The sequence below is a fragment of the Coregonus clupeaformis genome, chromosome 17 (genome assembly GCF_020615455.1).
Source record: "Coregonus clupeaformis isolate EN_2021a chromosome 17, ASM2061545v1, whole genome shotgun sequence".
Lineage (NCBI taxonomy): Eukaryota > Metazoa > Chordata > Actinopteri > Salmoniformes > Salmonidae > Coregonus > Coregonus clupeaformis.
The window spans coordinates 67460091-67564900 of NC_059208.1; the positions used below are offsets into that span (position 1 = coordinate 67460091).

The 104810-nt window shown below is 43.4% G+C and overlaps 4 protein-coding genes across 6 annotated transcripts; 3 read left to right on the plus strand and 1 right to left on the minus strand.

Annotated features, from left to right (window-relative positions):
* Nucleotides 1–1350: 1350 nt before the first annotated feature.
* On the plus strand, nt 1351–3624 carry LOC121585835. Its single transcript, XM_041902115.2, has 4 exons — nt 1351–1603; nt 1817–2119; nt 2295–2417; nt 3356–3624. Exons 1-4 carry the CDS (start codon nt 1351–1353, stop codon nt 3391–3393), a joined length of 717 nt encoding a protein of 238 aa, XP_041758049.2. The 3' UTR covers nt 3394–3624.
* Nucleotides 3625–4185: 561 nt separating this feature from the next.
* On the minus strand, nt 4186–10835 carry LOC121585707. Its single transcript, XM_041902030.2, has 7 exons — nt 10524–10835; nt 9875–10231; nt 9299–9397; nt 8534–8564; nt 8417–8457; nt 5944–5987; nt 4186–5383 (listed from the first exon to the last, which is right to left on the minus strand). Exons 1-7 carry the CDS (start codon nt 10801–10803, stop codon nt 5321–5323), a joined length of 915 nt encoding a protein of 304 aa, XP_041757964.2. The 5' UTR covers nt 10804–10835; the 3' UTR covers nt 4186–5320.
* A 12101-nt stretch (nt 10836–22936) lies between these two features.
* Nucleotides 22937–72005, plus strand: LOC121586914 (semaphorin-4A). Of its 3 annotated transcripts, none has more exons than XM_041903966.2 (15): nt 22937–23221; nt 31290–31542; nt 51834–51994; nt 52314–52373; nt 56308–56406; nt 60413–60518; nt 61810–61932; nt 62272–62399; nt 62518–62699; nt 63337–63481; nt 64003–64192; nt 64308–64423; nt 66423–66586; nt 69612–69703; nt 69962–72005. In XM_041903966.2, the coding sequence occupies exons 2-15, from the start codon at nt 31446–31448 to the stop codon at nt 70795–70797; spliced, it is 2499 nt and encodes an 832-aa protein (XP_041759900.1). In that variant the 5' UTR covers nt 22937–23221; nt 31290–31445; the 3' UTR covers nt 70798–72005. The 3 variants fall into 3 exon arrangements, with proteins under 3 accessions (XP_041759900.1, XP_041759901.1, XP_041759902.1); XM_041903967.2 differs by having other exon boundaries at nt 22937–23217; XM_041903968.2 differs by having other exon boundaries at nt 22938–23221; nt 69977–72005.
* A 1826-nt stretch (nt 72006–73831) lies between these two features.
* On the plus strand, nt 73832–83737 carry LOC121585837 (probable 39S ribosomal protein L24, mitochondrial). The gene is made up of 4 exons (XM_045226673.1): nt 73832–73912; nt 77070–77256; nt 77553–77648; nt 83471–83737. The coding sequence occupies exons 1-4, from the start codon at nt 73896–73898 to the stop codon at nt 83702–83704; spliced, it is 534 nt and encodes a 177-aa protein (XP_045082608.1). The 5' UTR covers nt 73832–73895; the 3' UTR covers nt 83705–83737.
* Nucleotides 83738–104810: the final 21073 nt, after the last annotated feature.

Sequence of the window (104810 nt, forward strand, 5' to 3'; positions counted from 1 at the left end):
GTGATTGCCAACAAGGGTTTTGCCACCAAGTAGTAAGTCATGTTTTGCAGAGGGGTCAAATACTTATTTCCCTCATTAAAATTGTTATTCTGTCTCTCACTGTTCAAATAAACCTACCATTAAAATTATAGACTGATCATTTCTTTGTCAGTGGGCAAACGTACAAAATCAGTAGGGGATCAAATACTTTTTTTCCTCACTGTATATACAAAAGTATGTGGACACCTCTTCAAAATTAGTGGATTTGACTATGTTGCTGACAGGTGTATAAATTCGAGCACACAGCCATGCAATCTCCATAGACAAACATTGGCAGTAGAGTGGCCTTACTGCAGAGCTCAGTCACTTTGAAAGTGGCACCATCATAGGATGCCGCCTTTCCAACAAGTCAGTTCATAAAATTTCTGCCCTGGTAGAGCTGTCCCGGTCAACTGTAAGTGCTGTTATTGTGAAGTGGAAACGTCTAGGAGCAACAACAGCTCAGCCGCGAAGTGGTAGGCCACACAAGCTCACAGAACGGGACCGCCGAGTGCTGAAGTGCGTAGCGCCCAAAAATAGTCTGTCCTCGGTCAGCATAATAACTGTTCGTCGGGAGCCACCATTGGATTCTGGAGCAGTGGAAACGCGTTCTCTGGATTGATGAATCACGCTTCACCATCTGGCAGTCCGACGGACGAATTTGGGTTTGGCGGACGCCAGGAGAACGCTACCTGCCTCAATGCATAGTGCCAACTGTAAAGTTTGGTGGAGGAGGAATAATGGTCTGGGGCTGTTCATTCTAGAGGATTCTGTGCTTCCAACTTTGTGTGAACAATTTGGGGGAGGTCCTTTCCTGTTTTAGCATGATAATGCCCCGTGCATAAAGCGAGGTCCATACAGAAATGGTTTGTTGAGATTGGTGTGAAAGAACTTGACTGGCCTGCACAAAGCCCTGACCTCAACCCCATCGAACACCTTTGGGATGAATTGGAAAGCCGACTGCGAGCCAGGCCTAATTGCCCAATATCAGTGCCTGACCTCACCAATGCTCTTGTGGCTGAATGGAATCCCCCGCAGCAATGTTCCAACATCTAGTGGAAAGCCTTCCCAGAAGAGTGGAGGCTGTTATAGCAGCAAAGGGGGACCAACTCCATATTAATGCCCATGATTTTGGAATGAGATGTTCGACAAGCAGGTGTCCACATACTTTTGGTCATGTAGTGTATCACTTTAACCCAATATCAATCTATGGAAGGCATTTGGTTCAGTACCATGTTTCCATATTCAGTTGTAGTGCCCATCTTGTCGGAGGACTCAACAGTGACCCAGTATCCACCTGTTGTTGAGGAGGTAGTCGGCGGCAACATCACCATGAACTGCATTCTGGAGGGGTTGACGTCTTACTGTTATACCGTCGCCTGGATAAGACTGCCCAAACAACCCGGGGCGCTGCGAGTCCCCAAGAACACCGTTATCAACACCAGATCTCAGTATGAAATCTTCAAGAATATGTGCCCAGTGTCCATCTACAACGTAACTGTCACCGACTCTGGGATTTACTACTGTGCCGTCATATATGGCCAGCAGATCTACTTAGGCAATGGCACCACAGTGATTGTTAAAGGTTAGTCCTATAGCATTTTAACTATTAAAACATTCATAGACCTTTTTATTGTAACCTGTATCTCAAGTTTTACTTTAACTTGTGTTCTGTAAGCGTCACAGGCATGTGCTATGTCACTGATGCAGTATTTGAAATAAAGATTACATCAGTTTCCAAATCACCATTTTTATTTCCTTCCCCAATTTTTCCCTTTATTCCCTTTTGTTCATGTAGATGAAACCAAAGCTCCTCCAACCATCGAAATCCTGAAACCACAGAATAGCTACAATTCCTTTGTCTCTCTCCTGTGTTTGGTGTCAGGAGTGGTCCCGTCTCAGGTCCATGTGTTCTGGCTCATAGACGGGAGAGAGGACAGTGGACTTACTGAGTCCACCTGGACAGACAACAGTGATTCAGCCACAGAGTTCACTAGGAACCAGATTCTGGTCAAAGCAGAGGAGTGGGACAGAGGAGCAGAATGCACATGTGTGGTGGAGTTAGAAGGGCAGTATATCACCAAAACCGTGCAACACAATGGTAACTGCTCTTCCTCTTACTGTCATTAGTTCGTACTACTGTAATAATATTGACCGTATGTTCATGTAGTTAGTAGCATTCATTTGACAAGAAATGCAGTGAATATGAAGATATTTAAACTTTTTGTATTGAGCTGTACCATTCCCTTTGATGAGATATTATTGTGTCCTGTCAGACTTCTCCACGATGTGTTACACCATAGTGAGTCTCTACAGGGTTCTGGGAATTGTGTCCGCTCTTCTTCTTCTCCTTACACTGACTGCATGGGCACAACTATCAGGCAAGAGCAACAATTCAGGTAAGAATTATTTTTGTATGATAGCTAATTATATACTGAACAAAAATATAAAACGCAACATGCAACAATTTTAACGATTTTACTGAGTTACAGTTAATATAAGGACATCAGTCAATTGAAATTAATTAATTAGGCCCTAATCTATGGATTTCACATGACTGGGCAGGGGCGCAGCCATGGGCTGGCCTGGGAGAGTATAGGCCCACCCACTTGGGAGCCAGGCACACCCACTGGGGAGCCAGGCCCAGCTAATCAGAATTAGTTTTCCCCTACAAAAGGGCTTTATTACAGACAGAAATACTCCTCAGTTTCATCAGCTGTCCGTTTGGCTGGTCTCAGACGATCCTGCAGGTGAAGAAGCCGGATGTGGAGGTCCTGGGCTGGTGTGGGTACACGTTCATGGTCTGAGGTTGTAAGGCCGGTTGGACGTAATGCACAATTCTCTAAAGCGACGCTGGAGGCGGCTTATGGTAGAGAAATGAACATGACATTATCTGGCAACAGCTCTGGTGAACATTCCTGCAGTCAGCATGCCAATTGCACGCTCCCTCAAAACATTGTGTTGTGTGACAAAACTGCACATTTTAGAGTGGCCTTTTATTGTTCCCAGCACAAGGTATATGATATGCCACACCTGTCAGATGGATGGATTATCTTGGCAAAGGAGAAATGCTCACTAACAGGGATGTAGACATATTTCTGCACAACATTTGAGAGAAATCAGCTTTTTTTGCGTATGGAACATTTCTGGGCTCTTTTATTTCAGCTCATAAAACATGGGACCAACACTTTACATGTTGCATTTATATTTTGTTCAGTATAGTTACGCGTGTGTGCGTGAAACATTGTCCGATGTGAATACACACAAATATTAGTTTTTTTGTTTTACTTTTGACTAACTTAAAGTGCTATCTGTGTTCTTTTGTTTTTTTGTTTAGGCAAGTCTAAGAAAAGCAACAGAAAACCCCCAAACTAAAGAAAAGGAGGGCTTTGGGATTCTGTCTTCATTGTGAAAACTGCAGTAAACCAACATTCAGAATTTGAGTGCTTTGTGTGAATCCGAGTGCTTCACACCGACTAGGAAGATGTTAAGTATGTAGTACATTTTCACTGGGTGTCGAAAGGCTATAGAATATTTGAGTGTGACTTTTTTTTCCCTATTAACTTTGCTTTTGATTTCATTACATGAAAATTGTCAGATAAGCAATATGCATAAAAAAGAAAGGGTTAGAGTAGGCTAATGCTTCAATAAAGTGATATCCTTAAAGTACTGTAGTGATGAAATGTTATTCTTTCTCATCTAGTGGCACAGTCATCGTGTGTCACTGTCTCAATACATCCAGTAGATATCAGTGTTTACTCAAAATCTACAATCTACCCTTCCTGTCACTCAGATAGGCTGGAGGTTTTTTAACTATTCAAAAACATAATGTAGGAAACTCCATTAACTAAGTTATCTGCATCAACATTAAACAAACTAGTCATCATTTTAAACTAAATTATTATTTATGTGATGCTATATCATACTGTAAAAGTGTTTGTGTTTTTTTACAGTTCACTAAAGCCAGTATAACTTTTTACTTAACAAGAATTACTACTGTCCTTTGTATTGAGAGTATGACAATTTCATTACCTAAATTGTAATACTTTTGTTCTGTCTTGCCATTACTTACTTGATTTTACCATGACTTAATCCAAACACATCCTTTTCATTCATCAGCCAGGGTGCTTTATTTTCCATTCAGGACTAAGCCTTTAAACTAATGTTGTTGTGGAAGATTAATTGTTACAATAATAACAGCACATTCCATCTATTGTCTGAGTTTCATTGATATCATGAAAGCTGCTGAGGTTAGGTTAAGTGATAGGATGATAGCTGGTAGCATATCATGAAAGTAAAAATGTTAATCTTTCATAATGTGCTATAGGGTGAAAAAGCCTGCAAATAGAATCTGCTAGTGATTTGTTATAAGCAAGGAATGGATTTGACCAAAGCTGTGTCTGACCAAAAGCATATCATCCTGAGAATGCCACACCTTGCAGAGACAGCGAGAGACAGATTGAGTGTGTGTGCAGGAGAGAGTTAGGCAGCTAAAGCTTAAACTACTGTGGTCTGTGGTCAGCTTCTGTTCTGAAGGCTACAGTTTCTCATATGTTACACAATCTGCAGTCTGTGCAGGATCAAACAACTCACAAGTGTCAAAAAACAGTAAGCCTTCTCATTTTGGTCAGAGAAATAAGATGTACAGAGTTCGTCAAAGTGTGTTTGAGATTGAGAATTTGAATATATTTTTTAGCAGTCAAGCAAAGTTTTTAAACATATGTTTGAGATATCTGTTCAAAAACATAGGCAATGTTGGCACCAACAGTTCCAGGAAAATTGTAAATTAGATAAGAGGTAATGAAAGAGGTAATAAAATGAAAACAAAGAAAAACAAAGACATTCATTTACAAATAATCCCAGAGGATGACACATGATAGCATAAGAACACTTATTTCCAATGTGGTCCTCTGTGTAGGACAAAAACAGGACATAACACATGAAAATACATGGAAATACACAGGAAAATACATGGGCCTGTGATAAGCAGCTAAATAGCCTACACCACAATAAATACATCATCAACACAAAATTCAAGACTATTTCAGTAATTTTCCTATGTAGGCCGGTACACGTTCTCCCACGGAAGGGCTCTAACCTGACCTCTGAAAACAGTTTAGGACTGGGACAGCTTAATGGCTAATGGGAGGCTATTCCACAGTTGAAATCCAATATAAAAGAAAGAGCTCTGTGTTTGCTATTGGCTCTGGGCACTTTGCAATTGCGGACACTGGCTCTTGCTTTATACACAAATACATACATAATAATCTGAAAACTCTTATGCAATTTCTTCTTCCAAATCTTATTGGATAATTGTATTTGGGCATCTCCCAAAATTGATATGGTCCAAAGTCGCATACTGGACCTGTGTAACGATCAAAAACAGGGAGTTCAATATAGGAGGCTTGTTTCTCAACAGTTCAGAAATCGGTATAGCTTTTGCTTTATATTCAAGTATACAAAAATGCTTTAATACTTTATGTGGACTGAATTGGGGCAGCAATACTGCAACTGTAAACAAGGGTCTCATATGTGACTATTCACACCATAGAAATTAGAGTCAGTCAATCTCAATCAATACATTCACAATGGAGATAACTGAGTAATAATCTAAAACAATCATTCTAGGGGTGAGAGTAGGTTTAGCCTCAATTCATTTGAGTTTGTTTACAAATATAATAAATATAAAAATGCCAATCTGTATTTACACAAACCACAAACAGGTATATCGCCTATAAGTACTGTAATTACACTATACTTATCAAGTAATACACCAGTATGAGACATTTCAGAGCTGAAATGGTGATTTAAAAGTTCTACCTGAGAAAATCTGATAGCATGGCAATGGATTATAAAAGTATGCAACATTTTAAAAATATTGGCACTTCCACCAAAAATTCTAACCCAAATACAATAGCTACTTACCGAGACGGATGATCTAACTGCCTTTCTTGCTTCTCCACGTTTCCCTGCAAATGTTACAAGTCAGATCATGACAAACACCAATGCAGCCATGACATCCCCCGACAAACTACTGTACTTCAAAAAGTTTTGGAATCCTTCAATCAACCAACCCTGCATACTCCATCAAGAGATGCTGTGAGAACTAATGGTGTCTCAAAGTGCTACAATGGCACCCCATTTATTTCTCTATGAAATATTTTGATCTCATCTCTCACACAGAAATGTAAAACAGAGTCCCCTAAAAAATGCCATCCAGGACCTCTATACCAGGCGGTGTCAGAGGAAGGCCCTAAAAATTGTCAAAGACTCCAGCCACCCTAGTCATAGACTGTTCTCTCTGCTACCGCACGGCAAGCGGTACCAGAGCGCCAAGTCTAGGTCCAAAAGGCTTCTTAACAGCTTCTACCCCCAAGCCATAAGACTCCTGAACAGCTAATCATGTCTACCCGGACTATTTGCATTGTCCCCCCCACCCCACCCTAACCCCTCTTTTACGCTGCTGCTACTCTCTGTTTATTATCTATGCATAGTCACTTTAACTCTACCTACATGTACATATTACCTCAATTACCTTGACTAATCTGTGCCCCCACACATTGACTCTGTACCGGTACCCCCTGTATACAGTGAGGAAAAAAAGTATTTGATCCCCTGCTGATTTTATACGTTTGCCCACTGACAATGAAATGATCAGTCTATAATTTTAATGGTAGGTTTATTTGAACAGTGAGAGACAGAATAACAACAACAAAAATCCAGAAAAACGCATGTCAAAAATGTTATAAATTGATTTGCATTTTAATGAGGGAAATAAGTATTTGTCCCCCTCTCAATCAGAAAGATTTCTGGCTCCCAGGTGTCTTTTATACAGGTAACGAGCTGAGATTAGGAGCACACTCTTAAAGGGAGTGCTCCTAATCTCAGTTTGTTACCTGTATAAAAGACACCTGTCCACAGAAGCAATCAATCAATCAGATTCCAAACTCTCCACCAAGACCAAAGAGCGCTCCAAGGATATCAGGGACAAGATTGTAGACCTACACAAGGCTGGAATGGGCTACAAGACCATCGCCAAGCAGCTTGGTGAGAAGGTGACAACAGTTGGTGTGATTATTCGCAAATGGAATAAACACAAAAGAACTGTCAATCTCCCTCGGCCTGGGGCTCCATGCAAGATCTCACCTCGTGAGATCTTGCAATGATAATGAGAACGGTGAGGAATCAGCCCAGAACTACACGGGAGGATCTTGTCAATGATCTCAAGGCAAACAATTGGTAATACACTATGCCGTGAAGGACTGAAATCCTGCAGCGCCCACAAGATCCCCCTGCTCAAGAAAGCACATATACATGCCCGTCTGAAGTTTGCCAATGAACATCTGAATGATTCAGAGGAGAACTGGGTGAAAGTGTTGTGGTCAGATGAGACCAAAATCGAGCTCTTTGGCATCAACTCAACTCGCCGTGTTTGGAGGAGGAGGAATGCTGCCTATGACCCCAAGAACACCATCCCCACCGTCAAACATGGAGGTGTTTTTCTGCTAAGGGGACAGAACAACTTCACCGCATCAAAGGGATGATGGACGGGGCCATGTATCGTCAAATATTGGGTGGGAACCTCCTTACCTCAGCCAGGGCATTGAAAATGGGTCGTGGATGGGTATTCCAGCATGACAATGACCCAAAACACACAGCCAAGGCAACAAAGGAGTGGCTCAAGAAGAAGCACATTAAGGTCCTGGAGTGGCCTAGCCAGTCTCCAGACCTTAATCCTATAGAAAATCTGTGGAGGGCGCTGAAGGTTTGAGTTGCCAAACGTCAGCCTCGAAACCTTAATGACTTGGAGAAGATCTGCAAAGAGGAGTGGGACAAAATCCCTCCTGAGATGTGTGCAAACCTGGTGGCCAACTACAAGAAACGTCTGACCTCTGTGATTGCCAACAAGGGTTTTGCCACCAAGTACTAAGTCATGTTTTGCAGAGGGATCAAATACTTATTTCCCTCATTAAAATGCAAATCAATTTATAAAATTTTTGACATGCGTTTTTCAGAACTTTGTTGTTGTTATTCTGTCTCTCACTGTTCAAATAAACCTACCATAAAAATTATAGACTGATCATTTCATCATGTCAGTGGGCAAACGTACAAAATCAGCAGGGGATCAAATACTTTTTTCCCTCACTGTATACCCTCCCTACTGTTATTATATTTTACTGCTGCTCTTTAATAATTATTTACTTATCTATTTTTTACTTAACACTTATTTTTCTTAAAACTGCATTGTTGGTTAAGGGCTTGTAAGTAAGCATTTCACTGTAAGGTATACACCTGTTGTATTCGGCGCTGGTGGCAAATAAAATGTGATTTGATTTGAAAATCCATCTAAAATAGTCGGCTGTTGTAATCCTAAATTAGAAAAATTAGAAAATTTTACCAGATTGATGCTGCCTGCTCTCAGTGCCTGTGACTCTTTGTCTGAAATTGAAACAGAGTATTTCACATTAGCACTGACTTCTCAAATTAAATGTTAGATTAACGGTCAGACACAAACCTTGTATCCACATCAGTAACCACAGGATGTCCTACAGGAAAAAGCAATAGAAATACCACATTTAAAATCCAGGTTGAAGGATACATTATGATTCAATGATAATGTTCTTTGTCTATGGCCATTTGTTCATATTCACTCTATGATCTAATCTCAAAAGCAGAGGGAGTAAACTGTACAACCAAGCAAGAATTATTACAATTGCATATTTCCAACATTCCTATTTCTGACATTGTTGTAGAGTGAATTAAGATACAGTAACTATGTCATTTGTGACTTTGACTCAGTTTCTCTGATTTTAAGACTCAGTTCTTCTTTATCAATGTTGAAATAATTGGCAGTCAGGAGGGGGTAGGTGTATTACAGCTGCAGTTCAGCTGTAGTCAAATCAAAACTGCATTCCATTTGCTCAGAAAATGACATAATGGAATAGAATCTTCACCCCCTCATATAGGTTGTAAAAACAGACCCTTTACCTATATCTTAGTTTTACGACTGAACTGGCCTACTTACACACCTAGCCATGACCATAGCCATCACGTCATATCCCTAATGTTTTTGAGGGGGCACTGATAAGTTATAAAATAAGCTATATCTTGTACATTTGTATCCTACAAATTGATTAAATTGATGGGGCATGTACCTCCTCGGTTTCAATGGTTATAATGCCTCTGCTGAGGACAATGCTATACAGTACATTGTCATCCACAGGTAATTTAGTCTTTGTTTCACACAGTACTGGCCAATTATTGATTAGTTTTAACTTACCACGGTGCAGACACACAGCGACAGTGACAGCCACTATAATGGTGAGGAGAGCAGCTGCAGATGCCCAATACAGCAGGATTGTGCACATGCCATTAGAATCTATGGTTTGGGTCATAAATACATGTAAGAAAGAAGAAATACACAATGTACATGGTAAATGAGAAGTTGATAAGAGAACAACATTTTAATCGGAAAAGGAAAATCATCACAAACTCTGTCACATTGGAAAAATATATAATGAAGTATAAGTGATAACGGCTATTATTGAAATATAAATGATTATGGTGGGTACACACTCCCACACATTACGATGTAATATAAAAATATATATGTTTTACAGTGTATGTGTATTGCCCTTATGTGAAACTATAATTGAGCCTTTCCTGCAGTATAATATGCTTATCCTAACCATCCTCAGACTGCGTCATATCTTGGTAAGAAATCTTAATGGACTACTTTTGATTCAAAATGCATCTGATTTAGGTAGCCTTGACATTGGCTGATGAGGCTTTTTGCAGAGGAGACTGTTGAAATTAACATAGAAAGTGAGTATTTGAGATACACTGATGCAATTACCATTGTTCTTTATCAGGGTTTTGTTGATATAATTTCCCTCAAACTCCACCACACATGTACACTGCACCCCTCTGTCCCACTCCTCTGCCTGGACCAGAATCTGGTTCATAGTGAACTCTGTGGCTGAATCACTGTTGTCTGTCCAAGTGGACGCAGTAAGTCCACTGTCCTGTCTCCCGTCTATGAGCCAGAACACATGGACCTGAGACGGGACCACTTTCAACACCAAACACAGCAGAGGGATGAAGGACTCTGCTGTGTAGTATAAAGTCGTCAACACAACAGACCCATCACCGTCCATTGGAGAGAGGAGTTTGATGGTTGGGGATTCAGTGATGTTCTGTGTTCTCTCGCTCTCTGGGGACAAGATTGTCAGAATTGAAACAATTAAATGACTTGTTGAAATGATCTACAGGCTGTTCAACATAGCCTATACTCTGAATGCACTATTCTTCATTTTAGACCATACAGGCAACCTCATTCAATATGTTCAAAGGGTTACAGAAATTCTATGCTATATTTACAATTGGCTATTTAGATTTTTCAAGCACAAGATGCATTTTTGTATGTGTATTATTATTTTTTAGCACATCTGTGTATTTTTTTATCAGTCAACTTTGTGAATGAAAATACCACATATTTAATTTACCTCTCACAATAACTCTAGAACCATTGCCCGTGTGCACCATTTCGGATTGAGCAGCTGAACAATAGTACATGCCCGAGTCGCTCACTGTTGCTTTGGTGATTGTAGCAGAACATAGTTTGTCATGTTTCACTTCTCCCTTCTTAGAGTTGTTATCAGTCTTTAGGTTTGTACTCAGTGTTCCAGTCCTGGGGTCTACTTTCATCCAAGTCACAGAGTGGCAGTAGGTGATAAGCTCAATCAAATTGCATTTCAAGATCACTGTATCACCAGCCTTCACCATCACCCTCCCAGGCGTCTGGATGATAATGTCTGTGTGTGTAGCTAAAAACAGAAATAGGAATAACAAGAATATAACATACATTTCAACTAATTCCTGTTAGCATGTTTGGTGCATTTTCATAACTTTGTTTTTCTGAACATGAACATACCAAGCATGGATGCCAAACAGAGAAAAAAAGCTTACTCTGTCCACTTATAAAAATATTTTGAAACTTTTATAGGCCTGTAATGTTGTCTAACCTAAGATGTGAATTATCTTTCAATTGCTTGATTATAAAATGAACTAGCCTACATTATAGCCAGTATACATTACATGTACAATTTGACAGATCGTTTATTCTCACACAAGTTTATGAAAAATTTATAATTTACTAGAATACTGTGGTTAAAGGCTTATTTCTTGAAATAAATGAATGTATGCATAGTGATGATGAGACATAGGCTAAACCTCTTACTACCATAATTAGTTATCCTACATAAATGTACCTTTCCTACATTTATTCTCGACACATTGTCAACGTGTGCAGAATAGCGTGTCATACTTGCCTTTCAAAACATAGCTCCAGCACAGCAGAAGTATCAGGGCGCATGGCATTTTAGATTCACGGAATTTGAAGGGCATCATCTCTTTGCGTCCGTTGAGCCACCTTGACGAGATGAAGGTGTCTCGCACATAGCCCTGCTACGTCTCAGAAAGCGAGACCGACAACATCTCACCGGAAATGAACATATAAAGTGTCCTGCGTTTTAACTCAAACTGTGAGCAAGAAAAGATAGGTCATATTCCAGCAAAAGCCTCTACAACAAAAAACTGCAATGTTGAGAAGATTGCACCGCCTGAATGCAACTAACTAGGCGAAGATAAATGTAAGAATGTACTCACTAAAGATCTGCCAATCTTCGATAATTACCAGCTAGGCTATATTGAGATGAATTAATAAACATGATGACATCAAGGATTCGTTTTTTTATTTTTATCATTTCACGTCCGTGACCTATCTATAACCCCAGTTTGTACTAAAAGTCATACAAATACATAATTTTGAACATAAAAAGAACGTAAGAAGAATGTAACTTACTCTGTAATAATATAGCCTATTTGGCTATTGGCCTAGTTCTCTGTAAAGTAGTAGGCCACTGAACTTTTCAGAATTTTACATTTTAGTCATTTAGCAGACGCTCTTATCCAGAGCGACTTACAGTTAGTGAGTGCATACATTTTCATACTGGCCCCCCTTGGGAAACGAACCCACAACCCTGGCGTTGCAAGCGCCATGCTCTACCAACTGAGCTACAGGGGACTATTTTTATTTGAAATTGGCTTAATTCAATATTATTATTAGGCTACGTAAGCTTGTTTATTATTATCCTTTTTTTATTTATCTTGACGGTAATCATTGTTCGCCTATTAAACAATACATCACTAAAAACGTTAGGCCTGTATGTCTATAGAGATATGACTAACGTTATTGTCACAATAATAACAATTATTATTATTATTATTATAACTGTTAAGATTGCCTAATTATCTGAACATAATATAATTCACAACATCTGTTGTGATTCTGCCAAGTGATGAAAAATGTATGCACTCACTAACTGTAAGTCGCTCTGGATAAGAGCGTCTGCTAAATGACTCAAATGTAAATAATGTGTGCCTTATCTCTATTTATGGCGCTGGATTCTACTAATGATGGATTCCAAGCCAGTTTATATGTTGGCATAAACTTGCATTACAGGCTGTTTTATTTCCAGAAGGGAAAGTAGAACAAGTGGTTAAGAGAAACATTAGATAGGCCTACATTCAAATACAGACAGTTCAGTGTTACATACAAAACAACAATTGTAATGTTTAATTTGATCACTAAATAGGCTAGTTCATATTAAATGGGGGGGAAACAAACATTGTAGAGCATACAGATTGAATGGCCAGAGTGACAATATATTCAGCCGTGGTTTTATGTTCGTAAACTCCTGCCATATATTCTAACGTTGCTCGCCTTGATCTAACCACAAAGGGCGCAAGCGATGTTGCAACCGAGCGAGGAAGAATTACTTGAGGCGGCGCCTACACAAACTACCTGTTTACCATTGGGGTTTCTAGACCACTAAGCTCATGGAAACTCTGAGATAGGGTGCATGCCAATGCTGACATTGCTGAACAAGACAGTGTGAACATATTTCCGGAAATCGACAAAGGGTTTTGATGAAATGTCAATAAATGTTTTGGGCTAAAACATAAGAGAGATGAATGGAAATGGGTAAAGGAAGCATTTTGTCTTTATGGTAAAGGCGGCATGGTGATGGAGTTAAATGCGTTGATGCTGCAGTCATGCATAAAAATCCACTTTTCTGTCTTGGTGAAAAATGTCAGCATTTCCATCACAATTATGAGTTAGAGGCTTTCAAGAGGTAATATGTTGCATGAAGTCTTTGATGCAGTGTTTGACTGAATCTGATGCTGAACTGTGAACTCCAATTTGTTCTCATAACATTCACAGAGATGCTTCTTGTTGTTAGTCATTTGATTTAAATAAAAACATATGAACTTACAATGATTGGGGTGAACTTGTAGATACAGTGCCCTCAGTAATTACTGGGACAGTAAAGTATTTTTTATTTTGGCTCTATAGTTCAAAAGTTTGGATTTGAAATCAAACAATGACTATGAGGTTAAAGTGCAGACTGTCAGCTTTACTCTGAGGCTATTTTCATCCATATTGGGTGAACCATTTAGAAATTACAGCACTTTTTGAACATAGTCCACCCATTTTAGGGGAGCAAAAGTATTGGGACAAATTCACTTATATTTGTATTAAAATAGTAAAAAGTTAAGTATTTGCCCCATATTCATAGCACACAATGACTACATCGAACTTGTGACTCTACAAATCGTGAATAATGATGAGTGAGAAAGTTACAGATGAGCAAATATCACCCCCCCCAAAAAAAATGTTAACCTCCCCTGGCAACCTGGTCTCAAAGCATTTCATATTATTCTGTATGTAAGTCTGTGACACTTCTTTAGTATGATATCTTACGTTCCGTATGGTACGTATTAATTTGTGGATGTCCATCACCCATTTTGTATGATATGTTACGAATTACAATTCCTATTATATGTTATGAATGTGCAAAACGAACAATATGTTACAAATTTGCAAAATGTACAATATGTTACGATTTTGCAAAACCTATGATATGCTACGAATTTGCAAAATGTATGATATGTTACGAATTCTAACTAAGTGGCTAACGTTAGCTAGCTCGCTAATGTTAGCTGGGTTAGGAGTTAGGTTATAGGGTTAAGGTTAGGGTTAGCTAAAAGGGTTAAGGTTAGGGTTAGGAAAAGGGTTAGCTAATTTATTTTTATTTTTATTTCTATTTAACCTTTATTTAACCAGGTAAGCCAGTTGAGAACAAGTTCTCATTTACAACTGCGACCTGGCCAAGATAAAGCAAAGCAGTGCGATAAAAACAACACAGAGTTACATATGGGGTAAAAAAAAACATAAAGTCAAAAATACAACAGAAAATATATATACAGTGTGTGCAAATGTAGCAAGTTATGGAGGTAAGGATTAAATAGGCTATAGTGCAAAATAATTACAATAGTATTAACACTGGAATGCTAGATGTGCAAGAGATTATGTGCAAATAGAGATACTGGGGTGCAAAAGAGCAAAATAAATAACAATATAGGGATGAGGTAGTTGGGTGGGCTAATTTCAGATGGGCTGTGTACAGGTGCAGTGATCGGTAAGGTGCTCTGACAACTGATGCTTAAAGTTATTGAGGGAGATAAGAGTCTCCAGCTTCAGAGATTTTTGCAATTCGTTCCAGTCATTGGCAGCAGAGAACTGGAAGGAATGGCGGCCAAAGGAGGTGTTGGCTTTGGGAATGACCAGTGAGATATACCTGCTGGAGCGCAGACTACGGGTGGGTGCTGCTATGGTGACCAATGAGCTAAGATAAGGCGGGGATTTGCCTAGCAGTGATTTATAGATGGCCTGGAGCCAGTGGGTTTGACGGCGAACATGTAGTGAGGACCAGCCAACAAGAGCGTACAGGTCACAGTGGTGGGTAGTGTATGGGGCTTTGGAGACAAAACGGATGGCACTGTGATAGACTACATCCAATTTGCTGAGTAGAGTGTTGGAGGCTATTTTGTAAATGACATCGCCGAAGTCAAGGATCGGTAGGATAGTCAGTTTTACGAGGGCATGTTTGGCAGCATGAGTGAAGGAGGCTTTGTTGCGAAATAGGAAGCCGATTCTAGATTGAACTTTGGATTGGAGATTCTTTATGTACATTTACATTTTAGAGCGACTTACAGTTAGTTAGTGAATACATTTTTTTTTATTATACTGGCCCCCCGTGGGAATCGAACCCACAACCCTGGCGTTGCAAACACCATGCTCTATCAACTGAGCTACATCCCTGCCGGCCATTCCCTCCCCTACCCTGGACGACGCTGGGCCAATTGTGCGCCGCCCATGAGTCTCCCGGTCGCGGCCGGCTGCGACAGAGCCTGGATTCGAACCAGGATCTCTAGTGGCACAGTTAGCACTGCGATGCAGTGCCTTAGACCACTGCGCCACTCAGGAGTGGGTCTGGAAGGAGAGTTTACAGTCTAACCAGACACCTAGGTATTTGTAGTTGTCCACATACTCTAGGTCAGACCCGTCGAGAGTGGTGATTCTAGTCGGGTGGGCGGGTGCCAGCAGCGTTCGATTGAAAAGCATGCATTTAGTTTTACTAGTGTTTAAGAGCAGTTGGAGGCTACTGAAGGAGTGTTGTATGGCATTGAAGCTCGTTTGGAGGTTTGTTAACACAGTGTCCAATGAAGGGCCAGATGTATACAAAATGGTGTCGTCTGCGTAGAGGTGGATCTGAGAGTCACCAGCAGCAAGAGCGACATCATTGATATACACAGAGAAAAGTGTCGGCCCAAGAATTGAACCCTGTGGCACCCCCATAGAGACTGCCATAGGTCCAGACAACAGGCCCTCCGATTTGACACACTGAACTCTATCTGAGAAGTAGTTGGTGAACCAGGCGAGGCAGTCATTTGAGAAACCAAGGCTATTTAGTCTGCCAATAAGAATGCGGTGGTTGACAGAGTCGAAAGCCTTGGCCAGGTCGATGAAGACGGCTGCACAGTACTGTCTATTATCAATCGCGGTTATAATATCGTTTAGGACCTTGAGCGTGGCTGAAGTGCACCCATGACCAGCTCGGAAACCGGATTGCATAGCGGAGAAGGTACGGTGGTATTCGAAATGGTCGGTGATCTGTTTGTTAACTTGGCTTTCAAATACTTTCAAAGGCAGGGCAGGATGGATATAGGTCTGTAGCAGTTTGGATCTAGAGTGTCACCCCCTTTGAAGAGGGGGATGACCGCGGCAGCTTTCCAATCTCTGGGGATCTCAGACGTTATGAAAGAGAGGTTGAACAGACTAGTAATAGGGGTTGCGACAATTTCGGCGGCTAGTTTTAGAAAGAAAGGGTCCAGATTGTCTAGCCCAGCTGATTTGTAGGGGTCCAGATTTTGCAGCTCTTTCAAACGTCAGCTGTCTGAATTTGTGTGAAGGAGAAGCGGGGGGGCATGGGCAAGTTGCAGCGGAGGGTGCAGAGTTGGTGGCCGGGGTAGTGGTAGCCAGATGGAAAGCATGGCCAGCTGTAGCAAAATGCTTGTTGAAATTCTCAATTATTGTAGATTTATCGGTGGTGATAGTGTTTCCTAGCCTCAGTGCAGTGGGCAACTGGGAGGAAGTGCTCTTATTCTCCATGGACTTTACAGTGTCCCAAAACTTTTTGGAGTTAGTGCTACAGGATGCAAATTTCTGTTTGAAAAAGTTAGCCTTTGCTTTCCTGACTGCTTGTGTATATTGGTTCCTAACTTCCCTGAAAAGTTGCATATCGCGGGGGCTATTTGATGCTAATGCAGTACGCCACAGGATGTTTTTGTGCTGGTCAAGGGCAGTCAAGTCTGAGGAGAACCAGGGGCTATATCGGTTCTTAGTTCTGTATTTTTTGAATGGGGCATGTTTATTTAAGATTGAGAGGAAATTACTTTTAAGGAACAACCAGGCATCCTCTACTGACGGAATGAGATCTATATCCAGGATACCTGGGCCAGGTCAATTAGGAAGGCCTGCTCGCTAAAGTGTTTTAGGGTTTTTTGACAGTGATGAGGGGTGGTCGTTTGACCGCGGACCCGTTACGGACGCAGGCAATAAGGCAGTGATCGCTGAGATCCTGGTTGAAGACAGCTGAGGTGTATTTAGAGGGTATGTTAGTCAGGATGATATCTATGAGGGTACCCATGTTTACGGATTTAGGGTTGTACCTGGTAGGTTCGTTGATAATTTTCGTGAGGTTGAGGGCATCTAGTTTGGATTGTAGGATGGCCGGGGTATTAAGCATATCCCAATTTTTTTATTTTTTATTTTTTTTATTTTTTTTTTGTCATTTAGCAGACGCTCTTATCCAGAGCGACTTACAGGAGCAAGTAGGGTTAAGTGCCTTGCTCAAGGGCACATCGACAGATTTTTCACCTAGTCGGCTCGGGGATTAGAACCAGCGACCTTTCGGTTACTGGCACAATGCTCTTAACCACTAAGCTACTTGTCACCAAGCAGTACGAACTCTGAGGATAAATGGGGGGCAATCAATTCACATATGGTGTCCAGGGCACAGCTGGGGGCTGAGGGGGGTCTGTAGCAAGCGGCAACAGTGAGAGACTTATTTCTGGAAAGGTGGATTTTTAGAAGTAGAAGCTCAAACTGTTTGGGCACAGACCTGGATAGTATGATAGAGCTCTGCAGGCTATCTCTACAGTAGATTGCAACTCCACCCCCTTTGGCAGTTCTATCTAGACGGAAAATGTTATAGTTGGGGATGGACATTTCAGAATTTTTGGTGGCCTTCCTGAGCCAGGATTCAGACACTGCTAGAACATCAGGGTTGGCGGTGTGTGCTAACGCAGTGAATAACTCAAACTTAGGAAGTAGACTTCTGATATTTACGTGCAAGAAACCAAGACTTTTGCGATTACAGAAGTCAGCAAATGATAGCGCCTGGGGAGTAGGAGTGATACTGAGGGCTGCAGGGCCTGGGTTAGCCTCTACATCACCAGAGGAACAGAGGAGGACTAGAATAAGGATACGGCTAAAGGCTTTAAGAACTGGTCTTCTAGTGCGTTGGGTACATAGAATAAAGGGGGCAGATTTCTGGGTGTTGTAGAAAAGATTCAGGGCATTATGTACAGACAAGGATATGGAAGGATATGAGTAAAGTGGAGGTAAACCTAAGCGTTGGGTAACAATGAAAGAGATAGTATCACTAGAGGCACCAATTGAGTCGGTCTCCGCGTGTATAGGGGGTGGGACAAAGGAGCTATCTAAGGCAGGTTTAGCTGGGCTGGGGGATCTACAGTGAAATAGTACAATTAGAAATAACCGAAACAACAATAAGCTAACCATGTTTGGGCTGAGGCTAAACATAAACAGGATGTAGTACCGTAAAAAGGAACAGTCCAGCAGACATCAGCTGTATAGCTGAGTTATCATAAGGTCCGGTGAACAGCAATAGGATAGTTCGGAGGCTGCTAAAGCACTAGCGAGTAAGAGGCCACGGCTAGCGTGTGCTAGCGGGCCGGGGCTAGCAGATGGAATCTTCGTGGTCGACGTCGTAACCACATCAGACGATTTCGTCGGCAGACCAGTCGTGTAGGATCGGCGGGGCTCCGTGTCAACACTAGGTGGTCCCGTCCGGTTGACAGAGAGGTAGATAGCCGGGAGATGGGCCTAGCTCAGGATGATTAGCCAGACCACAGCGTCCATTTTGTTGCAGCTAGCTGGTAGCGATGAATCCGGAGTTAAAGGTCCAGTGATTCAGTGATTCCGGCAGAAAAACTGATATGTTCTGGGTCGATCCCGCGCTGTGCAGACTGGCCGAATATCCGGTGATTAATATCCAATGATTAAATTAATCCTGCAGAAAAAAATCCAATGTTCTGGGTGAAATACCGCTAGCTGTTGCTAATAGCAAGTAGCTAGTTAGCTGGCTAGCTAGTTTCAAATGGAGATTCTAGATAAAAGGTAAGTCAATAATAGAATCCGTTCCACATTGAGTGAGGCGGGTTGCAGGAAAGTATATGCTAAGGAGTTGCAAAGTAGCTAAAAAGTAGTAAGTAGTTGAAAAGTTGCTAATTAGCTAAAATGCTAAAGTTGTCCGTGATGAGATTCGAACTCGCAACCTTTGGGTTGCTAGACATTCATGTTACTTTCGTTTTTGCCTTAAGTAACCATCCGTCTTAAGTAACCACAGGAAGCGTAACAAAGCATACTAAAAATTGTTATTGGATTTACATACAGAATAATACGAAATGCTCTGAGACCATGTTCCCCCTGTTATTTACATTTACATTTACATTTTAGTCATTTAGCAGACGCTCTTATCCAGAGCGACTTACAGGAGCAATGGTGAGAGGTTAGCATGTATTGGGGGTATGATATTTGTGCATTGGTAACTTTCTCACTCATCATTATTCAACATTAGTTCAGAATTATCCGTAATCATGGTAGCATCCCCATTAATATAAAAGTGTTTAGAAACATATTCTTTTCGTATTTGCAATAAAAGTGACTCCAAAATGACAATACATTATTTACCATTCATTTTTATTGGGAACAAAATAATCTGAAACACAACCAAAACAAACAGCAAATGCATCCAACAAATTTGTAGAAATTTGATGTAGTCATTGCGTGTTATGAATATGGGACCAAATACTTCCCTTTTTATTACACATTTGTCCCAACACTTTTGCTCCCCTAAAATGGGGGGACTATGTACAGAAAGTACTGTAGTTTCTAAACGGTTGCAAGCGCCATGCTCTACCAACTGAGCTACATGGGACAATCTAATGCAATAAAGGCCCACAATGGCCACAAACAAGTGCGTTCAAACTCCAATGCGCGCACGCCCTCTTTTGGTAAACATTTAGGCTATGCATAAATGAACAGCCTACTTAGCTACAATAACAGGGTATTTACTTTTAGATTGTAATAATTGCTTGAATTTGCAGGCCTATTGAATAATGTGTTATGGCAAAATGCACTGTTTATTTACCATGTCAGATAAGGTGTAGGCTATAGACCAATATCTGTAGGAGCTGTCAATACACTCACCTATCATTTTGCATATTTGGAAACTGTGCTAAGTCTTGCAGAGGCTTTAAACATTGGCATTCGTGCAAAGGGCTGTTCCAAGGTAGCTGCTAAGACTAAAATCTTAGGCTATTTTCCCTTATTAGCCATCTTACCAGCTCCTTTCCTCGCTGTGTTCATGACCTACCTATTCAGATATGGGAAGTAAAGCTGCAGGGTACATTGTTAAATACATTTCGGTATGGTCAACTACCAAGGTAAAATTTGTTTTATATTGGACATTCGCAGTAGGGATGCGTGGGTAAAATCACTGGGCAAGCCATATTACAACCTATGTGTTGTGATAGTTGTGTTGTTTGCTCTATAACCTGTTAATTCATATGCCTTGCGACTGTGATATATAGGCCTAAAGGCCGAGACAATAAGAAGACACAGTGGCAGAATAAATTAAATCACACCTTTGTTTTATCACAAAACCGGATAGCAACCTCTGTCCAGTGAAGTCCACAAAGCATATCGCACGTACAGTAACAGACAGTTACATTACCTTTTCGGACCACTAAACAACTACTGATTTAGAACCACAGAGAGTTACCGCTGGTCGCAAAGAAAACAGGTGCTGCCTCCACTATTCCAGCACCATTTCAACTTCAACATCATCAAATCACCACTGCTTAGTCTAATACAGTGACAACTAAAAGATACCAAAAACAAAACAATTTAGTTCAATCAAGGTAAGCTAAATATTATGTGGCTGTCCATGGTTCTGATTTCTGTGCGCGCGTGTGTGTGTGCGTTCGCGCAAGTAGAAAAACGTGATGACTCACCATCCTCCTCTCTTTCGTGTTGACAAACCGGTCTATAACTCTGTCATACAGTACATGCTTTTATTTTTTGTTGTCTTAGGCTACCTGGCTAAAATGCTTGCTCGCTAGCCTAACTTCCATTCATGGGCAACGTTAACTAGTTAACATTAGCCAGGTAGCCTAAGACAACAAAAAATAAAAGCGTGTACTGTATGACATAGTTATAGACCATTCTACATCTAGCTACATATTGAACTTCCATCCTCTCAGGCCAGAGGCACAACAATGTATGAATTAATGGCTAATTTAGGAAAGGGCCAATTTACCGGAGGACAACAACACAACTAGATGCAACAATTCAAGTTGTTTCTGTCAATGAGGTATGCTCTCAATGGGATTTGATAGGAGTGACACCAAATCCAAACTGGCTTCTCTTGACACTTTTTTTTTGGTGCTCCAGGACCATTCACAGTTTAGCTAATTTTTTAGACTTTTTTTGTCGAGGGAGGCCAGATGCTCGCTGGCTTCCCTTGCCTTTAATGCTACGGTTGGCAACAATGTCATACTCGTTTGGACCAGACAGCATCAGATAGACGGCCTACACCTAGAGAGCCAGAGGGGCGCTTTTTGCTCGCTCGGATGATTTCTCCTCTGAGATACATTCAGCCTCTTGTGATTTGAAGGGAAATTATGAAACACTGAGAGACGAAAGATAAATAGTTTTTTTTTTTTTGTTGGGGGGTTCTCAGCGTTGATACAGCGATATATGTTTTAGCAGTTGTTAAACTGCCTAGTTCGAAATTGCCGCTGGTATAGGCATGCAACGCCCATCTGGCGATCCAAGATAGCGGCTGAGGTGGCAAATTGGTTTAAATGACACGAGGAGAAAATGATTGTCTGTTATAGTAAGCGTTTCTCTTGTTCCTTCCTTAATGACCTTCCGTATACCGTCCCAACAAGAAGGCTGAGGGAAGGGCTTTCTCGAATTTTCACCAGAGAATTGCCAGAAAACGACTGAAGAGAAGTTCTGTGGAGGGTGCAAGATCAAGTCCTGACCAGGTAAAACGGATTGTTGATCTACATGTCTGCACCTGTAATGGGCTCTGAGGTGCAGGGTTGCAGTCAGATGTTGTGGGTTTATGTATCCTGTTCAAGTTCAGTTTTGTTTTATATCCAGCAAGCTGGTCCAGCATATATCAAACAAATGAATGGCTAAAAAATATGTAACTTTTTCCAGGTAATTTATTTGCATGTTATAGGCTACAATCATCCAGGTATCATCTGAGAGGTGGTTTTGACTGCAAGGTATATGTGAAGAGCCTAACCAATGGTTTTTACTTGCATAGGCCAAAAGGCTGTTTTACAAAAGCTGTGTAATTAATAGCTTAGGCTGTGAGATGCTTTTCTGTAATTTTATGCATATCAAGTGGCCATCAGGTTTTGTTCAATTCAATTTGGCTAGGCCTACTTATTCCAAATTATAAACCTGGTGGTGTGTTAAACCTGGTGGTTTGAGCCCTGAATGCTGATGTGTGGTTCGAGTCCTGAATGCTGATTGGCTGAAAGTCGTGGTATATCAGACCATATACCATGGGTATGACAAAAAAAGTACTATTTACTGGTCTAATTACGTTGGTAACCAGTTTATAATAGCAATAAGGCACCTCGGGGGTTTGTGGTAGGCTGGGTTGTGTCCTGTGTAAGAACAGCCATTAGCCGTGGTATATTGGCCATATACCACACCTCCTCGGGCATTATAGCTTAAATATATCCTACAGTAGACCTATTATAATCGGCATTGTTATTTCCAAAAACCTGGATATGTGGAACAAATGGATAGTCAAGTAATATGTCTGCCAGAATGCTCTGAAGTTGTTAGTAGTGGATGATGCCAGTAAAAGATAGAATGGGCTATAAATTGACAATGGCATTGAGAAAAATGTGTTAAAATTAATTGTAATGAAGGGAAAAGGTAATGATGTGACCACAAGCAACAAAGTGGATTTGTCTGTATAGCCTATAATATTTTGATATCAGCAGCAGAGGATAATACAATATTTGGTTATAGTCTTACCGGTTTCTTCCTATAGATGGCGCCTGTTGATCACAAGAGATAGTCTACGGTAATCTGTTGATCAACGGTGTGTTCACTTTGCTGAGCCGGGGCCATACAATTATATGGGAGGAGGCATGCCAGGCGTTTTTTCACTGGGAGCTCCATTAGCAAATGTTTACGGTCAGCGTTTTCTTCTTGTGGGCACAATTTATTTCGTTCGGAAGTGAGAGCAGAGCTTGCTACCTGAGCTGCGTAGACTACAACAACAATCCGATCCAGCCTACCTGAACGCAAGGGTGCGCTGGATAGAACAACACCGGGAAAAGACACGGACAAACGCATTCCGTGAAGATACCTTATTCTCTGCTCTTTGAGATGTAGGTAAGAACGCTTTTAGTAGACTTTTTCAATTTGTTTTTACTAAAACACGTTAGGCTAGCTATGTACTTTACATTTAGTATATTTCAACCAGCACAAACAGGTAACGTTGTTAGCCTGCTAATTTAGCTAGCTCGGCTTTTTCTTCAGTGAGTGTTTTGATTGTAAACAGCCCATAATACAGCCAGCATAACGTTACTCTCGTGGTAGCCTCACAGGTTTCTTGAATTTGCATTGTAAATGGTAACGGAACAAAACAACCGATGCACATTTGTGATAATGTACGCGTGTATTTTGTAAACGATTCTGAATGCCTTTTGCGCGCTGGGTGCTGTATATGGAGAGAACGCAACAATTATGGGATGAACTTTGGAAAACACGTGCTTCCCTGTGGCTGACTCGCACTGTGGAATGTTATGGGAGTGGAATGTGGTGATTGTTTTCCATTTCTCTTGTACTTGGATTTGTTACTTTAATGTTATGAAATTCAGTTCCACCGTTCACTCTGGAATTCAATGTTTGTGGGTGTCGAATAATATCAGCAGTGGAAATATAAGCTATATTCACTGGCGCATAACCTTTGCCCTGGTTATCTGTTTGCCCACCGAAGTTGGCCAACCAAACTCATACAGCATGGTGAAACTTTTCAGTTTTTGTAATGATGACCAACCTTATCAGACATAAAACATTCGCATCAGTTACTGCAGTCTATTCATTTGCAATCATGCGCAGTTAGGCCTACTATTTGACTGGGTCAATAACATCTTAAAAATGTAGGTTAGGATTGTCTACGCTCTATGTCTCAAACGTGAGTCTACCTCCTGATTCCATTGTCACTGCTGCTCGGAGATGGAGAATATCCATGCAATATAGGCCAACCCGTGAAATGGCTACATTTGTGTAACAAAGTGATTTTAATTGTTATTCTGTGACAGATGATCTAATGCCAAAGGAAAGCCATGCTTGGCTGCAAATACGAAGGCACGTAAGGAAGTCATTGACTGACTGTCTTTGTGGGAGAGGGAGGGTTGTCCTGCTCTTCCCCACTCGGGTGGAAAATTGGATAGATGGTTGGAGTGTGCATCAGAGGCACACAAACAATTTATTCTGTCTAGGGTTGTATCCAGATTTTCATACCGTTTCTGTACCATACCAGGGTATACTGTATTACCGAATGTGCACACAAGGGGCACTATTTCACAAAAAATAGATACATATTTATTTAGTTTGGGGGGGACACACAATGACAAAGGCAACAGGGATCTTGATCCAGGAGGGGATTGCATGTCTCTGCTGGAACCAAGAAGCTTGATCTTGACATCTAGCTTCTTAACTAGCAAGTTAGTAAACCAAATGCATAGCTGGAGCCCTGAGCTGGATATAATTTATTTTACACAACTTATATACGCTACATGACCAAAAGTATGTGGACACCTGCTTGTCGAACATCTCATTCCAAAATCAAGCGCATTAATATGGAGTTGGTTCCCCCTTTGCTGCTATAACAGCCTCCACTCGTCTGGGAAGGCTTTCCACTAGATGTTGGAACATTGCTGCGGGGACTTGCTTCCATTCATCCACAAGCATTAGTGAGGTCGTGCACTGATGTTGAGTGATTAGGCCTGGCTCGCAGTCGGCGTTCCAATTCATCCCAAATGTTTTCGATGGGGTTGAGGTCAAGGCTCTGTGCAGGCCAGTCAAGTTCTTCTACACCGATCTCAACAAACCATTTCTGTGTAGACCTTGCTTTGTGCACGGCGGCATTGTCATGCTGAAACAGGAACGAGCCTTCCCCAAACTGTTGCCACAAAGTTGGAAGCACAGAATCTTCTAGAATGTAATTGTATGCTGTAGCGTTAAGATTTCCCTTCACTGGAACTAAGGGGCCTAGCCCGAACCATGAAAAACAGCCCCAGACCATTATTCCTCCTCCACCAAACTTTAGTTGTCACTATGCATTCGGGCAGGTAGCGTTCTCCTGGCATCCGCCAAACCCAGATTTGTCAGTCGGACTGCCAGATGGTAAAGCGTGATTCATCACTCCAGAGAATGCGTTTCCACTGCTCCAGAGTCCAATAACGGCGAGCTTTACACCACTCCAGCTGACACTTGGCATTGCACATGGTGATCTTAGGCTTGTGTGCGGCTGCTCGGCCATGGAAACCCATTTTATGAAGCTCCTGACGAACAGTTATTGTGCTGACGTTGCTTCCAGAGGCAGTTTGGAGCTCGGTAGTGAGTGTTGCGACCGAGGACAGACGGTTTTTACACTCTTCAGCACTTGGCGGTCCCGTTCTGTGAGCTTGTGTGGCCTACCACTTCGCGGCTGAGCCGTTGTTGCTCCTAGACGTTTCCACTTCACAATAACAGCACTTACAGTTGACCAGGGCAGCTCTAGCAGGACAGAAATTTGACGAACTGACTTGTTGGAAAGGTGGCATCCTATGACGGTGCCACATTGAGTCACTGAGCTCTTCAGTAAGGCCATTCTACTGCCAATGTTTGTCTATGGAGATTGCATGTCTGTGTGCTCGATTTTATACACCTGTCAGCGATGGGTGTGGCTGAAATAGCTGAATCCACTAATTTGAAGGGGTATCCACATACTTTTGTATCTATAGTGTGTGTGTATATATAATTGTTTTTTTTACGGTATTGAAAATCATACTGTCTGTATTTTGAAAAACCCGGTATACGGTGTATCGCCCAAGCCTTCTTCTGTCCTTGGAGGAGGATCTCCACGGCTCTTGAAACCAAAGCCTGCACAGCACAATCATCTTGTATGGTATCTTGTATTGTCCAACCCTTTCGTCTGACTGTATTGTTCATAAATGGGGGGCTTTTCCCTCAGATCCTCATATCATGAGTCAGTGAGTAATATGTGAAAGCAGATGAAGGTGCGTGGTGGGCAGAAGTGCAGGTATCTAGTGGTTTATGTCTATTGAAGAGAGGCTTTTGTATGATTCATTCGCACACTGATGTCACCAGGCAGTCTCAGGGGGAGTGGGGCAGTGAGCTGTTGCAGCCTAGTTAATTGGCTTGTTCTTGGAAAAGCACAGTCGTGCAGCATGCGTTCATGCTCATTCACATACACGCAGAAGCAGGCACACACACCAATACACGCAATCAGACATGCAGATAAACACACACTCAACCTCAGCTAGACACACACGCATCAATGCATGCATACCCTCACACTCAACTAAAACCCCAAACCCCTCGTCAGACCTGGTAATAGAGTGGTGAGGAGGAGGAGTAGTCTACTATGTACGGAAGCGACTTCGCCATTTATTTTCTGTATTCAGGTTCACTTAAACATCTTTTTAAGCTTTGTTTTACTATTAACATTTACAGCTGTATATCGATTCGCTCTCCTTAAATATTTGTCATCTGACGTATTCGTTTGTCTCTGAATTGTTTAATCAAACTTCTCGCCGCCAGCTCCAGATATCAGGGCATAAAAACTATAATCTGTGTCCTGAATTAGTCTAGTGCGCATGTGCGCCCAGCTATATCCTGTGCCAAGCTTGTTTTCCCTGGCTAAACTAGCTGGCTAACTGAACTATGCTAGTTTTCATTGCCAAACGTCATAAATACTGCACCCTCCACTTGAAAACTCCATTGCTAGTTAATTCGCAGGAAAGAAAATTTAATGATTTGTTGTTTTGTTGAATAAATAGTCATGACTGGTTTGAGCTATCTGTTGTGTCGTGAGACAACGGCGGCGAAGGATATCATTGCTACTTAACACAAATCCAAGTTCGGTTTTGAGATCCATTGTTGTAAGGTTAGCTGGACATTTGTCTTTTCTTGGAACTGTAGCAACGGGTAGCCTCTTACCGCTTGGCTCGATGGGATATGTAGTGATTTTGCCAACACAGCCAGATATGTACACAGTGTTGTACCCGTACCCTTTTTTAAACTGACTATCGTATTTGTTGATTTAAATCTGACTTTATTAGTATAATGAGTAATCCAGGAATGGCACAAGTTAATTGACATGAGAACTTGAGAAAATAGCAACTTCAGAGCGCCAATGGCTAAATTACTTCATGTCCGCAGAGCTCCTCCTCCTCGCCACTTTATGCTCCGGGCTGGTCAGATCTGCTGTAGTCATGGTAACCCCACAGGGGCCTAGGGGATCAAAGCTTTCGCTGAGCCATCCCAGGAGATTTTCCTCTCTCTCTCTGTCCCTCTCTCTCGATGTCATATGTGTACTCTGGCTTGGACAAAGGCGAGTCTTCTCTTTCTTGTCCTCTCCTCTTTCTTTGTAGCTGGGGTTACCCCTACTACAATGAGTCCTAGTGATGTTTTCATATAACCCTAGTCCTCAATTTTGTCTCAGATTATACCAGGCCAGAACTTCGATGGTTTTAGCCTACACATTTTTACATTATAACCATATGAACTATTGTAGCTGTGAAGCTGTTGACTCAACTCACATTCTTAATATGAAGCAGTTCTCACACAGAAAAGCTTGTCTGTTTGCTTTGCTTATTCGCCTAATCCCTTTGTTGTTTTGGTGGCTCTGTTTTGCATCGTTTTGTTTTGACTGATTTGTGGATTTGGGAAAGCTGCATGCAAAATGTTTTTTTATTTAAAGAGAAAGTTCTGTCTAGCCCCAATTCAGACTTACACAGCAATGTCATTTTAGAGAATTTGGTAGTACGTCCAACCGGCCTCACAACCGCAGACCACGTGTAACCACGCCAGCCAGGACCTCCATATCCAGCCTCTTCAACCGCGAGATCGTCTGAGACCAGCCACCTGGACAGCTGATGAAACTGGGGGTTTGCTCAACCGAATACTTTCTGCACAAACTGTTAGAAACTGTCTCAGGGAAGCTCATCTGCGTGCTTGTCGTCCTCATCAAGGTCTTGACCTGACTGCAGTTTGGCGTCGTAACCAACTTCAGTGGGCAAATGCTCACCTTCAATGGCCACTGGCACGCTGGAGAAGTGTGCGCTTCACGGATGAATCCTGGTTTCAACTGTACCGGGCAGATGGCAGACAGCGTGTATGACATTGTGTGGGTGAGCAGTTTGCTGATGTCAATATTGTGAACAGAGTGCCCCATGGTGGCCGTAACAAGATCCTGAGGCCCGTTGTTGTGCCATTCATCTGCCGCCATGTTTCAGCTTGATAATGCACGGCCCTATGTTGCAAGGATCTCTACACAATTCCTGGATTGTCCCAGTTCTTCCATGGCCTACATACTCACCAGACATATCACCCATTGAGCATGTTTGGCATGCTCTGGATCGAAGTGTACAACAATGTGTTCTAGTTCCCGCCAATGTCCAGCAACTTTGCACAGCCATTGAGGAGTGGGACAACATTCCACAGGCCACAATCAACAGCCTGATCAACTTTATGTGAAAGAGATGTCGCGCTGCATGAGGCAAATGGTGGCCACACCAAATACTGTCTGGTTTTCTGATCCACACCCCTACCTTTTTTTTTAAAGGTATCTGTGACCAACATATGTTTATCTGTATTCCCAGTCATGTGAAGTCCATAGATTAGGGCCTAATTAATTTATTTTAATTGACAGATTTCCTTATGAACTGTAATTCAGTAAAATCTTTGAAATTGTTGCATGTTGAGTTTTATTTTTGTTCAATGTATTTTGATAAAATAATTACATTATTAGTGGGTCTTATGGTTGTGGAAGGCTTATACAGTGCCTTCAGAAAGTATTCACACCCCTTGACTTTTCCACATTTTGTTGTTACAGCCTGAATTTAAAATAGATTAAATTGAGATTTGTTTTCACTTGCCTACACACAATACCCCGTAATGTCAAAGTGGAATTATGTTATTCAAAATATTTACAAATTTATAAAAAATGAAAAGCTGAAATGTCTTGAGTCAAGTATTCAACCCCTTTTATTATGGCAAGTCTAAATAAGTGCATGGACTTACTGTGTGCAATAATGGTGTTTTAGCATGATTTTTGAACGACTACCTCATCTCTGTACCCCACACATACAGATAATTGTAAGGTCCCTCAGTCAAACAGTGAATATCGAACGCAGATTCAACCACACAGACCAGGGAGGTTTTCCAATGCCTCACAAAGAAGGGCACCTATTGGTTGTTATTATTTTAAAGGCAGACATTGAATATCCCTTTGAGCATGGTGAAATTATTAATTACACTTTGGATAATGTATCGATGCACCCAGTCGCTACAAAGATACAGGCGTCCTTCCTAACTCGGTTGCCGGAGAGGAAGGAAACTGCTCAGGGATTTCACCATGACGCCAATGGTGACTATAAAACAGTTACAGAGTTGAATGGCTGTGATAGGAGAAAACTGAGCAGTATGAAAAATGTATGCACTCACTAACTGTAAGTTGCTCTGGATAAGAGCGTCTGCTAAATGACTAAAATGTAAATGAACAAAAATACAAACGCAACATGTGAAGTGTTGGACTCATGTTTTATGAGCTGAAATAAAAGGTCTCAGAAATGTTCCATACGCACAAAAAGCTTATTTCTTTCATTTCGTGTACAAATTGGTTTACTTCCCTGTTAGTGAGCATTTCTCCTTTGCTAAGATAATCCATCCATGTGACAGGTGTGGCATATCAAGAAGCTGATCATTACACAGGTGCACCTTGTGCTGGGGACAATAACAGGCCCCTCTAAAATGTGCAGTTTTGTCACACAACACAATGCCACAGATGTCTCAAGTTTGGAGGGAGCGTGCAATTGGCATGCTGACTGCAGGAATGTCCACCAGAGCTGTTGCCAGAGAATTGAATGTTCATTTCTCTACCATAAGCTGCCTCCGTCGTGTTAGAGAATTTGGCAGTTCGTCCAACCGGCCTCACAACCGCAGACCACGCCAACCCAGGACCACCACATCCGGCTTCTTAATCTGTGGGATTGTCTGAGAGGGGGGTGCTGAGGGGTATTTCTGTCTGTAATAAAGTGGGGGAAAACTCGTTCTGATTGGCTGGGCCTGGCTCCCCAGTGGGTGGGCCTGGCTCCCAATTGGGTAGCCCTATACCCTCCCAGGCCCACCCATTGCTGCGCACCTGCCCAGTCATGTGAAATCCATAGATAAGGACCTAATTAATTACAATTGACTGATTTCCTTATATGAACTGTAACTCAGTAAAATCTTTGAAATTGTTGCATGTTGCGTTTATATTTTTGTTCAGTATATATCTCTATTTTTCGTGGGAATACTTTGGAACAGCTTTCCAAAATTTTGAACAGTAAAACAAAAAATGCTCAAACTTGGGGGGCCAAATAAAATCGCTGCCAGTTGGGTAACCCTGACTTCGGACATCCAATTTTGTTGTTTTTCTATTAACAAAGTATGATTTTAAGAGCAAAAACCTGAATACAGGGACAAATCTGGAACCTGGAAAAACTAAATGGAGAAAAGGGAATTTGGGGAAAACAAAATGGAATTAGTCAAAAAATAAAATGGATGTTTTTGGGGCCCTAATTACCTTGCACGATAGATATCAATGAAATTGTTGGTAATACCTTTCCCTTTATCAAAAGGTTCATCTTGTTGTGAGTAGCAGTCATTTCAACCTAGAGTAGGTCTTATCTGTATTTGTCACTGAACCTCCATGATGTTCCTTATATTAAATAGAATTTCAAAGTGATAGTTAAGTCAAATCAGTTTCAGGCGTTTCTCTAGTTGTAACCAACATTACTGTATTTCGTATTGCATGAATCATTTATGTAATTTGGGTTATTCCATGAGGTTTCTAGTAACGTTTTCCCCTGAACAGCCTGTGTTGGCATTGCCTACTTGTAGATTAAATATACTAGTCCATGAAGTAATTCAGGGATATCCCATGCAGACTGGTGACGACTGATTTGGACATGTTTTTCTGGGTCACACCATTTCATTTTAACTCTGTCACATGAAGTGATCACTCACTATAGAACCCATCGGGTTGATGGTGCCTTATGATGCGTACTTATGATCTGTGTTGGAGGAAGTGGCCTCTACCCCCCCCAGTGCCAAGGGTGTACTGCTCTTCTCTGACCCTCCCTCCTCTGACTCCATCTCTCTCTCGCTGTTTTTCTCTCTCCTTCAGATGCGATGACGGCTGGCTCCAGAGACCAGAGGAAGTGGCTTTTGCCTCAGTGCTCCCCCCACAGACCCAGTCTTTGACACAGACGAGCACCGGAAACTTTTCGCCAGACGCTAGCTCCCAAGCATTGATTTTGCTCTCCCTCCTCTTTGGGTCGTCATGGAACACCAACGCCTACTCTTTATCCTCGTGGTAATTCTAGGGGTTATGCGTACATGTGTGGCCAGGCTGACCCCCCGGGTCTCCTTTCCTATGGGTAAGTCAAACACTTTTTATGGTCTTGTTAGCTCCTCGATTGTGAATATGAACTTTGAAATCCAGTGATACATTTCAGTGCTTTCATTTAGTCTCACTGTCTTGAAATAAAGTGACACTCGCTTAAAGCAAAGTACTTTGCAGCTGTGATATGCTCCAGTGACTGTCTAGTTATGGATTTATTTTTTACTTAAGAACAGATAAGAAAGACACTCTTGGTTTAAATGCTTGTCTATCATGCCCTGCTTGGGCTGGAGAGACCCGCACAATCCACAGACATTTGCTTGTCCAATTTAACAATGCTCCTATACTCGTATCATGATATGAAAATGATAGTGATTCGGAATGGCACGGTAAGTATTCTCTGTTATGGTGGTTACCATTGGAGCTCTGGTAGTAACTGCATCCCTGATATGACTAGATAGAGGTTCAACAGGACCAACTAAGGGTCAGAAGTGCAACAGCGCTAACAGGGTGGAAATGCGATCGTGAGCAACGAGCAACACTAAACATTTCTCTAACTGGGTGAGGGCGTTTCAGCCTTGTCGTGTTAGTTCAGTCCATTTTCAAGAATCAATCACTTACGAATGATCAATGCTGATTGCATACTTGTCTCTGAGCAAAGATGATTACTTCAGACTAGTGCCAAAATACACATCTTTGTCATCTGTATATGGTGATGCTGTCATTATGTGCACCTTGTATTGCTACTTCCAAAGTTGTCGCACGTGAGCCTATCACAGGCTCACGTGGGACAACTTTGAGTGGTCTGTTGTCGTCCATCATTTGTGGAAATTCTGGAGAGGGGAATGAAAGTTGAGCTGAACCGATGCTCCGTTGTCTCTCGTACAATGCACTGCTCTCTGCAATCTTAAGAAGAGCTCCTGAGTTTTGCCCCAACTAACAATGTACTAATGAGACAAGCATTATGGTTAATGAGGCAGCCAGCAGATGACATCCCAATGATTGAACTGTTCAGTTGCATGGTCTTCAAAGCTTGTATTCATTACTATCGTTAAAGTGGAACTGACAGCGATTTTAACTACTTTGCAGATATGAAACAAACAGACAATCATAATATCAGTGAAAAAGATCAAATTCCAAGTTTATGCTACAATACCAACTTAATAAGAGGTTTTTAAAATAGGTTCTATATACAGTGGGGGAAAAAAGTATTTAGTCAGCCACCAATTGTGCAAGTTCTCCCACTTAAAAAGATGAGAGAGGCCTGTAATTTTCATCATAGTCAACTATGACAGACAAATTGAGAATTTTTTTTCCAGAAAATCTCATTGTAGGATTTTTAATGAATTTATTTGCAAATTATGGTGGAAAATAAGTATTTGGTCACCTACAAACAAGCAAGATTTCTGGCTCTCACAGACCTGTAACTTCTTTAAGAGGCTCCTCTGTCCTCCACTCGTTACCTGTATTAATGGCACCTTTTTGAACTTGTTATCAGTATAAAAGACACCTGTCCACAACCTCAAACAGTCACACTCCAAACTCCACTATGGCCAAGACCAAAGAGCTGTCAAAGGACACCAGAAACAAAATTGTAGACCTGCACCAGGCTGGGAAGACTGAATCTGCAATAGGTAAGCAGCTTGGTTTGAAGAAATCAACTGTGGGAGCAATTATTAGGAAATGGAAGACATACAAGACCACTGATAATCTCCCTCGATCTGGGGCTCCACGCAAGATCTCACCCCGTGGGGTCAAAATGATCACAAGAAAGGTGAGCAAAAATCCCAGAACCACACGGGGGGACCTAGTGAATGACCTGCAGAGAGCTGGGACCAAAGTAACAAAGCCTACCATCAGTAACACACTACGCCGCCAGGGACTCAAATCCTGCAGTGCCAGATGTGTCCCCCTGCTTAAGCCAGTACATGTCCAGGCCCGTCTGAAGTTTGCTAGAGTGCATTTGGATGATCCAGAAGAGGATTGGGAGAATGTCATATGGTCAGATGAAACCAAAATATAACCTTTTGGTAAAAACTCAACTCGTCGTGTTTGGAGGACAAAGAATGCTGAGTTGCATCCAAAGAACACCATACCTACTGTGAAGCATGGGGGTGGAAACATCATGCTTTGGGGCTGTTTTTCTGCAAAGGGACCAGGACGACTGATCCGTGTAAAGGAAAGAATGAATGGGGCCGTGTATCGTGAGATTTTGAGTGAAAACCTCCTTCCATCAGCAAGGGCATTGAAGATGAAACGTGGCTGGGTCTTTCAGCATGACAATGATCCCAAACACACCGCCCAGGCAACGAAGGAGTGGCTTCGTAAGAAGCATTTCAAGGTCCTGGAGTGGCCTAGCCAGTCTCCAGATCTCAACCCCATAGAAAATCTTTGGAGGGAGTTGAAAGTCTGTGTTGGCCAGCGACAGCCCCAAAACATCACTGCTCTAGAGGAGATCTGCATGGAGGAATGGGCCAAAATACCAGCAACAGTGTGAAAACCTTGTGAAGACTTACAGAAAACGTTTGACCTGTGTCATTGCCAACAAAGGGTATATAACAATGTATTGAGAAACTTTTGTTATTGACCAAATACTTATTTTCCACCATAATTTGCAAATAAATTCATAAAAAATCCTACAATGTGATTTTCTGGATTTTTTTCCCTCATTTTTCTGTCATAGTTGACGTGTACCTATGATGAAAATTACAGGCCTCTCTCATCTTTAAGTGGGAGAACTTGCACAATTGGTGGCTGACTAAATACTTTTTTTTCCCTCTGTAAATGGGTTCTAATTCCATGACATGTAGACTAAGGCATTTTCAGAATAGATGGATGCAGTTCAATGGATGATTAATATAGCTAATTCACCAATACATTTCTTGGGATTGATATCAGGTTGTAAATCACAGCTTATCTGGTACAATTTTTTGTCTGTCTCCAGGCAGCCATTCGGGATGCACTGTTTCAGTTTTAATGACTAAATATCTTGGACAAAAACTGACTAAATTTAACTAAGGCTGGGAATGTCAATACAATCAAACTAGCAAGGGCAATGACCACAAGTCAGTCATAATGTGGCTAATAGGCTATCTTATCTATTTATGTAGTTATTTAGCACGCTAAAACACAGAGCCGTTAGCTAGCTAACTAGCTGCTGGGCAGATGTCCTGTCATTGGACGAGTGGGTGAGTGGCCCCAATATCGTTTTTTCGGTGGCTACAGCTAGAGATGCAGGTGCCATTTGGTTAGCTAACTAGAAATGTAAATTGCTTTGCTAGCTAGCTATGCTGAACTTGAACGACTATCCACAGTTAGCATATATTTTAGTTGTCAATCGAATGTATTTGGCATCGATCAAATGGGCGGGCAAGTTCCCATTCAGTTGTCAAAACGTGTGTTGGGACAAGCATGCATTTGCATTGGCTGGCAAGCTGCAGAAGGGCGAGCAGGCTACTATTCCCCATCGTTTATTAGTGCAATTCTGCCGGCCAACTACAAGTGGAAAAGTTTGAGAAGGTTTATTTATTGTTCCCTCTTTAGATTTTAGCTCATCTCGCTCTGGCTAACATTAGTTGTGAATCTTGTTGTGCATAGGCAACTGAGGGAGAGAGATCCTACTTGTTCATGGTTGTTCCATCAATAGGACTGTAAGAGGACTTCTGTGGTATTTACATATATGCAGAAATCCATTCAGGTGTATTTTGTTGGTTTTGGCGAATGCGTTCTAATCTAAAGTCGCGCTGTTGCTACTGCCTGTGAACACACAGTCCAGTTCAAAGTGAATGATGGCAGGCCCTTGTGGAAAATGGCTTATTTCCATAGGCCTACTGTAGCTCTGATTGGCTATGGCGTCCTGGACAAGACTGACACGTTTTTATTAGGTTTTATTTACTGCAGTGTCTATTAAATGTCTAAATGCACTGCTGCTTTCCCACTCTATATTGCCATAGAATAGTCACAAATGCCTTACTCTACGTCATTTCCAAACATTCTATGAAAGTATGAAAAGGTGAAAAGGACCATATACAAGTGCTCGCTTTTCAGAAAATGGAAACAAATATTCTTCCTGGGGGTGTATTTGAACAGATTTTAATAAGATTTAATGTTGCTAAAACGCTGTCAGTTCCACTTTAAGGGGCTGGGTATGACAAACAAACAGAATGTTGTAATATGGTTTTTAAACTTTCCGTTTTTGTTTGCTCCAGTTAAGTGTTGGAAGTTGGAACATAAAGTAAATAGTATCCACTGTTGGCCATTTGTTTGTATAACAATACTGTTCCTGTCTTAGTTTGTACTGAAAATGACTCCATTCCTGCTCAAATATCACGCAAAGCACAGTTTTCAATAGAAATGTAGCCTATCCTCTAAGCTTCCAGTTCTCTCAGCTGTTGAACCTATGTTTGGAATGTCAAACTAAATTTGTTCCTTATGTTTATGTTGAAGATGCAGCTAACCTCAAGGGATTGCCAGAAGGTTTCAGTTCAATGCGTCATCAGTGTTTACTGTGCAGATTGCTGAATCAGTTTCACTCATCTCTGCTTTGCTTTTTCTGCGGCCATTTCAGTGGCTTGTGTTTCGTTTAAAAAGCTGTGTTGGCCATTGAGACCAAGGCCCTAATGGATTTATACTTAACATCGGAAGTGAGTTGCCGAGAACTACTGAGTAAAACAGGGAATTAGTCTGCAGTGTCATCAATGCAATCGAGTAGGCCCCTGGCTTGCAAATATTACGGGGTAAGATGTGGACACTGGCACAATTTGGCAGACAGTTTCAGGTCCTATAATAATGTGCAGTTCATAGGGCCCTATAAAATCTGTTTTTAGTTTTTCCCCAATTTCTGTTTTCTCCATTTTGTTTTTCCAGGTTTCCATTTCCACCCCCAAAATTGCAGGTTTTCACTCAAAATCCCACTTATTTAATAGAACATCCAATGTAGTTTATGTTCTAAGTCCACAACAATGCTTAAACCATATCAGGAGACCACTTTTGAAGTCTGGGAGAAATATAATGCATTTAGATTTTTGGGTGTAGTTACCCTTTAATGCAAGTGCACACCAGCAAGAGACCGTTGTTTGGTTAGCAATGTTTCTGTAGTGCTCATGTGATTGCAGAGTTTGCTAAACAAATGGCCACTGGATTGATGCAAATAATCATATTCTGCCATATGCTACTTTGTAGTTAACATTTTAATTGAGAAGATTTTTGTGAAAGCCTTTCCATCTCTACCAGAAGACGTTTATCATTAGCATCATCGCTAATGGCTGCACAAAGTGTAGACGTGTGTGTGTGTGTGTGTGTGTGTGTGTGTGTACACACACACACGCACAGACCGGGGCATTCCTGTGCCCGTTTCAGAAAGTTGAAGGAAAATACAAATATAACACAAATGGAAGCCCAAACTGGGTCTGACTAGAAGAAAAGGAAGCGAAGATGACCTGATTTTGAGAAAAATAAATAAATGTGAAAGCGGATACATTTGCAGATGTGGGTGAAGCCTTTTGTTTTGATTCCTCTCTGTGGCCTGGTTCCGTTTGGGCACAGTATCAGATTAGGTTGCGTGAGTGTGTTTGTATGTTTTGCACAGGAATAGTACAAATGGGGTCACTCATACACTTTTTACAGTATCGTGCCGTCCCAAACCATTTTTTTTTGCTGGCTCAGATGCATCTTCTCACATTGTCCTTTTCAGCATGGTTTCAGCAACAGGCCGTTGCAGTACAGCTAAGCTCGGCTCAGTAGTGTGAAAAGGGTAAGCCTTTAGGCTTCCCTGGAAGCCTGGATTGAACTACTGGAAAAATGTCCATCCTCTTAGACGATGCCAACACCCCATTCAAGATCCATTTTCCCCACACTCAATGGTACAGCACAAACGCTAAGTTTAGAGTTGACTACACATCCTCCATCTCGGGACCCAAGATCAGCATCTCCGATGATGTTGAATGGGTAGGGTCTGGGGTTAGGGTCTGAAGGGATTAGGGTCTGGGGTGCTGATCTTGGATCAGTTCTTGAGAGGTGAAAGTAAACAAAGCTGCTCCAGGGTCTTTTCTTCTTCCAGAGCTCACTTAAGGAGGGTTGGAGGCAGGTAGGGGATTAGGGGACTTAATAGAAGCCTGTGGCGTCCCCGTCCTCCCATGCAGCTCGTAATAGGGATTAGCTCTGCTACCTGTAGCTGGGATGACCAAGAGAGCCTGCCAGGCTGATGCCTTAAAACCTGCCTGCTGCTTTAGCGGTTTGTTGTAGTCCTATTATTTTCTCATAATAACACTGCGTTATTGGAGTTTGTATATGGGAATCACCTAACTTATGAAAGCAGTTTGTCTTATGTTAGACCAGTGGTCAAATCAGTATGTTAGGTCATTAATGTTTTTCTCCCAGTTTGCCAGGCATAGCCTATTAACCTCAGTATCTATTTGTTGTTTAAAAAAAAAACATTTTACAAATGCTGGAGAATTGCCTGGCTTTAAGAATGTGGTGTAGAAATATTTACCTCAGTTTCTGCACCTTCCCGAAACACCTAAGTTGTGAATGTGCTTTCTGCTCACTCTCTGTTAGCTAAATGAGTACAAACTATTTTCTGATAGTGTCAGAGCCAAGAGCCATGGTTGAGACAGATGACCATTTTTACATGTTTACAAACTAAACTCCTCGTGACCCCACTTTGTGCTGTTTAGAATTCCACAGAATAGTGTTTGAGTTGGCCATTGGCGAGGACCTAAACCGATCACTTTTCACTAAGCTTTACAGAACTTGCTCGTTTTCGTTATGCTGACATGGGGATTTTTGGAGTTCCTCGTCTCGTTGGTTTTGAGGAAGTGCCCTCGGGTAGCGCATTGCTGCTGTTTTGCAAACTCTCACATCCTCATTTCCAGCAGGCTTTAGTTAACCACTCGGCCTCAGGCAGTGGGGCCTCAGTCGGCTGGAGCCAGCCACTAAGATGGTAGGTGTCACGCAACATGCAGAACATGAGTTGTGTACACATGCGTGCGCAAACACCCACACACATTTTATAGATCCATACGTTTTAATGAAATATGTTTTATTGGAGTGTGACACAATGAATCACACGAGTGTTGATATCATTAGAAATGGATGACCGTTACGGTAGTTATTTAGATTCAAAATGGCATCAAATTGCCAAGAGAAAGGGAGAAACAGTCCAGTATCCACAACTGTGTTCAGTGTGAGTGTGTGAGAAAATCTCTTAGGATGAACTTCCATTGAGGTCTCTTCATCTCCTCACTGAGACGAGCCTCAATCCTGTGTGTGCAGGCAGCTGAGGGATGATGACGAGCGCTGACAGGTACGGGACGGGATCCCTCCTAATCCCCAGGATGGCAGGTTTTATCTGCCATGTTGCGCAACACCCGCTCCTCCCCCACTCCACCCTCTTTCTAAATGGGTGACTGCTCACACAGTATCCCAGCCGTTGCTCATTCATGAGGAACTCACCCATGAGACATTACCCATAGAGCCACACCGTAGTCAGGAAATGCAGTATTCACTCAAATGTCTCACATGGCCAACTCTACGATGTGAAGTGTCTAAACTCTAATCAACTTAAGTGTATACTAGTTTTTAATTTTGTATTCACAGTTAAGGAGCTCATGGAGGTTTTGGGCTTCTGTGTTTTTGCCAATGGCACTTGCCTTGACACGAAAGTTAGATATTTTACTATTTCAAGTGAAGTCAGTGTGACTCTTTAAACTTAACTCCTCTCTTTAGCTCATATCCTGCCCCGTCTTCCACTCCAGCTGTGTTGAGTTAAAATACTGTACCTGTCCGAAGGCGCCATCCCTTCATCATGGGGTCAGATATGGGCTCTCTCTTAGTGCTCAGTTCTGGTTAATCCAGTAAGAACTGGACTCAGGCCAAACCATTTGTGTTCCAGATCTGTGTTCCAGATCTGTGTTCTAAGTGCCGTGTACACATACGCACGCACACACACAGCTAGAGGACAAAAAAAACTAACAAATAAAGTGACGTAATCAACGGCCAATGTTTACTTTTTTAATTGGGGCTATGACAGTCTATTACAAATCAGTCTGACAGTACTTTTGACAGTATTTCAAGCTGAAGGAAGTATGGTTTGATGTGACTGAAATGCGTCAGAATGGGAAGTTCAGAAGATCATCAGGCAATAATTGTGTATGATCTAATGTCTAGAGTGGAACATAATCATTGATGTTATTTTTCCCCCAGTCTGATTTAGTGCCTGGTCTTGTCCACTCTGTTCTAATGAGTCCTGCACAGCTTGTGGGCATTGTAAGGTAACAGAAGACACATACCTGTTCCTGAGAGTCTTATCTTTCAGTGATTGGTCATAATATTAAAAGATAGAGCCACATTTGTAGGAAGGGGAAGAAAGCACTCTGTTTATTACATCATTACATTTTAGTCATTTAGCAGACGCTCTTATCCAGAGCGACTTACAGGAGCAATTAGGGTTAAGTGCCTTGCTCAAGGGCACATTAACGTCATTTAGCAGACGCTCTTAGCCAGAGCGACTCACAAATTGGTGCGTTCACCCTATAGCCAGTGGGATAACCACTTTACAATTTGGGGGGGTTAGAAGGATTACTTTATCCTATCCCAGGTATTCCTTAAAGAGGTGGGGTTTCAAATGTCTCCGGAAGGTGGTGAGTGACTCCGCTGTCCTGGCGTCGTGAGGGAGCTTGTTCCACCATTGGGGTGCCAGAGCAGCGAACAGTTTTGACTGGGCTGAGCGGGAGCTATGCTTCCGCAGAGGAAGGGGAGCCAGCAGGCCAGAGGTGGATGAACGCAATGCCCTCGTTTGGGTGTAGGGACTGATCAGAGCCTAAAGGTACAGAGGTGCCGTTCCCCTCACTGCTCCATAGGCAAGCACCATGGTCTTGTAGCGGATGCGAGCTTCAACTGGAAGCCAGTGGAGTGTGCGGAGGAGGGGGGTGACGTGAGAGAACTTGGGAAGGTTGAACACCAGACGGGCTGCGGCATTCTGGATGAGTTGTAGGGGTTTAATGGCACAGGCAGGGAGGCCAGCCAACAGCGAGTTGCAGTAGTCCAGACGGGAGATGACAAGTGCCTGGATTAGGACCTGTGCTGCTTCCTGTGTAAGGCAGGGTCGTACTCTCCGAATGTTGTAGAGCATGAACCTGCAGGAGCGGGTCACCGCCTTGATGTTGGCGGAGAACGACAGGGTGTTGTCCAGGGTCACGCCTAGGCTCTTCGCACTCTGGGAGGAGGACACAGCGGAGTTGTCAACCGTGATGGCGAGATCATGGAACGGGCAGTCCTTCCCCGGGAGGAAGAGCAGCTCCGTCTTGCCAGGGTTCAGCTTGAGGTGGTGATCCGTCATCCATACTGATATGTCTGCCAGACATGCAGAGATGCGATTCGCCACCTGGTTATCAGAAGGGGGAAAGGAGAAGATTAGTTGTGTATCGTCAGCGTAGCAATGATATGAAAGGCCATGTGAGGATATGACAGAGCCAAGTGACTTGGTGTATAGGGAGAAAAGGAGAGGGCCTAGAACTGAGCCCTGGGGGACACCAGTGGTGAGAGCACGTGGTGCGGAGACAGCTTCGCCACGCCACTTGGTAGGAGCGACCGGTCAGGTAGGGACGCAATCCAGGAGTGAGCCGCGCCGGAGATGCCCAGCTCGGAGAGGGTGGAGAGGAGGATCTGATGGTTCACAGTATCAAAGGCAGCAGACAGGTCTAGAAGGACAAGAGCAGAGGAGAGAGAGTTAGCTTTAGCAGTGCGGAGAGTCTCCGTGACACAGAGAAGAGCAGTCTCAGTTGAATGACCAGTCCTGAAACCTGATTGGTTTGGATCAAGAAGGTCATTCTGAGAGAGATAGCAAGAGAGTTGGCTAAAGACGGCACGCTCAATAGTTTTGGAAAGAAAAGAAAGAAGGGATACTGGTCTGTAGTTGTTGACATCAGTGGGGTCGAGTGTTGGTTTTTTGAGAAGGGGAGCAACTCTCGCTCTCTTGAAGACGGAAGGGACATGGCCAGCGGTCAAGGATGAGTTGATCAGCGAGGTGAGGTAGGGGAGAAGGTCACCGGAGATGGTCTGGAGAAGGGAGGAGGGGATGGGGTCAAGCGGGCAGGTTGTTGGGCGGCCTGCAGTCACAAGTCGCAGGATTTTATCTGGAGAGAGAGGGGAGAAAGAAGTCAAAGCATAGGGTAGGGCAGTGTGAGCAGGACCAGCAGTGTCATTAGACTTAACAAACGAGGATCGGATGTCGTCAACCTTCTTTTTCAAAGTGGTTGACGAAGTCATCCACAGAGAGAGGAGGGGGGGGATTCAGGAGGGAGGAAAATGTGGCAAAGAGCTTCCTAGGGTTAGAGGCAGATGCTTGGAATTTAGAGTGGTAGAAGGTGGCCTTAGCAGCAGAAACAGATGAAGAAAATGTAGAGAGGAGGGAGTGAAAAGATGCCAGGTCGGCAGGGAGTTTAGTTTTCTTCCATTTCCGCTCCGCTGCCCGGAGCTCTGTTCTGTGAGCTCGCAATGAGTCATCAAGCCACGGAGCTGGAGGGGAGGACCGAGCCGGCCGGGAGGATAGGGGACACAGAGAGTCAAAGGATGCAGAAAGGGAGGAGAGGAGGGTTGAGGAGGCAGAATCAGGAGATTGGAGGGAGAAGGATTGAGCAGAGGGAAGAGATGATAGGATGGAAGAGGAGAGAGTAGTGGGAGAGAGAGAGCGAAGGTTGCGGCGGCGCATTACCATCTGTGTAGGGGCAGAGTGAGTAGTGTGGGAGGAGAGCGAGAGAGAAAAGGAAACAAAGTAGTGGTCGGAGACATGGAGGGGAGTTGCAGTGAGATTAGTAGAGGAGCAGCATCTAGTGAAGATGAGGTCAAGCGTATTGCCTGCCTTGTGAGTAGGGGGACGGTGAGAGGGTGAGGTCAAAAGAGGAGAGGAGTGGAAAGAAGGAGGCAGAGAGAAATGAGTCAAATGTGGACATAGGGAGGTTGAAATCCCCCAAAACTGTGAGGGGTGAGCCATCCTCAGGGAAGGAACTTATCAAGGCGTCAAGCTCATTGATGAACTCTCCAAGGGAACCTGGAGGGCGATAGATGACAAGGATATTAAGCTTAAATGGGCTAGTGACTGTGACAGCATGGAATTCAAATGAGGAGATAGACAGATGGGTTAGGGGAAAAATTGAGAATGTCCACTTGGGAGAGATGAGGATTCCTGTACCACCACCCCTCTGAAATGTTTATTACAACCGTCTCTAGCGGCTACCGGAGGTTACTGACTTAACCCTGTTTCTATGCCCAAGCACAATTTTTTTTCTACAACAGTTTCTCTCATGAAAAACGCTGCCATAGATCCTTCCCCTCACCCTCAGGCAAGGACATAGATCCTCATCCTACCCCACCCTAACTCCACCATGCAGCTGTAGGCTCACGCTGGGCCAAGAGGTACTCTATTATGGAAGCACACTACATTAGGATTTATTCACGTGCTGTTATCTTTTTCACACGCCGTTTTTCTTTTTCACTTAATGGAATAATCCACTCAAACAATATTTTTGTATTTTTTCCATTAGTCCACTGTTCATGCAGTCCCGACAGTTTCAGTGCCACTGTCTCTCTCACATGTTGTTTTTCTCTCACCCACATTTGCTCTCTGTCTCCTCTCTCTTTTTCCCTCTCTCCCCCCGGATATTTTCTCTCTCACAGGGCATATCTCTCTCTCTGTTATTATTATTATTATTTCTGTAAGTTTTACCCCCCTTTTTCTCCCCAATTTCGTGATTACGATCTTGTCTCATCGCTGCTACTCCCCAACAGGCTCGGGAGAGGCGAAGGTCGAGTCATGCGTCCTCTGAAACATGACCCGCCAAACCGCACTTCTTAACACCCACTCGCTTAACCTGAAAGCCAGCTGCACCAATGTGTCGGAGGAAACACTGTTCAACTGACGACCGAAGTCAGCCTGCAAGTGCCCGGCCCACCATGAGGAGTCGCTAGAGCGCGATGAGCCGAGTAAAGCCCCTCTGGTCAAACCCTCCCCTAACCCGGATGACGCTGGGCCAATTGTGCGCCGCCCTATGTGACTCCCGGTCACAGCCGGTAGTGACGCCGCAACACTGCGATGCAGTGCCTTAAACAGCTGCGCAACTCGGGAGGCCTTCTCGCTCTCTCTTATTCATTCACGTGTATTGCCATCCTCCCATTTCCTGGAGCAACCACTTCCGTGACTGAGTGAGAATCCCAGTGGAGGACCATATCCCTGTTGAAGCACAGAGCTCTCAGACCACACTCATCATTACTGGGCACATCTCCCGCTCCCTGGGGTGGGCAGAAAGCACACTGGGAGATTCTCCCACAACCTCAAAGTTCCTCTACACTCAGAATGAACATTCACACAAAAACGCACACCCACACATAGTTTATTCTCAGTCTCACTGGGGTGGCTACGAATGATGTCTGTTGGCTGATATCCCCCACAAACCTTGAACACAAACATGCCACACTCTTGCACTCTCTCTCAAACACACCCATGCATGGCCACATTAATCATCACAGACTCCACACCTTTGCAGGCACGCGCTGAGACGTAAACTCTTTGCAGAGCATGACTTCACACAGATCAAGTCTCATGAGGCCCAGGAGTAAAGCAAACAGTCCTTGGCAACCGTTCAAGCGAAATGTGGTAGCAACCCCTCTAAGCTTGGCACGGGACGCACAGGGGTCCTGAGTAAGGCCGTGTAGAGGAGGCCTTGCCCAGACAAACAAGCAACAGTTGATTTTGACATTTCACGTCCCCCCACCAACTCCTCAGCTGATGCGGTTTTCTCATGACCTCCGCAACAAAGGAGCACTGTGTGCCCATGGCCTGGAAAGAGCTACTTCGTAGGTGGGGTGGGCATGGAGGAAAAACAATTACCTTTATCCCTGAGCTGGCGCTTTTGCGAGATGTCTCCTGCTAACAGAGCTTGGAGAAGGACTGATTGGAGTAGTGAAAGGTGACCTTCCACACAGTGAAACTAGTGTTAAACTAGCGTGAGGTGGCAAAAGCTCCTGAGGCAACATCTAGGGCTGCCAAGTTAACCGACTGGATGTTACATCTGGGTCGTCAACGTGACTCGACCGCATAAGTTCTTTTTGATTTAAATAATTGTCAGTAGCAGTTACCACTAGCGGCTTGCTTGAGTCATCAATTATCAAGCAAAAGTTGAACACACAAGCATGGCTTGTTGCCTCAGAGATCCATAGTTATCTTTCACTTCCTCTGCAGCAACCTTTGCGGCTAAGTAATGTCAACAGTTTGCTAGTCATGGCACCAATGTAACTGATCATTTGGGGTTGTTGGTGCAACTTCAGATCCTGTTAGTGTGCTGAGCTGAAACGCAGGCATTCACTTTGCTGAGCTGTACTTGCTTTAGGAGTAACCTTGCCCGAGGCCTAAAGACAAGTGTTGCCTACCTTTGCTACACTAACGCCAACATTTTCAACTGAAATCACATATTTTTCATGTAGGGCTATGGTGCTCTGGTCTGTTCAAAACATATTTATTGGCTGAATACATGACTAATTTGTTTAAAATATTCAGATTAACCTTTGTGGAGAGGTAGAATTTGTTTTCAATGCAAGGGAATTAAAACCTGAAGACGAGAATTCTTATCAAAAATCCCTGCATCATTTTTAACATCCTTATGATTGTCGTATGATCATCGCACTGATTCTAGGGTGATAAATATAGTGGCTGACGTAAATTGTTCCCCCAAACACTCTGCTTCAATGACACAAACCAGTCAAACCACCACACCATTTTCACTGCAGCTCATATAGAGTAAAACCATATTTGGTCAAACTTTGGACTGTTGCCTTAAAAGGCTACTAAACTCAGCAAAAATAGAAACGTCCTCACTGTCAACTGCGTTTATTTTCAGCAAACATAACGTGTAAATATTTGTATGAACATAACAAGAGTCAACAACTGAGACATAAACTGAACAAGTTCCACAGACATGTGACTAACAGAAATTGAATAATGTGTCCCTGAACAAAGGGGGGATCAAAATAAATGGCCCTAGCCCTCACCCTCCGATCCAACAGGTCCCAGACGTGCTCAATGGGATTGAGATCAGGCCTCTTCGCTGGCCATGGCAGAACACTGACATTCCTGTCTTGCAGGAAATCACGCACAGAACGAGCAGTACGGCTGGTGGCGTTGTCATGCTGGAGGGTAATGTCAGGATGAGCCTGCAGGAAGGGTACCACATGAGGGAGGAGGATGCCTTCCCTCTAACGCACAGCGTTGAGATTGCCTGCAATGACAACAAGCTCAGTCCGATGATGCTGTGACACACCGCCCCAGACCATGACGGACCCTCCACCTCCAAATCGATCCCGCTCCAGAGTACAGGCCCCGGTGTGACGCTCATTCCTTCGACGATAAACGCGAGTCCGACCATCACCCCTGGTGAGACAAAACCGCGACTCGTCAGTGAAGAGCACTTTTTGCCAGTCCTTTCTGGTCCAGCGACGGTGGGTTTGTGCCCATAGGCGACGTTGTTGCCGGTGATATCTGTTGAGGACCTGCCTTACAACAGGCCTACAAGCCCTCAGTCCAGCCTCTCTCAGCCTATTGCGGACAGTCTGAGCACTGATGGAGGGATTGTGCGTTCCTGGTGTAACTCAGGCAGTTGTTGTTGCCATCCTGTACCTGTCCCGCAGGTGTGATGTTCGGATGTACCGATCCTGTGCGGGTGTTACACGTGGTCTGCCACTGCGAGGACGATCAGCTGTCCGTCCTGTCTCCCTGTAGCGCTGTCTTAGGCGTCTCACAGTACGGACATTGCAATTTATTGCCCTGGCCACATCTGCAGTCCTCATGCTTCCTTGCAGCATGCCTAAGGCACGTTCACGCAGATGAGCAGGGACCCTGGGCATCTTTCTTTTGGTGTTTTTCAGAGTCAGTAGAAAGGCCTCTTTAGTGTCCTAAGTTTTCATAACTGTGACCTTAATTGCCTAACGTCTGTAAGCTGTTAGTGTCTTAACGAAAAAGGGACGTTTCTTTTTTGCTTAGTTTTTATATACCATGTAGTGAAGCAGACACTGCTCTTCAGAGTTCAAGCGGAACTAGTCTTGTCCACCAGTCGTGTGTCTGGCAACTGTGAACCTGGCAAACCAGGCGAAAGCAGAACAAATACATTCACAAGTCTTCAAAAAGAACAGTTTCCGTGAAAAGCGAGAAATAGGCCTGATCAATGTAATACATTTTTCTGTTGACTGGTTTTGAGGAATTTCCTAGATTTATTAATTTAGTTCACTCACGGTCATTACTTTTCAAGTCTCATTTGATGTCACTGTATTGTCGTCTAACGTTTATGGCGTACTAGGGAAATGTGAAAATTGTTCTACTTCATATTCACCCTCTCCAGCACCACCCCAAAATCAACATATTGGAAAATGGCGTGTTTCTATGTTTTGTAGTAAAAAGATAAAGATGAGTATTTCCAATGACATCATCAACCAATTTAGTAGGCACTACCTATTCACAATAGGTCAAAATCACACGATACCACACCGATGATGTCATTGGAAACACTTATCTTACTCTATCTTTTACTACAAAACATAGAAACGCACCATTTTCACATACACTACATGACCAAAAGTATGTAGACACCTGCTCGTTGAACATCTCATTCCAAAATTATAGGCATTAATATGGAGTTGGTCCCCGTTCCAATTCATCCCAAAGGTGTTCGATGGAGTTGAGGTTGGCACTATGCATTCAGGCAGGTAGTGTTCTCCTGGCATCTGCCAAACGCAGATTCGTCCGCCGGACTGCCAGATGGTGAAGTGTGATTAATCACTCCAGAGAATGCGTTTCCCCTGCTCCAGAGTCCAATGGCGGCGAGCTTTACACCACTACAGCCGACTCATGGCATTGCGCATGGTGATCTTAGGCTTGTGTGCGGCTGCTCGGCCATGGAAAAACATTTTAATGAAGCTCCCGACGAACAGTTCTTGCGCCGACGTTGCTTCCAGAGGCAGTTTGGAACTCGGCAGTGAGTGTTGCAACCGAGGACAGACCATTTTTTTGTGCGCTACAGGCTTCAACACTCGGTAGTCCCGTTCTGTGAGCTTGTGTGGCCTACCAATTCGCGGCTGAGCAGTCGTTGCTCCTAACAGCACTTACAGTTAACCGGGGCAGCTCTAGCAGGGCAGAAATTTGACGAACTGACTTGTTGGAAAGGTGGCATCCTATGACGGTGCCACATTGAATGTTTATGAGCTCTTCAGTAAGGCCATTCTACTGCTAATGTTTGTCTATGGAGATTGCATGGATGGATCAACGGGTGTGGCTGAAATAGCCGAATCCACTCATTTGAAGGGGTGTCCACATACCTTTGTGTACATATAGTGTATGTTGATGTTTGGCTGGTGCTGAAAATGAAGTTGAAAAATGTATGTTTCCCTTTAACTACTGATGCCCTAATAACTGATGGGCTTATACGTTCTCTCTTGACAGGAGGCATTGTAACAGATGATAACAGTTTTCTGGATAGCAGTGCCTCTGTGGTCAAGCAGAAGTTATAGAACAATTTAAGAACACTGAACTGATGTACTTGTCAGGCATCCATTCATATACCCCACTGTATACATGTGCAATTGTGTGTATTTAAATCAAGGCCTGTGTGTTCAATTTGAGGCCGTTTTGTATGCCAATGCATGTGTATACACCTCTGTTTATACAGTGCATTCGGAAAGTATTCAGACCCCTTGACTTTTTCCACATTTTATGTTACAACCTTATAATAAAATGGATTAAATAAATAAAAAATCCTCATTAACCTACACACAATACCCCATAATGACAAAGGAGAAATACCTTATTTACATAAGTATTTAGACCTTTTTTTTCAATTTATTGGACATGATTTGGAAAGGCACACACCTGTCTATATAAGGTCCCAAAGTTGACAGTTCATGTCAGAGCAAAAACCAAGTTGAAGGAATTGTCCGTAGAGCTCTGAGACAGGATTGTGTCGAGGCACAGATCTGGGGAAGGGTACCAAAGAAGATCTGCTGCATTGAAGGTCCCCAAGAACACAGTGTCCTCCAAGACTCTTCCTAGAGCTGGCCGCCCAACCAAACTGTGCAATCGGGGGAGAAGGGCGTTGGTCAGGGAGGTGACCAAGAACCCGATGGTCACTGTGATATGGGAGAACCTTCCAGGACAACCATCTCTACAGCACTCCACCAATCAGGCCTTTATGGTAGAGTGGCCAGATGGAAGCCACTCCTCAGTAAAAGGCACATGGCAGCCTGCTTGGAGTTTGCCAAAAGGCACCTAAAGGACTCTGACCATGAGAAACAAGATTCTCTGGTCTGATGAAACCAAGATTGAACTCTTTGGCCTGAATGCCAAGCGTCACGTCTGGAGGAAACCTGGCACCATCCCTACGGTGAAGCATGGTGGTGGCAGCATCATGCTGATGGGATGTGTTTCAGCGGCAGGGACTGGGAGACTAGTCAGGATCGAGGGAAAGATGAACAGAGCAAAGTACAGAGAGATCCTTGATGAAAACCTGCTCAGGACCTCAGACTGGGGCGAAGGTTCACTTTCCAACAGGACAACGACCCTAAGCACACAGCCAACACAACGCAGGAGTGGCTTCAGGACAAGTCTCTGAATGTCCTTGATTGGCCCACCCAGAGCCCGGACTTGAACATCTCTGGAGAGACCTGAAAATAGCAGTGCAGCGACGCTCCCCATCCAACCTGACAGAGCTTGAGAGGATATGCAGATAAGAATTGGAGAAACTCCCCAAATACATGTGTGCCAAGCTTGTAGTGTAATACCCAAGAAGACTCGCGGCTGTAATTGCTGCCAAAGGTGCATCAACAAAGTACTGAGTAAAGGGTCTGAATACTTATGTAAATGTGATATTTATTTTCTTCTTTTTAATAAACTTGCACAAAAAAATCTACAAACCTGTTTTTGCTTTGTCATTGTGTGTAGATTGATGAGGAGGGGGGGCAGTTTTAATCCATTTTAGAATAAGACTGTAACGTAACAAAATGTGGAAAAAGTCAAGGGGTCTGAATACTTTCCGAATGCACTGTAAGTTTAAGTAAGGCCTGTGTGAATGTGTCTGTGCACGTAGAAAATAGCTCTATGGTTGTGCCGCAGTACACAGATGTTTCCGCTGTTGTTCGTACTGCTGAGTGGCGCAGTGGTCTAAGGCACTGCATCGCAGTGCTAACTGTGCTACTAGAGATCCTGGTTCGAATCCAGGCTCTGTCGCAGCCGGCCGCGACCGGGAGACTCATGGGGGGCGCACAATTGGCCCAGCGTCGTCCAGGGTAGGGGAGGGAATGGCCGGCAGGGATGTAGCTCAGTTGATAGAGCATGGCGTTTGCAACGCCAGGGTTGTGGGTTCGATTCCCACGGGGGGCCAGTATAAAAAAAATTATATATATATATATATATATATATATATATGTATGTATTCACTAACTGTAAGTCGCTCTGGATAAGAGCGTCTGCTAAATGACTTAAATGTAATGTAAATGTTCGCACATCACTCAAAATGTCTATCTTATCGCTTATAAAACTAGATAGAGAACTCCTCTCTAGCGATACTGCCCGAAGCAGGAAGTGGCTTTTTGCATTATTCATCCGCTCACTGTCACTTACACACAGGCACCTTTCACAATCACTGAACAACACAAAGCTGTCATAGTGCAGGTCTGTGCCTATTTAATAACCAAGCCCAACCTCTTTTTTTTATTTTATTTTTGTCCCCAATGGTGCCATGGGAATGGAAACCATAGCGACAGCACAGGATTATGCTCGTCATGTGCTCATGCCCTCTCTGTAGAGCCTCTGTCTAAAGTGTTGATTAGACCGAGAATCACACCATAATAAAATGGATAATTCCAGATAGTCCTGCTTGCTGATTGATTTGGTAGCGTTTGAGAAGTGCCAATATTCTCATTATGAGAGAGGTTAGGTTGATTGCTGTGCCTTTGCCTCCAATTAACAATACTATAGTTTAATAAAATAAGGTCAGAGTTTGACCATTTCTCGGCCCAAGTTTGTTTAATTTTGCTACACCAAAATGTCATCTTTGCTGTCATGTTGTGCCATATCTTAACTGTGTTGAAATCTTTGACATGACTAGTAGGGGTTACAGAAAGTCAAAACCATGACCTTACAAGCTGTCATGCCAACCCTGCCATGTATTGAGTCAGTCTCTCTCTCATCCCCATGTTGGAGGTGAATTTAAACATGACAACTATTTCATTCAGTGTTCATAGAGAGCGTTTTACAGAGAATGCATGCCTACAGAGAGTTTTTGAAATGGCTCTACCTAATAGGCAAGTGGGTTGAGTTATTGTAATTGGTTAAAGGTCATGGTATGTGTACTTAGTGTGTGTGTGTGCCTCGTGTGCACGTGCTATTTCCCATCTTTCATAGCGGCCTGCTTGAGGGCCTCCAGTCCAAATGAAATTGGAGCGTGCGTGGAACGAGGGGGCGCCACCCCTCTGTGTTATTATATGTATTTGTTGTATGGAAAGGGTTAATGAAAAGAGGAAGAAATTAATGAAATGTCAGTTCTGTCTCGACACTCAATCGGAGCAGGTTAATGTAGGCTAATTAGTACGGCATTATATTGCATGTCCTCGTGTGAAAATAGCTGCAGTTGTACATCATTGAAACTTTGCAATGACACTACTCTTTCCATTTTACTTTCCCTGGAGTAGACTTAATCCTAAATCTTTATAAATATTCTGTGCTGGATAATGATTATTCAATGCTTAAAAATATGTAGGCTTTTTATGTAGGCTAGGCTATAGCCCTACTTTCAGTGTGGGGTTAGGGTTTGGTGCCAAGTGTGCCCTCTGGTGGTTAGAGCACTCTCCGCAGTCAAACATATATTTTATTTTAATTGCTGGGTGCGGAATGTACTGGGATCTTAATAATATGTCATCTATATTAATATAATCTAACCCTTAATCTAGTGACTTTGAGGACCGGTGTATTGTAATGGTTTAAAAGCCCTCTTAAGAATTGTTTGTTTTTTACGTTTCTGCTGCTAAAAATGTAGGCCTATGCAAATAATATTTTTGACCATTTACGAGATACTCGAATCCAACATGGATAGTTTATGCAGGATTCGAACCCACAACCTTTGTGGTGCCAACACAGTGTTCCAACTATCTGAGCCGTGTAATACTCATTGCTTCATGTGGAAGTCAGCTTCATGTGGAAGTCAGCTTGATATGAAGGTCCAACTGTATCTGTATGCACTTTATTTTGAATGTGAAAGGTAAGCCTAACGCCTGTTACTTTAATCTCTTGCGTAACAGGTACACCTGGGAGGTCTCTCAGCCACTTCGACAGCTCGGACGTCGGCAACACCACCACACTGTTGCTAAGTGACGACGGAGACACGTTGTTTGTGGGAGCGCGGGATGCATTTCTCTCATTGGATGTCAGCCAGGAGGACGCCATTGTGATGAGGAGCAAGGTGGGGGGATTGACATTTACACCCGTGTTATCATGAAGTTATTAACAAGTATGATCAGCTTTATGAGACTTCATGAAGCTGTATAAACCCTATAAGCTTATAAGTTCATGCATAAGACCACCAGATTTTGTTGGAAAATACCTAAGCCCTACAGTTCATACAGGCTATATCGGAAATATTCAACACTGCATAGAGCCCATCTATGCTGCAGAAAATGTCCCCCTTCCAGTGGTTTAGTTCAGCGGTTGTCATCTGAAACAGAAACACAGCTGGTTCAACAGTCTTAACACTGACCTCTCTCCCTCCATTCTTCTCTCAGCTGGACTGGTCCCCCTCAGTGAAGGACCTGGACGAATGCTCCATGAAGGGCAAGAAAAAGGCAAGTTAACCCTAGCTCAGCCAATCCACTCATTTGCATTATAATGCCGCATGCTGCCAGTGTTTCCCCTAGATTTGATATTAGACGGGCAGTTTAGGCCCCTGAGTCAATATCCAGGGCTACTGTCGCAAGGTTTTTCAATAACACTTAATTTGAACTTTAGAATTTAGATTATACCTTAATACATTAGAAATTAATACAACAAAACAAGTAGGTGGGGGGATAGGATAAGGCTGTGCAAGGTGGTTCTGTTCTGTCTTAGGGAGGAGAAACATTACTTACTGGAGGCACAGCTGTCACTGCATTCCACTTACAGCCACCCCACCAAGACTGTAATTCCGTAATGGAATTGTTTAGCTATTTGATTGGATAACTTTAACCGTCTTTCTGGCCGTCAATGTGCTAGCGATACAAAAGGAGGAAGTCAATACAAGATGGTCTTATGCCAATAGGGATTAGCAGACCAATGGGCCTGTATGTAGCATCAGTGGCAATGGGCTTAGCCACATTTGTGACAAGTCAAACAGAGCCATTTTATACACGTCCATAGTATAAATCAGATGAACAGTGACCATAATGGCCATTCATACAAAGACCAATCCCATTATACAATATAGAGTTGATCCTCTCTAAAGGGTATGGGGTAGCTTATAGACTAAGGTAGCTTGCACAGCTTATACACTAAGGTAATTATTCTTATGTGTCAACATTACTGACATGGCCCACGTCCCATGATTCAGAATCGAGGAATGAGCTGTGATAAGTTATCTGACAGAGGGATAACGAAACAATACGAAGCAAGCTGCTCTGATTGTTTGTGTGGTGTGTGTGCAAGTTGTGTATGGTGGGTGTGAATAGGCCTTATTCTCACAATAAAAATGTTGATGCTTTATCTAATTCTAGTTAAAAACATTTTGGCTGCCAATGGCCTTCATTACAATTGGTGGGGCAGAAACAAGGAAATGCCATTGGTTAAAGACGTGTTCCGAAACTTTGGCGACTACTAAGTATTTTTTAAACCTCACGCTTTGGGAAGGATGTGTCAATTTGTAGTTCATACATGCAGAATTACCGTCTTACCTCAATTAGCCACGAAATCCCTTGTTTGAAAGACACTGTTTTTCTGGAAGCTGTGCGGCGCCATTTTCCCTGAAGTTTCTCCCACGTGGGCCAGCCACCTAGCAATTCGAATTCAAATAGGGATGTTAACGGTTAACCGTTAATCGGTTAGCCGCCGAAAATACATTTGACCAGTCATGCTTATTGGTCTATAGGTTAATTTGCATAATTTCGTGGAATTAAATTGGCATGTATTTTCATTAGTCGTCATGTATCTTATTTATCACATGCGCACAGCATACAGAGCCTAGTTTGAGGAGCGGAATAGCCTATCACCTACCAGACGAGAGCACCATCTCCGAGAGCAGCACCTCAAAAAGCTGGTACTGGAGTGTAACGTGCTTTTATATGCCTAGTCATTGTGCAACAAATAACAATTCTAAATGCAATGACGTGTTAAACTGTTTTGATGGACACGATTTTAAAAAGAGCTACTCTTTTGGATAAGAGCGTCTGCTAAATGACATAAATGTAAATGTTTTCATTTCTCAGCCTCAACTCGTAATGCAATCGCGCCTCCCATTCACCATTCGAGTGCATAGGCTATACTCAACGGTAGGCAGGCTATCACGTGTCGCCCACCACTTTGCAACATGAGCTTGAGGCAGTATAATTGTTTGAAACCTGGACGTTTTACTTTACTTCAAATAATAAAGAATGTCTTACTTTGCTTCAAAGTAGCCTAGCCAAAATCCAACCATAAACATGGAGGCAATTATTTTATGAAGACTTCCTCATGCCATAATTTCTCTACTGTTCTATTAGTTTTCATATACATTTATTTAATTATCCAGAAGCCAAAGGCACAATCCTAGTCATATTATACTGAACGAAAATATAAACGCAACATGCAACAATTTCTAAGATTTTACTGAGTTACAGTTCATATGAGGAAATCAGTACATTTTTATAAATTATTTAGCAACTACTAGGATGGGTTTCTACACTGAACAAAAATATAAACGGAACATGTAAAGTGTGTTGGTCCCATGTTTCATGAGCTGAAATAAAATATCCCAGAAATGTTCCATACGCACAAAAAGCTTATTTCTCTCAAAAGTTAGCACAAATTTGTTTCTATCCCTGTTAGTGAGCATTTCTCCTTTGCCAAGATAATCCATCCACCTGACAGGTGTGGCATACCAAGAAGCTGATTAAACACCATGATCATTACACAGGTGCACCTTGTGCTGGGGACAATAAAGGCCACTCTAAAATGTGCAGTTTTGTTACACAACACAATGCCACAGATGTCTCAAGTTTTGAGGAAGCGTGCAATTGGCATGCTGACTGCAGGAATGTCCACCAGAGCTGTTGCCAGAGAAGATTCCCCATCTTTCTAAGTTTCTGAGATTTTAATCTCTGTCACATATGGAACCGCTCGCATTAGGTGTGCTGTTTAGAACTGTGTTTTCCTATTAATTGCATTTTGGCAAATGTTTGAAAATGACGTTTTATTAGGTGCTTCGTTACAGAAGTTGCATGTTCAATAATAGGCTATAGCCTTTTGACTGTAAGACGATAGGCTTTCTATTGTTGCATGCTTCCATTAAGCTTTTAATGAAAAATGTCCGTTCCTTGTATGCGTGCATAGTATTTTCTGTTGGTCACGTCATTTTACTGTTTGGGAAAAATGTAACCGTTTGTTGACCGATTTTAATGAGGGCCGGTTAGTCGGCAGCAAAATTGACCGCCAGAGCCCGGTCTTGAGCCCGATCATACATCTCTGGAGAGACCTGAAAATAGCTGTGCAGCGACGCTCCTCATCCAACCTGACAGAGTTTGAGAGGATCTGCGGAGAAGAATGGGAGAAACTCCCCATATACAGGTGTGCCAAGCTTGTAGCATCATTCCCAAGAAAACTCTAGGCTGTAATCGCTGCCAAAGGTGCTTCAATTAAGTTCTGAATAAAGGATCTGAATACTTATGTAAATGTGATATTTAAGGATTTTTTTTACATTTAATTTTTTTTATAAAAACCTGTTTTTGCTATGTCATTATCTGGTATTGTGTGTAGATTGATGAGGGAAAAAAACAATTATATCCATTTTAGAATAAGGCTGTAACGTAACAAAATGTGGAAAAAGTCAAGGGGTCTGAATACTTTCCGAATGCACTGTATGTGACGTAGTGCGCAAGTTTCTGGGACCACTTTTGGCTCGTGAGCGCTACTTTCACAACTACTGGCTAGAAAGTATACAAAAGTACCGGAGAATCTCTTTAATATAATGTAGGCCTCCCATGAAGTAAGCCTCCACATGTGGCCCCATTTAAACTAAGTAATGAGATCAGGGTTACCAGCGCTATTGGCTCACTGGTGCGAACGGTGCTCCCTCCTCCTGACCTGCTCTCTCTAGACAGACTGACCCAAGCTTTGTTGCAGGGTCACCCAGTTCTGGTTCTGAAGTTCATTGTGTTTGAAGATGTGTTTATTTGGCTTGGCTATGAGCTATCAAACTGGTAGAGCACGGCGCTTGTAACGCCAAGGTAGTGGGTTCGATCCCCGGGACCACCCATACACAAAAAAATGTATGCACGCACGACTGTAAGTCGCTTTGGATAAAAGCGTCTGCTAAATGGCATATTATTATTATTATTATTATTATTACAATTCCTAGAACAGGAGTATTGTTTTGACTGGAATGACAGATAGTAGCACACAGTGTGCCTCAAGGACCAGGATTAGGAAACCGTTTTACAACACTGTGTAACTGTTTTCTCCATCTCTCCCTGCACTCACATTTCTAAGTACTATACCTAGTTATTTGCACTGTCTAAAAATGTTCCCTGTCTCTGTCTTGTGTCCCCTCTTCAGGCGGATTGTCCCAACTTTATCCGGGTGCTGCAGTTCCTGAACTCCACGCACATGTACGCCTGTGGAACCTTCGCCTTCAGCCCGCGCTGCACCTACATCGTAAGATTCTCTTACTCCAAACTGAAACAAGCTTTTACTGGCATGCCATACATTTGTACAGTATATTGGAACCCACACCTACATAAGATTATTTCCTCAAAATACTTTTCTCATATTCCATATTCAAATTAAAACAAGCTTTATCGTCACCAAATGTATGATTCAGTGTTATCCAAGCAGTGTACTCAAGGACAAATACAGTGAGGACAACAAGATATGAACACGTTTGTAGTATTCCTCTCTCACAATCTTACATTTATATCACTCTCTAACTTATTTTATTGGTTGTTTATCCATATTTGCGCTCTCCTTCCGTGACTGCCTCCCTCTGTATTAGTTTTTGTTCCATCCATCCCTTATCTCCCACCCACTGAGTATCTTCTCCAACTCTCTTAAGAGGGTAATGGTGCTTGGTCATGGGCTGTACAGTAAACCCATATTAGATATTAGCTATCCAATGGCAAAGACATTAGTGCCAAGCACATCAGGGCTGTAGGTAATTTTTTTGCTCAGAAACTCAGAAACGTGCGTGCCAGTGCTTCACACGAGATTGATCATTTCTTAATCCAGTTATGTGAAGTACTGAGCTCAATGACCAATGTTTTCATGCTCTGCTGGCTCGCCCCCTGAGTCTGATGCCCAGGGGCTGAGACAGTGTGTGTGTGTGTGTGTGTGTGTGTGTGTGTGTACGCGTGTGTGCGGAAGAGCATTTCTGTGTGATGAGGTTTAAGAAAATGGATCCTCGAGTGACCACCAGTCAAGCCTGTTAACTCGGGTCATGTTGATGCTGGTAGCTTTACTGTACTACACTCACATAGCCAACGCCAGCCAGGCCACTCAGACAGGACATCCCTCACATATAATGATGCCCAAGACTGGGCTACACTTGTACAGTCATGTGAAAAAGTAAGTACACCCCCTGGAAAGTGGTCTTTTTTAAAACATATTTGGACACATGGATATTTTAGATAAATTCCCACCACATTCATTGATAAAGGTAACCCAATTTTAACAAATCACACACACAAAAAAAAGTATACTTTGAAAATGTTATGCAATTAAAATAAACAAAAATGTATTTTCCTTATGCAGAAAACGTTAGTACACCCCTACCTTTAATACAATTTGAATCAGGTGCACCAAAACAGGTGCAAATTATTATAAAATAATTAGAGAGAAACTTAGGGGGGTCCAGCCTTCCATAAAGATTAGAAACTTGGTCTGGTTTGGGCTTAACCATATGGGGGTGTGGTAACACATCATGCCAAGATTAAAATACCTACCCGAGGCCCTCAGAAGAAAGATTATTGATGCCCATGAGTCTGGGAGGGGTTACAAATCCATTTCCAAGCAATTCGAAGTACATCATTCCACTCTCCGATGGCTCATCTACAAATTGAGAACATTCCAGACCACTGGCAATCTACCTAGGACAGGTCGTCCCACCAAATTCAGCACAAGAGCTGACCGAAAGATGCTCATAGAAGTCTCTAAGAACCCCAGGGTAACATCAAGGGATCTACAGGCCTCTCTTGCCACAATCAATGTCGAAGTGCATGAGTCAACTGTCAGAAAGAGACTGCACAAACTGGAAGGAAGACACCTCTGCTCTCAAAAAAGAATATCAAGACATGACTGACGTTTGCCAGACAACACCTGGGTAAAGACCAAAACTACTGGAACAATGTGCTCTGGACAGATCAGTCAAAGGTGGAGTTGTTTGGCCACAGTGCCAGACGCCATGTTTGGCGAAAATGAAACACTGCCTTTGAACAGAAGAACCTCAAACCAACCGTAAAGTATGGAGGCGGTGGCATTATGGTTTGAGGCTGCCTCAGGACCTGGCCAACTTGCCATCGAGTCAACCATGAATTCTATATTGTACCAGAGAATTGTTGAGGAGAATGTGAGGCCATCTGTCAAAAAGCTGAAGTTGAACCGAACATGGATCTTGCAACTGGACAATGATCCAAAACACAAAAGCAAAGCCACAACAGAATGGCTCAAAAATAAGAAATTGAGTGTTATGGAATGGCCGAGTCAAAGCCCAGATCTCAATCCTATCGAAATGCTGTGGGGGGGACTTGAAGCGGGCTGTGCATGCAAGAAAGCCCCCGGACATGACACAGTTGAAGCAGTACTGTAAAGAAGAGTGTGCAAAAATTCCTCCCAGAAATGTCTACATTAAGTTATTTCAGCCAAAGGGGGCAACACAAGCTATTGAAGCTAGGGGTGTACTTGTTTTTTCCGCACTATGGAATTGCATTTCTGTTTATTTTTGATGAATAAATGATTGCAAAGTATAATCTTTCAGTGTCATTTGTTAAATTAGGTTACCTTTATCATATCCATCTGTCCAAATGTAAAATACAACTTTCCAGGGGGTGTAAAAATTATGTCGCTCCTTTATATACTTAGCTTGAACCAAAGCATCCTTTAGCCTCAGAGGCCTGTCTTTGTCTTTAGTAACCATTTTACATTTGGGCCCGGTTTTTCATTTGAGGTTACGATCTCTAGTAGCCTAACACAGGTTTTTAGCTGCTACACTGGAAGTGTATCCCAGAGGAAGCACAAGCCACTTAATCAAGGATCTACCCTTGGTCCATTAGCAGAAAGTAGACATGGAGCAAAATTTCACGCTTCAAAATTACGCTTCGCTCACCACGGCCATTGTAGCAGGATTCATTGACTACAGGGGGGAGGGTATCACTCGTGGCTGATGCTCGGCAAAAATTACGAGTCCAGTGTAGCAGGTCTGTAACTATTTTATGTTGTTAGATAAAACTGCACTAAACACGTAACTTTGGCTTCCTCTTGAGTCATGATCTTTGCTGTATTTTTTTATTTGTATTTATTATGGATCCCCATTATCTGCTGTCAAGGCAGCATCTACACTTCCTGGGGTCCAGCAAAATTAAGGCAGTTATACAGTTGAACAGTGTTTCCACCGACACATTGGTGCGGCTGGCTTCCAGGTTAAGCGGGCGGGTGTTAAGTAGCGCGGTTTATGTTTCGGAGGACGCATGACTCGACCTTCGCCTCTCCCGAGCCCATTGGGGAGTTGCAGCAATGAGACAAGATCGTAATTGGATATCACGAAATTGGGGACAAAAAAAGGGGGTGTAAAAATTAAAATTAAAATAAAGGTAGAGTAGTGCTTTATTATGGACAGACTTCTCCCCATCTTAGCTACTGTTGTATCAATATGTTTTGACCATGACAGTTTACAATCCAGGGTTACTCCAAGCAGTTTACTCACCTCAACTTGCTCAATTTCCACATTATTTATTACGAGATTTTGTTGAGGTTTAGGTTTTAGTGAATGATTTGTCCCAAATACAATGCTTTTAGTTTTTGAAATATTTAGGACTAACTTATTCCTTGCCACCCATTCTGAAACTAACTGCAGCTCTTTAAGTGTTGCAGTCATTTCAGTCGCTGTAGTAACTGACGTGTATAGTGTTAGTCATCCGCATACATAGACACACTGGCTTTTCTCAAAGTAAGGGGCCTAGACAGCTGCCCGGGGGAATTCCTGATTCTACCTGGATTATGTTGGAGAGGCTTCCATTTAAAGAACACCCTCTGTGTTCTGTTAGACAGGTAACTCTTTATCCATAATATAGCAGGGGGTGTAAAGTCATAACACATACGTTTTTCCAGCAATAGACTATGATTGATAATGTCAAAAGCTGCACTGAAGTCTAACAAAACAGCCCCCACAATCTTTTTATCATCAATTTCTCTCAGCCAATCAGTCATTTGTGTACTGTGCTTATTGAATGTCCCTCCCTATAAGCGTGCTGAAAGTCTGTTGTCAATTTGTTTACTGTAACATAGCATTGTATCTGGTCAAACATAATTTTTTCCAAAACTTTACTAAGGGTTGGTAACAGGCTGATTGGTCGGCTATTTGAGCCAGTAAAGGGGGCTTTACTATTCAAAGGTAGCGGAATTACTTTTGCTTTCCTCCAGGCCTGACCCTGCTCTGCTCTTTTCCTTACAGAACTATGAGACTTTCTCCCTCGTAACGAGCCCCAGCGGAAAGCCAGAGGAGGGCAGAGGTCGCTGCCCCTACGACCCCTACCAACGTAACTCAGCCATCACCGTCGGTAAGAGATGACTAACAGGAAGTGGAGGGGGTAGTTAAAGACCCACAGAACAGAGCCTTTAGACAAGGAAATGTAATTGGCAAAGGGCAATGATGGCATCATAGCCTTCAACATTCTCCAGGAAGTGTGCCGTTACGAACCAATGATATCATACACGTTATGGTATACTGGTGTCTACTCCTTTAGATCTGAAAGGATTTGATAGGTCTGAGTTATATGGCGATAATTTCACCCAACCTATGAGAAGGCAACATGAAGCAATTAACACATTGCTTGAACCAATCCAATCCTTTCAGATCTACATGAGTGCCTAGGGGGATAGGGATCCATGTGGGATTCATATGAACTTCTTAGTCTCTTCGATGTCGTCATATTTGTCCCATCTCATTGTAGGAGGGTGTAGGGTGGGGTTAAGAATAGTGTGCAGAAAGGTGGTGGAGATTGCCATGATAATGTGGTGGCGTTTTACCTTTATGCGGGTGGCATGTGACTGCTAGCAAAGATTACAGTACATGAGGGGGGGTTTACATATGTATCCTGATTAGGCCTATATATCTGTCATTGGCCATAATTAGCATTTTATGTATTCGAGATTATGATTTCACTGACCAAGAGGGGGACGTTTGAAATGTAACTGGATTTGACTGTCGTAAATTAAGTCATAACGCCTGTCACGACAGGTTGTGAGAATCTGTCCCCAGCAGAGCTTGCTCTTATGACAGCTGACACATACTACGCAATGCATACATCTTGTATTTGGGTCATGTTCCTCGCAATAAATGTCAAGTCTTGACAGAATCTGTCGTCACCTGCTAAGGCATTGTGTCTTGATGTGGAAGGCCATTTCCAGTACATTACATAATAATTACATGCACGGACTGTTCAAGGGCTCCGAGTGGCGCAGTGGTCTAAGGCACTGCATCTCAGTGCTTGAGGCGTCACTACAGACCCCCTGTTTCGATTCCAGGCTGTATCACAACCAGCCGTGATTGGGAGTCCCATAGGGCGGCGCACCGGGTTTGGCCGGTATAGGCCGTCATTGTAAATAAGAATTTGTTCTTAACTGACTTGCCTAGTTAAATAAAGATAAAATATAAATTATAATTTTTATTTCCCCTGGCCATAACCTTGTTGTCATCCAAAGCCAGTACATTTCTTTAACTCTGTCATTAATAAAGGTATTGGTATTGGTATTGTTCAGCTTTGGCTGTTATGTCATTCTCCTGTATGTTTACTTAGGTTTACATGCCTTGTACTGGATGACGCTCACTGTGTGTGTGTGTGTGTTCAGATGGAGAGCTGTACACTGGAACTGTAGCGGACTACATGGGAAACCGGCCAGTCATCTCCCGCCACCTCAGCGAGGGCAGCCATGTTGATCTGAAGCTGGACGACACTTTGGGCTGGCTGGAGGGTACGTGTCTGCAACAAACTACTCATGATGTATTACACACATCTCCAAGGCTCTGACGTACACTGAGTGTACAAAACATTAGAATCACCTTCCTAATATTGAGTTGGATGTCCTTTTGGTGGTGGAAATGTACATTTCAACTTCTATTTAAACTGCTCTTTTAAAGGACTACATTTTTAAAGGAAATAGTTTAGTCATACGTCGGTTGGTGTTGGTTAAGCCCTCCTAACCAATACGTCTGCAATACTTTCCAATGATTACTTTGTTAATTAATTTGCCTAACAAGTAACACACTTATCTCTCGATTAGTGTAGCCAATTGTTCAGTCTTTTTCTCCAGATCCCACTTTCATCAGCTCCAACTTCGTCCCAAGTGAGGAGAAGATCTATTTCTTCTTCAGTGAGGTGGGCCGGGAGTACGACTTCATCAACAAGTTCACTGTGTCTCGCATCGCCCAAGTCTGCACGGTAAGACCCTAAGAGATGCATTATTATGTGGTTGTACATCGAGTGTGTGGTTGTACATCTGCGTGTGTGCGGATGCATGTTAATGGTAATCCTCTCAACCATTTCCTCTCTGTCCCAGAGTGACATTGGGGGCCAGCGTACCCTGCAGCGACGTTGGACCACCTTTGCCAAAGCCCAGCTCCTGTGCCAGTCTGACAACGAGCTGCCCTACAACGTCATCCAGGACATCGTCACCCTCCCGCCACCTGAGGGGGCCCCAGTGGACGACACACTCTTCTTCGGCATCTTCAGCTCTCAGTGGTCAGTAGTTTACACATTCTATAAGCTATGAATGGGATTAAGTCATCTGTTGACATTCTCCCGTACGAATGGCAACCGTTGTTTCTTGTTAGCAGGTCTTACAGATCTCAGTCACCAGATCTCAACCCAATTGAACACTTATGGGAACACTTTCTGGAGCGGCGCCTGAGACAGCGTTTTCCACCATCATCAACAAAACACCAAATGATGGAATTTCTTGTGGAAAAATGGTGTCGCATCCCTCCAATAGAGTTCCAGACAATTATAGAAACTATGCCAATGCGCATTGAAGCTGTTCTGGCGGCTCGTGGTGGCCCAACGCCCTATTAAGACACTTTATGTTGGTGTTTCCTTTATTTTGGCAGTTACCTGTACCTTGCTAGAGAGTGACAAGTCCCGGCCTTTTATAGGACAGTATAATGAACTCCGAATTATATTTGAATCCCTGAAAAACATTTGTCAAACAAGACCACTTATTTTTTATATTTTTTACTGGTTGGCGTGTTGAGGGTTTTTGAAACAAGAAGTGGGTTTCAGAAGGGTGTTCAAGATTTGCCAAGTTTTTACTAATTTAGCTGCTACCAGATTGTAGCATGGTTGTGACCGCAAGTGTCTTTGATGTTTGTGCCACTACTAGGTCGGTGAACTCAGGGCGGTCGGCAGTGTGTGCCTTCCGCCTGGGCGACATCAAAGCGGTTTTCGCAGGCAACTACAAGGTCCTGAATCGGGACACGCTACGGTGGAGCATGCGGGTTCAGGAGAAGGTCGCCAACCCGGGAGAGGTAAGCGTGTCCCCGTCTTGAATGACAGAGGTCCCCAGAGGGTCAGCAGAAATACATTAGCTTGTTAGCAAATCGAAGTTGGATGAAAGGAAAATATAATTAAGAAGTAAAAACAACTTCTGGAGACCAAACAGAACAAAAGCTACTCAGACAAAACAATGCCAGGGAATGCCTTGTTTATCCTTGCCTAGGTAAATGTTAGTTACTTTCTGATACGTCTTGGATTCTTTTACATATTGTGTTGTCTCCCCATGTTGTATTTCATTGAAGATCAATCAGCCATGCCTTAGGTCATAAGCCTGGCCTGGTTTGATGTTCAATAAGAAGAAACTTCCATACATTGAACTTGGCATAATAAATGTGATATTGTAGTTTTAAGACTTTGTAATCTTCTTTATTCTAAGTTTCGTCAAACTCCTTAGCATACTTGTTGTGGATGACTTCCACACAGGCCAATTGGCATACAGCTGGATGTTTCTCAGAATCTGTATCTGGCTCAATCCCTCTCTCCCTCCTCTCAGTGTGGCCTGCACAACGCCTCAGACAACACCCTTCGCTTTGTCAAAGAAAACTTCCTCGCGGACGACAGCGTACACCCTGTGGGGAAGAGCCTGACCATGGTGTCACCTGACCAGCGCTACAGCCATGTGGTCACCCAGAGAGTACAGGCCGCCAACAGCAAGGACTACACCGTTCTATTCCTGCTTACAGGTACTGGACATGTATTCAACTGGAATCGACCTAAATATGAATGTATTACTCAGTTCATGTATGCATGTGCACACCACTACCGTGTTAGTCATTTGTTTCAAACGCTTGCTTTCAGAATCAGGCTACCTCCACAAAGCAGTGCTGCTGGAGAAGGGTGCACACATCATTGAGGAGATCCAGGTCTTCGAGCAGCCTCAGCCCGTAAAGAACCTCCTGCTCTCAATAGCCAAGGTACCTTTCTAGTCATTAGGTATTCTCCATCTCAAGTCAGGTACTCATCCCACTTTACCCTCGCCTCGCTGTCACATTACATTTTAATGGGCTCTACACCACAGGGGCCTGCTGGCACTTAACATTAGCACTTTAACCGCGCACGATGCAAACAGTGAATCCCCCTTTCGCCAAAGCTCTCACGAGATGTTTCCTTTACATTAACTTCCCCTGTCATCTCCTGTGGATGTGTGCGTGAATGTGTGCGCTGGGTTCGTCTGCTCTTTAACCCCACCAATATGCCCAGAAGTCTCAACCAATCACATCACATCACTGCATCTGCTGGTGACTGACAGATGGACATGGCCTGGGGAGTCTGTGTCACTTGCTGGCTTCATGCCTTCTGTGAAGTGCGAGATGGTTGGTTAGCACGGAATAGACACAGAAACTGTTAAACATTTTTACTACCACTGCATATAATATTTCAAGGTTTTATCTAACAGGCTTCTTCGCAAATAATGAAATGCTGATGACAAATGCAAATTGTGTTGTTTTTTTTACTGTTGAACTATTGTTAAGTGTACACTGTACACCATAGCATAGGCTAAATGAACAGAAGCTGGTAAGGTTTTGCAGGACTATGTGTCCGAGGCGATGGTATTAGCCCGGATAAGCCCTCTCTCGGATCTGCTGCACGAGAGAGAGCGAGAGAGGGAGAGGCTGGCGAGCTGTCCGTCTGGAGTGTGTGTTCATGACGCAGCAATTCAGTGACAAATGTATTCAATTAATCCTTCTCATAATTACTACCCAATAAATCTCTTTGTGCCCTTGGTCATTAAGTGTATACTAACGCTAACATGTTAATATCCTTATCCCCCTATGTTGTTTGCCATAGCTGTGCATCGCGATCGACTGGTTTATCTCAAAGGCATTCCTAGTCGATCACCAAACATTTCTGTAAAAAACAACAAGAAAGCCTTGCGTGTTTTTTTTTTCTGCTGTTAGCGATAGTTGCACTTGATTCAGCAGCCCTAGCGCCGGGAAGGAAAGTGTTCGCATTTTGAACCATTTCATGTGTCTGAAGGTAAAACTCTGCCTACCCGGCTGGCCCAGAAAGCAAATCAAGTGCACTTATAGGCCTACCGCTGGCCAATCGGATAGCTCAGATCACCATGTCTGCACGGTTTCCTCGAGCCATAGGCTGTAAAAATAAGGCTCGAGCACACGAAGTTGATACTGAGATTTAAAAACGTTAAAAACCATGACTAGATAGAGACTCAATGAATACAGCAAAAAGCTGCTGTTTTTAAGTAAGTTAATGTTTAAGTTGCTATTCAGCACTGGCAACACTTTGTTCAACATTTGTATGAGCCATAAAATGCTCCTTACTTCCACTTACTACTGTACAACCAGCACTGCAGCTACAATGAATGAGTATAGTAAAGTGTTCCGATAAGCTTGCGTTGTTACTATTAGCGGCTTGTCTTTTTTAATATATAGGAATATTTCACTTTCTCTGGTCATAGGAAAACAACATGAGATGCTGTATGAGGCAAAAATAAAGCAGAACGACTTGAGTTTTGCCATCAGCTGGAAGACTGTCCCCTTTTCTCAGCAGAGGAAGGGAGAGTGGAGGGACGGTGAGTCGCGTGAGAGGCAGCCTCACCGCTGCTCCCTCCCTCCCTCCCCTTAGACTCACCATTAGATGCAGGCCATCAGTCTAGTAAAATAAAAAAATCGAATTATTATGCTCATTCAGCTGTGCCTCACAAGTAATACAACACATTATCTATTACCAGTGTGATCATATACCTAAAGCCTACTGCACAAACCTAATTGCTACATAACTGTTTTTAATAGGCTAATGTTGCATAGGCTTATGTTTTTTTAACTAATGTAAAAAGATTATGAAACATCTGAGAGGTAGATCTCTGTGTGCTTTTGGACTCAAAGTGATCTTGACCACTGCTGTACACTAACATTAGCGACTTCGCACTAATGCTATCCTTCACCCCCACAGGGTGTGGTGTTTGTGGGCTCATCAGAAGGCGTGGTGAGGGTCCCGGCCTCCAACTGCTCCTACTACTGGAGCTGTGCCGAGTGTGTGCTGTCCCGGGATCCCTTCTGTGGCTGGGACCCCTCCAACAAAGTCTGCACCCACGCCACCAGCATCCAGGACAAAGTGTGAGTGTCACACCCTATCACATTACATTACAACGACTCCACCCAGCAGGCACAACACCAATACACTGGAGGATTTATAGGGTGTACCATGGCAAGCGTAATATACAGCTTGCATAGAGCTGGATGTAAGAAATTACTTTTGGATAAAGGCTGTTACATTTGATATCGTGGAATTAATTTATTTCCTTCAGGGCTGGATTCCCTGACACAAAAACACTTTAAATGGATATTCTCCATTGAACATGCTTCTTAGAACAGGAGTAGGCTTAATGTTTCCCTAAAACCGGCCCATAATATTTAAGAAAAAACAGAATAACATTTAATGGGTATTTATTTAGGGTATAGCTAGAGTACATACACTATGTATACAAAAGTATGTGGACACCCCTTCAAATTAGTGGATTCGGCTATTTCAGCCACACCCGTTGCTGACAGGTGTATAAAATTGAGCACACAGCCATGCAATCTCCATAGACAAACATTGGCAGTAGAATGGCCTTACTGAAGAGCTTAGTGACTTTCAACGTGGCACCGTCATAGGATGCCACCTTTCCAACAAGTCAGTTTGTCAAATTTCTGCCCTGCTAGAGCTGCTCCGGTCAACTGTAAGTGCTGTTATTGTGAAGTCTAGGAGCAACAACGACTCAGCTGTGAAGTGGTAGGCCACACAAGCTCACAGAACGGGACCACTGAAGCGCGTAGCGTGTTAAAATCGTCTGTCCTCGGTTGCAACACTCACTACTGAGTTCCAAACTGCCTCTGGAAGCAACGTCAGCACAATAACTGTTCGTTGGGAGCTTCATGAAATGGGTTTCCATGACCGAGCAGCCGCACACAAGCCTAAAATCACCATGCGCAATGCCAAGCGTCGGCTGGAGTGGTGTAAAGCTCGCCGCCATTGGACTCTGGAGCAGTGGAAACGCGTTCTTTGGAGTAATGAATCATGCTTCACCATCTGGCAGTCCGACGGACTAATCTGGGTTTGGTGGATGCCAGGAGAAATGCTACCTGCCCGAATGCGTAGTGCCAACTGTAAAGTTTGGTGGAGGAGGAATAATGGTCTTGGGCTGTTTTTCATGGTTCGGGCTAGGCCCCTTAGTTCCAGTGAAGAGTAATCTTAACGCTACAGCATACAATTACATTCTAGACGATTCTGTGCTTCCAACTTTGTGGCAACAGTTTGGGGAAGGCCCTTTCCTGTTTCAGCATGACAATGCCTCCGTGCACAAAGCGAGGTCCATACAGAAATAGTTTGTCAAGATTGGTGTGGAAGAACTTAACTGGCCTGCACAGAGCCCTGACCTCAACCCCATCGTACACCTTTGGGATGAATTGGAACGGCCTAATTGCCCAACATCAGTGGCCGACCTCGCTAATGCTTGTGGCTGAATGGAAGCAAGTCCCTGCAGCAATGTTCCAACATCTAGTGGAAAGCCTTCCCAGAAGAGTGGAGGCTGTTATAGCAGTAAAGGGGGGACCAACTCCATATTAATGCCCATTATATTATATATTATATATGATTTTGGAATGAGATGTTCGACGAGCAGGTGTCCACATACTTTTGGTAATGTGTACTTTATTTTTTTTATTTGTTATTTATTTTTTACATTATAGAGGTCCTCTGTAGCTCAATTGATAGAGCATGACGCTTGTAACACCAGGGTAGTGGGTTCGATCCCTGGGACCACCCATACGTAAAAATGTATGCACACATGACTGTAAGTCGCTTTGGATAAAAGCGTCAGCTAAATGGCATATTATTATTATATTATTATTAATCAAAAGGGGACCATTGCGCTCTCCCAGAAGTTTAATTGGTGTGTAAAACCTGTGAATTCAGATAAGCAAAAAGGTGTGATGGGTCCTCACTCAAAGATGTCGCATAAAACTTATTTTTTTTTTTTTTTACTGCATCAGGGATAGTGTTCAGACATTCCGGCTTTGCAGCCTTGTTCAGTGTGTAGCTACAAATACTTTGTGTAGGTACAAAAAAAAGGTGGACCTACACACTGAAGAAGGCTGCAAAGCCAAAACGTCTGAGTACGCTGTCCCTGATGCAGTGAATAAAAAAAATGAAGTAAGCTTTATGCGACATTAGAGTTATCCAGAATGTAAACAGGAACTTTGCATGGACAGATGCACAGAATATATCACACAAACTCACATACAGTGCATTCGGAAAGTATTCAGACCCCTTGACTTTTTCAACATTTTGTTACGTTACAGCCTTATTCTAAAATTTATGAAGTTATTTTTTCCCCTCATCAATCTACACACAATACCCTAAATGACAAAGGGACATTTTTGCAAATGTATTAAAAAATATAAAAAAACAGATTACCTTATTTACATAAGTATTCAGACCCTTTGCTATGAGACTCCATATTGAGCTCAGGTGCATCCTGTTTCCATTGATCATCCTTGAGATGTTTCTTCAACTTGATTGGAGTCCACCTGTGGTAAATTCAATTGATTGGACATGATTTGGAAAGGCACACACCTGTCTATATAAGGTCCCACAGTTGACAGTGCATGTCAAAGCAAAAACCAAGCCATGAGGTCGAATGACCTAAAGGACTCTCAGACCATGAGAAACAAGTTTCTTTGGTCTGATGAAACCAAGATTGAACTCTTTGGGAGAAACTCCCTAAATACATGTGTGCCAAGCTTTTAGCGTCATACCCAAGAAAACTCTAGGCTGTAATCACTGCCAAAGGTGCTTCAACAAAGTACTGAGTAAAAGGTCTGAATACTTATGTAAATGTGATATTAAAGTTTTGTATTTTTAATAAATTAGCAAACATTTATAAAAAACTGTTTTTGGTTTGTCATTATGGGGTATTGTGTTTAGATTTATTATTAAAAAAACACACAATTTAATCAATTTTAGAATAAGGCTGTAACGTAACAACATTTTGAAAAGGTCACTGGGTCTGAATACTTTCCGAATGCACACACGTAAACAAATACACACACACACACACACACACACACACACTGACAGTGTTTATCTCCTCTTCTACAGAGGCCAGGATGTGGATGGAGGGAATGTGCAGGAGGCGTGTGCGTCGCCCATGACGCCCAGATCCAGATTTGGACTGCACAAAGGAAACGCAGGTGAGAATCACTAGTGTAAACAGCCATCATGCTTACAGTGAGCTTTGTAGTCACCATTTTCTGCATAGACAAACATCTTTATACCTATCCTATTATCTATCTGCCAGACTAGTCTATAGATAGATACACACTGCATTGTATGTGTGTGCGCAAGCCTTTGTTTGTGGGCTAGCTGCTAGCTTAGACGCTAACTGCCAGAACTAGCATCTGGCTCAATCTGAGCTTGGGCCTCAGTCAGTGACTCTTGATTTATGTTAGACTCCTTTCCCCCAGGCGAGCTGGTGTCGGTGTCCCTGAATGAGGTGGTGCGACTGCAGTGTCCAGCGGCCTCGAGCATGGCCCACCGCCACTGGGAGCGACCCAACAGCCGCCTCTCCCCGGACCTCTACCTGCAGCTGGAGGACGGAAGCCTGCACTTCCTGGCCACGCCCGCCACCCTGGGCCACTACCTGTGTCTATCCACAGAGAACGGCTTCCAGCAGAACCTGGCCATCTACCAGGTAAAGCAGAAGAGCAGCCCCACCCCCCAGGCCACTGCTCCTGACGTGACGCCCACCCGCCCCCAGAGCCCGGCCCTCCTCCCAACCACCCAGGCCGGCTCAGGAGAATGGCTCACCCCGCCGTTGACGGTGCCCAAGCAGACCGAGCCGGAGCCCACCGCGCTGGCAAGGGAGACTCAGGCCACCACAAGGCGGACCAGCAGGAACTTTACCTTCTGGGTGGAGCAGTCGGAGGAGACTGAGGCAAAGTCGCTGGGAGGGGAGAAGCTGCTGCTTGCGCTGGGGCAAACCTACCTGAAGGAGCTGGTGGTGGTGTCTGTACTGCTAGCATCCTGCGTTAGCATCCTGCTAACCATGGTGCTGTACGGCATGAGGCAGCGCTGCCGCAGCAGGACGGTGCCCCAGGCCAACGCCCCAGGGAGGGACTTGGAGAGGGGTGGCCATCAGGAGCGGGAGGCCCTCCGGGGGGGTCAGTCACCGCGCAGCAACGGCAAGCGGAACGGGCAGGCGGCACACAACGGCCAAGACAACGGGGTCGTGTGCAACGGCACGCCTAAGGGCTCCAACGGGCATCTGCCCAACACCCCTATCTGAGCATAGTCAACCACATCACACTCTAACTATTGACAGTACCATATCCACTCTTTCTGAGAGAAATGTAGCCTTTACATGGTCGCACTAAGCCATGGGATTTTACATAAACGCGGCTAACTGCAGCACTCTGAATTGTATGGACTGTCATGGCAGTGAGTAAGACTGTTTGGCCTGATAGACTGTGGTAACTCAATTTAAAGGACACTTTTCTTCTGGTACGATACAAGCCTATGTGAATCAAATGGGCAGACTGATAAATGTGACTCTCACTGCTCTTATGTAATATTGTGTATTATATTGTGCTGTATATACTTAGGAGAAGAGGTTCAATCGACTAGACTGTTTTTGTGTATTTAATGAAAGAGCCAAGAAAGCCGATGTATCGAATGTAAATGAAGGACTGCGTCACTATACGGCCACAAAAAAATAAAAAAATAAATTGCTCCTAAACAGGTTTCTCTACCACTAACTATTAACTAATGTGTCCACTCAAATCCCAGGCAGTGTGGATGCATATCGCGAGTTACACAAAAACAGCCTTTTTTGTTCGAACAGTGTTTTTGTATCATCAGGTCTACATTGCTAAACCACTTTCTTTCTATGCAGCGTCAGCGAAGGTTAGCGGAGCACGTTGTACAGTACAAGGTTTTTTCCACTCTATTTATTTTTGCTGGTTTATTTTTTGTCATTCTGTTGAATGTGTTGCCAATGACTTCAAGTATTTCCAACTTGCTTTTCTTTTCTCTCTCACCCAAACGCACATTTTTGGAAATCCTGCAGTCTGTGAAGCCATGAGAACATGTTGATTTGACACTGTAGGCTTATCTCTTCCAGAACAAACAAGATTATTCTGGTGTTTAGAGACCTTTAGTTTTGATAATATATGTGTTGTCAGCGTATTAACTGGACAGAAATCTGAAAATCACTTTGAAAACTGATATTGCCAAAATTGCATTTTGAATAAAAAACAAATGTTTTTTGCTAGACAGCTATTCAGAGAGTGAAAACAGATTAAGAGAAAGGTGGTTCATTTTAAAGCTGCTTTAGATGCCGATGAGAAAGATGAATAGTTAAACAAATATGGTACTCATTGTCTTTGGTACAGATCACAAACAACTTTTTTAAATTAAGTTTTGTCTTTATTTTTATACAATCGTATGTTACTGTTCTAATGTTGCAAATAAACTGTTCAATTTGTGCAAAAACAATGTGTCATTTGTGTTGAATTTAGGCCTACTGCAGAAAATCTCATTATTTTAAAGCATTTTAACGCTTCACAGTATTATGTTATTAATGTAAGCTTCGTTGAGTAGGATTTAACAGAGAAAATGGCTCCAGGCTGTTCTCCATATAAATTGGCCATTGTGTTGTGAAACAGTTTTTCACAAAGATATGCTTGTGTGCCGTAAGTCTTCATAGTCAAAAGACAGACCATGGATCAGAATCTGTCTGCCTGTGTAAACGCAGCCATAGTAGCATATGCAGAAAGGCAATTAGAAGGGCTCAATAGAGAAATAAATGTTATGGCTTGCAACAATTAACTGATAAGATGACTGGACTCAACATGATCAGATTGATTTTCATCAGTGTCTTGAGATGTAATATACAGTAGTCTGTCAACTGTACTGTCTCCATATCCTGTAGGTACAGTGAGGGGAAATTTTAATGAGGGAAATAAGTATTTGACCCCTCTGCAAAACATGACTTAGTACTTGGTGGCAAAACCCTTGTTGGCAATCACAGAGGTCAGACGTTTCTTGTAGTTGGCCACCAGGTTTGCACACATCTCAGGAGGGATTTTGTCCCACTCTTTGCAGATCTTCTCCAAGTCATTAAGGTTTTGAGCCTGACGTTTGGCAACTCGAACCTTCAGCTCCCTCCACAGATTTTCTATGAGATTAAGGTCTGGAGACTGGCTAGGCCACTCCAGGACCTTGATGTGCTTCTTCTTGAGCCACTCCTTTGTTGCCTTGGCCGTGTGTTTTGGGTCATTGTCATGCTGGAATACCCATCCACGACCCATTTGCAATGCCTTGGCTGAGGGAAGGAGGTTCTCAACCAAGATTTGACAGTACATGGCCCCGTCCATCATTCTCAGTACCATACAGTGTGGAACTGGAAGCACCAGAACACAAGACCGGGGTCAAGACTGGAGGACACCAAATTGCTTGGGAAAGCATTGTTTTAATAAATAATTGTTTTAACAAATAATTGCTTAAATAAAAAGATCAGCATTATTTACACAGTGGGCATTTGTTTCCCTGAAGGAGTTTCTGTTTCTGAATTTGCAGTAGCTCTTTTTGTAAATTCCGGATCTCAATCTGCAGTAGATTTCTCTCTCTCCAGCTCCAAAACATCAATATGAGCTTGGTTCATGTCAGTTCTGGGGCGTTTACTTGGCCTGTCTGGTGTTTTTGCTGCTAGTGCAAGATCCAGGCACTGCTGTTTCTCCACGGCACAGGTTGTCAGCTCAACGAAAGGAAAGAAAATTAACTCATTCTTAGTAGGCTATTTACGTACAACAATTGAATTGGGGCTTATGATATGCCCCGCCTTGGTACGAATGATGATGTTATGCAACATAATGTAATGGGCCTGATAACGGTAACATTGTAGTGAAGTAGCATTAACGTTCGTTTTAACGTGCATTATAGTCATTGATATTTACCACTTATTTATGCTTACTAAATATTGGTGCTTCGAGTTGTCGGTCGTCATCATAGGGGTTAAGGAGAGGGGTAAACTGCTGGGGAATCATCTCGCATATCTTCAGGGAGAGAGGATCAATTCCCTTGGACGGAGGCCCCCCTCTGGTCTGAAAAATCCCCTGCCGCATCATTTTTGGCTTTCGCTTTTAAGTTTTTCCAGCAAGCCTTCATCCGATTTGGGTCCCACTTCTCTTTAATCCATGTCGATCCATTAAATCTGTGGCGTAAAATGGCCCAGGTGTCTTTCTTTTTTTTGACAGTCGTGTTCTCTGTCTTTTTATTATCCAGTACGTAACTAAATTCCTCCATCAGCTCCGACGAGGTTTTTAAGCGGAGAAATGTGAACTTCTTTGACGTGCCATGATCAGGTGGCTAGCGGATAAATAATAAATGGCTAAAAACGTTAAGTAATGACAATACTACATTATATTTTATGCTAGCTAGCTTGGTTTATAAACTAGCTAGCTACAGTAGCTAACGTTAGCTAACGAATGAGTCTGTCTAGTACTGGTAAATAACAGATTTTATTTCAAATCAGCCATCCAATGAGAACCTTTCACGATGGAGTTGCAGTAGTTCTAACGTTACATTGTTTTTGTTTTATCAAGGAACAGCAACTTTGTGGCCTGTTTTGTCAAGTAGGCTAGCTATTTCGTTTCAACTCACGAAATACCTCATATATTGGTGTAACATGTCACTAATCATAGTTTAAAACCGTTAATCATAGATTTACTGATCCAGATTTAAAATTAAGTGGTGCAACACATCTCTGATGAATTATAAACCTAGATTTACAAAACCTAGATTAGCTCTAATCCTAGATTAATTTAAACCATGTTGGTGCAACCATGTTGGTGCAAAATGTAGAACAAAATGTAGAACAATGAGACCGATATTTCACCTGATGTATACATGTGAAGCATCCGTTTGGCGTTTCTACTTACTAAAAGCAGTAAGTAAGTAAATTTGGCCTTTATCCTAATCTGATTTTGGTACCGTTCATGTTGTTCTTCACATTACCATATCTGGTAAACACACTATATCAAATGAAATCAGTTTATTTGTCACTGCACAGGATACAGAAGGTGTAAATGGTACAGTGAAATGATTACTTGCATATTTGCATGGTAGCAATATAAAAAATTTCCATATGTATATACTCTATTCTATTCTACAGTATTTTAGTCAATGCCACTCCGACATTACTCCTCCTAATATTTATATACACTTCTACAAAAAATAAAGGGAACACTAAAATAACACATCCTAGATCTGAATGAATGAAATAATCTTATTAAATACTTTTTTCTTTACATAGTTGAATGTGCTGACAACAAAATCACACACAAATTATCAATGGAAATCAAATGTATCAACCCATGGAGGTCTGGATTTGGAGTCACCCTCAAAATTAAAGTGGAAAACCACACTACAGGCTGATCCAACTTTGATGTAATGTCCTTAAAACAAGTCAAAATGAGGCTCAGTAGTGTGTGTGGCCTCCACGTGCCTGTATGACCTCCCTACAACGCCTGGGCATGCTCCTGATGAGGTGGCGGATGGTCTCCTGAGGGATCTCCTCCCAGACCTGGACTAAAGCATCCGCCAACTCCTGGACAGTCTGTGGTGCAACGTGGCGTTGGTGGATGGAGCGAGACATGATGTCCCAGATGTGCTCAATTGGATTCAGGTCTGGGGAACGGGCGGGCCAGTCCATAGCATCAATGCCTTCCTCTTGCAGGAACTGCTGACACACTCCAGCCACATGAGGTCTAGCATTGTCTTGCATTAGGAGGAACCCAGGGCCAACCGCACCAGCATATGGTCTCACAAGGGGTCTGAGGATCTCATCTTGGTACCTAATGGCAGTCAGGCTACCTCTGGCGAGCACATGGAGGGCTGTGCGGCCCCCCAAAGAAATGCCACCCCACACCATGACTGACCCACCGCCAAACCGGTCATGCTGGAGGATGTTGCAGGCAGCAGAACGTTCTCCACGGCGTCTCCAGACTCTGTCACGTCTGTCACGTGCTCAGTGTGAACCTGCTTTCATCTGTGAAGAGCACAGGGCACCAGTGGCGAATTTGCCAATCTTGGTGTTCTCTGGCAAATGCCAAACGTCCTGCACGGTGTTGGGCTGTAAGCACAACCCCCACCTGTGGATGTCGGGCCCTCATACCACCCTCATGGAGTCTGTTTCTGACCGTTTGAGCAGACACATGCACATTTGTGGCCTGCTGGAGGTCATTTTGCAGGGCTCTGGCAGTGCTCCTCCTGCTCCTCCTTGCACAAAGGCGGAGGTAGCAGTCCTGCTGCTGGGTTGTTGCCCTCTTACGGCCTCCTCCACGTCTCCTGATGTACTGGCCTGTCTCCTGGTAGCGCCTCCATGCTCTGGACACTACGCTGACAGACACAGCAAACCTTCTTACCACAGCTCGCATTGATGTGCCATCCTGGATGAGCTGCACTACCTGAGCCACTTGTGTGGGTTGTAGACTCCGTCTCATGCTACCACTAGAGTGAAAGCACCGCCAGCATTCAAAAGTGACCAAAACATCAGCCAGGAAGCATAGGAACTGAGAAGTGGTCTGTGGTCACCACCTGCAAAACCAGTCCTTTATTGGGGGTGTCTTGCTAATTGCCTATAATTTCCACCTGTTGTCTATTCCATTTGCACAACAGCATGTGAAATGTATTGTCAATCAGTGTTGCTTCCTAAGTGGACAGTTTGATTTCACAGAAGTGTGATTGACTTGGAGTTACATTGTGTTGTTTAAGTGTTCCCTTTATTTTTTTGAGCAGTGTATTTCTTAATTCCATTATTTTACTTTTAGATTTGTGTATTGTTGTTCATTGTTAGATAGTACTGCACTGTTGGGGCTAGGAACACAAGTATTTCGCTACACCAGCAATAACATCTGCTAAATATGTGTACGTGACCAATAAGTTTGATTTGATTTGATAATTTAAAAAAATTAAAAAATATTAGATGATGCTTACCCAGACACACTTATCTAAATTGATGGGTCATGTGAAAGAAATGCTATAACCACACCCCAGGCATATCTAGCTAAGTGGATGGGCCACTATTGTCTAGATGTTAATGAAATACAATAGATGGCCGTAATCACCCCCAGACACATCTGCCTAACTTGATGAGTCATGTAATCATCTGGCATCTTTTGTTTAGACATGTAGCTAGCTAAACAATGAACCATAATCCCAATAGCTACAGTACAAACGGCACACATTTATTCACACGGTATACTTAAAAAACGATTTTAATCTATTTTATAATGTTCAACTTTTCATCATAGCAAAAAATTTGCTGATCAGCACATTTCATCTTATTTACCTAGCTAGCTATCTAGGCCTATAGTCACTATCATAGAGATCCTAATTATATGGTGACTATACTGTTAGGTTCATGTGTGAGCATCCATAATTACGCTTTTGAGTAGTAAATGTTGAAAGATCATCACTTCTCTTTGTCTCCCTTTGATTTTTCAAACCACACACACACCAATGAAGTAAATTTGTCTGTTGTTTTCATTTTTTTGCCAGGAAAATGCGGTTAACAGCCGTAATGTCAATGGCCGCTAAGGCTGCCTTCCCTAAAGACTACCGCTACGGCACAAATCGGCCTAGGACCATAGCTGCCAAGAGATTGAACCCACCAGGCAAGAAGAGAAGAAAGGTGTTCATAGAGCTCATAGCTTATGAGGACTGGTCTGTTTTCAAAGGGGACACAGTAAGTGGTCATGAGACAAAAGGACATTGAAGACTTTTAGGATGTATAATATAGAACACTTGTATTGCAGCTATATGGCTAATTCCTTTGCAGAGATACCAGATATTAGACACAAACAAACTGTTAACCATTGAGTTGAGCAATTCCTTGCTATAAAATCAACACATGGAGGATAATGATAATGAGATTAATGTAATGTAGCACTGAGATTTGTGGGTCGCTGTCAAGTTTTATTCAGCCGTTAGCCTAACGTTTTGCAGCTTTGATATTCTAAAATGCTATTCCCCCTTGACCAGGTTGAGATCCTCTCTGGGAAGGACAAAGGAAAACAGGGCAAATTGGCACAGGTCTTCAGACACAGAAACTGGGTCATCCTGGATGGGCTGAACACGGTAAGAATCCCAGTCATGGTTGTAAGAGGGGGTATGTTTGCCACTTCCATAACAGAGAACACATCCATACATTAAATTCAGTATATGCACCCAACAATTGTATACCATTCTGTATACATATATACTGTATAACCCACTTGAGATACACTGATACAGGGTACAGATAGTGCCAGCTCATGGTTGTTGTTGCGCAGTCACCTATTTATTTTATCTTTGCATTTTAGAAAACTGTCCCGACTACCAAAGAGGAGCTTCATAAATGCCCAGTTCAATTGCTTGATGGGCTTACTTCTAACATTTTTATAATACCGGTTTCTAGTGCACTGTCTTTGAACCTGTGTAGCCCGCTCAATGGCTTCACAGGCCAAGCTACAGCGGCAAAAGCAAAGACCTGGGCCCGGTTTCCCAAAGGCATCTTATGGCTAAGTTCATCGTTAGAGAGGTTTAGAACTATCTTTTTTATTGGTCTATTAAAGGTCCAATGCAGCCATTTTTATCTAGATATCAAATCATTTCTGGATAAGAATTAAGTACATTACTATGATGGTTGGTGTAGATTTTTTTTCTTCTCCAAATATTTTAAACTTTTACAATGTTAGTTTAATCAGCTGTTGTACAAATATGACACAAAAAACACAGGAAAACTTCATTTTGACTGCACTGGGCCTTTAAATCATTTTATTATATCAATGTGAGATTTGTGCTGAAGTTGAAATTTCTTGCGTCTCAAGATTTTGCTATTCTGCGATCGCATTTTAGCAAAATCAACAATTCCCCGCATATTATGCGAGGGCTTGCAAATTTGACAAATTACTGCATAAAACAGTAAAACCATCGCAATATTATCGCATAAAACTGACCGATCACGCACTACAAAAACAGGCCTCGCAATTTCAACCAATCTCGCAGATTTACCGCATAATATGGTTCAATCAAGTCACACGTCAACAAACCTTTGTCAGTGCATTTCTGTGACAAATTGGGCAAAAGCATTGCATATTGCCGTGCAAAATCAAGCATTTTTGCCCACAAATATCACAAAAAATTCATGTGAAATCCTGGAGGGACTGCTTTTGGCAGTTGGATGAAATGGGCTGTGGGATTAGGGTGATGGGTACCATATGACAGACTGTGGAAGTTACAGTGCCTTCAGAAAGTATTCATACCCCTATACTTATTCCACATTTTGTTGTGTTACAGCCTGAATTCAAAATGGATTAAAAAAAGAATAATCTCACCCATCTACACACAATAGCGCATAATGACAAAGTGATAACATATTTTTAGAAATGTTTGCTAATTTATTGAAAATTAAATACAGAAATATCACACCCCTGAGTCAATACTTTGTAGAAGCCCCTTTGCCAGCAATTACAGCTGTGAGTCTTTCTGGGGAAGTCTCTAAGAGCTTTCCACACCTGGTTTGTGTAACATTTGGCCATTATTCTTTTCAAAATTGTTCAAGCTCTGTCAAATTGGTTGTTGATCATTGCTAGACAACCATTTTCAGGTCTTGCCATATATTTTCAAGTAGATTTAAGTGAGAACTGTAAATCAGCCAGTCAGGAACATTCACTGTCTTCTTAGTAAGCAACTCCAGTGTAGATTTGGCCTTGTGTTTTAGGTTATTGTCGTGCTGAAAGGTGAATTCATCTCCCAGTGTCTGGTGGAAAGCAGACTGAACCAGGTTTTCCTCTAGGATTTTGCCTGTGCTTACAGTGAGGGAAAAGAGTATTTGATCCCCTGCTAATTTTGTACGTTTGCCCACTGACAAAGAAATGATCAGTCTATAATTTTAATGGTAGGTTTATTTGAACAGGGAGAGACAGAATAACAACAAAAAAATCCAGAAAAACACATGTCAAAAATGTTATAAATTGATTTGCATTTTAATGAGGGAAATAAGTATTTGACCCCCTCTCAATCAGAAAGATTTCTGGCTCCCAGGTGTCTTTTATACAGGTAACAAACTGAGATTAGGAGCACACTCTTAAAGGGAGTGCTCCTAATCTCAGTTTGTTACCTGTATAAAAGACACCTGTCCACAGAAGCAATCAATCAAACAGATTCCAAACTCTCCACCATGGCCAAGACCAAAGAGCTCTCCAAGGATGTCAGGGAAAAGATTGTAGACCTACGCAAGGCTGGAATGGGCTACAAGACCATCGCCAAGCAGCTTGGTGAGAAGGTGACAACAGTTGGTGCGATTATTCGCAAATGGAAGAAACACAAAATAACTGTCAATCTCCCTCGGCCTGGGGCTCCATGCAAGATCTCACCTTGTGGAGTTGCAATGATCATGAGAACGGTGAGGAATCAGCCCAGAAATACACGGGAGGATCTTGTCAATGATCTCAAGGCAGCTGAGACCATAGTCACCAAGAAAACAATTGGTAACACACTACGCAGTGAAGGACTGAAATCCTGCAGCGCCCGCAAGGTCCCCCTGCTCAAGAAAGCACATATACAGTGGGGAGAACAAGTATTTGATACACTGCCGATTTTGCATGTTTTCCTACTTACAAAGCATGTAGAGGTCTGTAATTTTTATCATAGGTACACTTCAACGGAATCCAGAAAATCACATTGTATGATTTTTAAGTAATTAATTTGCATTTTATTGCATGACATAAGTATTTGATACATCAGAAAAGCAGAACTTAATATTTGGTACAGAAACCTTTGTTTGCAAAGATCATACGTTTCCTGTAGGTCTTGACCAGGTTTGCACACACTGCAGCAGGGATTTTGGCCCACTCCTCCATACAGACCTTCTCCAGATCCTTCAGGTTTCGGGGCTGTTGCTGGGCAATACGGACTTTCAGCTCCCTCCAAAGATTTTCTATTGGGTTCAGGTCTGGAGACTGGCTAGGCCACTCCAGGACCTTGAGATGCTTCTTACGGAGCCACTCCTTAGTTGCCCTGGCTGTGTGTTTCGGGTCGTTGTCATGCTGGAAGACCCAGCCACGATCCATCTTCAATGCTCTTACTGAGGGAAGGAGGTTGTTGGCCAAGATCTCGCGATACATGGACCCATCCATACTCCCCTCAATACGGTGCAGTCGTCCTGTCCCCTTTGCAGAAAAGCATCCCCAAAGAATGATGTTTCCACCTCCATGCTTCACGGTTGGGATGGTGTTCTTGGGGTTGTACTCATCCTTCTTCTTCCTCCAAACACTGCGAGTGGAGTTTAGACCAAAAAGCTCTATTTTTGTCTCATCAGACCACATGACCTTCTCCCATTCCTCCTCTGGATCATCCAGATGGTCATTGGCAAACTTCAGACGGGCCTGGACATGCGCTGGCTTGAGCAGGGGGACTTTGCGTGCGCTGCAGGATTTTAATCCATGACGGCGTAGTGTGTTACTAATGGTTTTCTTTGAGACTGTGGTCCCAGCTCTCTTCAGGTCATTGACCAGGTCCTGCCGTGTAGTTCTGGGCTGATCCCTCACCTTCCTCATGATCATTGATGCCCCACGAGGTGAGATCTTGCATGGAGCCCCAGACCGAGGGTGATTGACCGTCATCTTGAACTTCTTCCATTTTCTAATAATTGCGCCAACAGTTGTTGCCTTCTCACCAAGCTGCTTGCCTATTGTCCTGTAGCCCATCCCAGCCTTGTGCAGGTCTACAATTTGATCCCTGATGTCCTTACACAGCTCTCTGGTCTTGGCCATTGTGGAGAGGTTGGAGTCTGTTTGATTGAGTGTGTGGACAGGTGTCTTTTATACAGGCAACAAGTTCAAACAGGTGCAGTTAATACAGGTAATGAGTGGAGAACAGGAGGGCTTCTTAAAGAAAAACTAACAGGTCTGTGAGAGCCGGAATTCTTACTGGTTGGTAGGTGATCAAATACTTATGTCATGCAATAAAATGCAAATTAATTACTTCTGAATGATTCAGAGGAGAACTGGGTGAAAGTGATGTGGTCAGATGAGACCAAAATGGAGCTCTTTGGCCTCAACTCAACTTGCCGTGTTTGGAGGAGGAGGAATGCTGCCTATGACCCCAAGAACACCATCCCCACCGTCAAACATGGAGGTGGAAACATTATGCTTTGGGGGTGTTTTTCTGCTAAGGGGACAGGACAACTTCACCGCATCAAAGGGACGATGGACGGGGCCATGTACCGTCAAATCTTGGGTGAGAACCTCCTTCCCTCAGCCAGGGCATTGAAAATGGGTCATGGATGGGTATTCCAGCATGACAATGACCCAAAACACACGGCCAAGGCAACAAAGGAGTGGCTCAAGAAGAAGCACATTAAGGTCCTGGAGTGGCCTAGCCAGTCTCCAGACCTTAATCCCATAGAAAATCTGTGGAGGGAGCTGAAGGTTCGAGTTGCCAAACGTCAGCCTCGAAACCTTAATGACTTGGAGAAGATCTGCAAAGAGGAGTGGGACAAAATCCCTCCTGAGATGTGTGCAAACCTGGTGGCCAACTACAAGAAACGTCTGACCTCTGTGATTGCCAACAAGGGTTTTGCCACTAAGTACTAAGTCATGTTTTGCAGAGGGGTCAAATAATTATTTCCCTCATTAAAATGCAAATCAATTTATAACATTTTTGACATGCGTTTTTCTGGATTTTTTTTGTTGTTATTCTGTCTCTCACTGTTCAAATAAACCTACCATTAAAATTATAGACTTATAATTTCTTTGTCAGTGGACAAACGTACAAAATCAGCAGGGGATCAAATACTTTTTTCCCTCACTGTAGCTCCATTCTTTTTTATCCTGAAAAACTCCCCAGGCCTTAACAATGACAAGCATACCCATAACATAATGCAGCCACCATTATGCTTGAAGATATGGCGAGTGGTACTCAGTAATGTGTTGTATTGGATTTGCTCCAAACGTTCATTACCAAAAGTTAATTGCTTAGTGCCTTGTTGCAAACAGGATGCATGTTATTCTGTACAAGCTTCCTTCTTTTCACTCTGTCAATTAGGTTAGTATTGTGGAGTAACTACAATGTTGTTGATACATCCTCAGTTTTCTCCTATCACAGCCATTAAACTCTGTAACTGTTTTAAAGTCACCATTAGTCTCATGGTGAAATCCCTGAGTGGTTTCCGTCCTCTCCGGCAACAGAGTTAGGAAGGATGCCTGTATCTTTGTAGTGACTGGGTGTATTGATACACCATCAAGTTTAATTAATAACTTCACCATGCTCAAAGGGATATTCCATTTATATTTACCCATCTACCAATAGGTGCCCTTCTTTGCGAGGTATTGGAAAACCTACCTGATCTTTGTGGTTGAATTTGTGTTTGAAATTCACTGCTTGACTGAGGCATGTTAAACACAGAGTGAGTCCATACAATTTATTATGTGACTTTTTAAGCACATGTTTACTCCTGAATTTATTTAGGTTTGCCATAACAAAGGGGTTGAATACTTGTTGACTAAATACATTTTTCAGCTTTTCATTTTTTATTAATTTGCAAAAATTTGTAAAACATACTTCCACTTTGACATTATGCATACAGAAATGTAACTCGATTACTGGTCCTGTTTCAGGCATAAATTCTGCAGAATTCACTATTTATTATGCTTTCAGAGTTTGTCTTACATGTTTTGATTTGTATTCATGTCGTAAATAAATGTCTAAGCAATCTACAATCCTGTTCTTGAAGTAGGCCAGTGACAAAAAATCTGTAACACAACAAAATGTGGAATAAGTCAAGGGGTGTGGATACATTCTGAAGGCACTGTAGGTGAGTTGGGTCAGCTACATGCTTGTATACTCAGTGTAAGTATACATACACACCCTTTCTTCTGAATTGACACCCCTAATTTTGGAATCCCCAATGACACCAGTCCGGAGGACACACTGGAGAAGACTTACACGCCCTCCCTCAAGACTCTGGAGGAGGAGGTTATGGAGAAGCTGGGCATCGAAGAGCCCAGGAGGAACCGGAAGACCTATTGGTACTGAGGGGAGAGACCCTTTGGTGTCTGGGCCACACAGCCATGGGTTGGGTTGGGGCATTGCATCCATGGTCTCCCTCCCCCTTCTTGTTTCCGCATTGGTCACCACGGGGGAAAAATTAGTGACTGCTCTTTATGGACCTACTGTAGGCCTACAGTGGGGGAAAAAAGTATTTAGTCAGCCACCAATTGTGCAAGTTCTCCCACTTAAAAAGATGAGAGAGGCCTGTAATTTTCATCATAGGTACACGTCAACTATGACAGACAAAATGAGAAAAATAAATCACATTGTAGGATTTTTTATGAATTTATTTGCAAATTATGGTGGAAAATAAGTATTTAGTCAATAACAAAAGTTTCTCAATACTTTGTTATATACTTTGTTATATAATGGGGCCATGTATCGTGAGATTTTGAGTGAAAACCTCCTTCCATCAGCAAGGGCATTGAAGATGAAACGTGGCTGGGTCTTTCAGCATGACAATGATCCCAAACACACTGCCCGGGCAAAGGGTATATAACAAAGTAATGAGAAAATCACATTGTAGGATTTTTAATGAATTTATTTGCAAATTATGGTGGAAAATAAGTATTTGGTCAATAACAAAAGTTTCTCAATACTTTGTTATATACCCTTTGTTGGCAATGACACAGGTCAAACGTTTTCTGTAAGTCTTCACAAGGTTTTCACACACTGTTGCTGGTATTTTGGCCCATTCCTCCATGCAGATCTCCTCTAGAGCAGTGATGTTTTGGGGGCTGTCGCTGGGCAACACGGACTTTCAACTCCCTCCAAAGATTTTCTATGGGGTTCAGATCTGGAGACTGGCTAGGCCACTCCAGGACCTTGAAATGCTTCTTACGAAGCCACTCCTTCGTTGCCCGGGCGGTGTGTTTGGGATCATTGTCATGCTGAAAGACCCAGCCACGTTTCATCTTCAATGCCCTTGCTGATGGAAGGAGGTTTTCACTCAAAATCTCACGATACATGGCCCCATTCATTCTTTCCTTTACACGGATCAGTCGTCCTGGTCCCTTTGCAGAAAAACAGCCCCAAAGCATGATGTTTCCACCCCCATGCTTCACAGTAGGTATGGTGTTCTTTGGATGCAACTCAGCATTCTTTGTCCTCCAAACACGACGAGTTGAGTTTTTACCAAAAAGTTATATTTTGGTTTCATCTGACCATATGACATTCTCCCAATCCTCTTCTGGATCATCCAAATGCACTCTAGCAAACTTCAGACGGGCCTGGACATGTACTGGCTTAAGCAGGGGGGACACGTCTGGCACTGCAGGATTTGAGTCCCTGGCGGCGTAGTGTGTTACTGATGGTAGGCTTTGTTACTTTGGTCCCAGCTCTCTGCAGGTCATTCACTAGGTCCCCCCCGTGTGGTTCTGGGATTTTTGCTCACCGTTCTTGTGATCATTTTGACCCCACGGGTGAGATCTTGCGTGGAGCCCCAGATCGAGGGGAGATTATCAGTGGTCTTGTGTGTCTTCCATTTCCTAATAATTGCTCCCACAGTTGATTTCTTCAAACCAAGCTGCTTACCTATTGCACATTCAGTCTTCCCAGCCTGGTGCAGGTCTACAATTTTGTTTCTGGTGTCCTTTGACAGCTCTTTGTTCTTGGCCATAGTGGAGTTTGGAGTGTGACTGTTTGAGGTTGTGGACAGGTGTCTTTTATACTGATAACAAGTTCAAACAGGTGCCATTAATATAGGTAACGAGTGGAGGACAGAGGAGCCTCTTAAAGAAGACGTTACAGGTCTGTGAGAGCCAGAAATCTTGCTTGTTTGTAGGTGACCAAATACTTATTTTCCACCATAATTTGCAAATAAATTCATTAAAAATCCTACAATGTGATTTTCTGGATTTTTTTCTTCTCAATTTGTCTGTCATAGTTGACGTGTACCTATGATGAAAATTACAGGCCTCTCTCATCTTTTTAAGTGGGAGAACTTGCACAATTGGTGGCTGACTAAATACTTTTTTCCCCCACTGTATATCTGTGTGTTAAAGAAATGTTACCAATTCCACATCGCTCAGTCCAGATGGATATCAGTGGAAATGGGTTGAGTGAGTACAGTAACGTGATGGGAACCATCATGTGCATACAGAAATGTAACTCGATTACTGGTCCTGTTTCAGGCATAAATTCTGCAGAATTCACTATTTATTATGCTTTCAGAGTTTGTCTTACATGTTTTGATTTGTATTCATGTCGTAAATAAATGTCTAAGCAATCTACAATCCTGTTCTTGATTTGGCTTTAAGTTTTCCTAGATAATGGGAGATAAAATATTAATAGAAATAAGCCTAATGTTTCTGTGCTCCAAATTAAGTATGTACAACGCTGTAAATGCTACAACTGCACTTGTTGTAGAATTGGCTCATTTAGTTATCCATTCAGATGTTGAACAAGTGGTCTTGTCAAAGCATCCCTAAGTAAACTTATGCCTAAGACTTAGATTAATGTGTAAAGCTGCAATGGCATCTCGTTGTTACCAAAACTGCACAATCAGCAACTAATTCAAGCTTTTTAAACAGGGGTTTACTTTGCAGGACAGGACTTGGCATTTGAGGGACAGTTTGACAGATAGACAGCTCAGAATTTGACAGATGGGCTGAAATCAGAGTTAACAAAGATGTCAAGGCTCTAAACTTTGAGCCAAAGCAAATGCAGTGGCAGGAAAAAGAATAAGCCTCCTGTAAATTGGTCTGGGAGGATGAAGTAGAAAATACCGTAAGTCATTACTCATCTTGGGAAAGCTCACAGCCACTTTGGCCATTTATTATATGTTAAAAATATATATATTATACTACTGGGGCCAGGGTGTAATAATGCCCTTTAGCCATTTTAAGCTTTAAGACAAATGTCTGTGTCTCTCTTTCCAATCGGTCTGGAGGAAAGAGACGAAGGACCAAGTAATGAAATTACTCCAGAAGTAAATCCCTAGCTAGAGAGTGGCATGGAGCGGGAAGTCTTCTCAATAGGCCCACACTTGCCTCACTTGACTAGCAGGGCTCTCCAACCCTGTTCCTGGAGAGCTACCTTCCTGTAGGTTTTCACTCCAACCCTAATCTAGCACACCGGATTCTAATAATTAGCTGGTTGACAAGCTGAATCAGTTTAGTTACAACTGAGGTTGGATTGAAAACCCACAGGGTTGGAGAGCCTTGGACTAGGTTATGTCGTTTTATATACCCAGTCACCTCTGTGGGAAGCTGAATATGTGTGACGTTATTCAAACTTTTACCACAAGGTGGTGCGCAAAACACTACTGCAAGTTGTAGATGATGGCTAAGAAGGGGAAAGCCCCCATAAAAAAACAATACTGATGTACTGAACTGTTGAAAATCCATGATTTATAATTGATTCTTTACTTTTTATTTTATAGAAGTGTAATGATATTCTGTCGGTCAATAGTGGAAAACCTACTGTTTTCCTTAGTCAACTGAAAAGAAGTCTTCATAAGTCTGTTTTTGTCACTAACCACGTTTCCATCCACAGTTTTTATGTGAGTAAAGTCATACCATTTAGAACAAGTCAGAACAGGTGTGATTGGAACAGGAAGTTTCGGTACAATTTTATAAATGCCAACAGATAATTTGTTCTCTTGACATGGTCAGATCTTTTTGTGTTGGTAAAATTAATTATGCGAGAAATGGCGGTGGAAACGCCTTTATGCGGAAATATTGATATAATAACCATCATATCAAAGATCATATCGAAGTATACTTGGGAGTCACGCGATGACATGTTGTGTGGTCCTCCCACTAAGGCTCAGAAACCATGCGGTTTATTAGGCTACAGAGGAAATAAGTTATGATGCACTTCACAGGGTTGTGAAAGTGCAAGGTGATTTTGATGCACCTTTTCAATAAATATCGAGGGTCTTATTCTGGTGACATGATGAACTATACTTGACTGCCGTTTGACAAATAAAATATTCTCGCTCTTTAATAATCTCATCATGAAGACCAACCTACCCGCACTGTATCTGCGAGCTATTGGCTAGAGCGCAGATGTCAAGACCAGAGTAGGCACATTTGCTATTTAATGCAACAGCTTTTGTGACAAAACTATCGGTAGAGTTGAAAATGCTATGGCAACACATTGAACATTAGATTTTTATTCGGTACATGAAAACGTAAGCGAAAAAGTACTTTTTGTGTGCATTACGTCAACACTCACTGATTTTTATCTGCAACAAGTCCGTTTGGTGGAAACACACCACTGGTGGGAAAATGCGCATATTTTCTTTATGCGGATTTTAGAATATTCGCATGAAAATCTGTCGCAAATTGGATGGAAACCTAGCTACTGTGACATCCTGCTTGACCATTTACATAATTTAAAATATCAGCTGCAAAGGTAATATGGATGCATCCATTTCATAAATGTATACTGTAGATCCAGGTGATACTTATATTAGCTGACGCTCTTAAAGAAACCCTCCTGCCAAACCTCACCTAAAGACATCCCGTCTCCAGATCTCGCTCAATGATTTACATTGTGCTCCCTCCCTTTTTGTCAAGTGTCTTTCTGTGTCTTTCTGTGTCTTCTTAGTTATTAACTTGTCAGTTTTCTGTTGGCATGTATGTGTGTCTTTGATTAAATGCCTAGCTTGTCTTGTCTGTCCATTTTAAATAGCCCATTTCTCTGTAGCCATCCTCTTTGCACTATGAACAAAGGAATACATCACATGCAGACCGCACACAGACACACACACACACACTTTTTGTGCCGCAGATTGTTATGCTATCGGGGTGGTCTGCCATGAATCATCTTCTGTTTGACTCTCAGGCTCAACCAGACGTGTGTGTGTGGCTATAAAACCCTAATGTATATTATTCTTCCAAACACCACCGCTGACATGTTATATCCACTGGTTTCCATTTCCTCCCAGTGAAAAGTGCTTCCCAGGTTTCCAACTGCAGGCGAAAATATTATCACCGCTAGCGGGTGAGACAAGAGAAATGATGTGTCACATGTCATATAAATACATAATTACCTCATTCATGGTCATCCATATCCTCCCTTGGCCAATGAAATGCCATCATCTTCTGGGAGTATGACTAGCCAAAGATTTGGCCAGGGCAGTCAGCTTCTTACTGTAAGTGAGACAAGCAGTTATTTGCCCAGGTTTTTCCCTGTTATCCAGTTTTCCACTGCTATTTGCATCCAAGGAAAAAGAACAGCGAGTCAGCTAAAAGTCTGGCTTTGTGGTTTCTTTAAAAGGGAAGGAACGAATGGGGAAAATGACTTAACAGCTGGCCTCTTTTCCCACCGTCGTGTGCGTGCGTTATGGATCGCAGTGTAGGAATATGGAGAGTCAGAGTAGGCCTATAGCAGACAGAACTCTTGCTAACAATTTTACGCCTGTGTGTTGTGGGATCTCTGTCGCTCTTTCTGAATTCAATTGAAGAAGCTATATTGGCATGGAAAGTGCAATAACTTACATTACCAAAGCAAACGTATAGGGAGGGACATATTGAACAAATTATGACAGAACAATCTCCCTATCTAGAATTCTCAATATTTAATTGTCATTACGAATGAAAATACATTTCCCAACAACCCATCTTCGAGCCTGCACAGTAATGATAAAAGTGACCATTAAAAATATGCCAACCTGTATTTTCCTTTTCGTGGTAAATCAGCAGGAACTATAACAATCCAGTTAAATAAGACCGCTGAGAGTGAATCAGATGGGCTAAATTACCGACTTCTAATGTACACAACTCGGTTCCTTCTAATTTAGGTGACATACTTGGGTAACCCTGCCTGTCCATAGAAAACAAATGCATCCCACCTGTAGGCATGGAATAAGTAAAATGTTTGTTTACCTACTGATTGTGGGTTATTTGTTTCAAGGAGTTCCAGCATATTTCTGAAGCAATGTTGAACCGCATTTTAAATCACGCCCATGAGTCACTTAATGACCTGTGTGCTACCAGATGATGGTACAGGAGGTTGGTGGGACCTAATTGGGGAGAATGGGCTTGTGGTAATGGCTGGATCGGAATAGGTGGAATGGTATCAAATACATCAAACACATGGTTTCCATATGTTTGATGCCATTCCATTTGCTGTGTTCCAGCCATTATTATGAGCTATCCTCCCCTCAGCAGTCTCCACTGGCTATGGTTACTTGCATATCAGAAAATATTTACATTATAACTGAGGAATGCCTCTGGTTTTGTTTGATCGGATCCATTTTACGTAGCTTCCCTCACCAAAGGGTAATTGGTTATTATTGGTCGCAAAATGAAACAGAATTAATGCACAGTGGCAGTTTTTTCTGGGCACCTTCATTAGGGCTCATATAAGCTAAGAAACTGTCCTTATTTCTTAACATAATAATTCCCCAAGCTTTTGCACTCTGAGACGTGGCGCAAATAGTCTTGTGCTTCAGGACCTCATTCAATGTGTATTTAGTCATCGACCTGGACGCCTGAATAAGCCAGCCAGGTCCTCAAAAAGAAAACGCCTCTGTCCTTATAGCCTTGGCTAACCTCAGTAAATGGCTGTAAATGGCGCCGACATTTACAGCGACTAGCTCTTAGGAAACTTTGCAGTATTTTGTTTTTCGATGTATTATATTTAACATTATTAGCTCAGAAAATGTTTGTGTTATTACATACAGCCGAGAATAACTATTGGATATCAGAGCGGCGGTAACTCACCAACACTACCAGCATTACGACCAGGAATAAGACTTTCCCGAAGCGGATCCTTTGTTAGCTCCCACCAGGGCAATTGAACTGATTCCAGAGGCCGACCCAAAACAACACCGGCGGAGGAGAGGTACTCAGAGCGGCCTGCAGGTCTGCACACCACCCACCGCTTCTGAGTATATTACTTGCTAATGTTCAGACTCTGGATAACAAAGTTGACGAGCTCAGGGCGAGGGTTTCTTTCCAGAGAGACATCAGGGACTGTAACATACTCTGTTTCACGGAAACATGGCTCTCTCAGGATATTCTGTCTGAGTCGGTCCAGCCAGTTGGGTTCTTAGTTCATTGCGCAGACAGGAATAAATATCTCTCCGGGAAACAGAAGGGCGGAGGTGTGTGTTTCATGATTAATGACTCATGGTGTAATTGTGGAAACATACAGGAACTCAAGTCCTTTTGTTCACCCGACCTAGAATACCTCACAATCAAATGCCGACCGTATTATCTCCCAAGATAATTTTCTTAGGTTATAGTCACGGCTGTGTATATCCCCCCTCAAGCCGATACCACGACAGCCCTCAAAGAAATTCACTGGACTTTATGCAAACTGGAAACCACATATCCTGAGGCTGCATTTATTGTAGCTGGGGATTTTAACAAAGCAAAATTGAAGACAAGGCTGCCGAAGTTCTGTCAACATATCGACTGTTGTACTCGCGCTGCTAAAACACTCGACCATTGCTACTCCAACTTCTGGGATGCTTACAAGGCCCTCCCCCGCCCTCCTTTCGGCAAATCTGACCACAACTCCATTTTGCTCCTCCCTTCCTATAGGGAGGAAGTACCCGTGCTAAGGACTATTCAACGCTGGTCTGACCAGTCGGAATCCACGCTTCAAGATTGTTTTGATCACGCGGACTGGGATATGATCCGGGTACCTTCTGAGAATAATATTGACGAATATACTGAAACGGTAACAGAGTTTATCAGGAACTGTATAGGAGATGTTGTACCGTTGATAGATGGCAGCATTCGCGCAAAACTGAAAGCGCGAACCACCGCATTTAACCATGGCAAGGTGACTGGGTATACAGTGAGGGAAAAAAGTATTTGATCCCCTGCTAATTTTGTACGTTTGCTCACTGACAAAGAAATGATCAGTCTATAATTTTAATGGTTGGTTTATTTGAACAGTGAGAGACAGAATAACAACAAAAAAATCCAGAAAAACGCATGTAAATTTTTTTATAAATTGATTTGCATTTTCTCCAAGTCATTAAGGTTTCAAGGCTGACGTTTGGCAACTCAAACCTTCAGCTCCCTCCACAGATTTTCTATGGGATTAAGGTCTGGAGACTGGCTAGGCCACTCCAGGACCTTAATGTGCTTCTTCTTGAGCCACTCCTTTGTTGCCTTGGCCGTGAGTTTTGGGTTATTGTCATGCTGGAATACCCATCCACGACCCATTTTCAATGCCCTGGCTGAGGGAAGGAGGTTCTCACCCAAGATTTGACGGTACATGGCCCCGTCCATCGTCCCTTTGATGCGGTGAAGTTGTCCTGTCCCCTTAGCAGAAAAACACCCCCAAAGCATAATGTTTCCACCTCCATGTTTGACGGTGGGGATGGTGTTCTTGGGGTCATAGGCAGCATTCCTCCTCCTCCAAACACGGCGAGTTGAGTTGATGCCAAAGTGCTCCATTTTGACCATCTGACCACAACACCTTCACCAACACTTTCACCCTCTGAATCATTCAGATGTTCATTGGCAAACTTCAGACGGGCATGTATATGTGCTTTCTTGAGCAGGGGGACCTTGCGGGCGTTGCAGGATTTCAGTCCTTCACGGCGTAGTGCGTTACCAATTGTTTTCTTGGTGACTATGGTCCCAGCTGCCTTGAGATCATTGACAAGATCCTCCCGTGTAGTTCTGGGCTGATTCCTCACCGTTCTCATGATCATTGTAACTCCACGAGGTGAGATCTTGCATGGAGCCCCAGGCCGAGGGAGATTGACAGTTCTTTTGTGTTTCTTCCATTTGCGAATAATCGCACCAACTGTTGTCACCTTCTCACCAAGCTGCTTGGCGATGGTCTTGTAGCCCATTCCAGCATTGTGTAGGTCTACAATCTTGTCCCTGACATCCTTGCAGAGCTCTTTGGTCTTGGCCATGGTGGAGAGTTTGGAATCTGATTGATTGATTGCTTCTGTGGACAGGTGTCTTTTATACAGGTAACAAGGTGAGATTAGGAGCACTCCCTTTAAGAGTGTGCTCCTAATCTCAGCTCGTTACCTGTATAAAAGACACCTGGGAGCCAGAAATCTTTCTGATTGAGAGGGGGTCAAATACTTATTTCCCTCATTAAAATGCAAATCAATTTATAAAATTTTTGACATGCGTTTTTCTGGATTTCTTTGTTGTTATTCTGTCTCTCACTGTTCAAATAAACCTACCATTAAAATTATAGACTGATCATTTCTTTGTCAGTGGGCAAACGTACAAAACCAGCAGGGGATCAAATACTTTTTTCCCTCACTGTATGGCAGAATACAAACAATGTAGTAATTCACTCCGCAAGGCAATCAAACAGGCAAAACGTCAGTATAGAGACAAAGTGGAGTTGCAATTCAACGGCTCAGACACGAGACGTATGTGGCAGGGTCTACAGGCAATCACAGACTACAAAAGGAAAACCAGCCATGTCTCGGACACCGACGTCTTGCTTCCGGACAAGCTAAACACCTTCTTCGCCCACTTTGAGGATAATACAGTGCCATTGACGCGGCCCGCTACCAAGGACTGTGGGCTCTCCTTCTCTGTGGCTGACGTGAGTAAGACATTTAAGCGTGTTAACCCTCGCAAGGCTGCCGGCCCAGAAGGCATCCCTAGCCGCGTCCTCAGAGCATGCACAGACCAGCTGGCTGGTGTGTTTACGGACATATTCAATCTCTCCCTATCCCAGTCTGCTGTCCCCACATGCTTCAAGATGGCCACCATTGTTCCTGTGCCCAAGAAAGCAAAGGTAACTGAACTAAATGACTATTGCCCCATAGCACTCACTTCTGTCATCATGAAGTGCTTTGAGAGACTAGTCAAGGATTATATCACCTCTAACTTACCTGTCACCCTAGACCCACTTCAATTTGCTTACCGCCCCAATAGAGCCACAGATGATGCAATCGCCATCACCCTGCACACTGCCCTATCCCATCTGGACAAGAGGAATACCTATGTAAGAATGCTGTTCACTGACTATAGCTCAGCATTCAACACTATAGTACCCTCCAAGCTCATCATTAAGCTTGAGGCCCTGGGTCTGAACCCCGCCCTGTGTAACTGGGTCCTGGACTTCCTGACGGGATGCCTCCAGGTAGTGAAGGTAGGAAACAACACCTCCACAAGGTGTGTCCTGGCCTTCCTGATGGGCCACAAGGGTGCGTGCTCAACCCACTCCTGTACTCCCTGTTCACCCATGACTGCGTGGCCAAGCACGCCTCCAACTCAATCATCAAATTTGCAGACGACACAACAGTAGTAGGCTTGATTACCAACAATGACGAGACAGCCTACAGGGAGGAGGTGAGGGCTCTGGGAGTGTGGTGCCAGGACAATAACCTCTCACTCAACGTCAACAAAACAAAGGAGATGATCGTGGACTTCAGGAAACAGCAGAGGGTGCACCCCCCATCCACATCGACAGGACCGCAGTGGAGAAGGAAAGCTTCAAGTTCCTCGGCGTACACATCACTGACAAACTGAAATGGTCCACCCACACAGACAGTGTGGTGAAGAAGGCGCAACAGCGCCTCTTCAACCTCAGGAGACTGAAGAAATGTGGCTTGGCACCTAAAACCCTCACAAACTTTTACAGATGCACAATTGAGAGCATCCTTTTGGGCTGTATCACCACCTGCTACGGCAACTGCACTGCCCGCAACCGCAGGGCTCTCAAGAGGGTGGTGCGGTCTGCCCAACGCATTACCGGGGGCAAACTACCTGCCCTCCAGGACACCTACAGCACTCGATGTCACAGGAAGGCCAAAAAGATATTCAAGGACAACAACCACCCGAGCCACTGCCTGTTCACCCCGCTATTATCCAGAAGGCGAGGTCAGTACAAGTGCATCAAAGCTGGGACCGAGAGACTGAAAAACAGCTTCTATCTCAAGGCCATTAGACTGTTAAATAGCCATCATTGGCCACTTTAAGAAGTGGAACACTAGTCACTTTAATAATATTTACATATCTTGCATCACTCATCTCATATGTATATACTGTATTCTATACTATTCCACTGTAGCTTAGTCTATGCTGCTCTGACATTGCTCGTCCATATATGTATATATTCTTAGTTCCATTCCTTTACTTAGATTTGTGTGTATGGGGTATATGTTGTGAAATTGTTAGATATTACTTGTTAGACATTACGGCACTGTCGGAGTTAGAATTTCGCTACACCTCCAATAACATCTGCTAAACACGAGTATGTGACCAATAAAATTTGAATTTGATTTTGATTTGATTTGAAATGACAGCCAGCCAAAAACTCGATGGAACTATGCCCTCTGGACTCCAGCAGGATGGGATGAGTGCACTGGGCAAATGTGAACTTTGCATGTAGCTGCCACGGTGAGGGGATGTGAAGGGCAGCCATCCATTGACCAAAGTGCCAGCTAGACACACTGTTGACTTTTGGTTCCTCTGGTACAGCAAAAGTAAAAAATAATTGAGACCCATCATGCTTATGGGTAGCTACTGGATGGCTCTGAATGCACTGCTAGCATGCAGTCGTGGCTTTGACCTCTTTTGTTACGTTAGTACACTTCACTGACTCATTTTAGCTGTCCAGTCAGAGAACCTTTATGCGGAGAAGTTTCACACTCTATTACATTTTTTTGTCATGGTGGTATACAGTGGAGCGTCAACCTTGCAGTACCAAGCCGACCGCCACCGCAGTGAGGCCCCCGTATTTCAGCCTGGTGATCGTGTCTGGCTGTCCACAAAAAACATCCCTCTCCGCCTGCCCTGCAAGAAACTGAGCCCCCGGTTTGTGGGGCCGTTGAATGTCCTCCGGCAGATAAATGAGGTAGCGTACCGGCTGCTCCTTCCCCCTCACTACCGTGTCTCACCCACTTTTCATGTGTCTCTCCTCAAGCCGGTGGTTCCTGGTCCTCTGGCGGATGCCGTCCCCCGGGGTACGCCCAAATTCAACAATGAGTGGTTTGGAAAGAGTCAGTGGCTTACTAGCCTGCTATTCAGTGGAGTGGGTGTGTGGTCCCAATTCTCAGTTTAAGGGTCACGTTTCCAACCTTAAAATGATAAACATTCAACATTGGCCATGCTGTCAATCCAGCATGATTTCTGCCTCTCTCAAAACAATTTAACTCAGAACTGGAAAATCTGACTTCTATGAGTTCATGACAACTGGGAACTCGGAAAAAACGAGCTCCGACTGGGAAAATACATTTTGAACTGTCATCCAACTCAGAATTGCAAGTCGGGAACTCAGGCTTCTTTCTAGAGCTCCGACCTGAAGATCACTGACGTCATCATGATTCGACCTTGTTTTTTTCTGAGTTCCCAGTTGTCTGGAAAGCACCATAAATCCAGAGAATGCCAGTCTTTGACAAAGTTTGATGACAAAATTTGCCCACGAAGGACTGCCGTGCCACCTTCCTGTTCAAGTGAGCACAGCACAACAGGTGAGTCCAAAAATGTATTGTATGCTGTTGCATAAATGATGTAATATGCCAGGGAGATATGTATAATGTAGCTAGGAAAGTAATACTAAGTGTATGTTGTGTAGTAAGTTAATAGCCCATGTGCCTAATTTGGTATATTTTCCCCTCTTAATTTCGCCTACTGTTCTGATTTGGTGGTGCACATGTAGCCTATAACCTATTTTAGAGAAATGTAATCATCGAATATTGTAAGAGCTTTCATTGTCTGTTTATATGCCCCCTTTATTTATCCTACGGTTCTGACTTGGTGTACAGGGAGAACACTGTAAGAACGGCCCATGTTCTGCATTCTGTGGCTGTACATTTCAAAAGTGCTGAACAAATAGTTATATTGACAATGTTCGTCCTAGCTCGCTCATTAATGTCTTAATCGAAATTACGGATTTCCTCTTATCCGCTTGTCGTCCCCTTATGCCATAGTTTGTACATCTTAATTGTCAGTAGAAACCACGTTTGTTTAAGCCAGTCAGCTATATCACCTATGTTTTTTTTAAAGGCAGTACATGAGGCTGAATGAACTGTTTCGTTGCAAGATAAGGCTCCGCTGATAGCCAGGTGTAGTTGTGGTAAGGTGTTGGGACTGCTGTTGGGACTTCTGTTGGGACAGCTTTATGTAGGCCCTAACAGTTTATGGGCACAGTTTGTCACCGTTATAGTGCAATTAATGTATTGTTTAGTGCTGTGTTGTGTAGTGGTTTTGCTGGCATGCATCCCCAAAATGTTTTGTTTGTTTGCCCCACCAAGATTTACATACTAAAATCGCCACTGCTTATTGGACAAGTCCAGGTATTTGTTACGGAGTCTAGTTGATAGGTAATCGACTAGTTGGACTGTTCCCCAGACTCCACGCGTAGGGATTTGTACAAGGCTTAACAAGGCTATTGAACTGAACATTGGTGTCTGTCTTTATTCCTTAATCCAATTTATCATACAGAAACATGGTATCAGAAGTGGCTCGGAAAACACACGTTTGTTATTTTTGTAGCTAAGTACAGTATAGGCGCAGTTACGTTCCATATGCGAACACAAGCCGTTTCCTACTCACAACACTGATCAACTCGTGTTAGCTGGCTAGCTAGCATCACTACCTATCTCCATGACTGAAGACAAAGAAATCTCCTATTCCATTGCTATGGCAGCGAACATTCCGCCACCAAATCACATGGTTCTCACAGGGGACTGGAATACTAATTGGGACAACTTCAGGGATGAATTCGAGGACTATGCGCTGGCGACCGGTCTACATGAGAAACCCAACGAGGTACAAGCGGCAACTCTGAGGAGTTTAATGGGCAGCGAATGCAGGCATATCTACCGGCACAATCTCACCCTCACGGCACGACAACAGTGTGATGCAAAGGCTATATTGGATGCATTGGGGAATTACTTCAAACCCGCCAGAAACGTAATTTACGAGCGGTTCGTTTTCGGAAGCTGCAAACAGGAAGAGGGTGAGTCAGTACACAACTTTGTAACCCGTTTGAGAGAGAAATCCGCCACTTGTGAATACGGGGGATTGAAAGATGAACTGATTCGTGACAAAATAGTACTGGGAATTGCAAATGAGAATACGCGCCGGCGTCTACTGAGAGAGAGAGGCTTAACATTAGTAACTGCCATCGAAATGTGCCGCACTGCTGAAGTCACTGACATGAGAATGAGAGCAATGGAAACGGAAACCCCACGCTCCGACGTTGATACTGTTCACGCTGTTGCTAGGCAGACATTCAGACAAAACCAATCGAGGCAGAGTAATTCACCACGAACGGTGAACACAGAGAGCCCCGTAGCATGTAAATACTGTGGGAATACACACACACGTGGCAAAGAGCACTGCCCGGCCTATGGAAAACCATGCAGAGCTTGTGGAACTAATAATCACTTTGCAAAAGTGTGTCTCAAAAGCAAAAGAAGGGTGAGTGAGGGCAAGATTCGCTGTGTTGATGATGTTACTCAATGTTCAGAGCTGAACAGTGAAAGTGACATTTACATGCATGAATCCATTGGGGCTGTACACTCAAGAGGGAAGAAATGGTTTGTGACACTACGATTACACAACAAGCAACAACAATGTCAACTGGATTCGGGTGCTACATGCAACGTAATGAGCTACAAAGACAAAATCAATCTGGCACCTGACACACATCTATTTCCCAGCGATACTAGACTAAAGCTGTACTCAGGAGAACTAATGAGCTCTATGGGCACCTTTGAGACCGAATGTGTTATTCGGGGACGCAAACACAAGCTGGAGTTCGAGATTGTGAAAACCAGTCAAAATCCTCTCCTCTCAGGCTCTACATGCGAACGCCTGGGACTGATGCAGTTCACTGTACCAAATGACCTGCACATTGTGGATCATGTCCAGCATGGACCCCTGTCCAAAGAACAACTACTCAGCAGATATGACGATGTATTCAACATGCCCGTTGAATCAGTGCCTGGGGAGGTACACTTTGAAGTGGATGAGAGCATTACTCCAGTCCAGTGTGCTCCTCGCAATGTGCCCATTGCAATGAAAGTGGCTGTGAAGGCCCAGCTGGACAAGTACGAGGCCGATGGCCACATGACATCTGTGACTGAACCAACTGACTGGATCAGCAATATGGTCATAGTGAAAAAAACCAGAGAAGCTGAGGGTCTGCATCGACCCAAAGCATCTGAACCAAGCACTGAAACGATCCCACTACATCATGCCGACACTAGAGGATGTCCTCTATAAGCTTCCCAAGGCCAGGATTTTCACCTTGGTGGATGCCCGAGATGCATTCCTTCAATGCAAGCTGGACGAAGAAAGCAGCTTCATGACTACCTTCTGGACCCCCTGGGGTCGGAAACGCTGGCTCAAGCTCCCGTTTGGTGTCTCAGTGGCGCCTGAGGTATACCAACGCAAGCAGCACGAGTTACTGGCTGGGCTCAAGGGCATTGAACCCATCGCCGATGATATCCTGATCGTAGGCTGTGGTGAAACAGACGAAGAAGCAGAACGCGACCACGATGTGAAGCTCCTGGCACTGATGGAGCGCTGCCGATCAGTTAAGCTTCGTCTTGGCCTGAAGAAGCTGCAGTTCAAGGTGAAAGACGTCCACTTCCATGGCCACATTCTCTCGGCAAAAGGCCTGAAGCCGGACCCAGACAAGGTCCAAGCGATCCTCGACATGCCAAACCCGTCTGATGCAAAAGGAGTACAGCGTCTCATCGGCTTTGCAAACTATCTTGCAAAGTTCATGCCACACCTATCAGCAGTCTGTGAGCCTCTGCGCCGGTTGCTGGACAAAGACACACCATGGCACTGGCTACCCAAGCACGAGGCCGCAGTGCAGGAGATGAAATCTCTGGCTTCATCCATGCCAGTGTTGCGCTACTACGACGTCACGAAGCCTGTCACAATCCAGAGCGACTCTAGCCAAAGGGGACTTGGATGCTGCCTTATGCAGGAAGGCCAGCCCGTTGCGTTTGCCTCGAGAGCGCTCACCCCCACCGAACAAAACTATGCACAAATTGAGAAAGAGTGCCTCAGCATCGTCTTCTCCTGCCAGCGATTCCATCACTACTTATATGGTCGAGAGCTGGTCACCGCTGAAACTGACCACAAACCACTCATTGCCATATTCAGTAAACCTCTCCTCAACGCGCCCAAGAGGCTTCAAAGTATGCTCCTGACTCTGCAAAACTACAGCCTGAAGGTCATTTACAAGCCAGGACCTGAGATGTACATCAGCGACACACTGAGCAGGGCAACAGCACAATGTACAGGTAGAGGCACTGCCTATCAGCGGCAGGCCATCTGCTCGCTACAGCAGGAACAACAAGATGTTCAACAGATCAATCAGGCAGACTACTTAAACGTGACAGATCACCGCCTAGCCCAGATCAGGCAACATACTGACAAGGACGAACACCTACAGTCACTGAAGTCCATGGCTCTAGCAGGTTGGCCATATCTGAAAGAGGAGACACCTTTCACAGTGAGAGAATACTGGACCTTTCGAGATGAGATCAGTGTGCAAAATGGCGTCTTGTTCAGAGGTCAGAAGGTCATTATTCCCAAATCACTACGTCCAGAGATGCTTACCCGCATACACTCCAGTCACGTCGGAGGTGACGCATGCTACCGTCAGGCGCGTGAAACATTATACTGGCCAAACATGCAAGCAGAAATTAAAGACTTTGTCAGCAACTGTACCACATGCAACGAGTACGCTCATGAACAGCAAAAGGAAACCATGATGTCACACGAACTGCCCACAAGGGCCTGGCAAATCATCAGCATGGACTTATTCAGCCACAGACAAAAGGACTATCTTCTCCTCGTTGATCATTACTCTGACTTTTGGGAAATTGAACTGCTCCCTGACTTGTCCGCAGAGACGGTCATAAAGCGCTGCAAGGCGCAGTTTGCAAGGCAAGGTCAGCCTGACAAGGTAATCACGGACAATGGCCCACAATTCACTGCACAGTTCAAGCGTTTCGCCTCAGAATGGGAGTTTGACCACGTGACCTCCTCTCCAAGACACCCAAAAGCAAATGGCAAGGCAGAATCAGCTGTCAAGATTGCAAAAAACCTGTTAAGCAGGGCCTTGCGCGACAGCAACGACCCATGGAAAGCGATCTTACAGTGGAGGAACACACCCACCGAAAACATGGACAGCAGCCCAGCACAACGCCTTCTGTCCAGACGTCTGAAGACTACTATCCCCGTAGCTAACAAGCTACTTGAGCCCTGCGTCATGGTTGGCGTCACGGACAAACTGCGTCACAGAAAGCAGCTCGCTAAGTGCTTCTACGACCGGACTGCTCGAGACCTACCAGAGCTGGAGGTGGGTGAAACTATAAGGATGAAACCGCTGCCGGGGAGACCACACAGGACTTTGGAGGCTGGGCACATGCCTACAGAGAGTTGCACCACGTTCTTACCTGGTGGATGTTGGTGGCTCCCTCTATCGTCGCAATCGGGTGGATCTGCGCGTAGCAGAGCAGACAAACCAGAACATGCCATACACTCACTTAGATGAGCTGGATCACAGTCCAGGCCTAAGGGTAAGGGGTGCAGAATTGAGACATGAGCCAACTGAAGGTGAAGCTTCTACCCCACTGTCTTGTTTTGTACGCTTTGTACAAAATAATAAAATGCAGGACGACAGGATATTTATAAACGTACCTCTTTATTAACTAGCTATAACGTGCATGTCCATGTGTCTCTGGCCATGATCATCTTAGAATGACCTCACCACCTGGGTGGTCTTAACCAATCATTGCACAGTATGATGCATCCAATTACAATTCAGTATGGTGACACATATGAATATTACATCCCCCCTTCTTTTAAAAAAAAGAAAAAATATGTGGAACAATAAAGCGTTTCTTTTGAATATATGCTCTGTAGTTTGAACTCGAGGTAAGTAACCATTTAAACTGCACCAACTGCATCAACATAACAGACAAACAATGATTCAGCATATTGTTATTTTTAGAACAAATATTTCTCAGCAACTCAGCTTTTCACTGTAGCAATGACATCTCAACATATCAAACAAATACAATACCAAAGCATTTCAAGTTAACTTTCAATAACAAGTTTACAGTCTGGAAACTCTTTTAGGGCAGCGATCCGCCTACACCCTTTGACATTTCACAGGTCTAGGACAGCTCTAGGCTTGACCTCTCTTCCTGACCTTGTGTGATATGAAGCTGAGCATGCTTCTGTGTCAGTCAACAGTTCTTGTGGTGTTGCAGGTAAGTATGGTGTATGTTGTGTTGTGTCTGTGTTTAGTCCATCCCGTTCTCTTTCAGGGGAACAGTTCATCTCGTCAGTGTGTTGTTCTTTTGTGTTCAGTAGGTGACGACGATTGCGGCGGTACACCGCTCCTTCTGCGGTGCGAACGTGATATGAACGTTCAGTGTCAGCTGGTTGGATGACGACTGCTGGCTTCCAGTAGCCATGCTCCTGGATTCTAACTGACTCTCCGTCGTTCAGTGGTGGCAGTGGTCTGGCTGACCTGTCGTAGTATCGCTTTTGCTGTTGCTGTCTCTGTGCACGTTTTGCATGCACTTCCTTGTAGCTGACGACCTCAGGTTGCAGCTGCTGGTTGGTGCTGGGGAGGATTGAGCGAAGTCTGCGGCTCATCAACAGCTGGGCTGGTGATTTGAAGTTGTCAACTGGAGTGTTGCGGTATTCAAGGAGACTGAGGTAGGGGTCTCTCTTGTCTGCTTTTGCTTTGTCCATGAGTGATTTAGCGATCTGCACAGATTTTTCAGCAAGGCCATTACTTTGAGGGTAATGTGGGCTTGTTGTGACGTGTGTGAACTCCCATGCTTTTGTGAAGGATTCAAACTCATTTGATTTGTAACAGGGCCCATTGTCAGATATTAAAGTCTCTACAATGCCATGCCTGGCAAAGGCTGCTTTCAGCTTGTGTATCACAGCTGCAGATGTGGTGCTGTGAAGCTTGTCGAGTTCAAAGTATCTGCTGTAGTAGTCCACTGTTATAATGTAGTCCTCGTTGTTCCACGTGAACAGATCGGTTGCCACGACCTGCCAGGGTCGGTCTGGGATACGGTGAGGTAACATTGGCTCTTTGGTGTTCGAGGGGCGTCGTTCAAGACACGTGGGGCATTTACCAACCATGTCCTCTATTTGTTTGCACATTCCGGGCCAAAACAAAATGTCCCGTGCTCTCTGTTTGCACTTTTCCATGCCCATGTGTCCAGCATGGATCTTTGTCAAAATCTCTTCTCTGAGACTGGTAGGAATGATGATTTTCTCTCCTTTGAAAATGATTCCGTTGATCTGTGATAGTTCGTCACGATGGTTCCAGAACTCTGAGACGCTCTGAGGGCATTTTCTCCTCTCCTCAGGCCATCCTGACTGTATGACTTTCCTCAGCTGTGTGAGTTGTGTGTCTTTTTCTGTTTCTGCTCGGATCTCCTTCAGTTTTGTGTCACTAACTGGTAAGTTGCTGTACACAGTGTGCACCTGCATGTCCATGCCTTCACTGAGGCTGCTGTCCTTGTAGGTAAGAAACTTCCTGGAGAGTGTGTCTGCGACAGGGATGTCTTTGCCTGGACGGTGAGTGATTGTGAAGTCGTATTTTTGTAGTTGAAGGATCATTCTCTGTAGCCTTGGCGGGGCTGCGGCTAACGGTTTCCTCATGATTGACTCGAGGGGCTTGTGGTCTGATTCCACAATGACTTGTCGTCCATAGACATACTGATGGAAACGCTTACATCCGAACAGAATGGCGTACAGCTCCTTTTCGATTTGAGCGTAGTTGATTTCACAGTCTGTGAGAGATTTGGAAGCGTAGCCGATGGGTTTTCCTTCTTGCAGTAGCACTGCCCCTAGTCCATACTTTGACGCGTCCACCTGGAGTCTGAGCTCTTTGTTGGGGTCGTAGTAGGCAAGGATTGGTCCTGGTTCTCTCGTGATCAAGTCTTTCACTTTCTGGAAAGCGATGTCGTGTTGGTTGTCCCAGAGGAACTCACTGGACTGCTTTAGCAGCTGACGCAGGGGTGCATTAGCATTGGAGAGGCTGGGTGCGAACTTGGCTAAGTAGTTGACCATGCCAAGCACTGTTTCCAGCTCTGCGCGGTTCTTTGGTGGCTCCATTTCCTTTATGGCTGAGATCTTCTGCGGATCTGGCTTGATTCCATTCGCTGTGAGAAGATGCCCGAAGTAGCTGACCTCTGTAGCGCCGACTGTGCTCTTCTCGGGGTTGAGCCGGACTCCTCTCTCGCGGGACCTTTGCAGCATCGCGCTGAGGTTTCTGTCGTGTTCCTCTTTGGTTCGACCATAGACAAGGATGTCGTCCACAATTGCCACGACTCCGTCGAGGCCTTCGTACACCTCGTCGATCTTTCGCTGAAACTCGTCTTGGGCTGAGATAATCCCAAAAGGCAGGCGACGGAACCTGTAGCGTCCCAAACGGTGTGTTGAACGTTGTGAGCTTAGATGACTCTTCTGTGAGCTTGATAGCCCAGTAGCCTGATCTGGCGTCCATGACACTGAAGTAGCGTGCGCCCGCTAGCTTGTGTGTGATGCCATCTAGCGTCGGTAAGGGGTAATGGGGGGCGTTTGATAGCCTTGTTCAAGTCTCTTGGGTCGAGACATACTCTGAGCTTGCCTGTCCGTGGTTTCTCCACCACCACTAACGCGTTGACCCAATCCGTCGGTTCTGTAACCTTGGTGACGATGTCAGATTGCTCCATGCTCTCCAACTCTTTCTTCAGACGGGCGCGGAGAGCAAGTGGAATCTTTCTCGGTGGGTAGATCACAGGGGTTGCGTCTGGGTTAAGGTGAATGGTACATTCTCCTGGGAATAGTCCTATTCCTGTAAAAACATCAGCAAACTCCTCCATGACATTCTCTATCTCTACTGGTGCTGTCACTGATAAAACTAGCTTGATAAGGTCCATGTCTAAACATGCTTTAAGACCTAGCACTGCAGGTGCTCGAGTGTCAACAACGTAAAAGTCCAACATCATGTCCCTTTCCTTGTATTTGCATTTGAGAGTGCATGTGCCTTTTACTGGGAGCTGTTCACCACCATAACCAGTCAGTCTGCGCGTGGTGGGCTGTAGCTCACACTCAGATGTCAAGCTTCTGTACTTACTCAGAGGAATAATGTTTACTTGTGCACCAGTGTCTAGTTTGAATTTTAGCTCTGTGCCTTGTCTTCCTATCTCAATGTCAGCAAAGGCTTGCTCTGTCTCTGATATCTGACTTTTCTGTGTCACTGAATCAATAAACAGTTCATCAGCATTTGACTCTTTGATTGACATTTCATCTTCACTCACTGTAT

Coding starts and splice junctions, on each gene's coding strand:
- LOC121585837 (XM_045226673.1), top strand. Junction 77,257..77,552: donor CTGTTTTCAAAGGGGACACA/GTAAGTGGTCAT, acceptor CCCCTTGACCAG/GTTGAGATCCTCTCTGGGAA. Junction 77,649..83,470: donor TCCTGGATGGGCTGAACACG/GTAAGAATCCCA, acceptor CAATGACACCAG/TCCGGAGGACACACTGGAGA.
- LOC121586914 (XM_041903966.2), top strand. CDS start 31,446: ATGGAACACCAACGCCTACTCTTTATCCTCGTGGTAATTCTAGGGGTT. Junction 52,374..56,307: donor CCATGAAGGGCAAGAAAAAG/GCAAGTTAACCC, acceptor TCCCCTCTTCAG/GCGGATTGTCCCAACTTTAT. Junction 56,407..60,412: donor GCCCGCGCTGCACCTACATC/GTAAGATTCTCT, acceptor TTTTCCTTACAG/AACTATGAGACTTTCTCCCT.
- LOC121585835 (XM_041902115.2), top strand. CDS start 1,351: ATGAACTGCATTCTGGAGGGGTTGACGTCTTACTGTTATACCGTCGCC. Junction 1,604..1,816: donor CACCACAGTGATTGTTAAAG/GTTAGTCCTATA, acceptor TTGTTCATGTAG/ATGAAACCAAAGCTCCTCCA. Junction 2,120..2,294: donor CAAAACCGTGCAACACAATG/GTAACTGCTCTT, acceptor GTGTCCTGTCAG/ACTTCTCCACGATGTGTTAC.
- LOC121585707 (XM_041902030.2), bottom strand. CDS start 10,803: ATGGTGAAGGCTGGTGATACAGTGATCTTGAAATGCAATTTGATTGAG. Junction 9,398..9,874: donor AACCCTGATAAAGAACAATG/GTAATTGCATCA, acceptor CCCAAACCATAG/ATTCTAATGGCATGTGCACA. Junction 8,458..8,533: donor GTTACTGATGTGGATACAAG/GTTTGTGTCTGA, acceptor TTTCAATTTCAG/ACAAAGAGTCACAGGCACTG.